This window comes from Gambusia affinis, linkage group LG04 (genome assembly GCF_019740435.1).
Source record: "Gambusia affinis linkage group LG04, SWU_Gaff_1.0, whole genome shotgun sequence".
Lineage (NCBI taxonomy): Eukaryota > Metazoa > Chordata > Actinopteri > Cyprinodontiformes > Poeciliidae > Gambusia > Gambusia affinis.
Window position 1 is genome coordinate 28,847,183 of NC_057871.1, and position 121,896 is coordinate 28,969,078.

General features: G+C 40.6%; 1 protein-coding gene across 4 annotated transcripts; it reads right to left on the bottom strand.

Moving 5' to 3' along the window:
- Positions 1–23,865: 23,865 nt before the first annotated feature.
- Positions 23,866–121,609, bottom strand: fbxw7 (F-box and WD repeat domain containing 7). Of its 4 annotated transcripts, XM_044115708.1 has the most exons (13): positions 121,182–121,605; positions 93,633–93,875; positions 93,002–93,532; positions 53,847–53,929; positions 52,460–52,601; positions 47,481–47,615; positions 47,266–47,389; positions 45,026–45,162; positions 44,416–44,529; positions 34,318–34,499; positions 31,883–32,108; positions 30,097–30,307; positions 23,866–26,186 (listed from the first exon to the last, which is right to left on the bottom strand). In XM_044115708.1, exons 2-13 carry the CDS (start codon positions 93,804–93,806, stop codon positions 25,918–25,920), a joined length of 2,328 nt encoding a protein of 775 aa, XP_043971643.1. In that variant the 5' UTR covers positions 93,807–93,875; positions 121,182–121,605; the 3' UTR covers positions 23,866–25,917. The 4 variants fall into 4 exon arrangements, with proteins under 4 accessions (XP_043971643.1, XP_043971645.1, XP_043971646.1 ...); XM_044115710.1 differs by lacking the exons at positions 93,002–93,532; positions 93,633–93,875; positions 121,182–121,605 and adding an exon at positions 89,473–89,877; XM_044115711.1 differs by lacking the exons at positions 93,002–93,532; positions 93,633–93,875; positions 121,182–121,605 and adding an exon at positions 60,388–60,777.
- Between the last annotated feature and the right edge of the window lie 287 nt (positions 121,610–121,896).

Genomic DNA, 121,896 nt, shown 5'->3' on the forward strand with positions numbered 1-121,896 from the left:
ACTAATGAAACAGGTTCAGTAGCTTTTCTAAATCTAGAATGATGTAATGCAGATCGGCTTAGGTTTCCATTGATTACGAGACAGACAGACAGACAGACAGACAGACAGACAGACAGACAGACAGATCTGTCTATCCATCCATCCAGTCTATCTGAACCTCATTTGCCACCTGTCAAAGTAAATTGCTCTCATATTATTAACATGCCATCACTTTCTCCATTTGGAAAATTATTCATTAAGTATTAATGATCAAATCTCCGAGTGCCCATTATTTTCTTGATACCAAATTAGGTTTTATAAATTGCCATCATGCAAAGTGATGGATCGCCACGGTAAAGACATTTGTCATGAAGCTAAAAAACAGAAAAAAATGGGGAAATGTACAAATACTCTGTCCAGTGTTTCAGATCAAATGTGCACAAACAGCTTCCACACACCCGGCGCCCTGCTGGATCTATTAGAGTCACAAACAACGCCATAAATTTGCAGAGCCCAAGAAGTCAGGCAAACACAATGAACCATTGACTGGGAGCTAAAAAACCCTGGGACAGCATTTGCATCTCAATAAAAAGCCCCAACACAGCAGGTCAGGCTTTCTGAATGTCTCAGCATGCAAAACATCAAATGACCAAACTGGACAAATATTGTTTTGACCGGGACAGAAATTGATGGAGACACAGGCCCATTTACATACCACGGTTTCACAAAACAACGCAGTTCAGACGACTGTAATTGAAAGCAGACACAATTCTATTGCAAAAATTAGGGAAGAGCTAAAAAAAAAAAAAAAAAAAGCGAGTCAAAACTCTCCGATAATAATAAAAAAAACCCCACAGACACAATGTGTCCTGTGAAAAAGTCTTAAATTATCACATTTCTTTCATTCTTTTTTTGGGTTTTTTGTTTGGAATTTGCGAGATAAAAGATTATGAACCTTGAGGGTGACAACTGTTTAACGTTCTCTGCAGTTCAAATATTGTGTTGCTCTTTAAATTTTATTGATTGTTAATGTAATACTTTCAGTAGTCAGATAGTGAAAAAAAAAGTTGTTTTTTTTTATTTCAGAGTTTACAAACTTCTGGTTCAAACTTTAGAAAAATGTTCAATGACAAAAATGCACACAACTATAATCCAAATCAATTTAAGTTTTCACATTTTGCGGTTGCAAAACAGCTGAAAGTGTTAACCTTTAAATATTTAGGACCGTCCTGGCGAGTCGGAGCGAGATTTGATTGTAACTTTGCTCATGGCCAAACCACGACTGAACGAGCGCACCAGAGATAAAACATGAATCCCCTAGAAGAGGAACGGCCGACTCCTCCGGCGGTACTGAAGGAAAACCATGAGCAAGAGCTGCAGGGGCTTCATTTCAATGCCTGCCACCTCCATTGATTTAAGGCCCGGCATCAGCAGAAGACTCATTTAAGCGAGTCATCTGTCTCGCCTGCCTGGGCCTGCTAAAAGGTTATTTAGCTTCCTGGTGCTTTGGAGCAATAGATAAAGAGCAGGGAAGAACACAGCCGCTGTGTGTTTATGTTGCCCATCGATTGCCATCGCCTGTTTGTGTCGGGCCGGCTTGGATCTGTGTTTTTCTCTGGAGTCAGGCGAGGACAAGTCACACTGTGGGGTTTTGCAGGGTCTTATTGGTCGGTCAGCATCAACTGAAGACGACGGTACAGTCTGGGTCCTTCTGATGAGAAGGAAAAAGAGCTTTTCCAGTTGCAGAACATGAGAAATGCTAATTTTAAAAATGCAAATAATCCATTAACATTTACAGAACAGAAACTGGTCATGACTTTCTGATATTTAATGCAACATGGGATCGTCAAAATGGTGCTTCTAAATTTATTTGCGAGCCAAATAGTTATTTATTTATTCAAATATTCAGTATTGCAAAATAAAAAAAAAACAACAAACAAAAACAAAACTTTCTCATATCCAAGTTTTAAAGGGGTAGTGTGATTTAAAATTGACTTTTTTGAGCTTTACATCATGTTCTAACATTATGTTCCATTCCCTCTTCAAAAACATAGCTGGAGTTTTGCCTTAATTCTTCCATGTATGTTGAGAAATCCTCTAATCTCCATGGCAACCATTCGGCTGTGCAAAGCGCCTGGGTGGACCTAGCTCCACCTTTGAGAATGAAGCATCTTCCTCTTAGCTGGAGTTTCCAAGCTTCCTCCTCACAGAGCAGCCCTCACCGTGACTCCACCCACTCAGCTCCTTCAGACTAGCCAGCAGCGATTAGCAAACACCTGATGAAACTGTATCTGTGACCTCATTATAGGAGCTACTTGTCAGTGCAGTTCTGGTAAAAACCTTGTTAAAGGATTAATAGAGGAACCATGTTGGGATAACTTCCTGAAGGCGGAGTCTCAGAAGGAGCAAGAGTTTTTAAAGTGACAGAGGTCCAATTTCAAGGCGTTAAATTTTAAAGTAAAATTTCTTTTAAGTCACTGATGTCTATGAGCCTGGAAAACACATAGCACTGCCCCTTTAATGGTCATAAAATGTACATAAACTGACCATTTGGTAAGGCCTAATTTAACATGAAGACAACGTTAATTTTAAAACTACAAGACGTTTTAAAATTATTATTGTTTTAAGACGTTACCACAAAGAGATTTTTTAAATCAGAGAAGGTGAATTTTTTCCCACCTCTCTGGACCTCAATTTAAAAGGAACCTTCTTTGTAACTCTTACAAACATACAACACAAAACAAATCTCTTCAAAATCTTTTTAACTTCTAGATTCTGTTGAGATAACAATTATCATTATTTATGAATAAAAAGGCTCTTGCTTTCCAGAGAACAACTTGTGTTTACTGCCTTTGAAACACAGATGCTTAACTGTCTTGGATTCGATGCAATGATACAATGAGGGGCACAACCAGGATGAATGTTTAATGCTCTCAAACACACACTTATCCTGCATTTCAAAACAATGGCATGCAGATGTGAGCGTGCGCACACACACACACACACATGCGCACGCACTTGCAGCTCTTTATAATCAAACAAGCAGTGCTGCCGGATCTTTACATCTTTGCTGTGGCTGCCACTGAGTCTACGTCAACAGATGGGCCCTGCAGGAGCTCCAACAGACTCGTTTACCTCCCTAAACAAAGTTGTTGCCGTCGGCTGGCAGACGGCTGACACCACGCCTCTGCTGCACAGCTTAGCGGTCTGGGTGGGACACCGAACTGAGCTTCGGAGAGACGCAGCAGAACGAGCAAAACCAACACCCATCTGTTCTCCTCCCCTCTCAGCCGCAGTAAATGGATCCATCATCGTTCCTCCATTCTTCCTGCCTGCTTTCCGTTATTAGCGACATTAGTTTAGCGTGTAATTAATTAGTGCTTTTAATTGTGGATTTGTCAAAGTAATGACTTTCATTTAAGAAGATGGTTTTGCCGTTATGGATTAGGCTTCTATATGTTAAGGTTTATGTAAGCTGTTGAACCGCTTTAGTCACCTTTTAATGGTGACGTTGTTCTGGCTTTGATGTAAAAGGGTTTATTTATTTCATATGAAGACAACATTTTAGTAAAGTATTCAAATCACTTGGAATTTACATACCATTTATCTTATAGGGCTGTCAAAATAAATCATTAATCCTGCATTAATTCACATTCTTTTAATGCTGTTAATCTCTTTTAATGTGGGATTAATTTCATAGGTTTGTGTACTTTGAATGTGATTTCCTTCTCCATTTCAGATGTATGTATGTATTGTTTCTTAAAAAAGTCATCTTTGAAAACGGTTTCACTCTCTTCATCTCTCCTCCTCCTACTCTGCACTGCGTTGTGCTGCTCACAGCACAAAAAACCCCCCCTGAATTATTTTACTGTTGTAGACAAAACATTTTACATAGCAAAGGATCGTTTCTCGTGCATTTTACTGTTCACGACTGAAGTAACAATAAAAAAACATGAACAATGCTAAATACAAAAGCATGAAAGATATAAGAAATCTTCCCATGTTTTGTCTGTTAGATCCTATTTTAATAAATTGACAAGTATTTAAAACTCATTAACTCAGTCCCTGTTTTTATAAGTCATGGCTAATTCACACCAAACGTGTTTTAATCCAATTATAAATTATCAATTGATATCCCTAGCTAATGTGTAAATATATATTAGAGTTGTTGTAAAAGATTATCTTAGTAATCAAGTATTCTATCGATTTATTCTGACGATTAATTGAGTAATCGGATAAAGATTTGATAAAATATAATAATGGTAAATTCTACCATAACAGCAGTCTTACCATTGGATAGAAACATTGGCTCAAATTTTCATATTTGTGCATTAATACAATTATTTTTCTGTAGTTTTAACCAGTAACAAAAGTAGCTCATTTTTTATGTTCACCCGGACAAAAATGATCCAAAAATCTGAAATTATATTGAATTTAATAATAAACAGGCAGGCTCACAAAGACTACACTCTTTAGTTCATGTATTCATCTTCAGTCAATTTAATAGATGAACTTTCACTTTGACAGTTAATCCAGGGAAACCAACATCCTTCAGTTATCTATTCAGTCATCTAATCATTTAATTATTAGGTGTGTAACTTAGTCAGTGTAAATCCAATTTTATTCTGTAAAAGTCCAGGGGTATGAATACTTTTGAAAGGCGGTGATTGTGTGTTCATCATAGAAACAGCAGATAAAATGGTGATGAAGATGAACACCAGCAACATCAACTTCATCTGAAAAACACAGCGAGGTCAGCGAGTCATTCTTTTTTTTTTTTTTTTTATTTATTTATGATTTTCAAGAATAAACAGGCAAATTAGAGGACAAAACAACAAGGATAAAAATAAAAAAAAACAAAAAAAAAACAAAACAAAACAAAAAAACTAACCAGAGTCATCAAAACAAAAGTTCACAGAACAGAACAATCAAAACACTGTCAGCTAACAAAGGGTCTGATAAGAGGATAAAATAAATGTACATCAGATTGTAGAATGTTATCGAGCATGAGACAGAGACCAAGCAAGTAAGAGACATTTCTGAGGACATTGAATCAAACAGCCGACCATGGAATATGAAATAACAAGAAAAGATGAAAACAAGTTATAAACACAATAAACATGACGAAACAAATAAATTATTAGAAAAAAAACAGGTCCAGATGTAAACGACAATTATTTTAGCCTATTATTTTTTATGTATCTATTGAAAGGACCCCAAACATCCAGGAACTTATGATGATTGTCAGACAAAGAATATCGAATCTCCTCAAGATAGATACAGGACACCATATCATTAAGCCATTTCTTGAAACAAGGCAAGGTAGAGGATTTCCATTCCCGTAGAATAACCCGCTTTGCTACCACTAAACCAAACATTAGAGACTGTTGTAGGGACATGGGAAGAGCAAGAGAGGATTTAGAGCAACCCAAAATGATCAAATGCCTATCCGGACAGAGAGGCTTGTCATAAGCGTTGCTATAAAATTCAAAAATCTTGCACCAGAAGTCCATTAGTTTAGGACAGGAACAAAACATGTGACCCAGGGTCCCATCATCTAATTTACATTTGTCGCATTTTGGTGAGACGCAGGGGAATAGCCTGTTGAGTTTAGTTTTAGAAAAGTGCAGCCGATGGATAACTTTGAATTGAATAAGTTGCAGTCTAGAGTTAATGGAACAGGTCTTAATTCTCGAAAGAGACAAATCCCATTGCTCGTCCGAAATCTCACCAAGTAAATCAGAAGCCCAGGCCTCTTTTATATGCCAAGTAGATGGGGATGAACTGAAAAGATTAACAAACTGAGAAATTAGATTTTTAGAGGTAGGGGGCTTTTTTATAAGCTCGAAGAAACAATGCTGTGCCGGTAAGGTTTCATAGTGGGGGAGGTGCTGTTTTACAAAGTTCCGAGCTTGCAAGTACCTGAAAAAATGACTAGACAGAAGACCAAATTTAGATTGTAGTTGCGTGAAGGAAGCAAAGTGATTATTAATGTATAAATCCTTAACAGCAACTATCCCCTTATTTAACCAGTGCTTAAAAACTACATCCATAATACCTGGCTTAAATGTTGAATTCTGACAGATCGGGACAAGCCAGGGAGATTCAGTACATTCTTTAACTGCTTCAGAATCCTGAGTGAATTTCTTAGTATAAAATTATCCTTCAGCAACTGAAAGGACAAAGACGGATTGGAAGTCAGCGAGTCATTCTGATTGGATCACAGCCCACTTTACTGATAAAAAAAAAAACACTTTGACCAAAAATGCCAGACTTCATTTATCTGGCCTCCATCCCCAGAAAACCCTTTTTTTGGGAGGGATTTTTGTGGGAAATCCAGCCGTATCTAGAGACCGTCCTCTCCGACTTCTGAATCTCAAATGAAGTGTGTGTATGAGTTAAAAAGGCAGCTGAATGCAGAGCAGCCGCAGGTTTACATTAGATTAACAGCCTATATCCGCGGGTCTGTTCAGCTCAGAGTGCAGCTCTGCTCTGTTTTTCGAGGGCTCAACAGAGAAGTGGGATCACAAAGTAAGCTGGGTTTTTTTTTTTTATCCGAGTCTCTGCTGCAGCTCTGCGCCTGCCTGCACGTGCTTTATTTTTTTTCTTCTTCATCCACTCCAGCAGCAGTAGCAGAAGCCTATCTGAAGACAGTTGTTGCATATCAATCGGAGCGCAGGGTGCAGATCCATCACTGAGCCACAGGCGGGGAACTTCAAGCCTCGTGTTGCCTGCTGCTGCGTCTACAAGTCTCGCAGCGGAAATGAATAGTAGTGTAATTTTAAGATGAGGGAAGCTCACGTCAGCAAACTGTGAGGGAAGGAACTCGGGTCAGCTGGTGGAAAAGCCACCGTCTTGTTAGTAAATGATGGCTTTACATGGCAGTGTGGTTCAAGTCAAGATGACTCAGATGTTTCCAGATTGTTCTGTGGTGTTAGTCTGGTGGATCCCACCACGCCCTCACATCTCTGTCACAGATTCAAAGTACTGACCGCGGGGTCTTTTTTTAAACTTTTTATTTTTTTTACCCAGCCTCCCTGATCCCCCAGGTTTCCTGAGCTCTGCTTTCATATTCAATCATCTCATTCACAAGACAGATATTGATTTATTTTCTCACTAGAGGCACCAGATGGCCCAGTTTGAAACACGTTGCCGCCGTGTTGGTGACTCCCTGGACCAAAAGTAGAAATGTTTCCACTTCTTTGTGTCTACATGCGTCATTTAGTGCCCTGCATGGTTTATGCTGCACCTCAAATTGGAGCCTTCTCAAGCTAAATAAAGGCCACTCGGTCTTATGTAACCAGAGTGGATGTGTACGATAACCCTCGTCTGAGGAGAAGAAAACAGAAGACATGTTGGTATTACCCACGCTGAACAGTACTGGGGCTTGACTGAGTTTCTGTTTTTTATTTTTTGGGAGCAGATGAGTCTCTTCTTTATACCTGGTGAAAAAAGATAGACTTAGAATATGATTACAATCTGATTGCTTTGGTTGTAACTCCCCAAAAATATAATGTGGCTAATTTTACTACAAACAAGCAAGAGCTAGCAACTTCTAAGTGAAAGTTTCTCCTTAATAAGGACAGTTTGAACGGCTGGCCCATTGTTTTTACTATTAAAACACTCCTTCAGCTCCATTAGTCTATGTTCTACTTATGGTGCATGTCAATGACCAATTATACAATTATAAATTATACAACCATACATCTTTGAAAAGCAGAAGTGGAGCCTCCTACACAACCATGAAGATTGAAGCATGTGGTTTCTGAATGGCAAGTCAACAACAAAACAGCAGCCATTGTACGGCATGCACAGAGGCAAAACCAGCTGACCAAATGCGCTGGAGCTCCGCTTGGGTTGTTAGGCGACAGGGTTGCTGAGTAACAGAGCAATGTCTGCTGATTTGTGTCCGTACATTCCAGAGGTTTTACAAATGGCTCATTTTCCAGACACCATAAAAGATTAACTTACTGCCAAAAACCGGCTGGATTTTATTTTTTATTTTTTTGAACCGCTTGGGTTGTTTTTAGAAGCAGTAAGAACCCAAATAGAAGTATAAAAGCGTGCAAAATGGGAATTTTGCATAATATGTTCCCTGCGATGCATCTAGCTTCCCTTTAACACAATTTTCTATTGTTTCACATTAACAGTTTTTACATTTTTCAGTTAAAGTACCTACATCCCTGCCCACTTGATCTAGCAACAGGTAAGACAAAGTGAATATCCTCAGTCTGTGTAAGTCAGGTGATGGAAGATGAGTTCAGACGATGTGGATGGAAGCTGCCACCACCCACCGTCTCTCAACAGGAGAAAGTTCAGTTAGTCCAGGAAAACTGCGCACCAGAAAGCACCTTGATGACCTCTCAGCTCTTGGAATAGCCTGCTGTCACCTCACTGGTAATTACCTGCCACTCAGGGCAGTGGACAGACCCACAAATAGATGGGAGTGGCAGTCAGGGATGCGGCCCAGACAGCGGGGAAAGCAAGAGTGTAGAAAAGACGAGGAGGGCTCAGAGGATGGTAATGAGGCCTGTGAAGCAGACCGGGCTGTCAGCAGCAGGGCTGGGCTGGAGGCACACACCCAGGATCCTCATCTATGTGAGCCAGATTAGGAGCTTTTATCCAGGGGACATCGTTGTCGTCCACCTCAATACTTTCAATACCTTTGTACGCTGATAAGAAATGAAAACAAAGTCCAAAAGCAAGCACGGCCTTTGTATCCGACTACTTTCAAAATATCTTTCACTGTCTTTAATCGTCGAGTTTGTTCACGTTCCTCATAATCTCTCATAATGACTTTTTATTCCTCATCATCAAAACTTTATGCTTGCTGAAGTGTGTAATTTTCACTATATGCCATCTTTGACTTTAGGATTTCTGGCTGCATTCAGCGCAGTGTGTTCGACAGTACAGATTCCAGGAGGGACTGATTGTTTTTTTATACTTTTGCTTTTCATGTAGCATGGAAGGAAAGGAAGAAATCTGGAAATGTATAGTGTTGACTGTTTCTCCTTTCTGCTTGATTGAGATTTTAATTAAACAGAGGATCCTTGATAGAAACGAGCAGGAATCATTATTTAGTTAAAATCTGAGGATACATAACAAATCCCACCTTTTTAATCTAGAAGTTAAAGTTGGTCTGCAAAACTAGTTTCTTCATGAAGTTGGTTTCTTGGGATTTCCAATCAGACAGATGGAATTAGAAAGCAAATCATCAACATTCATCAGAAGATGAACGATCACTTCTGTCTCAAGATGTTCAAAACAACAAAAGGTCCCTAGTAAACAGAATTTCACGAATATTCTTAGAAATGTAGTTATAAAATGTAACCAGTTAGTTCTAGTAAAGCATATTGCAGGATAGCAACTGGAAATTTGCAACACATTTTAAGAAAAGTAATCTGTAAATTAAAAGTTTTAGAGAATTACTCCATAAATGGGAATTTCTACAAATATCCTAAATCCAGGAGGATATTTTCTCTGAAAAGTTTTAGAATGTAGTCAGTAAGTAACCAGAGACAGGCTTGTTATCATACGGTTCCAGGGAAGAACCCAATAAGTTCAGAAATTTTTATGAAAACATTTCAGAAAAGCTCAGGAAAGTAACCTCTGAAAGGTAAAGTCCAGTCAGACTAAGAGTGGCATACCTTCTACCTGGAAAGGTTCTAGACCAGGGGCGTCAAACTCCAGTCCTCAAGGGCCGGGGTCCTGGAACTTTTAGATGTGCCTCTTCTGCACCACCTGAACAGAATAATTAGGTCATTAAGGCTCTGGAGAACTGATCTAAACAAGGTGGAGATCATTAAGTCATTTCATTCCAGTGTTTTGTACCTGTGGCACATCTAAAAACTGCAGGACAGCGGCCCTCCAGGACTGGAGTTTGACACCTGTGTTCTAGATGGTTCTTGAACGCCACCATTTTCTAGCTAGATTTTGTGCTGCTACCAAACGTCCTTTGAAGTTAAACCCATCTTTATAGTCACAATTAACAACAGTGTTGGTCTAGTTGTTTTCAGGAGCAGGAGATGCAGTTAAAGTAACATGACAGAGGGGAGAGGAACATTATGATCCAGTTTTGTGTTTGCACCAGCAATAAACAAGCAGTGATTATGAGGCCCAGAGTGGACCGCTAACAAAAACAGAGCAGCAGTTTGCTACCAGAAAGATCCTTATGAGCCTGAGAGCATCCAGGAGAGCAAACAGGTAGGTAGAAATACGGAAAAAAACAGAAAAGAAAGAAATGTTATTTTGTTTCCGAGCCACATGTGCTTACTTTGAAACAGGCGCTAAAAGCTGAGCAAACACAGAAGGAAAATTAGCAACAGTTCATCTCCATCCAATTGGTCACTCGTCTCGTCTAAATGCCCCTGACTGTCAGACTATTAGGCAAATAACATGTAAAACAAATGTCAAATCTTTTTCAATTCCCATCACTGCAGTGAGAAGCCATATTTAATTCATAGCTGTGCATAAATTATGCAAAGGTCTGTGTTCAAAAATGCAATGGACGCTGGCAGTTAAGTTGAAACGACAACAAACCTGCTAATGACAGCTTCCCTCTTTCACGTTTTATAATTTTCTGATGAAAGTTTCCTTCCTGAGGAGTGATGGAGGTAGCTGTGAATGTCACACCCTGAGTAAAACAATACAAAACCAAACAGCTTCACATGGGAACAATAGTACTGGCTTCATTTGGACTTTTGACAGTTTTGAGCTTTAATCTGCTTTATCTTTCTTTTCTTTTCTTAATCCTTGTTGGCAGGAAACTAACAGGTTATTGGATATTGTTTCCGCTGGGAACGACCAATAGGTAAACAATGATTCAAAGTGAGTTTGATGAAACAGAAAACTGTTTCATCAGGTTGGATTCAGGATCTGAAAGGTGCCACATATTAATGAACTATAAGAATGCAAGGAATATGGAAGAGGATCTTTTTCAGTTTTATCAGATAGGCTTGTATTTAACATTTAGGTTGACACTTTACACTGCAGTATGTAACTTTTATAAAAATATATATTTTTTTACATATTTGTAAAAACTGTCACCATGTTGTGATGGTCTGCGGTGAAATGAGCTGCTATTGTTTGAAGAAATGCTCTGATCCCACCAAAAACAACCAATCAGAGCCAGGAGGAGGGTCCAAGCGCTGTCAATCAACATAATGTATTCGATGCTAAATGTGTTAATGGTGGACAAACAACTTACCGTTACAGGAAAACCGTTTATCTGCTATCATTGGTGACCATGCTAACTAGCAGTAGCATTCATAACAGGCTATCCCAGCTGCAGCGTAGCAGACCAGGTGGGGGAAGAGGAGCGCCACACAAAAGGTGATTAACATCGCTAAGAACCGCCTCCTGGGTCTGATTGGTTGTTTCTGGTTAGAAGGCAGAAGTTTGATTTTTTTTCACAGATTTTCTGTATCATACCAAAATGCCACAACATGGTGACAGTTTCAACAAACATGTAGAAAACTATTTTTTAAAAGGTTAGACACTTTAAAGGATCATCCACATCTTTTTCTCATAAATAAATACAAATAAAAGACCTTAAACGAGACCATACCATTCAAGTAAGGCAGTAAAAACATATCCAAGCACCACTAAGGTGAAAATCACTGTCAGGTTTTTTAATATCATTTACATGATATGAGAGTTTACACAATCTGACACTCTTGAACAGGTCAGAGTTAAAAGTGGAGTCACCTCTGACTTACAGAGTCTCAAACATGTCTTTATACCAGAGGACAAAATATAAGGAAAACAGTGGGACCTTCTGGCTCCCTTGTTCTGATAGAAACAATATTTTTCTATCAGAGCAACCTTCAGTGTTAGATCAGACAGTAAGTTCATTATGGGAAAGTTAATAAGCATCAAAATAGACAAATAACATGACCATTGAATTAATAAAGTCTGTAAAAACATTTCCCAATCACAGTCGATTTGAGTGAACCTTCATAAATCACCAAATGATTGAGAAATCCAGAAAAAAAAGAGAGGATCTGATTGGTTGACATTTACAATATCAGTCTAGTAAGGAACGGAGCCAGAGCAGAAAGCTGCATTCATTCAACAGGAAACCGGTTTGGGTCGACTGACTTGGAGCTGATTGTCTGCCTGCTGTGATGTTAATGGGAGTTTCTTTTGCCAAATAATAATAATAATAAAAAAAGCTGACATTCATCTGCACATTTATGTTTGTATAGTGAGACATCTGAGGAATTCCATCAGAACCTCCCTGGAACGTCCAGAGGATTCTCTTCAAGTCAGAGTGCTGCAGCGACGATGGGAGGAACCTCTGCTGCTCATACAGATGTTTGCACAGCTAATTAAATACATATCTGGCCATAGATCTCTCTCCACTTTGTAGAAAAACTGTGTAGAGATAAATTGCTCATTAGAAGCCTCCACGTCTTTGAAAACATCCGCCGGTTCAACGTTATGAGCGGCGCCTGTGAGCCTTTGATTAATGATGCTCCTCCCCAGCCGTCTGCTCCCTAATGCAATATGCATGTATTGTTGTTTTTTTTCTTCCCCTTTCGTTTCCTCCCACCACTCTAAACGGACTGATTACACGCGCAGCAGAAATGAATAATAATAATACGGACTGATTTGGTTCATTTCATTTGCATGTTTGTGCAGCTTTCATTTGAAGCTTCGTACGAAAACTTCAAATGAAGGAGTGAGAATCTGTTTCCACACGGTTTGGTCCTGTCCAAGACCAAGTGGGTTTTAATGTGGAAATTGAGTCAAGCTGGACTGATTCGGCTAAGCTCCCTTCAAGCTCATTAGAAGTTTTCAATTAGAGGCCGACTGAAGTCCGGAGCGCAAGCAGAATCCCAAACTCTCCGGCCTTTTTTAGCCATTCCCTTTGCGTCTGCAGCGGGCTTTGAATGAGTGAACTGCAGTGAAAACTGAAGAACAGCATTCAGTTTGGTTAGTGTCTAAAAAGAAATATCTCAGAAATTAACAGTTGTCAAGATTAAAGGTTTCCTAAAATAAAACCCCCCAAAAATGACTTATCAAAGCCAAAATATCTCCTTAAATATAAAATTTTGGCACAAAAAAATTACAGTACGTCTTGATTAAACCTTATTCTCTCAGTGAAGTAAAACAAACAGCCTTTTGCTGTTGACGATAATGTAATCACTCCACTCAAATATAAATAATATATTACAAAATACTAAACATGATGATATATTTTGCTGCATAAAGTCTCTTCGGTGTTTGTGCGCTCGCACGTCAAAATGTTCAGACTTTCAACAAAATCAGATTCTTAACCAGGATTTTCTTTGCTGTGTTTGAACAGTAAGTTCACGTTTTTGAGTAGAGAAGAAAAAACATTCCCACTGCTGCAAGTATAAATTCTATTCCACTATGAACAATTACAAAATTACTTAAGGCGATTTTTAATAAAACCAGTCATTTAGATCAAAACGACTGAGTCAGGAAATCACTTATGGACAAAATAATTGAGTCAATAACTCCTTAATATTGATAAATAATTACATGTTCCACTGGCAGATTATTTCACTTATATCAACATGTTTCCACTGACACAACTGACTGTGGAAATTGCACTTTTTATCAATATTAAAGAATTATCAACTTAAAACAAGCTTCTACATGTTGCTGAAAAGTTCCTACTGTATTAAGATATTTGCACAAGAAACTAGAGGTAATAGGTAATATTTAGTATTTTTGCGGTGCATTGCCTCAGAACATAACTGGCTGATGACACTGAAGTTGGTGTCTGATTAGAGTCCTTTAATGCTGATCATTTCTGGGCCACTTCATATTCCTTTGAGGAATCTGAATGAGTTTGATACTTAAAAGTACAAATCTCAACTGTGTAGTTCTACACTAAACAAATGACAAGAACACAGACTGAAGTTAATCAAACCATAATATTATTATTGTCACTGGTTAAAAAAAAATATATCTCAAATGAAGCAATTCAAAGCTTTCAGCCTATCAGAACCATCTTGTACCAGGACATAAAAATCCTGTGGACAGACTGATCAAACTTCAACCAACTTAACTTTACATGTTTTTGTTTGGTTTGGTGAAAATAACCAAAATCTGCCACGTTTTCTCACATATATTGGTAAAATCTCTTGGCAGCAGTACATTGTGGATCATGCATTAACTGCACCTGTACAACATTATGCTAAGTGGCTCCAAAGATTTCAGAACCTGTCCTAGCAACAGCACCTGCTGTCTGCTCCTTGATCCGGTTGCACTGAACCCTCTGCACGATCGTCAAAACGATTTGGAGAAGGTAGCTCCAGGCAGAGCCGGGGGGCAAACACCATTCCCCTCCCTGATCTATTCGTCCCTGAATGATATCATTCGGAAACCCCCACCTGTGCCGTCTCTGACAGGAAACGTTTCTGGTAGCTTTGGAAACCCAGCACAAACCAGGATGCAGACCGGATATGGGATGTTTGGCGGCGTCGTCTCATCGTCTCATCCCACTCAGTGTCTGACTGACCACAAAGCCTCCTGTCTCATTGGCAGTGGTGTGGAAATCTAACAGATTATGTGGATGGACGTTTTGGGTTAGCATGTGGGTGTTTTTCTTGCCTAAATGAGCCTCTTCTCATAGAACAGCTCTCATCTGGTAGAACGCTGAAATGACTGAATGCCTGTTGCAGATTCCTTCAACGCTTCTTCAACTCTCTGCAGAGGAAACGCCCGCTGCATCTCGACATTCTCTGCTGTGCGTTTTAGAAACAGACCGCCCCCCCCCCCACCTCTCCATTTCACCCGGCCTTCCCCCTTCAGAGAGAAACGAGACGGTTTCTGTAAAACATCTGCCGTCTCCGTGGTCAGGCTCCTGGGTTTTTTTCTCTCCTCCCTTTGAGTTCTTTCTCTCGCTCTTTTCTCCAACATTATCCTTCGCGTCTCATTTTCAGACACTTTGATCAGTTTTGTGTGATGCACATCATCATGCGAGTCCTCTCACACAGCCAGAGGCCACCATCATTATTATCAATCAAAACACAGTCTAGAGCATTGCAGCACGCCAAACTCCATCTGCAGCTTTCTTAATTATATGTAAAAGTCCTGCTGGCTTCAAAAGATGTGTGTCTCTGGATGATGCAGTGTGTGTGTGTGTGTGTGTGTGTGTGTGTGTGTATTGTGTCCCTGACATCATTCTGGAGCTCCAACCTAAACCTTCAACCTTTATATTCACTTGAAGTCTGTCTGTGTTTGACGTCTTTCTCTTCCCGTTTTGTTCGTCTGATGTCAGCCTCTCCCAGCCGTCTGCGCTCCTCCAGCCCGACAACATGAGCTTGTTTTGTTTTTCTGGTGTTTTTCCTTTCATCTCATCTCACCAACATCCATAACAAATGTTCATGTAGCCATATTGTGATGACTTCCTAAAAGACTGACTTCATAACCTCCAGAAAAAGGAGGAGTTCTTAAAGAGACAGAGCCCCAATTTCAAGGCATTAAATTGCAAAGTAAGGTTTTTTTTTTAAAGTAATATTTGTTATATTTAGCATTTTTATATACTATGTCAACTGACAGTGACATAGTTACTTGATTTGTACTATATAATGGCACTATGTGGCTGGAAAACACAAATGTGCTGACTTGTGTCCATAACCCCAGCTGCTAACAGCGAAGCTAGTGTGTGTGTGATGCAGGAAGTCTCTTGTCCTCATTTGTGACTATTAATAAAAGGAGTTGCTTACGGAATAAAATAACTCCTTTGATGCGAGAGTAATTAAGAAAGAAATGACGAGTGAAAGAAAAACCCTGTGAATTTCATAGAAGGGGATTAGCAGCAGCACTGCAATTATTATGGCCTTTATTATCTGTTTGCTCTCACTGTGTTTCAGCTGTTAAGAGTAATCAAACAGGGCCAGCGGGGGGAGCTGGCTCCCTGGTGGGGCATTTTACCCCCCACTCCCCCGGCGCCTCGCCCAGATGTAAAAATTAATTGATATCAATCTAGGGCAGGGGTGTCAAGCTCCAGTCCTCAAGGGCCACTGTCCTGCAGTTTTTAGATGTGCCACAGGTACAAAACACTGGAATGAAATGGCTTAATTACCTCCTCCTTGTGTAGACCAGTTCTCCAAAGCCTTGCTAATGACCTAATTATTCTATTCAGGTGTGGTGCAGCGGAGGCACATCTAAAAGTTGCAGGACAGCGGCCCTCGAGGACTGCAGTTTGACACCCCTGATCTAGGGGAACAAAATACAGGATTTGGAGGTAAAAATGTCACCACAGAGGTCATCATGTATATTTTAAAACAGATTTTGGATGTCTGAGAGAGCAACAATCAGTAATCTTTCATTTTTCTCCTAATACTTTGGCTTCTAATATAAATGATTAGAAGCGTCGGCTGCTTCAAGGTCTCACCATTGAGCCGACACAGCAGTCCCACTGCAGTCCTCCGAGGTTTTATACGTCCTGTTGGAAAATCTTTGATCGCAGCCCAAACACCCACCAACGTCCTCCTGATCATCATTCTGTTCCCGTTGGACTTTTTCAAAATGTTTTGTAGACTTGCATATCTCTCTTAGACATCTCCCGTCGCTTCCTGTCTCGTATTGGTCTGATTTTAAAGATCCTGTTCCTGGTCTGTGGGGCTCCTAATCGCCTGACAATAAATTGCGCATTGAAATGCATCCAGTTCATCAACCCAGCAGCTTTCTCAGTTACCAGACAGATGGATCCTTTAAATTCCCAAAAGCTGGTTAGAAAATCTGGTGATTTAAATCAGTTCTCACACACACACACACACACACACACACACAAGACAGTCACACAATTATTTTTGCATGTAATGTTAGTTCTTTTGCAGAAAGGTTACAGTATGCTGTTGTTTTAATCACAAAGAGAAAGGAGACTGAGGAAACTGTCAACATGACAGAACAATGGCCAAATAATCAGAACTACACTCTCTGAGTGATATTTAAAGCTGCAGCATGTAACTTTCAGAAACAGACAGTTTTTAGTTTTTATTTTTAGCTTTTATACTGCAGCTTTAAGTAGCTCTGCTGAATCACATGTCTGATCCAGAAGGGTTTGTCACGCCCAAACTCCACCTGCAGCTCTCAGCTTCTTGCTCAGGAGCCGCAGAGTGTCACTGCCAAACGCAGCAGGCAGCGTGGAGCCCCAGCTACACACACACACACACACACACTTACTAGCTTTCAAACCTGGGGGAAAAGGGTGCAAACACATTCATCTGACACTGGATCACTTTGAACCCTACCAAGTCTTGTCCCATTTTAGAACGAACCAGGAACGTAGCGGATGTATCACTGCAGCGCTCCCGCTGCTCTCTGTTGCAGAAAATTGGGCATATAATCACTACTAGAGTGGATTTGCTTACTCATCTCCTCCTCTGCAGATAAATGAAAGTAGCGCACCGTCGCACACCTTGTTCCCATCGGTTCAGCCGAGTGGGACAGGTGGTGCCGGACAGTCAGCGGGGAGGGGAGGCTCCTACCTACTGCGCTGCCATCCTCTCCTCTCTTCCGACGTACTTTCACCACCCACGCACAAGGGCCTGCAGATGGGCACGAAGCCCGATGCTCCTTCGCAGGTCTCCACCGCATGCTAACACATTTTGACTGCGAGACATTTAAAACCTGCAGGAACAAGGTCAAAGAAGAGGAAGATGAAAAACAGGCCAGAAGCTGTGGATCAGTCTGTGGACTGAGTCAATATTCAGGTGGTTAATAGAAGATCTGAAGATTTTCTCTGCTAAATTATGAAACTTTTCATGCCATGTAGGAGGCACTGGAACGATGAAGGAAGGTGTTCAGATCAGATGAGAACAAAATGTAGAGTTACAGTCACTCAGAGTGACACCCTGAAGAGGAGGACAATCAAGTCAGTGGTAGTATCATGCTGTGGGGATGATTCTGCTCAGCAGAGACAGGGAATCTGGTTAGAGTTTATGGGGAAATGGATGGAGATAAACAAATCAGATGGAGGCTGTAAACAGGTGGAGGTCCACCTTCCAGCAGGACAATTACATTCACGTCAGTTAGAACCACGTGATTCATGTGCTGTAACGACTGACTCTGGAGGAGCAGCTCCTCTTGGATTCTCACCTTTGGCGTTGAGGTAGTTTTTGATTTTAAAGAGGCAGTATTCCAACTATGTAGTGCCATTTTATAGCGCAGGAAAAAAATGGCACTACGTGGCTTTTATAGCGAAGTAATTTAACGCCTTGAAATTGAGCCTCTGTCTCTTTAAAAACTCCTGCTCTTTCTGAAACTCCACTTTCAGGAAGTCAACATGGCTCCTCTATTAACTCTGTAACAAAGTTGTTGTTTTTTAACCAACTTTGGTACTTCTCGCATTTCACTGAGAAGTAGCTCATATAATGAGCTCAGCAGATGTGGAGTTCAACCAGATGTTTGCCAATTGCTCCTGGCTAGTCTGGAGGATCAGAGTGGAGGGAGGGCTGCTCTGTGAAGCAGAAGCTCAGAAACTTGAAAAGTGAGGCTCTGAGGAGAAGCTTCTTCTTGAAGGTGGAACGAGGTCCACAGCTGCTTGGTTGCCATGGAGATTAAAGGATTACTCAGACATGCATTAAAGCAGAGGTGTCAAACTCCAGTCCTCGAGGGCCGTTGCCCTGCAGGTTTTAGATGTGCCACAGGTACAAAACACTGGAATGAAATGGCTTAATGACCTCCTCCTTGTGTAGATCAGATCTCCAGAGCCTTAATGACCTAATTATTCTGTTCAGGTGGTGCAGAAGAAGCACATCTAAAAGTTGCAGGACTGGAGTTTGACACCTGTGCATTAAAGAATCAATGCAACACTCTAGTGACGAAGAAATAATATAATAAAATAATGTAAGGATAAAAAAATGTTGATATCACATAATCCTGCCCCTTTAAAATACCTCCACTAAACCTGAGTAGCGATGGGGGGAGGAGGGTAAGAGTTGGTGCATTCATGCAGCTGTGGGGCTGCAGGAACCTCCTGACCTTCTTATCAGGAGGTCAGCATTAATGACCAACACGAACATCAGCTGTCCAAAAGGAACGAAAGGAGATTTAAATGTTCCCCGTCTTCAACCACTGACTGCAGCTTTATGGCGATTAAACCTTTTCATTACCCATTGATGTGCTGCAACAAAAACCTCCCAAACGGGATTAGGCTGAAGTGTGACACACAACCACTTCTGATGCTACGGTCCTTTTAGAAAATCTGCTCACAATTAGAGGGGCTGCAGCGCTTTAGGGCAGGATTAGCGAACAAAGAGATGGGAGATGCACTGAATGAAGCAGCCAGAGCTCTTCCCTTCCCTAAACTTTTTGCCGCGCCATCAGCTCCTGGCGGAGAGCATCCCGTCGCCCCTTCCATCCCTCACGCCGTGTTGTTTGTGTCTGGATGAGTTAGTGCTGCTGGGGTGGCAGGCAGACCTGCTTCATTTGAGCACTGAGAATGGAGGGAAAAAAAGGGGCATATTCATTCATCAACAGGATGCGCAGTGCAATTGTGGCAGCAAGAGTAAAGTAGATAAATGGCTAATCACCTGAAGGAATGAGATGATTCATCTTTTCCTGATATTACGCTCGTTTAAGAACCGCCAGCGGGGATCCATCACTGTCTGCTACAGAGCAGACTATCTTGTTTGTTACGCTGTGTGAACTCTGAATGTTTACACCCATAAAAAAAACTTAATTAAAACAAAAAAGTGTTTTCAGTGAATATTGAGCAAATATGGGTAAAAACAGAAGTGCAGAGTGCACTTTACGGAATTAACCAGTCAAGTGGGATAATTGTAGCTTTTGAGATTCCTAGTTGTTCAATGAGGAGATAAAATATCCGTTTATTCTTCGGTAAAATGCATCCAATTCTGGATACAAACGATGTCTAAAAAGGTTTAGCATTAACCTTTTGTGGCAGCATCATAATCTGACACTGAAGACTATAGAGAAAAATCAACTTTCAATTAATTTATTCAGCGTCCCACTTTAAAGTGAGCCATAATTAGTCAAACATGTTGGCTTAAATATGTTCTCATTTTTCTATCAACTAAAAAAAAAAAATGCTGTTTGTGATGAGTAAAAACTCACAATTACTTCAGAAATATGGAGTCATTTGTAGGAGCAAAATTGATGAAGGAGCTAACAGGTGGTCCAGTCCTGGAGGGCCGCAGTCCAGCAACTTTTAGATGTGCCTCTTCTGCACCACCTGAACAGAATAATTAGGTCATTAAGGCTCTGGAGATCTGATCTACACAAGGAGGAGGTCATTAAGCCATTTCATTCCAGTGTTTTGTACCTGTGGCACATCTAAAAACTGCAGGACAGCGGCCCTCCAGGACTGGAGTTTGACACCTGTGGTCTAGATGGTTCTTGAACCCACCACCATTTTCTAGCTCGATTTTTAACACTTGTGCCCTAAAGCTGAAACCAGGCCGTGCTAGCTGGCGCCTAAACCTCCAGCTGGCGAGCGAAAGCCGCTGGGAGAAACAATAAAGGCAGGCAGCTGGAAAATCTTTTAAATGATAAAGTTATTTCCACTGCCGCAGGTAGTGACGGGCCATCAGAAGCCAGGCTTTCCAGGCTTGTGTCGTCTTGTTGAAAACCACGTGACTGGCAACAAACGATGCCTCGCATTCCATGGCTCACGTGACTACTTCATTTTGCGTGTTGGTTTTCAAAATAAAAGCGTGATGAGCCGCTGCTTCATGGGTTATTGTATTTGACCGCATCAGAGGAGAATTTGTCTTCAGCTGTGGCCGAAATAAAAAGAACCTTTTATAGTTCATGTGTATTAATGATTTTGATGATGGCACTCAACAAAATGTTATGTTTTTTACCGGTTTTCTGCTGATTATGGTGTATTTTGTGACTTTATATTTATGTGTTTTTGTTATGTAAAGCACTTTGAAACTGCAATGTTGCTGAAATGTGCTGCTAAACAAATAAACTTGATGGAAATGGAGCCAGCAAGAAAAAAAAAATCTGATATCTGGGAATACTTCGAAATGATGCTCACAAGATTCTTAAATAACAATAATTAAACACTTCACCTCAAAAATTATCACCTTCTTGAAATTTCCACTATTTCTTTATTCTCCAAACATTTATCAGTCTTGCACAGCAGAAATATTTTAAAGCTGTTGGACGAGTAAAATTCTGACCTGATGAGTAAAAATATAAGGGATCCGATCAGAGAGCCAATAGAAATCCAAGAAAAAGAGAATTTTTGAAGAATTTTATTTTTTAGGAGGCAAATCAAAACTCAAAGAAAACTGTCTGCCCCAACAAGTACTGCACTCTGAGTACACCAAAACAAATGGCTATTGTCAAATCAGTCAATGACAAAAGAAAACAGCCACTGACAGTCAACATGTACCAGGATTGGATACAAATAATTTTAATAACTAGAAAAGAATAGTTAAATAGAATTTAATTGACTTTCCTGTGACTAAACATGAGTTTGACAGAAACTTGTGACAATATTGCATTTACTAATTGTTTTAAAATGTCTGTGTGAGTGACAAGGCTGTCACGGTTTCAATAGCAGATGTCAATAGTGAGAAATGAATGAAGCATCTAGTAATTAACTTTTGGGCAAAGCAATGGGCCGGGAAGCTTCATTTCTTCATGAGGTTTCATTTGGCCATCACTAGCCGCAGGTACTGAATGTGAAACCATGGCCCCAACACCGGACTGAAGACCAGAACCTAAACGGGTTTAACCCGACTGAAACCGGAAAAGACAGAGCAGGTCCACTACTTACCGTGAGACCATAGGCGGGCGTCATTCATCGTTTCACTTATGAAGATGACAGCAGCAGCACAAACAGCAACTTCTTCGGCCAACTCTTCCTCCGTCTGGTCCTCCTCATCTTCATTCATTCATTCACTCCTTGTGTTTTCTACAGTTTCAAAGCGCTAAGGTTCCAATTGAGAAAGCTTATTACGTTGCCAACAGCTTTTGGCTGGACGTAAATATAGGAGCTAGCATACCTCATTTACCCAGAATGCATCGCAGCACCAACAAGGCCACGTTTATGACTATTTAAATTTATGAAAACCAAATAGCCTACAGTGTTTTCACTGTATTATTTTTTTACATCTAAAATATTTCTCAAAGTCTATTGCTCATTTTAATTATTTGGCTATTAAAATGAACCAAATAATAGTGGCTCATTTTAATAAATGCCATAAACAAATTCATCAGTTGCAATAATTATTGATATTTTTGATATTGATATTTAATAATTATTGATAATAATTGATATTATTGATAACAAGCGTATTTTTCATTATTAGGCCTGAGCAGAAAGATCTAACAATATATGAAACTTCACCAAATTTTGCTGGCTTTAGGGAAAATGGACTATAATGGTTTTGCAAAAGTCGCAACAGAAAGAGCTCAACAGCGCCACCTGGCAACTTACAAAACACCGCATTCAGGTTACCTCATTGCAAAGGCCTGAAGTTGTCACACTTACACAACTTCCTGCAGCCATGGGCTGGGGTGAAAGTCCAGGCCTGGTCTACAACAAACAGGACGTGAGCCATGTTGGATCAAACTTCTTTTTGAGTCGTTTTCAAGCTCCGTATTCCATCGAACTTTTCTTGGCTTGAAAATTGCTGAGTTTGGGAATCTAAAGTGATCATAATATTGACTTTTCCTGCAGGTTCAAGTGGGGTCACTCCATGGCCAGAGCTTTGGCTGTGATTTCCACATTTCATCTGATCTGCACCAAACTGAACATATTTTTTTTTTCACAGCCAATAAGATTTTTTTACATGTCTGATGCTGATCAGCATTTTCAATGGGGTCAAAATCAGTGTTTTTCGGATGCCAAACTTCTTTTGTCCATTTCCTGGCTGCCAAATTATTTCATTACTATTCTCTACCAATTCAGCTAGAAAAATGGCAGCAAAGTCCGTCTCTGTCAAGAATTACAAACGTCTCCACTGTGTCAACAACACATTTCTGAGCCACTGTATGCTTTGCATGTTAACAAAAAGCCATTCTTCTGAAAATAGAAGTTGGCCACTGGACTGAAAATGACAGGAGAAAGAGCAGCAACAGCTCAGAAACAAACAAGAACAACCTCTGCAAATCCTGCAGAATTACCGACACACTAGTTTTAAAGATAACAGGCCTGGTCTGACTGTTTGGAGGTAAAAGTGAGTAACCGCAGGATCTAAACAGGAAACAAAAGGCCAACTCGGGCAGAACTAAACAGTGGAAATGAGTGTATAAATCTAGATTAAATCCATTTAGTTTACAAGCAGGAAAGATGCACCTGAGTGAAGCAGAGCAGCTGTTTACACAACATGATGCAAGTCTGGGAAGCAACAGTTGCAGTGACCTGCCAACCACAGTAAAGACCCCCATCTCCCTCTCCACACACACACACATTCATGTGAGGGTGTGCAGCTCCCACACAGAAAACTGTTTCCTGGACCAGAAACCAGCCATCGCTAGGCAACAGGGGGAATCCGTTGCTGCTCGAACTGAGTGGCCTCATGATACATCACCGATGGAAGACAAAAACCCAAAGGTAGGGCTTAAGATTGAGCAAATAGGAATTACAAAAATAATTTTTTATTTAAAGTTCTTGCGCTAGGAGGAGGCGTTTTTTTGTGCACATTTCTCAACAAAAACACAGCTGGTTGATGTCTTTGGGAAGCTGGAGTACCCAGGGAAAACCCACAGTCGCAGAGGGAGAACCTGCAGACTCCAGCCAGCGCTCTGAGGGAACCGAGCTTCCATCTGCAACAAGGTCTTTTTTAAGTCTTGTTGGAGAAAGTCCATAACTTGAAACTTCTCCACCCGATTCTTGTTTTTAAAACCATTGCTGTTATTTGTTTTTGATTCACTTCATCCTAGAAAAATTAGACTAACTGAGGAGCTGAGATAACCATCCAGGAGAATTTAACCAAATAGTTTTGCTTTATTGACCATATAAGATGCCTTCACAGAGGTAAACAAAAACAGACAACTGATATGCTTGAAATGAAAAAGAAAAACCCACATTTTATTGCACTTAAGTTATAAGAAAATAAAATTCTAAGTGAATCAAACAAATACACAATCCCTTTCAGGTTTTTTTTTGTCTGTTTTTAGTTTGTTTGTTTTGTTTGTTTTTTGTTTTTTTTGCTGTTTTTTGCCAGGCAGTTTTACATGAACTGAACAAAATAAAAACACCTGCAACAAATCTGATTTCTCAAACCAGATCATAAATTAAAAACAGACGGAGAAAACAACAGGAGGAGATAGAGCAAGATTGTTTTCTTTCTTTCTTTTTTTTTTTTTAATATACAGTGTTATACCACTTTCACAGTTCAGCTGGAGCTGTGACTCTGGGAGGTTTTGAGACGACTTGTTTTGGCTACAGGGTGTTTTGACCATGTTGGTTTCGGTGGAACACCGAGACGCTCCGCGGCCCGACCTGCCAGCTGATGCTTGATGGTGGTCTCCTCTGTTGCTTCAGACACCTGTGGAGGGGCAAGGGAAAAAAAAGACAACAAAAAAACAGAAAACAGTCTCTCACACAGACATATGGGTCATTCTCTCATTCACAAGTTAAAATCAGTACATCTGTTAGTTTGATTTCTCTTTTAACCTCTTTTTTTTTTTTTTTTAAGCCAGTCCACGCAGCATTTCGACATTTTTCCCAAAGAACAAGCTGGAGAAGCGTTGTCCCGAGGAATGTGATAACAAGCTGCCAGCTAACACGCTTTAACACACACACACACACACGCACACACACGTTCTCTAACAGTGTTACAATTCCCCCTCGTTTGTGTCTCCTGTCAGTTTCTGTCGGACGCGCTCCCTCCTCATAGCCTCAAACGCAGAGGCACGTTTGGCTCAAGTTTCAGTGGCAAAAAAAAAAAAGAAAAAAAAAAGAAAAAACAAAACAAAACAATAAAACAAACGCAAAATTAAAAAAAAAGGTCGGAGGATGATGATCACGTCACGTCGCGTTTCTGGTTTAAGTCCAAACGTACAGAGTCCTGTGAGGAATTTCGCCTGTGGACTAAAACGTCACAGCAAGTAGAAGCTCCGTTCTCTGGTTCCGGTTCCTCTAGCAGCATTAGATTCAGTTTGGCCACTCCGGGGGGCGGGGTCAGGGCAGGGCGAGGTCAAGGGGCAGGGTCGGGGCAGGGCGGTGTTAGGGGGCGGGGTCGGGGCAGGGCGGGGTCAGGGTCAGTGGATAGTAGAAGTGTTTGTCCTCAGCCCTCCAGCTTCTGAGGAAGCCCCCCAGAGCTGATCAGCACTGACGGTAACAGAGACCGGACTGGACCAGACCGGACCGGACCGGATTCCTCCTCTAATACTGAAATTCTGCATGAAGCATAAAACCAACAACAACAACAAAAAAAAAAACCTCTTCAGAACCTGAAATTCACAGTTGTGTTTATGTGGAGAAATCAGAGTCCAGAAACCCGAGTGCAGAGCGATGAGAACGGAAACAGAGTGAGGGAAATGGACCGGACCACCCCGACGCCCTCCCTCCCCCCAACCACGTCCAGCAGCTCTTTGGGAGGAACTGTGAGGGGAAGCCAGTCATCATGGCCGTCTGATGACTGTATACACGCACTCTGATAGGAGGGAGGGAGGGGGTGGATGGGTGAGTAGGGGAGTTTTAAAAAATAATATCTCTCTGTACATCTGAAAATCTGTCCGACTCGAGCGAAAGCGGGTCCTCTGTGCGAAGCCGTCTTCGTTTCTCCCTCCAGATCACCTTCAGCGGTTGGGGCCGGGGGTCAGAGGGGACTGGACTCTGAGGAACTGAGTTTGTCCGTAGCAGGAACTCAAACGGCAGACGCTTACTTTTGTGATTGTAGACTCTCTGAGTGTAGGTGAAGAGTTTTTGGATCTCCGGGCTCCCGTCCCCCTCCTCCTCCTCTCTCTCTCCCTCTGCGGGTCGCTCTCTTCGTCCTTCCACGGCGTGTTCCCCCACACCACTTCCTGTCACTTCATGTCCACGTCAAAGTCCAGCACCAGCAGCTTGGTTTCCTCCGTGCCGTTGCGGCTGCCCACGGCGCACACCAGCTTGGTGTTGGACGCCCGGATGCGCCACACCACGCCGCCGCTGCCGCCGCTCTCCAGGGTCACCAGGTTCCGGATAAACTCGCCCGTCTTCAGGTCCCACAGCTTGACCGTGCCGTCGTCGGAGCTGGTGATGACAAAGTTCTTGTTGAACTGGAGGCACGTCACGGCACTCTGGTGCTTGTGGGGACCTGGACCCAGACAGACAGAGAGAGGACGGTTAGGAGAAGAGAGGAAGAGAGGAATTTGTTTGGTGGCGTTTAGGCTTCAGCACACAAACTTCACCACATGAGAAAAACCAAGAGAAACCGTCAAAAAATACACCAAGAAAGCAACAGTAGTTGTAAAAATATGACTTTAAAATACTTTAAAATTAGTTTATCAATCACTGAACTGTTGTATCAACCTTCCAAACCTTCTCAGTTCTCCTGGTTCTGTTTCTGCTCTGCATCCCCAGAACCAGAACCAAACATGGAGAAGCAGCAATCAGCTGCTGTGCACCGCTAATCTGGAACGAACTTCCAGAAAACTGCAACAAAGCCGAAACACTGAGCTCCTTTAAATTGATGCTAAAAACCCACCTGCACAGATTTAACGGCACACGTCAAAATGTAATGTTTGTTAGAGGTTTCGCATTTGGTCACCGTGTGACACGTTTATGATTTTTAAAAATGTTGTCATGTTGTAAATCACTTTGTACTGCCTTGCTACTGAAATGTGATAGAATATTTTTGCAACAGTAGATTTTTAGTTGCTTTTGAAACAGTTTGACATCATTTATGTTTCGGGCCGAATATTCAAAGTGCATGTTTGTCAATGTTTTCTCAAACATGCATGAAAGAATCAAGGCAACACTCCAAATATGTTTATAAGAAATAAACATACTTGGAATAACACGTAATGTATGACAATGTAAAGCTAAAGAATATTTCAGTGTGAGGATGAATTCTCGGGTTTGGGTCTCCTCCCTCAGAACCGATCCCCACTCCCACCACCATGTTGGCCTCCTTTCTGACACAACAAAGCAGCCTACTTCATCAGAACCTTCATCCTGGTCCAGTGACAGTGATGACCTTGTTGTTTCAGGATGGTCTGATCAAAACACACTAATGACCGGCAGGAATCATCATGACCTCATTATTTGACCTACAAAGATCTGTAGCCCCTTCCTGCTGGAACCCTCTCCTCCCCCGTCTCGTCTCTTCAGGCTCTCACTGGGGCATCTTTTTGTTCAGATGCTGTTCTGGCATGAGGGGGGCCGGCTCACTGGGCTGCAGGCCGCTAATGAGGGCATTTAGAGACAGGGGCAGCAGTGACAGGAAAAGGACTTTGGTCTTTCAGTGAGATACTAAGTCCTGGTAATGGAGATAAAACTATTCAAATGGACACAAAGGACACAAGGAGCTAAGCAGCAAGAGGAAGAAAAGAAGAACCAGGATCTCAACACACAGCAGGAGGATCTGTGACATCACTGATGTAACTCAAGTCCTGAAAACGATGCTAGCGCCTGGTTGGTCCACATCAACTGCAAAAGTTTGCTTTTCTCAAACAACAAAATGTTCGGTTGCATCAGAGGACAACATGGACTGAACACGGCTGGTCCGATTAGAACAGGGAGGAATCAGGTCAGTTTTCCAAAACCATTGAGCGGAGGTTCATGACTCTTCAGCTGTCGTTCCATCGGCATCCAACATATGATCAGAGTTTTAGGGTGCATTCACACCAGGCCTGTTCAGTCAAACTCAGCTCATTTGTCTAGAGTGTTGGTTGGTTTGGGGAGGTGTGAACTTCATTTGGTTGAAGAGAACTCTGATGCGGTTTGAATGCATGTATGAACGTCAAGCAGACCAGAGACCGCTCCAAAAGCATGAGGCAGACTATACCATATGGCATTCTGGGTAAATGCAACACAAATCTTGTGCTAGTGAAAGAAATGGCTTCTGGACTTTGACCTAAGACAAGAGAGAAATCCTATGACACACAATCTAGTGTGTCAAGGATGCAAGAAGTTTCTGCTGGGTGATTATCTGTTGAAACCAGTTGAAACTGCATCATTCTGCAAAACATTCATGTCGACTGCTCCCAGAAGTCAGGCCTCCTTAAGCAGTGAGGCCTCCGTATTTTGATGTACTAGGTGATTTAAACCTGACATCCTACGGGATGTGCTGTGGTGGCGCAGGGGTTAAGCATAACTCACATAAGGAGGCCTTAGTCCTCAACGCGGCCGTCGTGGGTTCGATTCCCGGCCTGGTGACCTTTGCCGCATGTCTTCCTCCTTCTCTCATTACCCACTTTCCTGTCAATTAACTATCAAATAAAGGCCACAAGAGCCAATAAAACCTTTAAAAAAAAAACAACAAACCCTGACATCTTACAACCGCTAAAATCTTACGCTGCTCCATTTTTGTTTCCATTTTGTGAAGACGGATGTTGCGCTCATGTCTTCCTCAGAGGTTTTTATGTCGTTTCCGTCAGTGATTCTTGGTGCAGCGCTACCACAGGCGAGGAGGAGAACAGGTTTTCCAGGGGTTTGATTCATTTGACTCAGAGCAGTGTGACGGTGAACTGCAGCAGCTGAAAATGTAATGAATGTTGGAACTTTGGTCCACAATCAAACTGACTTTAGCCCCACCATCATTAGCTTTTATACAATATGATGGCTGTTTATTATGCTTCAATATTAGAAGAGGTGAAGTGTGAAAGGAACAGAAAATATATCACAGTATCACTGTTTGCTAGAATATCTATGGCTGCAGGATAAATAAAAAAAATTATCACCATCACGATTTCTTTGCAAGGTTGTTACTGGACACGTTGAAAAACACATTGGCTAAATATATAAAAGCAACACATTTGTACTGGGCATTCAATAATACACAGTCAAGCTCAGAATTATTCATACCCCCAGCATCTCTAGGTTTAAAGTAATCCTTTAATTTTACCAACATGTTTCTGACTGGAAGCAGCGTTAGTGTTTGGCAGCCATGCTCCTCCATTATGTCTGACAGACATGATGCTGGTGATGCCAACATGGATGTGACAGCAGCAGCTGTTTGCTCCTGTCTGCATAATGACAACTAATAATCTTTTGACCTAGCAGCCGATCAACAAGGTCACGCTGCTTCCAGCAATCACCTGTTTCCCATGGCAACACAGTTCTGATTCTTCTGACCCGAGGTCAGCTGCAGTCCACGTACTGCACCACGTGTTTACCACTTGTGTGGTTTTGATGAGTAATTATTAAATACTCATATTTAATCATTTCTGCCGTACATCAAAGTTTATCACAAAAGTGAGGATGTCCACATTTTCATCAATAATAAAATAATCATCTTTAGATTCTCCTGAAGAAAAGAGATAAGCAGGTGTTCCTATCTCAGGTGAACAAACAGAAGATCTGTCATCCCCAAGGGTCAGATAAGTTACTTCCATCCTTGGTGCTTGAAATCTTTTATTTGTGCCATCAAAGCTGCAGTTTGACACTCTAACAAAAATAAGTTTTTTGCCCCATATTTTTGAAAACTGTCACCATGTTGTGATAGTACGATATGAGAAATATAATCCTCCACCTCTTCACAGTGCTACTGTTGCCATCTGAGGAAATCCATCGCTCCAGGTCAAAAACAACCAATCAGAGCGAGGAGGAGGGTCTTAGCTTAGGTCTTATGTCAATCAACTTTGTGAACACACTGCTAAATGTGCTGATGGTGGAAAAACAACTTACCACCACAGAAAACTGTTTACAGCCACCATTAGTGGCCATACTAGTAATGTGGCCACTAATGCTAAGGTAGCCTGCTACCTTAGCATTAGTGACAGGCTATATTGTGATGAAATAGTTGGAAAGAGCCAGTGGGAGAGGGTGAGGATGAGATTGATTGACAGCACTAAAACCCTCCTCCTGGCTCTGATTGGCTGTTTCTGACTGAGTGGTGTATTTCTGCAATTAGTGCTGGAGCTCAATATTTTCCCCCCACAGACTACTTGTCTTATGATACCACCAAATAATGATAAGTTATGTAAACAAAAATTATCCTTTTCTTTTTCTTTTTTTTTTAAATAAAAGTTATATGAGCAAAGGCAGCAGCTGTGTGTGTTCACCTTGTAGCGTTTGGAGACACTGGCCCGTCTTGATGTCCCAGATCTTGACAGTGGAGTCTGCGTTGCCTGAGACCAGGATGTTGTCTTTCAGCTCCATGCCGCTGGTGAGGGACTGGTGACCCGTCAGGGTGTGGATGCAGTTCCCCGTCTCCACGTCCCAGACCCTGATGGACGTGTCCAGGGAGCCGCTCACGACGTGGATCCCGTCAAACTGGGAGAATCAAAACGATTGCTTTAAATATATTCAGGCAGGGTAACTGCAGCTGGCAGCTGATTGCAAAAAAAAGCAAGAAAAAAAAAAACAAAAAACATTTTGCTGACACAGCATTCTCGCTTACAAACTTTTGATTAAACTCATTGAAAGGGATCGAATTTTATTGATCTGCCAGAACTCATCTTTTTTGTCTATATGTCCAGTAGGAGAGAACGGTTACTGCCTAACAAAGAGGAGGAGGCGCAAAATCCATCCATGAGCAGAGTAAACAGATTGATCATTACTCGCTGGAGAACATCTTAAAGACAGAAAACCGCTTTCATTTCTACAAAATTTTAATTAAATCAACATAACTGAGTTCCAAACATGACTGAAGTTCTCCACTAACTTCCTCAAACAAACCAAACAGGTGACAAATGTTTGTGCTATGTTTATGCAGCAGATTTTTTTTATGTTTTCAAAAAAAAGTGGAATGGATTTTTCTATTTTCCTTAAAATGGGAAAATCATTTTAAAGATTTTTCCAGAAGTTGTGAAAGGTCAACCAACTTTCTCCACATTTCAAACAAATTTTGTGTTAATCAACTGCTACAAATTTTATAGCTGCACAAATAGAAAAATAATTATTATCTAAATTCTGTTTGATTTTGCTAATGTGTGGGCGAGGAGGAGAATTTTTGCCGCACAAACCAGCAAAATGTAGCCCAGTTGATTTGGGAGGCCCGTTGAGATTTGATGATCTTTGGAAACATTTATTAATATCTTTAAAATGAAAGCAGTACAAACATTTTTGCTGCACAAACCACCAGTAACGTAGCATATTTACCAGTTGATTTGGTAAACGTCGAGGGTTTGGTCCATTTTTCATGATGTCTGGAAACATTTATTAATCTTTCAAATTAAATGTGGCACAAACAAATCTTTTCTGCAGCGCAAAACATTTGACACCAATTTTGCTGGATTTGAAGAAAGTGAGGAGGAACGAGGAGACCAACTCCACTCAGGTGAAGATGGTCCCCCCACACTCCTCAGATCACACAAAGTGGGTGACAAAGGTTTGTGCAGCAAAACATTTTTGCTTATACTGCATTTCATTCTACAGATTTTTTTTAAAATAATGATGATCCATCTGAAAACATGGTATGAATTCATGGGGCCGGAGTTTATAAGTTTCTTACTTCTTCCTACTCCTTTTCGAGCATGTTAAGATTATTGTGGTACAAAATAACTGTCTCCTTGTTCATGTCTGTTATTTTATTCTGTCATCCTCAAACTACAATAAATAACTAAATAAATAAAAACATATTAACAAAAGTTTCCAGAGGTCACAAAAGGTCAACCAGCCAGTCCAAATTTGCTAAAGTCAACAAAATGTGATGGTAATGAACTGTGCTACATTTGGGCAGCAACAATTTTCATTTGTGCTTCTGTCATTTTAAAGATATTAAATGTTTCCAGCAGTCACAAAAGGTCAAGCCTTCCCTAATTTACTTTGTTGAACTTTAAACAGCACACAAAGCCTGAGGAAGACACACGCCACCTAGAGGCGGCTCCTGCAGCTGACTCGGCTCACCTGTAAGGAGTACACTCTGTTGGTGTGGCCCTGCAGCGTGTGGAGGCAGGTCTCCGTCTCTGGGTCCCACACTTTGACCATGAAGTCGTAGGCCCCGCTGACCACCCGCCGCCCGTCGTACTGGACGCAGCGCACCGCCGCCACGTGGCCCATGAGGACGTGTAAACACTGACCCGTCTCGATGTCCCAGACACGAAGCGTGGCGTCACGAGAGCCACTGACCACCCTGCGGATCGGCCGCAAACACAGACGTGGCGACTCAGTCGCAGCAGCAAAATTCTGTTTAAACTGCTTCAGAATTATTCACATTATTTAAGGGGTGCCCAACGTGGGTCCTCGAGGGCCAGAATCCTGCATGTTTTAGTTCTCTCCCTGGTTTAACGCACCTGGATCAAATGACGGCTCGTTAGAAGGCCTAAGAAGAACACTGACATCATGAGGAGGTTGTTATTTCCACCAGGGAGAGAACTGAACCGTGCAGGATGTCGGCCCTCCAGGACCGACTTTGGGCACTCCTGAATTAGATGTTCATGTACTTCAAAACTAGTAACTTGTTTTATAACGTGATATCGTGTTGATATGTTGATATTGTGATGTACAACGATATCAACATATCGTCACCTACCTAAAATATCACCACCTCTTTAATTCCAAAAAACCCTGTTTTTTTTAGGCAAAAAAATAAATTAAAATAAAAAAAAATCACTTTAGTCAGAAAGTAACTTAGGCCATTATTTTAGGAAGGTTGCAATATGAAAACGTTTATTTTGACAGGATTTTTTTCCACATCCCCCCAGGCCTGATAATGATTTCTAAAATTCAACATTCTCCATTGGTTGTCAGTTAAACAGCGGCAGCTGAGTTAAAAGAAGAAAACAAAAAACAAAACACTTTCTGTCCCTCATCCTACAACATTCATGTTCACACTTGAAAGTACAGAATGTGCTCCTTAGCTCAAACGGCCGCCTTGAGCCGCGTCTTGACGACAAACGGCGATATGATCGTAGGTTAGGAAGAAGACGGGTTTCAATGTGTAGAGTCTGGTCGCCGCCCGTCACGGCTTCACCTCGATCAGCCGTGAACTGAACACCGCAGACAAACACCAGCAGACCTTCCGGAGCGTCTCGTAAATCGCTTAGATAGAAAATATTACAGCAATAACTACAAAGCTCACGCTCTTTATTTAGTCAACGCCTCGTAGCGCTTTAAAAGATGGAAATCACTGACATGTTCTTTCCACCCGGTGAGTAATCAAATACTACACACACACACAAAAAAAAAAACTCGGCTGGCCCTGAGGCAAAAAGAGCACTTCTGAATCTCCAGAGTGCTACAGTGTGAACAAGTGAGCAGCAGTTCACTTAAGACGCCTCGCAGGCTCCGTCTATTCGCTGTGAAAGCGTGAGCTGCCTGTTGCAGAGGCAGGAGAACTGCTACAGGCCTCTGCTCCAGAGCTGCTGTTGCTCTTTCTGCCTGATTGCTCTGCTGGTTGTTAATCATGAGGAACAAGAATAAACGACTCGAGGCACGTTTTTTTTTTTTTTTCTTAAGATTTGGCACTAAACAGGTGTCAACCGTGATGAGATAGTATGTAGATAAAGACATGATGGCTGCAGGAGTACATCTAGCCTGCATTTTAATAAATCATACTAAACCAGAAAATCTAATTGATTAAATTATTTGTGAACTGAACATAATTTTTTTTTCTTTTGCTCTATATTGTTACACTGTATGAACTGTAGGGACGCACTGATTCCACTTTTTCACTTCCGATATTGATACAGATATCTGAGATCCAGTATCAGCTAATATCAATCTGATACAAAAATATTCAATTGACTTAAAACATTTAATTCTTTTTTTTTTTAAACAGACATAAAGGTACTGAACTACTAATTTATTTGAGAACTCTGCACCAATACAACATACTTCGATACACCAAAAGCTTCACATGCTTGGTCACACACTTAAAGACAAATCTAATTTGTTCAGTTGGTGCTTTTGAGTAGAACTGATCAAATCGTGACCCTAAAAATTGGAATCGGATAGAATCGTTATACACTGAAAGATTCACATCTGTATTGGTCACACATGTAAAAAATAAACTGCAACAAACTTTCTTTTAAATTATTCATAAAGTCCATTTAGGAATCATAAACAATGTATAATAAATAATAAAGCACAACATCGCTCAGAGGACAAAGGGTGGAATTACACTAAATAGATCTGCTCTAATGGATCAGCCACATTGTCACAGAAAACCAACCTAGAATGTTTTTCTATTTCGATACCGATACGGGGGTTAGCCCTAACCCTAACCCTATTAAAATTGGATCAGTGTATTTCTAAAGAACTCAATTCCTATTAGAAAACGGTCACAGGACATTCTCCTGAAGCAAAGCAGTGAGCGGCTGATGGGCGGAGCGGCTTCCTACCTTTTCTCGTGTAGGTGCATGCAGCGTACTGTTGAGGTATGCCCGTAGAGGGTGTGGATACATTCTCCCGTCTCTGCATTCCAGACCTTGAGCGTGCGATCGGTGGAGCCGCTGATGATGATGTTGTCTCGCATCTGGGATGACCACACGCCCCCGGTGTGGCCCACCAACGTTCGTAAACACTGTAGGGGAAGGGGAAGGGGACACAGAGACAGAGTCAGGACTCCTCGCCGCCTCCCAGAGGACCGGCCCCCCGGTCTGCATTTCCACACACCAACATCAGGTTCACAACTGGAAATCTCATTTGGGATTTCATTTGCCATCGACCTCATGTTGCCTTCGGGGGAGGGGAGGGGAAAAGAAAGAAACATTCAATTTCTGTGACTCTTTATTGGAAGAAAGACCTGCTGCACACCGCTTCTGCTCACGGGCAAAATACCCCGTTCCTCAGCCAGCTGTTAGAATCGCTTTCACTTATCTGTTTGAAAGGCAGACAATTCATTGTTGTTGAGAAAGGGGTTGACAGCCGTCCTCAATAAAACACATCCATTCATCCTCATTAGGGATGCCTGATTAGCTATTGATTACAGCAGTTATGGAAATCTTTCTGATCAATTGAATTTGCGTCTCTGCAGTTTGTCCCACGTTTGGGTCGATTTAATTATCCTAAATGCATTAAAGTGAAACTCTCTGGCGATGGGAGGGAGCAGCTGTGGTTCTCTGAGCGTCAGGCTGAAGCTTGTCGCTCCGCTGTTGAACATGTGACCTCTGACTGTGCCTGATAAGCTCCAGCTGAAGGGAACATCGGCGCAGGCGGAGGAGTGAAAATGAAGCGTCAGACTTTCCTTCTCCCATGAGCGACAGAGGACCTTCACTGACCGCTGTACGCCACCGTAACGTCCAGTTACAATATCTTATCTTGCGTCATTGGAGGCACTTTCTGCACTTCAAACAAGCTGCATCCAAATAAACACCTCTCCAACATTCTTTATGTTTTGCTTATTTTTTCATAAATCGCTCGCATCAAGCTGAGGTTCTTTAAAAGGTTTTCACTACTCAGGCATTTTAAAGGGGCAGTGTTGTGCTGTTTCCCTCTAGATAGAATAATTTTATAGCACTATCAAGTAACTATGTTATTACCCTCAGTTGTTATAAAAATGTATCAAACATGAATCAAAAGAAATTTGACTTTCTAATTTACTGCCTTGAAATTGGGCGCCTGTCTCTTTAAGAAGCTCCTGCTCTTTATGAAACTCCGCCTTCAGGAAGTCATCACAACATCTCTCCCCTGCTAACCCATTTAAAACATTTTTAACCAGAGATGCATTGAGAAGTAGCTCATATAATAAGCTCAGCAGATACAAAGTTCCACGAGGAACTGCTAATTGCTGCTGGCTAGTCTGAAGGAGTTGAATGGGAAGGTGGAGCTTTGTCACTGAAGGTTGGGCCAGGTCCATGCAGGCATTCTGGAAAGCTGAATGGTTGCATTCAGCAATTCGATTTTACATAATACCACCTCTTTAAAGAGTTGCTTGGTTTTGATTTAAAGTTACTCCATTAACAAATAACCCATTCAAACAAAGTAAGTCCTAAACTGGAGACATGAACACTACTGACATCCACACATGATAGACAACTCTCTAAAGAGACATTTTTAATCTGGCTCTTTGTCCCCATCAGTTGGTATCGACTTTGCTTCCCATTTCATTTGTTGAGTCAATAAAAAATTGGCCAAAGATGCCACAGACGCGTGAGAATGCTGGAACCTAACACACAATTTAAAGCCTACTTAAGGCATAATTAAAGCTGTTTTAAAACTGTAGGGTTTGAGGAGCGTGTCTGTAGAGCAGTAGACTGCAGGCCAGGCCTCCTCAACAGAAACACGGCTAATTAACCAGCTAACATCAGAAGCATGCCAGTAAGCATGCTTATTGTAAAACTACTGAAGAGATTTTATTTGACATTTTAGCTCAAGTTTATGAATTAAACAGTTGTTGTAATCAGTAACAAATGATTTTTGCAGCAGTTAGAATAACTTCTGGTTTTAATGAAGGCACAGGTATTAGGTGTAAAATAGCAGAGTTTGAACTGACACTTTACTGGATATTATAAGAATCTAAATACTACTTCCTAGCCATCACAGTTGGTTTAATACTTTTGCACAGTACAGTTTACTAATTGAATGCCTAAAAATCAGTGTAATAAAGTCCCTCCAAATTAAATTTTTGACAAATAGATTCTACAGTTTGGGTTTGATACTGAAAGGGCTGCACCTTTATGTAATTTGCGGTGGACACATGCGGATCCAGGATTCATCGGGTGAATTAAAGGTTCAGAAGGAAGCTCAGAGAACAAGAATCCGTGTGATTAGAGCCCCTCAAACACTGTGTGGGAAGAGACTACGTCTGAGATGAACGACTCAGCAATCCAACAAGCCTCTCCCTGAGAACGAAGGAAGATTAACGTTCTTCAGTCAATCTGTGAACACCCGGTTTAAAGACGCAGCTGCTGTTGCAGATCTACAGAAGAGGGTCAATTATATTTCTGCGTTAATTATCAATAAAGAAATGAAGCTTTTATGATCGTTGTGGGGAGTATAATAAGGGTAAACAGAGCCAAATGTATGTTGTGCAAAGATTAACCTTGTAAGTCTGTGCTGTAATATTATGTCTCAGTTTCAAACAAAAAAACAAAAGACAAGTAAAAAAAAACATCATAAATGTTGACTTTTCTCCTGGTTTCTACTCAAATTTAAAGATGGAACTCTATTATTCAGTCTGTGGTGCTACTGGATGGGAAATCTACAATAAGCAGTAAATCAGTTTAAACACATGATAAATTAAAACAGCTTTAATTATTTCTATTTGCATAATTCATCGTTTTTCTCTTTCTACCAAAAACCGATTGACTAAAATGATGGTTTTATTTGAGAAACCATTTTGTTTAATAAAACAAAATTATTTCATTTGCTGTTTCTGTTGTTTTGTTTATTCATTTTGTATATTTAAAATGTCTTATAATTGCATTACCATGCCATCGCCATTATATCTGATAGGTTTTTAGGTTAATTACAAATATAAATACTTAGGACTGTGAGAATCTATGTCTGCTCTCGGAGTGTGTGTGCCTTTCAATGAGATTAGCAGATGGCCTGAAGCCAGAGTAAGAGCTGACACCTAACAGGAGAGTACATCAAAGACTAAGGGTCAAAGTTTTATTACCTAGAGGGACACGAGAACTGAGGTTTACAACCCACAGGGGGTCGGGAGCTGACCCATAGAATCTCAGGAACTGGAAATGCAGGATGACGCCATTGTTTAAGTAGAGACTTCTGTGTTGACAGCTGTGTTTTCTGTTTGCCGCTCCTTCTATGCAAATGATTTGTAACTTAAACCACGCCTCAATGTAATAAATATGCAATTGCAAAGGAGCACGTTAGAACTGGTCTGGAGACAGAGATAAGGAGATAAGGAGATGTCCCAGGGCAGAGTTCTCCGTTCAACTGGAAGAAATGTAACCGTCTCCCTGTGTTCTTATTTTTGTCCAGCGAGAACGTCAGGTTATAGATCTGACAATAAATATCACATGAAAATGTTCTCACAACAACAATATTATCGTTCATCGCAATAACTTATGGGACAATTTATCGCCCAGCAAACATCATGATAGGCCTAAATCTACATAATACTTAGAACATATTTTTTGTGCAACCTTTGTACAAAATACTAAATAATTTAATTATATAAGATGACATTTTCATGACACATTAACCAAACGGAAAGTCTGAAAACACATTTTTGTTTTAAAAATACTTGTAACCATCCATCTGTCTAAAAAGAAAAAACGTTTTTCTTTTCCCGTACGTTTTCTATATTCAGGTGTTCCTGGGCTTCATAACAGCCACAGGTGAAGAAGATTCTACATATTTACGACCAAACGCCACATCATTCAAAGATTATTGAGGATTACTGTTTCATCTTCATATCAGACAGCCTGAAACAAGAACGACAGGAGAAAGAGGCTAGAAATGTTTCGCGTCAGTCTCAGGGGGCTGGAAAAGCCTCAAAGCCAGAATTACAAACACATAAACGAAACACGCTCCAACATGTGGAAGCTGAATAAATGTTTTTCCTGCTCTGCCTCCAGGACACTGAAAGATCCAGAAACACCAACAAGCTGTTAAAGCTGTCTAACAGACATGTTTCACCTTCACGTTTTATCGTCACATCAAATAAAAGAGTTTACATGTGTCACTGGGGACGACTACAGTTAATTATTCCTCATATATTGGGTGCAGTCATGAAATGCATAAAAGGCTTTGAAAAAACAATCCTTATCCAAAAAAAGACGAAATGTTTTTTCTCTAAAAACAATCAATAACAATCAATACTGACATCAAGCTTCATTATTGATTGAATACTGAAGTTAGTATTCAGTATTCAATCAATCACTGTATTGATTGAATACTGAAGCTAGTATTCAATCACTAGCATCAGTGATTGAATACCAACTTCAATCACTTCAATCACACTGAAGTCATTTCCAGCCATGAAAATGACTGGAAATGGCTCATTTAGTTTGGTGTTAGATAGTAACTAAATATTGTGCAATAAAAACATGAGTACGTCCTCTTTCAACATTGAGCAGTGGTCATCATACCTGACTGAGCCCGAGATTGTTCACTAAAGGAGACAGTAAGCTAATGCTAACGCAACACCCCTACCGTTGAACGACATAACCAACAAACATGCAGCCAGGCAGTAATCCTGTTCTGCATGTCTTTTCACCTCTTTATGGTTTTTATGTTTGGGTTTCACCTTCAGGATTCTGGGCGTGAGGATGTAGCTGGCCAGAGGGGTGTCTAGGATTCTTTCTCTGTCTCCCTCCTGGATGTTTGGATATTTCTTTACGACAACTGTATAAAGATGTTATTGGGACTTAAATTATTTAGTTGAGCATCTTTTCAACTGTAGAAGGTGAGGAAGAAAGAGGTAGATTCCAGAAGTGCGCATCACAGCGGGTGTTCATGCAGGGCCGGCCCAAGGTGATATGGGGCTTTAAACAGAGGCCCCATATGTTTAACAGCTACAGATCAACTCAGACCTCCACGACTATCCATTATAATTTCATTGAAGTCAATAACCTGCTCCAAACATTTAAGTAAAACAACAATGAGTCTGTATAAATTCCCCATTCTTAAATTCTTATCAGTGACAGCCTCAGAAGAAGCAAGCTGAAACGTTTGTCTTGTTGATGGAAAGAACAGGGTAAAGCGCGGATCACTGCAGCTCCCCAGCGGACACGCCCCCTCTTCCCTGGATGCAACATCAGTCCACCGGTCTGCCATCTTAAATCTGCGTGACAGCCGAGCCTGCTGCTGACAGGCACCCCAAGGACAAGCTGTGCTCTGTTAAACACAAGGCAGCCACCTTTGAAGCGCTGAGATGTGTGTGCACCTGTTAGTGTGTGTGGACGGGAGACTGACAGCTCCAGGCCGAGCCCGAGACAAAAGGTTCCTCCACTAAAGACAGCATCCTTAAACACCTCCACGGGAACAAGTTAGCAGCAAAACTACTTTCATGAAGACAAATGCAAGGCAGTTTTGTTTACTAGCAGTTTTTTTTCCTTTATACTCACAAATATTTAGATAAGAGTTAATTTTCTGATTGTCTCTCAGCGTGGGTTCGATTCAGGTCCTTGATTATATTCATCCAAAAATATAATCAAGGAGAGAACAAATGGAGCAAAAAAAAGAAAGAAAGAAAAAAACCATAAAAATGAGCAGGATTTAGCTGCACTAATTTGTTGAAATTATTAACATTTAGATCACGTTTCTAACTCACTCATCTTTGACAGGAGCAGTATTTCATAGATGGGGTTAATAACTATAATATAACATTTAGAGACCTGCTGGCTTGATGGAGGGTCAACAGCTCTTGGTTTCTTCATCACAGGTCAACTCTTCCCCAATCCTGTTTTAATTCAATTCAATTCAAAAATACTCTATTGATCCCAAAGGGAAATTAAAAGTTGTTGTAGCTCATTTCAAGAGTCATTGTAGACGGTGATGGAAGAACTGCTAGAGAACAACTTTACTGTCGCTCCTCGCATATCATATATCAGAAGGATTTTTAGAAGAAGCAAAAATTAACATTCGCAAATTTACACTTCAGGAAAACGTGGAGACCAAAAATCAGGTCGACTGCGTTGGTTAAACATGTAAAAATAAAATTCAACAAACCTTTTTTCAAAGGATTTAAAAAGTGCAATTAGGGATTCTAAGTATAATGTAAAATAAAGAGCAGTCAGAGCACAAAGCATAGAATTAGACTAAATAGATCTGCCTTTATGGAATGGGCTCGTTGTCATCGATACCTGATCAAGAATTTTTGTCAATATCAGGACCGATACAGATACCAATATCAGTGAATTTCTATTATGACGCCTGATTGCTCCACAGGTAACACTTGAAGGTGAAACCATATAACAGGTAATGACGAATAAAGGCTGGCAACAGAGAAGAAGAAGGAGGAATGATGAGAGCTTGGACCATTACTTTGGTTTTATGAGCATCGACAGACGGTTCACTGAAAGGGTTGAGTCAGCCTCACTGGCTGTTCTTTCAGGAGCATTGGGGGTGGGGGGTGGGACTGTGAGGGGGCAGTGTGGTCTGACTGCAGCACCCAAACAAACAGATTCCAGCTTGCTTTTCTGCTGTGAGCAAACAATGGTGAGGCAGTTCAAACGCTGCAGACGACGAGCCGGCCGGTCTCAATGAAGGTGGTTCATCCTGCTGCGATTCACTGCACACTCCTTCCCCCAACATGCAGCCGCTGAGCCCGTAACTCAGCAACCCGTCAGCTAGACGTTTGGGTTTTAGTGAAGCAGAGCCAAAGCCAGCTCCCTGCCCGTCGGATCACCTTGGTGAGATCGACTCAGATCAGCAAATGCTGTTACTGGTGGGTTTATAATTAACCATGGGCCCACAGCCAACATTAGCATGTGTAAAGGAGAATCTTCGCATCCATAAAAAGCTTCCCCCACACGCTCGCCATATGCCAAGAATGCCAAAAATCCATAACTGAGTGAAAATGCACAGCATAGATTCCTATAGGCACGTTGCCTATAGGAAATGTTGTGCAACGCTGGAGGGCAAAAAGACGATTCTTTTACTGCCAGAATTCTACAGGGGGTAGAACAACTCAGATAACTAAATGAAACATGGAGACCACAGAAAAACCATTGAACAACTAAAAATCACTCATATTCTTATTTTTTTTCTTGTTCTGTCAACTAAGCTAAACACATCCCCGTTGCCACAGCAACTAACTGACAACACCTCCACCGATGTATCAGGATTCAACACCAAAAAACACACAAACATTTCACACACAGCCAGAGTTGTTGTGTAGGTCGCTTATTTTTCTAACTGGACCGCAACCCTCTGAATTCCACAGCACAGCTACATGTTAAAGTTGTCAAAGTCAAGCTAGCATACGTGTGGTACTTCCCTCTCCATCGTTTTTTTTCTTAAAACTTATACCTGACCTGTGATAGTCTTGTATGCAGCAAAGCACCACACCCTTTTTATTTTTATATGTCACATGTGTATTTAAGATTTAACTCATTATATTGACAATTTGACAGTTAAAACCAATGCTAGTCATCATCAGTGAGCAGTTTTTTGCCCTCCAGCAGAGAGCCGGAGGATGGGATCTAACGCGCAAGGAGTCGCATTGCAACATGTCTATAAAGAACTCCACAAAGATGGTTCCCGAATACGGATGTGATATTGTGAACAAAAAACAAAAAACATAAGACATGTACCAGTTGTGTGCTTACATGATCATTATAGATTATTAGTTAAACTGGAGTACAACAAGGAGGAATAAACACTGATCTCCAACCTCTCCACACCTCCACCTCCTTTTTAATAAGGCAGCAGCCCAGTGTGACTGCTCCAGCTCCTGCTATGCATACCAACAGTGTGTGCAGGCGGATGCTGTGGAGCAGCGCTGCGAAACGTAAGAAGCCAAAACAGACTGGTGAGGCTCTTCAGAAGAAGATTGGATCTGGATGCAGAGAAAAGTTTTGATCACCAGAGACCGCCGACAGCCTGCTGCTGTGAGTTCCTCCAGCTGAGACATGCGGTGAACATGCTGCCTTTCAAAACAACACGGGGCAAATCAAATGCTTGTTTACATACAGCACTAGGAACAAGTAATCATATTGCTTTTCATGTGTTATTGCTGTGTTTATTTATTTTACGTGACAGACCACCACCAGGACTGTGAATCATATCAACACTGAAAAGCAAACATTTATTACTTATTGCAAAAAATGTTGATAATTTTGATTTACCGTTGTCATTAAAAATTGCAGTTATTGACGGTAAACACAACAAAATTGAGTATGATTGGAAATGTTATTTTTATACTTTCTCCACCGCTTGTTCCACGAGCAAATCAAAAAATACCATTAAATTGAGAATCTGTTTAGAATCAGTTACAGTGTGCAGCTTAATGATATAAATCAGAATATTTGGTGGTTTACTGTGTTTTATTCTGTCACTGTTAAACAGAAATGCTTTATTCTAATAGGATTTAATCTGCAACAACAACAGAGTAAATATTTCTGGAAAGAGGTTCCTTTGTAGAGGGAAAGTCTCTACTGATCACAGTTGTTGTTGAGAATCAGCTTTGATTCTGCATGATGTCACATTCACTGATCAGAAGGGTTCATTTCCTCAGAAGCTTCCAGGCAACATCCAGGACTTCAACACCTAACACTTCATCAGCTAAACACACGCTTAGAGCTGGGATGATTCAAGCTCATTCCCGACTGTCTTTCTTTTAAATGTGAGCTGTAATGCTTCCGCAAACAGGTCAGGAAAGGTGTAGGGGCTATAAAGAACATTCATCAAGTTTTTTGCACAAAATCATTCCTAGATAAGGAAATTTTAGTCTGTTTTGAGCTCCTCTCATAATGGTTCAGGGCCTCTGTATGTAAATGCAAATAAGTTTTTGCTGGCCATGCCCCTCAACTCAACGTTCATACTCGCACATGAAAATGGCTGCAAACAAATGCTCAATTATATAACCTTACGTCTTTGAAAAGCAGATGTGAAGCCTCCTGCACAGCGAACAAGAATGCAGCAAGTGATTTCTGAATGGTAAGTCTACCCCAAAACACTTGTCTTTTCCAGCAGCCATTCTACAGCGCATACAGCAGTACAACAAGCAGACCAAACATCAGCACCGCTTGGGGCTTTCCTGAGGTTGCTAGGTGACAGGCTGGGCTTTCCTGAGGTTGCTAGGTGACAGGCTGGGCTTTCCTGAGGTTGCTAGGTGACGGGCTGGGCTTTCCTGAGGTTGCTAGGTGACGGGCTGGGCTTTCCTGAGGTTGCTAGGTGACGGGCTGGGCTTTGCCGAGGTTGCTAGGTGACGGGCTGGGCTTTCCTGAGGTTGCTAGGTGACAGGCTGGGCTTTCCTGAGGTTGCTAGGTGACGGGCTGGGCTTTCCTGAGGTTGCTAGGTGACGGGCTGGGCTTTCCTGAGGTTGCTAGGTGACAGGCTGGGCTTTCCTGAGGTTGCTAGGTGACAGGCTGGGCTTTCCTGAGGTTGCTAGGTGACGGGCTGGGCTTTCCTGAGGTTGCTAGGTGACGGGCTGGGCTTTCCTGAGGTTGCTAGGTGACGGGCTGGGCTTTGCCGAGGTTGCTAGGTGACGGGCTGGGCTTTGCCGAGGTTGCTAGGTGACGGGCTGGGCTTTGCCGAGGTTGCTAGGTGACGGGCGAGCAGGGCCTGCTGATTTGTGACGTTACATTCCAGAATGTTTTTGAAACGGCTCATTTTCCAGATACCAAATAACATCAACTTATTGTCAAAAAATGGCTGAGTGATTTTTTTTAAGCACTTCGACTATTTTTACAAATAGTAGAAACCCAAATGAAAGTACAAAAATGTTAATTTTGCATAACACGTCCCCTTCAAAGTTTCAGGCAAAAACTGCTGCAAAAATATTCCTGTGTCATAAATTGAAGACAGGCCTGGTGACCACTCTGACTCCAGGAAACCCAGCTAAAGAATAGAAACAGAACTACCTTTCCTGTGATGGCCGACCAGACCTTCAGTGTGTTGTCGTCGGAGCCGCTGACAATGCGGTTGCCACAGAACTGGAGGCAGGTGATCACATGGTCGTCGTGTCCCTTCAGCACCTTGTGACAGGAGAGACAGGGTGAGACAGGATGAAGACAACAGGAGGAGGACAGTGGCGTGTCTCCAGGGGTCAGAGTGAGATAACAGAAAAATGGTGGCTGTGTCAGGGGAAGTGTTTGGTTCTGAGTTTATGTGCCCACACAGAAGAAAACAAAGACCTCAGGAAGATAATCTGTGTCCTAAAATGACCTCCAGATGTCCCAGAGGCAACGGCAACCTCCAAGGCCTCCTAAGGATTTTATTTTTCAGGGTCATGATGTGAAGAAAATTTTCTTCCCTGGTAAAAGATAAAACCAGACCTCAGACTGAAGGACACTGTCCTGAGAGCCTGCTCCATTATTATTTCAGTGGAACACTGCAGACGTGACTTATCACCATTTTCCATCAATTCCAACCCTCAGGCCTCGTTTGAAGCCGCTTTCTTTAACCTCAAGGTGCATGATAACAGATCTTCATCATCATCTAACCCCATTGGGAATCAATAGAGGAAGCTACCTTGGGTGATTTCAGGTCCCCTCTCCTCCAGTTGGTGTCTATCCTGTGCTGCCTGATGTAGGCGCTCTTCCAGGGGCTGTGGGTGAAGCCCGGCTTGGCCACCTTCCTTTTCCGCGGGGGCAAAGGCTCGTCGATACCTGCATGAAGAGAAACACAAGCTGAATGTGCTTCACAGTACAAAAAAGCAGGAGTGTCTAAGATCTGCATCGCCCTCAACAGGGTGGTCACTGTGGTCAAACATCAAGCTCAGCACAAATCCTAACAAAAACACTCTGCAACTTATCTTTGGAGGGAGAGATTTCAATCTAGATAAGAGCAAAGAAGCGTGTTTTATTATATTATGACAAATATTTTACTTCCTTAACGAATACATTGTTCCCAGATGACACCACACTTCCTGCATCTGGGTTTCCCGCCGCCATTTTGATAGGAGGTAGCAGCTTCCCACCTCAAGAACCGCAACGGTTAGATGTTGTTGGATTCAAGGGTGTAAAAACAAATGTGATAAAACGGCAAAGAGACGTTTTCATCACATCCAGTGAAGCTGAGCAAACTTTGTTACTATAAATTGGGAGTTGATGAGTGTGGCTGGCTAATGTCCAGAGGAAACAAACACAGATCATCCAATACGGCACAGATTGACTCTGATCACTTTATTAGCAGTGAGGATGTTTTCAAATGTTTGTTTTTTTTAAATAACTCAGTCAATAATGTTTTGAACAGATTGCTGTCAAAATATGTAGACAAACCTGTGGACTAATATGACAAATCTATTTCTATCTGTTTCTTCTTGTGATTGAACAAAAAAAAGTTACATTCAGAGTCGCTCTTGTACTTCAGCAAAAGCAATCTTTGCTTTTGTGACAATAATTATAATCTTTTGCCTTTTCTGGTGCTCACATTTACAATGTGTAGAGTAGAAAAATATTATTTTAAGACACGGATTAACTTTATGGACTTAAATGCAACCACACATAAGGTCAATTCTCGATCACATCGTCATCCTCTTCGCTCTACGACTCTCAGCAAACACAAATGACTTGTTGACTGTTGCTAGTTACTGAACTGGTTCTCTCAAAGAGAAGAAAAAGCCTTAAAAAAACTCATTTAACTCTCAGCTCTTATGTAACACTATTCAGCTGTTGCCTACTAAGATGGTGCATTTCCAGGTTAACATTCCGGTCTGGTCTAGTGGGAATTTTGTATAAATAGAGGAGAATTCAGCCCTCACTTGCAAAAATAAAAGGTTTAAAAGTGTCACGTCCCCGTTTGGTAAAACAGACAAGATAATATTTCATAGAAGTATCCTCCCATAATATCTGTTAGGGGAGGGTGAACTTTGATTCAGGTGTGCAGTTGTTGGATCTTATAACAACTGCTTATCTTCAGTGAGACATTGAGTTCTTCCATCTGTTTGTTCATTTGCTGTTGATCCAAATCAGTGTTACTGAGATAGCAATAAAGGACAAATTCAAAAGCAAAATAACCTGCTTCAAATCAAACATGGATCTGGAGCATAATAAAACACGTTTTTACAGTGTAAACAAGGATCCGGTACCATGACGATGTATTCAGCAGCAGCTTTGTACAATTTCTGCCTGATGGTAATTTTTGCACAGTCATTTCTTTAGTGATCAGCTACAGGAGCAGGGTGGGTTGCTACGAGTTACTGGCTCTTTCTGCTCTAATTGTCAGCTCCAGCCTGGCTCCACCACTGTTATTATTAGCTACCCTTACAACTGGAGCTCTGGCTATTTCACTGCTTCCTGTTTAGTAGCAGATCAGTCTCAGCTGATTGACATTTTCTACCACACTGGAACGGGACCGGAACAGCAGAACAGAGCGTCACGGGACAGGAAACGGGACATAGTTTGTAACTTTTTAGTTTGGAAGCTCATCTAGACAGGTAGCTCAGACCAACCATCACCATCTCTGAGTTCTTTGTGACGCTAATATTTAATCGCTAGCTGTTTAAGTTGCACTCTAATATCAGTGTGGTAGAGTTAGATTGTTGCGTTAGCATAGCTAGCATGCAGAACATCGCTTGTGTTCTCTTGTCAGCTAAAGAAAGTGAATCATGCCATTTCTGGATGCTCTCAGCTCACTGGGTGATTCTACAGGGAGTGGAGGAGCTACATTTGCAGGTTTACATCAATTTTAATGCATGCTAGTATTTTTGAGTGATTCATTTTCAAGTATCCATTATTCCGACAGCCCCAGTGGGAAGCAGCCAGACTCACCCTCTTCCCTGCATTTCTCTCTCCACAGCAGGTTGTCCTCTGCCAGGATGCGCCAGTAGCGACACGTCTGCGCTGCTTGCAGGAGGTCCTTCGGTTCCAGGAATGAAAGTACGTACAAAGCCAGCTGTTGACGAACCAAGGCAACGTTAAGAGGGCTGCAAATTCACAACAGAACACGACAACAGGCAGACGGCCCGGCGATACGAGGCCCTCACCTCTTTGGGCAGCAGGGAGATGAAGTCGCGCTGAAACTGCGGCTCGATCACCTGCATCATATGCTTGACCTGCGTGGGCTCACAGCTGTCGATCAGCTCATCCAGCGCTAGCAGCTTCTCCGGGCCGCTCCAGCTCTGCAGACAGCACAAGCAAACGTGGAGACAGGTTTCATTCAGGGGCCTGACACCAGCTGACAACGACACCAAACGCGCTCAGTTTTAGATGACATCATCATTACAGCATCAATCTGGAAAAGGATGTAGATCACACCTGTCAAACTCAGGGGCCGGGGGCCTAATCTGGTCCACCATAGCTTTTTATGTGGCCCTATAGACTCCAAATTACATCACTAAGTCCTTCCACTATTTTACAAATGCACAAAACTTATACAAAATTCAAAATTCTTTCAGATTTGCTGTAATTTTTTCTCAAAATTGGCCAAAAACAGCGTTTAAGTGACTGCTGGCTTTGTTTTACTTGATGTCAAGTTGTAGTCCGTGATTAAGAAGAAGTCACATTTCACGTCTTACAATAGCGTAAATATTGCAAAAAAAATAAAAAAAATAAAATAAAAATTCTAATATTTCTAAATTAGCACCAAAGATTTTCTGAATGGACTGAAAAGGTGTTTAATTATTTCTCAAATCAACAGATATTTATTGATTTTTGAACAGTTTAATGGCTTCTATCAACAGATTCTGGCCCTTTAACAACATTCAAATTTTGGATATGGCCCAAAATGAAAATGAGTTTGACGCCAAGTAAATGTAGATGGAAGGTGATTTTTGGAACTCGCACAAATTTAAAAAAGAAGAAGAAAAAAATTTATTGAACAGAAAGACAATAATTGTTGAGAGTTCTTTGTAGTTACACATTTTTTTTCTTAGTATTATCATAGATAACCAGAGTGAATAAAACATGCAGTCCAAACTCCCAGAAGGATTCATTCGCCTGAGTCAACATGGTTTAATGCAAAAAAAGTCAAACATTTCAGGCTTTACCCAGCATCCTTTGCTCCAACCCATATAGCTGAGCTGAACAAAGGTGCTCTGAAAGGCAAATGAATGAAAGGTGAGAAGAAAATGTGACAAAGATAGAGGTCAAAGTTCATTTTCAGCCAGTAAAGTGTGAAATAGAAGCAAACAGAGCCGACCGACTTCACATGCTGACATTTCTATAAACTCACTGTGGTACTGGTGGAATTGGGAAGCCGAATGCAGTTTATCTTCCAGTAAAAAGGCTCGCAGCTATTTTATTGGATTGTCTATAATATGTAGTTGTTGATATGAAACACTGAGCCAGTTATAGACATTCTGCTGCGCTGCGTAACAAGGCTCTATTGAACCAGATAGATGAGCCAAACATAGTTTCTCTCTGATCTACTTCTGTAATAAACTCTGGTTTTATTTCCAAACCACATCACTTTTGCAGATAATATTCAGAAAAAAAAGAAAAGTGGGAATTGCCGGACAGCAATACAGGCATTCACACACAGCAGTGCCTTAAAAGTATCGCCTCCACGCCTCTGAGCATGACTGGAGGTGAAAGTATAAAAAGTGAAGCAAACAGAACACAGTCGTCCATCAGTAGCTGTGTTTCCATTGGTTGTATAATTGCACAATTTGACATTTAGAAAATAAATGGGAACACAGTAATTTGGAAAAAACTTGATTTTTCTCAGCTGAATCAAAATCTGTTTATTTTGCAAAACTGTGATGGAAACACTTTTTTCACACCACACAGGTCACATGACTAGGAGCTGGATGTTTCTACTGGCGCAAACCATGAAAAAGAAGATGACAGGAAGTAGTTGGAGGATGATGACAGGGTGTTTTTAAAGCGGCATTGTTGTGTAAAATCAACTCCTTTGAGCTTTATATCATGTTATAATGTTATTCCCTCATCAAAAACAAACCTGAAGTGTTGCTTTCATTCTTTCATCTCTATGACAACCATTCAGATCCGCAAAATGCCTGGGTGGACCTAGCGCCATATTCAAGCAAAGTTCTTCCTCAGAGCTAAAGTTTGCAAGTTTTCACCTCACTCAACTCCTTCAGACTAGCCAGAAAGATTTAGCAAACACCTGGTGGATCTTCACGTCAGCTGAGCTCATTACAGAAGCAACTTCTCGGTGCAACGCTGGGAAAACCTTGTTAAAAGCTTAATAGAGAAGCCATCTTGTGATGACTTCCTGAAGGCGGAGTTTCAGACGGAGCAGGAGATTTTAAAGAGACAGAGGCTCAATTTTATGGTATTAAATTACAAAGTCCATTTTATTTTGAGACATTTTTGATTTATATAGCATGAAGTTAACAGTTACTTGATTGTGCTATATAATACTATGATATATGTGGATACAAACTTATCCACATTGATTTCATTTTAATTTGTTGCAATTGCAAAATTGTGTTTTTCCAATGTTAGCAGAATATAGGCTAATTTTTCCTCACATTTGTCATTGAAAAGCAGCAAGTAAGGCGTGGATGTGCTCCAGGTCTTGGGTTTTTCCACCAGTTTATCAGTGGAAAAGTTTGACACCATAAAGTTGCTTTGCAGCACCAGCAGATAGTTTAATTCCTCCATCTTCAACATTTCAACAGCTTCTTCAGAACAACACTCTGAGGTGTTTGCTGAAGCCGGCAGACGCAGGTCCCCTGCCCTGGAAAAGCTGGGCTCCGACGCTGATTACAGGCAGAGAGGAAAATCTAGCTCTGCACCTGTAATTTGGCAACTGAAAGGTTTAGCCGGAGGTGCTGGATCTCAGCGTAATGAGGGGCTGCAGAGAGCTGCCCACAAACACAGAGCTGAGCAACAGATAGTTAACTCTTACATCAACTCCAGCCACTGATCTTCAGCTTCAAACACGAGCCTCTCCTCTTCAGGCCCGTCCTCTCAACCTGAGATTAAAATGATTTTCTCTTCTAAAATTTCTACCTTGTTATAAAACGACTTTCACAACTGCAGCAAACATTTGGTGGACTGAAAACATGGTCAGAATAACACTTTAATACACTCCCCCCCACACACACACACATTTATTAGAGGTATGACAATATCAACCCTATTAAAGCATTACGACGTAAGTATGACTGTAATTGCTTTAGAAGGATGAATGAAGAAAGATTCTGGGATCATGGTGTTAAAAGAACAAACAGCAGGGATCCACTGATCCACCTTTTCCACTTCCAATGCAGATACCTGAGGTTTAGCATCAGTCGATACCGATCCGATAAAGAAAAACAGTTCTGAACTGACTTAAAATGTTTCTTTTTTTTTTTTTGTTTGAAACACAGACATAAATGGACTGAGTTACAAATTTATTTGGTAACTGTGCACCAGTACAGGAAAATATTTAAATACACCAATAGCTTCACAAGCTTTGTTTAAAAATAACTCAACTATAATTTGACCAGTCAGGGCAATTAGGAGTATCAACAGCCAATGGAAAATAAATAAAGTGACACAAACAACAGGTTTACTATGTAGGTTAAACATGTATAAAAATAAACTGCAGCAAACCTTCATTGAAATGTTTCAGAAAGTGCAATTAGGAATTCTAAATACAATGTAAAATAAATAATAAAGCATGATGCCACTCAAAGCACAAAATTAGATTGAATAGTTTTGTCCTTATGAATTGGGCAGATTGTCACCGATACGCGAATCATAATTTTTTCAAATGTCGGGATCGATACAAATATTGATATTCGATCGGTGCATCTCTAAGTCGCAGATGAGAATATTTATTGCAATGGAAGAAAATCCTGATCTGTTCTGATCTGGAGTCAAAGGGCAAGTCCAGAAGGATTTCTAAAAGTCTGGAAAAAAAAATATCTTCTCAATCTAATATACTTCAAATTGAGTTGTGTATTTGTGGGGAAAAAATAGGAAATTGATGTATATTTTTGTGATTCTTTGCTAGCTTGCGGTCTACTGGATCAAATGCATTATTTCTTAAATTCACCACAAACCAGTAACAACAAGAAAACACGTCCAGCCTCTACAGACGGCTCTTCATCTCCCTGTTGCCAGTAGAATAGAAATATGTCTGATGAAATAATGTTTAGAACACACAGAGAGGTCACAGGTTCACACAGCTATTATACGATAATAAGTCATAACTCTCTGTGGAAATGAAATCTATGACAAGTCATTACAGCAACAAAATCATCGGGATTATCAAGGCTAATAAGTTTATATTACATCTTATTTCCTGGAGGTCGGAGGTCATTACAGCTCCAGACTAACAAGATACAAAAATAAAAGTGATGGAAGGTTTGACAAGTAAATTTTCAATAAAAGGTTTAGGTGCTCCGATGATGTGGTTTTTTGGTAATATTAACAGGAAGTGGTAGCAGGATGATAGCATGGCTTGTTTTTAAAGACTTATGGAAACAAACTTATGCACATGTGATTTTAATTGCGATTAATCAAAACGCTGCAATTACAAAATTTTGCCAACATCAAAAATTTGGTATTTTGAGTACATTTGAGCTGGAAACTCCTAACTCCTAACTGCACTGACCGAACAAATTAAAGTTGTTTTTACATGTTTCACCAAGCTTGGAAAGCTACTGGTGGATTTAAGTGAGCTGTACTGGTGCACAGTTACCAAATTAATTTGGAATTCAGTGCATTTATGTCTGTGGGTTTTTTTAAAAAAAAGAAACGTTTTAAGTCAACTCTGTTTTCTATAATCGCTGTCGGCCATTACAGAAAGTGAAAAACTGAATTAATACATCACTATCAGAAACATTGAGATAGTTTATCAGATTCAGATGAAGTTTTAACAAGGAGCTCTGAACCCCTCTCATCTATTCATTGCTGTTCTGTCCAGCAGCTAGATCCCAATCCAACACCACGGTGCTCCTGATAATGTGCTGGGCCGACACAACAAGGGAACCAATTACATGGGAGACTAAAAGCGCAGTGTTTGGACGGACACCTGCTCTCTGACGGCCCGCCAGAGGTGGCTCACCTGAAATGTTCGGAGCCATTCCTGGAGCCCCGTGGGAGGCTGGATTGAGGTGATTCGTCGTCTCTGCTGGCCCTGGCCGTTGGCCGCTCTGATGTGGCCGAAGGTGGTGGGTGTGGCTGGACACGGGACAATTCCTGTTGGGCTGCAATTCACACACAACAACAAAGCACCTTTAAAGTCAGCATCGGCCCTTTTGTTGCTCCTCTACAGGAAATGAGCGCACAAACAGGCAGCGGAGGAAGCTCTGCTTTCAGCACCAACAATAAGGAACATATTACGGGAGTATCTGGCAACGCTTTGCTGCGACCCGGACAAATACTTAAATCAGTGCAGTGAGTCGATTAAAAACTGTAATCAAATTAATTAGCGCTGTGATTAATCACTATGCCAAACTTTGTAAGCTCACAATATAAATATTCACACACTTCTGGTATTTGTAGGAAGGGTGCCCTGGGCAAACCCTGCCTTCTGCCGCACTCCAACCAATTAAAATGAAAAGTATTATCTGTTTGACTTTTTTTTTTTTTTTTGCAGCAGAAAACAGGTTGTGTATTCTCTCATTACTCAACAACAACTAAGGGAAACTTACTCCTGTACACATGCATACAAGTCATCACAAACTTGTTCTGGGGACAACTGACAGATAAGATTTATTTTATTTTCTAGTTCTTTGGTGCTCTGCCCCTTTTTGATGCTTCCCTGTGCAACCACCCATATAACGCATTTCAAAAACTGCCACTTTATGAATATTTTCAAAAAATATGTTTGACAAAATGTTTTATTGTCTCATACCAAACATGTCTGAAGATTCTCAGGTTTCCATGTTGTTATACTCAGGAAGGCTTAAAGGAAATCATTTTGTTTTAAATGTTAAAATACAAATTAAATCTGGACATACAAAAAGGTTTTTGCTAAGCTGCGTTTATTTTCAGTCAGGTACAGCAAATACATTTCATTTGACCAACTGTGCAAGAGCACATCTCTGGCAGGAGGTTTCTAGAACCACTGATCCGGGTCCGGACCACAAGAGAACCTCTCCAAGCTTCAGGTTCAGTCAGCTGGCGGGAAAAGCTGAAAGCCAGGGTGTCGGTTTCATTAACGATTCATTTTTAATGGCACAGGGAGCCTGTTACAGCACACCGTTTACGCAGAAGTGGTTGTGTTGGGTTTGAATTTTAAAGCAGCAACATGTGAACTCATGCATTAAAGATTGAGCTCCAGAGGAACAAGCAGCAGGCAGGATGCTGGAGGACGAACGCAGCTCTGAGAGTTCAGAACACTTGACATTTTTATTGGCACCGTTACGCTGTGGCAGATGGCAAGCAAAGGAACGAACGGGGCCTGGTGACCTCAGAAAAACGGCGGAGAGCGGGATCTCTGAGCGTACCTCGGATACTCCGGGCCTTTGCAGGGCTTTTTTCCTGAAGGGAAAGATCGGACCTCTGGGCCATGGTCCAACTTTCTCTTCATCTGAGGAGACAAGGAGGGAAATAAAGAGAGAACGTTAGAAAACATGACACCACTTGAGTTTATGTTCAAAAAGGAAGAAGATATATAAATCACACTTCTTCTTAAGAAGGCAGTTCTTTACAAGGAATTTACCAACAAGCTTTTCCACAAAATATGAAAACTAAAAAAGGTTTTCATTTTGTACCTTATGATGAAGTGACACACCAACGTAAAGCTTGAATGTGAATTACAATGTGACAAATCTAACAATAAACACAATCACCACCATAAATAGTGGCAGCCTCGTCCTGTGAGGTTGATTTGAGACGAGAGTTACTGTCCAGAGGGATCACAACCACACAACGCAGCGTTATCGTAGATCCTTCCACCAGCAGCTGTTAGGCTCTACAAACTCAGTAAGTGTTCACAGCCCTGCTAGTGTTTTGCACATCTCTGGTGTTTCCAGTTTTAAATTTCCACATATTGTAAATAGCCTATTGTTTTTAAATGCATAAATGTGACGCATCACAGAGAAATAGGAAGAAGTCACCAGAGGACGAACAAAGAAGACAAACGAAAAAGGAAAAAGTACCAATTTCTGACAAAATAATTTTTTCTTTTGTTTGTTTTTCTACCAAATAAACTAGTTAAAGTTCTGAAGAATCCCTCCCACGATACTCACAGCTAATCAACAAACCGGGTTTTATTGGCCATTCACACTTTTCTATTACTAAATTCACAAACTGAGTTGTGGTTATACAACGCGTCGTTATGGCAACGTCTACAACAAGGCAGCCGCTGGTCTCACTTCAGCTTCTGGATCAGAACAGGATGAAATGAAAGAATGCAGCAAAAGCGACTGCATTACATCGCTGCAGTTAGCTGAAGTAGAGGAATGTTCTGGACGGGAGGCGGAGGAGCTGGAAGGTAAACTTTCAGGTTTTATTATTTTTAAATTTCCATGAGTTTGACATTGTTGGAAAGCTTGGAACCCAAACCTTCAAAATCTGTAAAGATCTTGAAACACCCTGGGGAGATTTATTCTGCCCTGGTCTGTCACAAATATTCATGTACATTATGCAGCTTTAGATTATTATTATTATTATTATTATACACAGTTGTACATTCCTGACAAGTGAACAGGATTGTATCTTAATCTTGTTCTTAATTTTGTTATTTGTACACTTTTATTTTTGTGTGTGGAACCTACATGCCACAGCTTTCTGTTCCTTCGCTGCTGTTGAACCGCAATTTATCCACTGTGGGACAATAAGAGGATATTTCTATTCTACTCAGTTACAGGTACAACAGACAAACCAGATTGAAGAGACCTAATGGTCCAATCAAAGTCCAGACCTGAATCCAAGAGTCTGTAGCAAGACTTGAAAAATTCACAATTACAAATGCTCTCCATTATGTCTGACTGAGCTTGACTGGCTTTGCAAAGAGGAAAGGCAAAAACATTTTCCATCTTCAGATGAGAGATCCCCAAAAAAGGGTCTGCAGCTAGAAGACCAGCCGGTGGCATGAAGGCTGTATGAATATTTCTGAATGGAACCTTAAGAAGGTTAGGAATGTTTTTAAAAATGGAGGACTGCTTTGGCAGGTGAGAAACGCTGTCAGCATTAGCTATTAAACTGAGCACATTTAAACATTAACACCACGGGATAGACACGTGTGTGTGCATTAAATTCATCTAGTGGCTACAGAACAAATTCAACAATTTGGTGCACCAAACAGAAACCAGATCCATGGGTAGACCTAAAGAGAGTTATCACTGTGAGAAAGTGCACAATGGGTGGGTGTTTAACTGTGTTTGTGTTCCCATCCTGAACATGATAACCACAAGAACAGGGAATGGTGATCCCTAAGCAACCAGACGTACAATAATATCCAGAGGCAAACACATTCACGCCTAGATTCCAAGGGTACAGAATGTTCGCTAAATAACCACAAAATACGGCAACTCTCAGGAGGAGGGCACACGCTGCATTCTTTGGCTGTGATTCACATCGACGGCTCACAACAAACACCAGAGAGTAGCTTCGTTATCATTCTTCATCACCTGCGTGTGCGCGCTGCCTCGGGTCCCCGTTACAACCCACCCGACTGGGCAAACAAAAGAGGCTGTGTGCAGGGCCTGGGCCAGCCAAGTTTCCTTCATCCCATGCCTGCCACTCTCCCAGGCCAGACTAATCAACACACATGCGAGTGATCACCCTCCCTTCATCAGCAAGAGGAATTAGTGATCGTGTTCCTCTAGTGTCCTGCCACAACGAGACGCACCACGCAACCGCTTGTACTTACCGTGATCACTTTCAATTGGTTCAAACAGGAAGCATTTTAAGAACTACTTCATCTTTGAAGCTCAAATATGAGTTAATCTCTGCTCAAGTCCCAACATCCTTTATATGGCTGCGTAGGTAATGTGGCGAAAATCAGAATCATGATATATATATTATTATCATTTTGGATAATAATTACTATCCAAAATGACAAGAGAATTATTATGTTTTTGGAATCCAGTTTTGACGAGTTCTGTTAGTGAACAATAACACTAACACTAAAATTCCTCTGTACCATTTTTTCGCAACTAATTTTACATCTGAAAATAAATGAAGGAACTGTGTACTTTGAGTTAAGCATTACTGAACAAATAAACACAGCTGAACAAATTTAGAAGTATAAAATAACTTAACTTACAATGTCCTTGACGAACACAAAATGTTGCCAAATGATTGATGACATTTTTTTTTTTTTTTTTTGAGCAGTTTCTCTTCCTCATTGACTGAAGCGGATAAGGCCTAGAGACTCCTATGTCAAAGTGCTAATTTCGTGCTGCTAGTCTGGTGAATTTAAGCCACGCCCCTTGTGCAGTTACTTTTCAAAATAAAAACTCACATCACATATCGTCACAATCTCTCTTTTTCTCAGATGACCAATTGACCAGGATTTTATTGTTCCTTACAGGAGCCATTAAACTGAGTTCCTGTTTGCAAACCTCTCTTTACAATTCTTGTTAAAGACTGGAAGGGGTGGAGTCATGTGACTATACACAGCACGTGACTCCACCCAAGTAGCGGTGGGTCTTAAAGCGACATGAGCATAGCCGACCTTTAGAAAGCCAAAAAAAGAAAAGGAAAGAAAACCAACTTTGCTTTTCATTGTTATTTAAAATACCAAAAATATCGACTTGGGCAGAGTCACTTTGGTCATCATCAGCAATTCCTCGGTTAATTTTTGGTTTTTCTTCCAGGCCAACTTTGAACACCGTTACTACACTGGTGGCGAAGCTAGCCACTGACCACTGTGTCACTTTCAGTTGTTTTGCCGCAACCTGTGCAGGAAAACATGCATCTGTGCCAAGTCAGAGCACAATTAGATGATGGCTTATAGAAACCAGAAACCAAAAGCAACCCATGTTTCCCTTACGAGGCAGACAATGCCGTTTGGATGCAGGTTTATTATTGTACTATTGTATTCTACTCAGGGAACAACGCTGGACATTTGACTCCATGCTGTCTGGCTCTACAGTGGCATGATTACACGTCTACCTCCAGATATGTGCTTTTCTTGTTTATCACTATAATTTAGGAAGAGAAAGATTGAGCGTCTGTTTGTGGTTTCAGCTTCCTGGGCTTACAGAGATGTTATGAACAGCAAATCTAAAAGTAAGATGGGGTTTTTTCCCCCTCTAGAAACTCAAACATGATACTGTATTTTCAAAGGTATAACTGGCTCAAATAGGAATGTTTACAGAAGATTCCCAACACTTTCAAATTAAACATGTTTACTGTAGAACTTAGAATATTTATGTCCTTTGTCTTTTAGGCCAATCAGTATAATACATAGAAACAATACATCATAAAATAAATATGACGCAGGGGTCTAGAGTAACTTTTTCCACTGGTGCACCCTCATCTTTTTAAATGCATCACATTTACCATCCCAGCTTTACAGGTTCACTTTTAAATCACTGCTCATAAACATAATTTTCAGATGAAAATGATAGATTCATCTGCTAAACAAAGTCTTCTTGGAATCCAGTTTTGACAAGTTTAGACCACAACAAATGACAAGAAACCAAACCTGTGTGTAAATGATTACCCACCAATGTCCCATGGGTGAAAGGTTTCCTATTTGAGTCTTTTCTTACTTCTCCTCAAAATTCATCTCCTGTATGCAAAAGCGGAGAGTTTAACTGGAAAACCTCCCAGTTAATCCATGAAGGGAAATTTACAGAAACATCTCTGGAAGTTTCTAAGCCGGGTCAGGTGTGTAACCTATGTCAGACTTAATTTAAGACGGTGTAATTAGGGTGAGTTATTAGATATCTAGAGTAGCAAATAAGACCCAAAAGCCTTGTTCTTAGAGTGGTGATCTCACTGCATCGGCAGTTCAGTAGCCAAGGAGAGCCTGGGTGTGTGTATGCATGCAGAGGGTGTGTGTTTGTGTGGGGTATTGTTTTGTGCATGTGTTTCAGAGTGAGACAGGAGAAGAAAAAAAAGAAAAAGAAAAAGAGGGTGTACTGGTTGGGTTGAGAATATGTCCCTCTGTGAGAAAACATCAAAGAAAAGAAGAGTAGAAAAAGCTTGTTGTTGTGCTAACGAGACGGAGAGAACGCAGCGTTTGGAAATCACCACGGCCGAGTCGCTGCTCTTCCCTCCCCCCTTCATCACCGCCGGGTTCCCTCTCTTCTGCCCGACCCAATAAAAAAACCACGGGATGGATACAAAGAGGGTTAACGGCGTTCTCAGAGAGGCAATCACTCTCGGGAAACGTGGGCGTTTTCATTAAGGCAGCACGTAGAACAGTTTTGTTCAAAAAACAGAGCTGGAACAACAGAGCCCGCTGAAATCTAAACTAGGATTTTCAAAAACCACAATGGAAACCAAACAGAAGAGCATCAATATTCATACTAACATCACTGTTAAACACTCCATGTTCAGGGTTTTCCTGAAGGAAAGCAAAGTCTGGCAAAGTTAAGGTTTGAGGTTCTTAGCACACAAAAAAATGTGTTCAAGCACAAGTACTTTTGAATCCAACATGGGGAAAAAAAGTGGTTCATTGACAATCACGCATGAAAGTATATGGAAAAGTGGTTGGAAAAACACAGGAAAAGTGACTGACGTTCCTGTCTCGACACATTTAACAAGAGAAACTATCTAACCTGCAGATCAGACCTGATCTAAGGATTTTCTGGCGCACCACAAAATCTGCCCCTGATTTCCTTCATTTCGGGAGATCAGTGATCAGCCAATACTTCCAAATGAAGTCGATCTTATCCACTGATCTTATCTTCCTCAGCAAAGGTCTAAAAATCAACCATTGTTCTCCTTTGCTCTGCTGTGAGAGGTTTGACTGACACACCCACCAGGTCAAGACTGCACGTTCTGACAGTTCACAACAGTCACCAACTCTTTTGCCAACTCAGCAACTTTCTTGCTATATTTAGCAACATTTCAGACAAAATAAATAAATAAATATCGATCAAAATCGGTATCAGCAATTGGCCAGAAAACTGCAATCGGTTAAGGATCACCATCTCCAGCTGGTTGATTAGAGCTCAAACAGAGAGCAAATATTTTCTGTTATAAAAATCACTTCCTATTATGAAATTTTTACCTCATAATGATTATTCGAACCAAATAAAAAGTCTCTAAAAATAACTAGGAATGGTCGACTTTATTTAGATCACAGCACTGTTCACTTAATACTTAGCAGCTTGGATGTTGTGTCACCATTCAAATGAGCTCCAGTAACACAGGAAGCATCTTTGAGGAGGTTCTAGCTCAACCCGGTCTGACACAGTGACCCATTATCTGTGCTGTGGAGCCTGAGGCGAGGAGCACCATGTCAGGGACGAGGCAGAGGAACGCCGATCACATGCACACATTTCCAGCAGTCACTTTGCTCAGAGGAAGATAATCAGTGCTGCATAACATCTAATTATGATAACCCTGCAAGATGGCCTGCAGGCGGACAGGCTGTTTGTCAGCTCCCTCTTTCCAACTTATTATTAAAAAGTCTAATTTTACAAGAGCAGAGCAGAGCGGTGCGGTCTGCTGTGTGTCGGTTGGATATGGCTTGGAAATGCATCCAGGTGGTTTAAGAAAGGCAGAACAGCAGCTCATGTGCAGAGCTGCTGTCGTGTGTAAAATAAAATCTAGATATTTCTCCAGAAACATTGGTGAATAATAATAATTTTTTTTTTAATCCAACCATTATTAGCATTTCTAACATCCTTCTCCAAACCATATGGGAGCAGAGGCTTTAATTCACAACAGCTGAAGTTAAGAGAGACGAAGAAGAGGCCAACTGACAGTGATGCAGTGAAGCAGTGACCGGTGCCCGCTGTGCCCCGTGATAACACGAAGGCCCCGGCAGTTAGAGAGCCGCCCCTGGGGAGGAGAGGGAGAGGTGGGGGTCCGTCACACCGCGACTCTTCCTCTGCAGCGGCCGGAGCCGACCATACTCACTTTGTAGAAAATCATCTTTAAAGTGCCGTAGAACCCCATCCTTAGAGCCGGGGTGTGTTTCCTTCCTTTCCTCCTCAGTGACGGTCGGTGAAGTCCAAACGCGCGTGCTGGCAGGGGAGCGAAGGCAGCGGCGGACTGTCAGGTAAATCCGCCTCTGGTAAGAACATGCTCGGGCACGTCACTGGACTGGCTCGGCTGCAGCAGATTTCCACGGTGAGGACGTCCAGAGGAGAAGGGGGGAGGAAGGGGGGCTGAAAAGGAGAAAAGGTCCGCCGTGTTGCTTCGATTTAACCGGGAGAGAAGAGGTGTGTGGGGGGAAAGCGGCGGGCAAACAATACGATGATCCCAGAGGCTCGCGAGCTGCGACCGAGCAGCCTCTGCGTTCAGGGGAGGGAACGGATGAGAGAGACACACACAGAGAGAGAGAGAGAGACGGAGACGGTAGGAAAACCGGGGGGAGGAGAGGACGGAGCGTCAGAGAGCAAAGCAGTGACTCTTCCTCTTCTTTCTCCCTACAGGATGGGATTACAGCCTCCCCGGTGGAGGCAGCAGGAATGGTGCAGTCCTACGTCTTCTCAGCAGCACGGTGTGCGGCGCATCCTCTGCTGATAGGGGGGGTTATGCAGAGCAGAGCAGGGGGAGGCTGCAGGGTGGGGTACGTTCTGCTCGCAAAGGCTTCACTTGTTGCGAACCGCAGCGAACACACACCCCCAGCGGCCTCATGGTTCTGCTTCAACCGGTCCGTATTACACCGATGGATCCACATATGAGCATCACGTCTCACAACATCATACTCTCAGCCACACTGACAATACACAATATTATGACCACTGGCAGGGGAAGTGATTAAAGGGTAGTGTTTTGTGTTTTCCAGGCACATTGTGCTATAAAATAGCTGTCAAGTAACTGTGTTACCTTCAATTGCTATAAAATTGCTAAAAATATCAAATATGACTTGAAGGAAATTTTACTTAGTAATTTTATTCCTTGAAATTGGGCCTCTGTCTCTTCAAAAACTCCTCTTTCTGAAGCTCCACCTTTAGAAAGTCATCACAACATAGCTCTTCTAACATCCTTAACAATGTTTTTACCAGCGTTTCGCTGAGAAGAAGCTCGTATATGAGCTCAACACCAGTTCCACCAGGTGTTTGCTAATTGCTGCTGGCTAGTCTGAAGGAGCTGAGTGGGGAGCAACGTGGAAAGCTTGGAAACTGCAGTTCATAGTATCTCAAAGCTGGAACTCTGTTCCCCCAAGCGTCTTGCACAGCTGAATAGTTGCCACAAGAGATTAAAGGATTTCTCACACATGAATCAAAGAATCACACACTATGCATTTTTGTGATGATGGAATAACACTATAACATGATGTAAAGCTCAAAAAAGTTGACCTTACATAATGATTATGGCGCATGTTAGTGGCAGCAGCAAATGAATATTTTGCGCTGAAATACATGGATTAGAAGCAGAGAAATGGGGGAAGTTCCAAGAACATGAGAAAGTTTAACAAGGACCAAACTGCCCTCAGCTGGGTCAGAGCTCCTGGGGAATGTTCCCACTCTGCTGAGATCACCAACTATCAAAAGGAGTCCAAGGATGGAAGATGGCTGAACTTGTGACAATGGACACTGAGCTTCACAACTGGATCGAAGATCGGTGGATGAAGGGGATCTGGTTTGATGGATCATGTTTTCTCTACAGTCAGCCAATGGCTCCATGGGTCATATCTGATTGATGCAGTCTGTACTGCCTTCTGTCAGAACAGCAGTGAGTGAAATTCCAAATGATGATCCATGACTGACTGAAATACCCTGCACCGCCTGTAGTCCAACGTCAACTACAGCAGCCGAAGGGAAAAATATCACAAGTTGGCAGCTTATATTTATGGTGAGGCAAGCTGTCACAAACTTGAACACTTTCTCCCTTTGCTTTAACCTTTATGTAGGAGCACATAAACAGGGAGGAATATCTATTTCAAGGTTTATTCACACCAGAAAAGCCCTTTGGTTTGGACCAAAAGAGGCCAATTTTTTTTTCATGCCTGATGGTGGCAGGTTTAAAAAGATGCAGCCTTCCTGAAGGCTCCAACATTTCATCCAAAGCCGAACAGTTAACACAAGGTCATATGACTTTGGCACGTTTATATTTGATTATACCTTTCATACAACGGTGCAGACACCTGAGGGACACTTCCTGCTTCAGTATATATCATTCCACTACTCATTAAAACAAACCTCTTTGATTTAACAAAACAGTCATGGAGAGAGCACCACATTTTTCTGCAGACAGTCTCCTCAGTGAACGACATTACAATTTCCATCCAGAAGTTAACCTAACCATTCACCCGTCGCATTTTAATAGGAGTTATTTAGTGAAGAATCACACAAATGTACATCATTTCTCAACGAGTCAGATAAAAATTCTTCAAAAGTCTCCACGTCCCCTGCAGGTACTAAAACCGGATAGAGGAAGCAGACTAGTAGAAGTGAAGTATCAGACTGCATTTCCGTATAAAGCACAGCAACAAACGTCTGACCAATCACACCACATTTTGCACAGAGCTCTGTCAAAATAATTTGACCAGGGCCTGGTGTCGAGTTCGACAAGCGAAAGCATGCCTGTGAACAAAATTACACAACTTTCATCAAGCGCCAACATCAATGAGAACCGTTTTCAGCACTTCGCATGAAGCATATCGGAGTCTTTAAAGGCTTCAATAGACCGGATTACCTACCTGCTTAAACTGAACCACATTCAATATTTCCTTTTTCTGACATCATAAAGCATTGGTATTCATAGAGTTAGCATGGGAAGGACTTTATTCAGAGGTGATGGAACACAGAGTTCTCAAGCATTGCTTGCTGACACCAGTAACTGCTGAGAGACCTGGAGTTGAAGGTTAGAGGTTCACATCTAGCAGCAGTCCAAAATGTGAAATGGGCCACTATTCAACAGAGTTTTATTTTGTTAGGGAAGTCCCACCCTTCTTCCATTATGCTTGTGAAATGCTAATTTTCTACTAGGAGGTGAAGGAATGGATGTCGTTCGAGAGGCACAAAGGTTTAGTGGAACTTCAGCGGTGAAAGAGCTGGGGGAATCGTGAGATGTTGAAGTGTATGAAACGGAGTTTGGGGTCTTTGAGTGTTTTAAGGGGGCTCTGATGATGAAGCCCCTCTTGATGGTCTACGTTGCTGCAACCTTTACACAGCACTCTGGAATGCTTGGCATGTGGGGGAGGTTGGACTGTGGCCTTTAGATGATCGGACGTCACTCTTTTACTACTGGTTAGTGAACCATGGCTGTGTTCTGGGATGTTATTCATATTTTGCATGGTGTTGGATTAATGTTATTTTTGTGTATTGTTAGTTTTATGGGACTGTAGAAGGAAACTACAAGAGAGGTGTATTGTGTGTAAAACTAAATCAAGTTATCTTAAATCAGACAAATTCAGGATAACATTCTCATTAAACACTTGCTGCAGTATTTGAACAGCTGCAGGTTTATCAATAAATTAAAATGGCATATAGTGGTATTTTATAGAATAAGCAGGTAGCTTTTTATTATTATAAAATGCTGAATATTACTTAAAAGAAAATTTACTTTGAAATGTAATGCCATGAATTTTGGCCTCTGTCTCTTAAAAACTTTGTGCCTTTCTAAAACTCCACCTTCTGGAAGTCACCACAACATGGCTCCTCCATTATCCCTTTAACAACATTTTTTACCAGCATTGCACTGAGAAGCAGCTTCCTACAGTTGGAAACATCATGCTCCAATTACTCAAAGTTCAAAGTTTGGAAGCAGATTATTTTAAGAGCTAAGTTATAACTAAATATGTTATTGTTAGCCTAGCATTAGAACCAAAGATGTAAATTCATTAGACTGCAGCTGGATGCCAATTCAAAAATGAAATTAGAAATGTAAGGTTGTAGAACACATTTGTTGGGACCATCAGCATCAGAAAAAATAAATAATGATGCAGTAAATACAACTGTAGACCAGGTAAAACTATAAAAACAGTGCATTATTTTACCATACTTTACAGCTACTACGTTTTTAAGCCAATCACTTGTAATAAGATGGGTTCTGGTATCAGCAAGAACATATACCCACAGAATTCAAATTAGTGACACACAATCCTGATGAGTCCTGTTGGGTCTTTCAACGTGACTCCTCCCTCCAAACCCGCCTTAAAAAAACCTGTCATAAGGTGTCACTGATGTTCTGTGAGAGTCTTTATTCGGATGTAAAATGTGTGCACAGGAGAGATATTTTACCAGAAAAGTAAGTAGGCGGATACAACTTTGTTTTGACATGTTTTACACCACCAGGCCCCCTCATGCTGTTATACGCTGCTGTCTGCTCACCTTCAGCTTAAAAGCATCACCCAGAAAACAGCCCAAATAGAGCAGAAAGAAACAAAGCAGGAGACCTGGAGGCTGAAGAATGAAAGGTTTGTAAATAAATATTCTTTGAACCTTTTGACTGTTTTCAAAGTTTTCTTCCAGCACAAAAGAGAAGCAAAGTTTCATTTAATATTTATGCAACAGATATGACCTTTTCACTTCTGTAGAGATGACGGACAGTCGACTTGAGCAGACGCTCGTCTCGCTAAAGCTGCAGTATGGAGCTTTAAATAAAAATATGTTTTTTACATATCGTCTAAAACCAGGGCTGGACAGTAACGGAGTATGTCTCATTGAGTTATGTACTCAAAGGGTAGTATTATATAAAATCAACCTTTCTAAACTTTACATTACATTATAATGTTATTCCCTTATTAAAAACATACCTGCAGGGTTGTCTTGATTATTCCATGCTCTTTTGATAAATCCTTTAATCTCCTGTGGCAACCATTCAGAAGTGCAAAACGTCTGAGTGGACCTAACTCTGACAAAGTTCCCCCTCAGAGCTGCAGTAACCAAGCTTCTACCTCACAGAGGAGACCTCCCCTGATAATCCCCCACTCAGCTCCTTCAGACTAGCCAGCAGCAATTAAACACCTGGTGGAACTGTGCATCTGCTAAGCAACGTTGCTGGCAAAAACGTTGCTAAAGGGTTTGTAGAGGAGCCATGTTGTGATGACTTCTTAAAAGCAGAGTTTCAGAAACAGCAGGAATTTTTAAAGAGACAGAGGCCCAAATTCAAGGCCTTAATTTTCAACGTAAAATTTGTTTCAAGTCATATTTGCTGTATATACAGCATTTTTTGATAACAATTGAAGGCAACAGTTACTTGATTGTGCTATAAAATGGCACTATATCCCTGGAAAGAGCATAATAATACCCTTGGAGAAGATTTTTTTGAGTATCTTTGCTTCAGTATCTATTTACATTGAAGCCTGTTGTGAATTCTAAGCCTAGATAGCATGTTCACCGATGACGGTGAAAATACAGTTTTCCTGAAACAGTAAGTTGTTTCTCCGCCATTAGCACATTTAGCAGTGCATACACAGGATTGATTGACAGCGCGAAGGTCCTCCTCCTGGCTCTGATAGGTTGTTTCTGACCAGAGTGGGGAATTTCTCCAGGCAACAATAGCGGTTCATACTCCACCATTAAGGTAACTTGAGGCACATAAACCCTGGAGCCCCTTATTTTTGCCTTATTAAAATTGTTACAATGCCACAATCCCAGCTGTTCCCAGCAGGAGAGGTCAGCAGTATTATCAGCTTCATGCCCCAGTAGTACTGCCAGGACGGGAGAACAATGACTGGGAGAGCTGATTAAGATGGACACTGCTTCGTTAGCTTCCACAATGTGGTCATTTTGCAGCAGAAGAAGTAATGAAGTACAAGAAATCAATGACTGGGTTTGAGTGGCTTTTCTGCTAAATGATGCCTTTGGTCATGATGCTGATGAGCTACAAGAGTCACACTGAAACAGAAAAGGAGCGGACGACGCAGCAGTTCAGTGCAAGAGGCTCGACTGAGACTAAAAGATGCTTCAGAGAGAAAAGAGTGACCCGCTTCAGCTCACTGCATCAGAGAGAAACCAGGAGAGCGGTCAGAAAGCTTTTCAGGACCACTGGACACAGACCTGCACCTGCGCAACATGGAAACGTCAAAATGGAGGAAATGGAAAATGGTTCACTTAAATCTGGAAAACTTTGAAACCTTTCTATTGAACACCATTCTAACAGGCTTCAAGGTCAAATCAAATAAATATCCACCTTAAAGTTAAATACTAGAAATGCAAATCGTTCAATATGTACTGACTCAATTCAGATTTTTATCCTGATTTGATTCAGAAACCAATGTTTCTCTGCAAATGATGTAGAGATTCTGTTTAGAGACTGACAAGATGAAAAGACAGCATAAACAAACATTTACATAACATTTATTTAAAGGGGCAGTATTATGTAAAATTTACTTTTTTCAGTTTTACATCATGCTATGTTATTCCCTCATCAAAAGACTACCTGGATTATTGCCTTGATTTTTCCTGCATGTTAAAGAAATCCTTTAATCTCCCATGGCAGCCATTAAGCTACGCAAAACACCTGGGTGAGCCGACCGCCGCCACCGCCTTAGAGTTGCTCTATTTCCAAGCTTCTGAGCTTCCACCCTTCCTTTGTGACTCCCTCACCTTGGCTCCTTCAGACTAGCCAGAAGCAATTAGCAAATACCTGATGGAACTGAGCATCTGCTGAGCTCATTATAGGAGCTACTTCTCAGTGCAACAATGGTAGAAAGTTAATAGAGAGGACATGTTGTAATGACTTCCTGAAGGTGGCGATTCAGAAATAGCAGGAGCTTTTTAAAGAGACAGAGGCCCAATTTCAAAGGGTTCAAATACAAAGACAAATTTCTTTTAAATGATATTTAATATATATATATATATATATATATATAGCATTTGTGTAACAACTGAAGGTAACCGTTACTTGATTGTGGCACTATGTTGATGTAAAATACATAATACTGTCCCTTTAAAAGAATTCTATAAGAAATTGATACAGCATAAGACATATTAGCTTACATTTAAATAAATATAGGTTTGTGTGTAAAATTCTGTAAGTTCAATTACTAGTATTAGGTTAGTTCAGCTGCCTGGCTTTTTTTTAAATAAAAAGATATCAAAGAATTATTTCAAATATATGCAGTGTGCGAGATGGCGTTCTACAGTGGCAAAGTGGACGTGTAACAGAATGTGGAGTAAACTCACAAATAGGAGCACCAAAGACATACAACTTAAACACGTTTTAAAATTCATATTTGAGCATTTTGAATCAATTCAGAATTCCCAGAACTAGGAATTGCGATGTGTTATAGGATTGATTTTTTTCTGCACCTCTAGTGAATATGAGCCGCTGATAGTACAGGTGCAAACAGTTTTCCTTGCTCCTCCGTTTCACCCTCTCACGCTTGGTGATAGGTGCAGTTTGAGCAGTCTGCTCTCATTTAGAAGAAAAGAAAAGATGATTGCAGAGAAGTGTCAGACAAGCCAGATGAAACTCAGCCAGAGCTGGCAGAAACATTTACACAGAAACAAAATGACGTCTTTAATCATCCAGAATTTCCACTCGGCATCTCAGATGAGGCAAAGTGAGCTTATTAGTCACTGCGAGGTGTTCCCGTCGTCTCTACACCCAGATCTGCTTTCTAGGAGCTCACAGTGTGTTGGGATTAGCATCCATAGCCCAACTGCTTTTGTATTATTCACTCCTTCTGCTGTTATTCTGTGTACAAGATAATCCACACTTCCAGTTGCTCCCCAATCCAGCAACAATCTACTGTTTAAAAGATTTGTACTTTTTTATTTTATGAACATAGAAAATAATCCTACATCAGAGAGATGGTCGCTCATACTGAGCCAGGTTCTGGTTCTGGTTTTGCTGGAGGTTTTGTCCTGTTAAAGGGGAGTTTTCCCTCTCAGCAATATGAGGGATTGCTGAAAAAGCCACAAGGTTGGCCATTTATCGTATGGTTTATAATTGATTCTGAGAATGTCTTATAAGGTTTTGATTCCACATTGCTTTGATACATTTTAATTATTGATGCTAAAAGAAAGGACATTATTGGAAACATTTTTACTATTTTCTCCATTGTTTGTTCCACAACAGGATCAATAAATATCTGTAAGTTTAAAACTGATTACATGCAGTTCCTCTGTGAGGTTTAGTGATATAAATCCATCTTTTTATAAATAAGTGGCATCATGAAGAAGACGATTACAAATGGAAATGTTTTTTTGAGAGAGTAGTATGTGGCACTATGATTGCTTACATAAAAACATGAAGTAGTTCTTCATCATCCCTTTCATTATCACAATAGTATTACAAAATATTGTGCTAAAATTTCATAGTCCATATCGCCCACACCTACTAACCAAGTAATTTTGTGCTGTCGCCCCCTGCTGGTCCAGGAGGTGCAACAGGCAGAAACCTTTTAAGCTACTTTGAATAATGAGCTTAGAACACTGTTTGACAAATAGATCAATTAGAATACATGTAACTGAATTAAAATTATTTTTTGTAAAGTGCCTTGAGACGACATGTGCTATCAATTGGTGCTGTGTAAATAAACTGAAATGAATTTCCTCCTGGTCGATACAGTCAAGCACTTCAACTGCAACCAGCAGAAAAGACGACAGGAAGTGGTAGGAGGACCACGGTACTGCATGTTTTTTTAATTACTTTTTGTGTGAACAAACGCATTCACATGTGATTTTAATTATGTTTCTTATTTAACACTACAACTACAAAATGTATTACTGTCGTAATGCTGTTCTACTCCCAATTGCACTGACTGAATAAATTAAAGTTAGATTGTTTTTACATGTTTGACCAAGCTTGTCAAAATATTGGGATATTTAAGTGTGCTGTACTGGTGCGGAGTCAGCAAATAAATTTGTAACTTGGTACATTTATGTATGTCTTTAAAAAAAAAAGAAACGTTTAGGTCAATCCTGCACTATTTTTCTGTATTGGATTGTAATGGCCAATACAGCATCAGTATTGGAAGTGAAAAAACTGGATTGGTGCACCACTTTAAGAGGCATTACCTAAAGACCAAGCTACATAGCTGGAGGGCCCGGAAACTGGTGCATTCAATGTTAGATATTTTAATTAGTACAAAAGACACTGGGAGCAGTTCTGACTGAGAGTATGCTTTGCTCCAATCCTTCCTGTCTCCAACTCATTTGGAGACGGGATGAACTCCAAATGAGTTGAAACTCACAAGGTGTGAGTTTTAAGGTGTTTACAATTTCACAGAGTCCTCCAAACAGACTCCCGCACACCACTTCCCTGCTTCCTGACTCCCAGTCGGAGTGGGAGAACCCTCAAGAGGCCGGAGCGTCGTTTGTTTACTGCCTCTGTTTGCTTATGTCTTGTGCTTTAAATAAAGCAGAAAAATTGTCAATGTTTCTCCCAAAAGACTGAAACGTGTGGGACAGATACTCACTCACTCATACAACCAGCACTGAACAGCAGTTCCTCTAGTATGGGCTTGTATTAATATGCCACTGAGTGACTGACTGCTGAGTTTTATTCAGAGCATAAATTAAACATGCAGCTTTTAAAAAGCAGAATAAAGTGCTGTTTAAACAGTGAATACATGCAGATCAGGGATGAGCTGGTTATATCTATGCAAACAAAAGGTTTTAAAAAGTTAAAGCCAAACTGTTCCTACGGTTTAAATAAATACCAGAAACAAAGTTTAAATGTTTGGGTCAATACTGGTCCTTCGGACTAGCCAGCAGCAATTAGCAAAAAACCTGCTGGAACTGTGCATCTGCGAAGCTCATTATAGGAGCTGCTTCTCAGTGCAGCGCTGGTAAAAATGTTGTTAAAGGGTTAATAGAGGAGCCATGTTGTGATGAAAGAGCTACAGAAACAGCTGTAGTTCTTAAAGAGACAGAGGCCCAGTTTCAAGGTGTTTACAAAATAAAATTTCTTTAAGCTAATTTTACAATATTCAGCATTTTCTATAACGACTGAAGATAACATTTACTTGATTGTGCTATAAATGATACCATGTGACTGGAAAACCCATAATACTGCCCCTTTAAAAGCAACTTTCCAAAATTTGAGGAGGATACTCTATTTACATTTCCCACTGACAGGAGAAGGTTTTATCAGCCAACCGGTTAACTTTTATCCTCCCATGAATGGATTCAACACTTTCTGCAAAGAAACCACAGCGGGATGAGTTATCTGAACCACAGCAACTTTTCCAGCTGCTCGTCCCGACACACTCGACTTTGGATACAAACAGAAACATAAGTGGGTGTTTGACAGTGGAGATTACGTTTCTCATAGTGTCTAAAATTTATTTTTAATGGGCTTTAGATATGATGAGGTGCAGTGTTTGGTGCGGGACATTCAGGAACTTTCATCTGAGCTCATGATGAAGAGTTTGGTTCTAACCGTTAAGGTGTTCAGAACCTGGAATTTGAACGCAACACGTCAAGAACCTGTCGGGTTTCTCCGTTTTATTTATTTTACCAACAAATAATTTGATTAAAATGTGATTTAAAAAAAAATATTTGAATGGAGAGCCTTTACTGTCACTGTACTGAAACAGTACAACAAAAATTGAAAAATACCACTAAATGGTACTGGAAGACATTGAAAACATTGAAAGATGCAATTAAAACTCATTTCAAATGATATGCAAATTGAAAAAATGAAAAAAGTTTTTAAAAAAACTACGAGTTCTGGACGTTACGGCTCTACACCGTCTGCCAGAAGGTAACAGTTTGAACAGGAAATTAACAACGGACCCTGAAATGATTTTGATTACCTAAACATTTAAATGGAGCTTCACCACTAGATGAATGTCTAAACTCTGATGTGGGAACGATTACACACCCGACTGACCAGAGCTCCAGGTGCAGGTCAGGAAACCAGCAATAAATTGGGTTGGCAAGGACACTACGCACCATGGATTTAATAAAAACAAACAAACACAAAAAAAACTGTTAGAAGGGTATTATAGTGTTATTACTCCAACTAATAGTAGTTGGATTTCTATGCTGGGTTTGGTGACGAACATCTGTCTATATTACACATTTCACTTCATCTTTCTGACTCCAAAGTCAGAAAAATCAAACTTTTAGGTGTTGAGTTCATGTTCATAAGTTTGGATGCAATGTCAAGCATTTCTAATCTTCACACTACGCTGCAGGAAAGGTGATTTATGGGGCGATGCGTGGCACAGCAGTTAGACTGGGCACCTGGTATGCTGGCGCTACAGACTTCGACGCGGCAGATATCTCCTATAATAGAGGACCCTGAAATGAACTCTATTAAACATTTTAATGGAGTCTCACTACCAGATGGAGTCCAGGAGATGTGTTTGCCTGTATTGTACCGAGCAGGGTTAGAATAGTTTTGGGTTTTTCATTACAGTTTAGTTTTATTTCGTTTTCAATTTTTTTTGTCAAATTCAGTTTGTTTCGATTAGTTTTTAGAGTGTGTTTGTTAGTTTTTATTAGTTATTACTTAAACAACGCTCAATTTTAGTTTTTATTATAGTAGTAGTTTCAGATTTTTTCACACTTGGGTTCATTGTTAGGTGCAGAATTCAAAAAAGGTCAAAATATTGCATTGTGATTATGTAGATAGATGTGCCGATTCACTGAATAATGAATGCTCAGCAGAAGACACAATTTAAAAAAAAAATTTCTCACAAATTTGCTGTTGCCATTTTGAGGATTAGCACAAGTGCCACCATGAGGAGTATGGAGTACCGTAATTTGCCAACAGCTGGCATAGTTTATTAGCCTTCCACCTGAATTCGAAAGGCTAATAAACATATTCATGAACACAAAAACAAAGAATATTTTATCTAGAAATTCTGCATGTTTCAGTTAGTTTCATAAAAGTATGATACGGTTTGAGTTGGTTAAAGTTTTTCCTCCATTAACTACCGTTTTTATTTATTTCAGTTAACAAAAACGTTCCCTCAATTTCAGTTTTCGGTATTTGACCAGTTTTAGCTAACTATAATAACCATGGCACAGAAATTACCAGCCTGAATGATTTTTTTACTTGGTTCGATTAGTGAAGAAAGTGTTTTACAACAAAGAGCCGTACCTGTGCTCTGAGCCTTTACTGCTCAATATTTCCCTGCAGTCATAAAGCTAACGTTAGCAAAACCATCACCAGCAGAGATTGTGGATAAGAGGCAGCACTCTTCACAACAAATTCAGCTTTGACCCCAACAGGTGACCTTTCCGATTTCACAATAGGCGACGCACAATGGGCGCCATGTGCCTGGTGGTTTAATCTGCACGGCCCATCTGCCGCAGCTCCAGCCCGGGAGAGCGGAGGGAGTGGCCGGGTTCCCTCTGAAGCTCCTGGGTGTCTGCCCCTCTGCATCCTGGGGGACAGCTGTATGGTAATGTGCACAAGAGGCCGGGGACAGCAGCAGTCGCTGGGATTGCCAGGCAGACACAGAACAAGGAAGCCCTTCTCAGTGGGGCAGCCAGAGGCATGAACTTGGCAGATTAGACATTCAGGAAACAAATAATCAGAGGCGGGCACCCCAGATCAGCAGCAGCGACAGCCCAGAGGGAGAAGGAACTAACAAACAGAAAACATCAAACGCTTTGGGAGTGAAAGAATATTTCCCTTTACTGCAGTCTTTAGAACAAACAAGCCTGACTGAATCTATCTTCAAACTCCTCGACGCACATACGGCTGGACAGAGGCGTCTCATCTGATCTACAGCAGACTTCAGATCAGTGGCAGGTGATGTGGATACCTGAAGCATGACCAGCCGACTGAAACACTGAAGGCTGCCAGAAAATAACAGATAAATAATTCAAGGCCAGGCAAGTTGCAGACCTAATCTTCACGTGACGATGACGAGGGGCAGGCAGGGCTGTGGGCAGCCTTGAAGGACCCCGCTAGACTCTGTAAACTGTTGCCAGGCAACAGACTTCGCTGTAGCTGGCCTTCAGCTTGCAGTGTGTGCTGCTGCCTCTGGCCTCGTCTCAGGAGACGACTCCCGTAGGCCGTTAAAGTCCGCAAACTCCATTTCTTAGGAGGAATGATCAGAATACGAGCCAGAAACTTGTCACCATGTAACATAACAGCTTTCCTGCCTCCTTCACCCAGATACCCCAATTCTACCCCAACACAGGCGAACGAGACTGAAAGCGAGAATTACTTCTTCCTCCTTTCCTGACAATGCTGCTTAAAAATAGACTACTGTTACACAGACCACAGCCTGATGGTATTTCAAATTCAAAAGTACTTTATTGATTCCAAAGGGGAATAAAATCTTTAGCTCACTGGTGATCGAGGATTTATTATTGGGGAAGCATCTCACTGTTCTGGTGTGGATGATGCTGTCCACAAAGAAGTTTGTGTTGTCACTCTTTCATGGCATTGATGTCCTCTCCATGTGGCTGGCAAAGAGAAGTCCAATCAGTACTTCGTAACAACCTGTAGGGCTTCTTCAGCTTCCTGTGACCACTGCCTAACAGTCGTCTTCCTAACAGGTAGTCAGGTTTATATTCAGAGCAGAGATAAACAAGATTATGACCTGATTTCCACAGAGGAGGTCTTGGGTTAAAGACAAACAAATCATGATATTTGCATAAAACAAATCGAATGTCTTGTTCTTCAGGTGTTGACTGAGGAAAAAGTCCCAGATTTAGACGGAACCGCCGAGACTCCTTGAGTCACAGCAGCAGTTGTCTTCCCAGGCCACTATATGGCACTGTGATTTTAGCATGACATTGAACATGTAATTTGACCCGTATCTTCTGCCTCCTTGTAAAGAAAAATCCCATGAATGAAGTGCTTTTGTAACACATATATTCCTCATCGGGAATTGTGTTAAACTTAACAGGTTAAGTATCAAAACACAGCAAAATGTATAAAAATGCTATCCTCCTTTGTCTTTGTTGTTGTCTGCCTGTTCATGTAAAGAATAACTTTACATACACATATGTATGTAAAGTTATTCTGACGTGTGAATGCACATATGTGCATATGTGCACCCCACCTGAATAGAATAATTAGGTCATTAAGGGTCTGGAGAACTGATCTACACAAGGAGGAGATAATTTAGCCATTTCATTCCAGTGTTTTGTACATGTGGCACATCTAAAACCTGCAGGACAGCGGCCCTTGAGGACTGGAGTTTGAGACCCCCGCTCTTCACAGAGTTCAGGTCTGAGCTTCCAAATGTGTCTCTTTTCAGGAGTGAGAACGGGAAGATGAACTCTGTAGCTGCTGCTGACTTAGCAGGTGTTTCTACAGCTGGCTTGTAGGAGGGTGAGGAGTTGGAGGGGGGCATGAAACAGCAGTACAATCTGGCCATCAGGCCCTGGCGGTCCCGAACTGGCCCCGCTCATCACAAATTAAAGAGGCCAGTTGGACCACATCAGCACTTTCTGTTCTATCCAGAGTAGCAGGCTGATGTTTGAAGGAGGTGTATGTCTCTGTGTGTGTGTGTGGGTGAAATCCTGACCAGATCAGGGTGGTGAAGACATGTGGCTTCTGGTGTCCTCAAACAACTTTACTACACATAGTTCCTTTGACTAGACCAGGGGTGTCCAAAGTGTGGCGTGAACAAGAATAGATTTGTTCCATTGAGGTCAAAAGAATTTGAAAACTAGATGTCTGTCCATACAGCTAATGTGCAAAGTCCTTTCAGGTTATGAATGTACAATGAGTCTGAATAGCCTGTGTACATGACAAAGTTTAAGGTACGGTTGAAAAACTCAAAGATGACACTTCACCCGTTTCTCTAGGAAGACAACTACTCTACTGATCCACACTAGACTGACTGTCCAGATAGGACACATGTCCTCTAATGAGAAAGACGGGCTTAATGAGATAACGAGCCTGACTCTGAATGTTGTGTTCTGGTCCTGAAACAAAGCAGGGAAATCTAATGTAGCCATGGACTCCCCTCCTCTGTCATCTATCAAGCTAGCATAATTAAATAAGAACACACAAGATCCAGATGGTCTGGGTTCGTGTCTCTGTTTGTGCAAATAAAACCGGTTTCATATAAATACCAGAAATGTGTCTTTTTACTATCAAGAATAGAATAGTTATTGAAATTCTATGATTTGCAACCTGCTGGATTTACGTAGATTAAAACTTTTTAATCTAGTTTGAATAATTAATTGATCATACTTTACTGTTGGATAACTAGAATCCCTGTATGTGTGACTGAACTGAAACAGTCTGTGAAGTGAGACATTTGTTGTGAATTGGTGCAACATAAATAAACTGAATTGAATTGTTGTAAAAACCATTAGATACTGACTGCATGAACAGTATTATTACCCTGTTAAGGTAATAATTTAGTCAATCTAAAGATACAGTTTAACTATCAGCATCATGTTAAGCAGCAGACTACAGGATAATTACCAAATTCAAAATCCCAACTAGAAAACCAATCGGCTTGGTCTTCTCCCAGTGTTTCTCTATGAACATTCTAAGCTTGATTGATAATTATCAAGTGTTTCTGACTCATATAGGCATAAGCCTATGCATCAAACCCAAAACAATAATTCCCTGTAGATGTGTACAAATTCTATAGAAGCAGCTAGGGATGCAAACAATAAATTGACTTATGATTAATTGTCGACTAATGGTTTATCCGATTAAATTTAGTTCCAACTAATAACGTCCACTTAGACATTTCTGTTAGTGTTGCAGTTTGGCCACCATCCAGCAGAGTCACTGCTCACCATAAAGTGAAATCAGTTGATACAGAAACATAAGTGGTGGAGCTATCCCAGAACAAGAAAGAGAAACGGCCCAAACAGAGTCCATTGTGGGATGCAAAATGTATTTGACGTGGTTCTGTTTACGACTATAAACACTTGACAAGCTCCTGAACGCTCATTTAGCTGAGCAGCATGGCGGAGCAGCGGCAACTGCTCCACCAAAACTGACTGATATGCTACGTAGACAAGGATGTAATGACAGAAAAGTGGAGGGGATAACTCAGAAAAACTGCAACATGATGGGGGGAAAAAACATGATGCCCATAAGTCCAGTTGATTTTGAGGTTCAGTTCTGAGTTAAAGCACTTCATGGAGCCACGTTGGAACATTACTCCCAGAGCGACAACAGATACAACAACAGTATGAATATCGCTCTGTTCATAGGGGAGTTAGTGTTTCACACATTTTCTTCTTTCATCTTTTATTTTTGTATTCAGTAACCTAAGAGATTCCTGTTTTGTTATATTTCGTAAATATGTCTACGCTTAATAATGTAAGAAAACCACAGTTTTCTATTTATTCAGTTAGTACTTAATACCACTGACAAAATGTATGCCTCTATGTTATGGAAAGACGGTCAGCGATCTCGATACAAGAGAAAATGGCTGCTTATCAATTAATCAGTCGATCGATAAGATCAGTCAACTATAGATCAACTCAATCATAATTTGCATCTATAGAAGCAATCGATCTGGTTAGTCAGATCAATTGCGGCTTTTGGGTTTTCATAACTTTATGAAAATGCCTATGCAGCTGTTTTGGTTAGACGTATGTTGCAACATATGAAGGTTTTATGACTCTTCACCGAATGTTTTAATGGCACAGATGAAAATGTTTGTACAGAAAGCTAATTTCTTATCACTATTTCCCATATTTAGAAGCATATTCCTCTTTTAAGAACCAATGGCAAATGAAGAGAAAGGTAGAAAAAAAGCACTTAAAGAGAGATGGAAAATAATTGAACACCGTCTTGTGCTCAATGGCTGAGGAATATAGAGCGGTGATAACACTCTAGAGAATACCAGAGGGTTTGAAGTACTGCTCCCACACACACACGCACACACATCTGTAGTTATTTTCCCTCAGCCAGAAAAATGATTTCCCTCCATGTTGAGATAAAGTGTATTCCTACTCTGAGAGTCTCATTCAGGCAGTTGGACGTATAAATCCATATGAAAATCTTTTACGGGTTCTTCTCCTCCTCTAGGTGGACATGATGTTGATCCATCATGGGCCCGGCAGCGGGAACGCTCAGCGGATCAGAGCTGTCAAGAGAGGCTGGTCCGTCCTCCACAGTGAAAAGTGTACAGACATGCATCAGCTGACGCCACATCAACGTCCTGCATGATGAACCGCCTGGAAACGGGACTTTAATGTTTGAGCTCATCACTCTGATGGCTGATCAGCACTGAAATCATCCCCAGCTGTGTGACAGACTCTCAGTCTGATGCAGCGTTATGACGGTTTTGAGTTTTTCATGACAGTTCAGGTTTATTTTGTAGTGGCTTTTTGTTTGTCTATTTTAGTTAGTTTCAATTAGTTTTTAGAGTGTCTTTGCTAGTTTATAATCATTAGTAAATATTTAGTTTTAGTTTAGTTTCTGTTAGCACTACTTTTAGTTTTTCCATGCTTTGGTTATATATTTAGGTTCAGTTTGAAAGGCTAATAACGAAGAATATTATATCTATAATTTCAGTATGTTGTAGTTTTATAAACGCATGACACAGGTCCAGATATTTATAGATTTTCCTCATTAATTAGTGTTTTTATTTGTTTCAGTTAACAAAAAGGTTTTCTCAATTTTGGTTTTTGTTAGTTTTAGTTAACTTTAATAACTTTGGTCTGATGTAGTTCCTAGGAGGATGCAGGTTGAGTTGAAAATATTCCACTTTAAACTCTAATCCAAAACAGTTTTATTTTGTTTTTAAAGTGATGCCATGAGTAAACTGCATCGTTAATTTTTCAGATGAAGCAGAAAAATTTGTTCTGAGCAGTGTGCTGCAGTATCTGAGACACAAATATATCAAGCTTTATTATTATGTCTTTGTTCTGGGTCGTTTGCTGAAGCCAATTAATCTTTTCTAGGGTTTTCCCAATGAATATACATAATATGGTGTAATAAAGACACACGAGAAGAGGAACTGTTGCAAAAACATAAAACAAAAGTGGAGTCAAGATGTAAGAAATAATTGGGCGGAAAATGTAATTTTATTTTAAACAAATTATATCATTTTGATAAATCTTCATGCTCTGAAAATGAATTTCTAGGATAAATACAAGAACGTTTTGGGTCTGAGCGGCATCAATGTATACAAACATTTTGAAAGTACAAGTGGTAAAATAATAAGTTTCTTTAATAATTATAGTTATAGACTATAGTTGTATTTTCTTTTAAAGTTCATTCTAAATATATAAATACATTGAAACAATAATGATAATATTTATTTGACTGAAGCAGTTAAATAAGTAAATTAACACGGCTCAGCTTTAGTGTTAAAGCTGAGCCGTGTCCTTGACTATAGCCTGCTGGGGTTGCACATTAACCACAACTCAGCAGAGACATATTAGCTTTATTTGTCAAAGAATAGTTTTGCTAGAAATATTATTTAGAAATAAAGACATCAAACTTCCTCTAAAAGCCGTTGTATGTAAGAGAAACGTCCTCCTGGGGAAAACAGGGCTTTGTATTCACATTAAACAGCTGAATCTTTAAGGAAAACTTCGCTTTTAACAACTTATTTTAATGTACATTTGATTTTTAGCCATCTGCTTATTATTCTGCTTTTAAGCCAAGTTGTTGCTTCAGTATTTAACAAAAGCTACTGGCCTCTTAGCATTGACCTTGTACAAAAGGATGTGTTTTGTCTTTTTTGTTTTCGTTGCATACTTACCACTGCGTTAATGTGGGAGATGGAGGAGTGGATCTGGTCCACTAATACGGCACTGAGTGCTACAATGACGGCCGTGACAATGTGAAGGTTTACTGAAGCTCTTAGGCAGGTGTGTCTGCAGAGACCTACGTCTGCTTTTACATATTTACATATTCGCTTTAGTAGAGACGAGGACGGATGTTTTTTTTTTTGTTTTGTTTTTTTTACAGGGGCAGAAGAGGAGATGGTGTGATTTTAAAATCGGCACAAACAACAAGAGCAGCGGGAGGGAGGGACGACGGAGCCACAGCCAACTAAATTCACACATCAGACAAAGTGGTGCACAAAAAGCTGAGGCTGAACGTATGGATCCTGGTCGGTTGACACACAAAGGCTCTAAAAGTGATCGGTTTTTAGGTCATGCTGCCCCCTATTGGTCACAGAAATATTCTGAGCTTTTGCGCCTGAGAACAAAATGTGTTTGTAACAAATGTGGTTCAGATTAAAGGATTAGAAAAGAGAAAGGAAACAGCAGCATGAGCATCTACAGGAAAACAAAAACTTTTTCTTACCTTCATGTTCCCGTCCAAGCAGAAGAAAGGAGACATAGAAAAAAATGAGAAAGGTTTCAGTTACTAGAAAGTCTTTTTTTTATCTTTTTTTTTTACAGTTAACAGTATGATTCAATGGACTTTTTAAAAGCTCAATTACAGATTATCAGAAATCTTTTTTGGGAGCTTTTCAAGGACCAGTTTTATGTGTTTTAGTGCCATTTTATAGCACAGTCAAGTAACTAAGCAACCTTCAGGTTACTTGTCTGTTATCCACCAGTTTTTATGCATACTATGTTAACCTTTGTTTATAATCACTTAAACATTGTAGTTAAAAATGTGCCTGATATAAATGTATTAAGACTTTTTGTAAATTTCTGTTCGGAAGCAACTCCAGCTCCCGTTCTTGGTCTGACTCATCTGAACGAGTCACACCATGAGTCATGTTTCATTGAGTGTTTTCATCATTTGAGCAAATCACCGCTGCTCCCCTGCCTCCTGGAGAAGACGTCCAGAATGACTCAGCCATGTGTTGTTACGGCAACAATGTCTGCTAGAATCGCTCCAGAATTCCTGCATCTCTGCAGGAACCCCGGACCAGACGGCTTCCCTCTCTGCTGCAGACGGGACAGATGGTCCGCTGCGGTCGGAACCACCTGGAGCTAAACCTGCCCAGGACACACTGCCTCCCCTCACCACCCCCAACAACTCTGGGCCCACTGTGCGTCACCGCTGGTTCTTTATAAGTAGGAAATTATTATTTATTTAAGTATCTAAGCTGATGCTGCTTTAGCTAAAATGCCAGTTAGTGTCTAAACTTTTAGGCGCCATGTTGAATCCCAGCCATTAAAAAAAGGCCCAGGGCTTTTCTTTCCAACTGGGAATGGAGCCTATTAATCGACTTACAACTAATTGTTGATTAATGGTTAGTTCAATTAAAATTAGTTCCAATGAATTAAATTATTAACATCCGGTTAGACCTTCTTTCAGTGCTGTAGTTTGCCACTGTGCTTTGTGAATGCTTAAAAGTACACAAATGAAAACTGTGAATAAAAAGTTTGTCAGGATTTCCGATGTATAAAACAAAAAGTACATCAATAATTATTGATATTGACTGATTTCATATTTCACAGAATAGTATGGAACCCTATTTTGTGATACGTTTTTCAGCTATATGGTCCAGCCCTACACATACTTTTTGTTTGTTTCAACTTTTGTTCAGGAAAAGTGTCATGTATTGCTAAATGTCAGTTGCACTTGAAATGTGCATGAAACCGTCAAGTTTTAAAATCCAATGTTCTAATGTGGTGGAGAGGGATTTCCTACCGACATTTTATCCCCCCCCAAAGAAAAAACATATGGAAAAAAGACATCAGGAGCCAAATTTCTAATGTAATATAAAACACTGTGGCAGTGCCAAAAAAAAAAAAAAAAAAAAGAGTTGACTTTCATTTCTGAACCAGCAGGTAATCCTCTGCCAGCCAGGAAACATTTGTCCTGTTTGAGCCAACAGAGGGCGAGCTAAAGGGAGCCACATCACCTGCTGGCCGAGGTGCATACAGGAAGGATTTATTTAATAATAAATAGGGACGAGGAAGCATAACTTAACTATTAATTGATTGTCAGGAACGTCTTCACAGAATAATGTAAAAACTAAGGTGAATAAAAATGAAAAGAAGATGATATTTAAACTAAAAACAGTCCAGGGAGAGCACGAGTTAAAGACTTCAGCTGTAAATCTTTGTGTTTTTTTTTTTAAACATTGATGAAATCGGAGTATTATTAATGCGGTTTACCTCGGTAACCGTGGTGAAACGTTCTCCAAGCGTTTCTATGTTGCAGCTGGATCGTGATAAGCCTTCAGTTGTTGGACCGTATAGCATTTCATCGGCGCTACCTGTACCGACGTGGCTCCTCGTTTCTGACAGATGGATATTTTTGGTCTGATCGCTGCCGCCGTCAGACATGGAGGCACATTACTCCACTGCCAAGGTCATGAAGATGAGAACTTGCAAAGCATGGATGTCGGGGTCTAAATTACCACTTGCAACATCCAGGCTGATAAAGAATCAGGTCGGACGGAAAGAACATGGCCGACAGCTGAAAACAAGTCACAGTTTATCCCAGAATATTTTACTCTCATCTCCAGCACCTTTCTTTATGATCTTAATCCATATTAATATATGATTAGGAGGAATTTCACAAAAAATTCTTTATTTTCGGAAGATTTTTTTTTCTTCAAAATTCTTGTTTTTTTTTTGGTAAATAAACTTACCATTATTTGAATGGTAAATTTTGCCATCTAAATAATAATGTTGAATGAAATAATATTTCTAACACATTGGTCAAAGCAGCTTTTGCAAACTATTTTTGACAAAGTAAGTCTGAGCAAATGGTTTCTTTTACACTTCAACCATTCGAAAGAAAAAGTTTTGTTGCAGTTTATTTTTACGTTTGACTAACATAGTCAACCTATCGTTTTTGTCAGTCTCAGATCATTTTCCATTGGCTCTTCTACTCCTAATTGAACTGACTGGGCAAATTAAAGTTGTTTTTAGATCTTTGACCAAGCTTGTGAAGCTATTGGTGTATTTAAGCATGCTGTTTAGGTAAAGAGTAAGCAAATACATTTGTAATTCAATACATTTATGCCTGTGTTAAACAGTCAATCCAGAGCTTTTTTTCTGAATTGAATCGGTATTGGCTGATGCCGAACTTCAGATATTGATATTAATACAGGAAGTGAAAAACGTGGATAGGTGCACCACTACCTCAGTCAAGATTATTTAGCTTAAAATTAAACAAATGTTAGTGTACCTTTAAACTGAAGGTAAAACCATATTTAAGGTCTGTGACCGACGGAAGCTGCCTCTTCCTCCCTCCATGGGATATGTCAGAGCCTCCAGGCAGCCTGCAGCAGCTGAGGCAACGACGACATCCAGTATTCACTGCATGTAAAGCACCGTATAACACTATGACGGTACAGTGCACCATCAGCTCTCACTCAAATCATATTTTAACCAAAAACGTGTCAACTCAGCCATTCTGAGCTGCTTGGAGCTCTAATCAGAATAATCAGGACATGAGAAGGAAAATAAACCAGGAGGATCTAAGCGCCTCGGCTGGTCCTCTACCGCAGCCTGTGTTCCTGCTGGTAACTTGCAGATTAAACACAACTGCTCGGGCGAACCTGGGTCTGGGCCTCCAGTCGACCGGATCCGTGCGCCTCCCCGGAATGGAGCAGCTTCTCAGAATAGCCAATGGTAGATGCCTCTGCTCTGGGTTATTTGCAGCCCAAGGGCAAAAGAATCCGCCATCCTGCAGCGCTGCCGCTGCTCCACCACAGACCGTTAGCTAAGAACTAATTGTTTAAAATGGCAGAATTATGTATTTTCCAGGCACACAGTTCCATTTTATAGCACATTCACACAACTATGTTATCTTCAGCTGTTATAGAAATGCTCTGTCAAATATGACTTCAAAGATATGACTTTGTAATTCAACACCTTGAAATTGGGCCTCTGTCTCTTTAAGAAACTGCTGCTCTTTCTGAAACTCCGCCTTCAGGAAGTCATTACAACATGGCTCCTCTATTAACCACTAACAACGTTTTTACCAGCTCCCATAACAAGCTCAGCAGATGTGCATTTTCACTAAGTGTTTGCTAATTGCTGCTGGCTAGTCTGAAGGAGCCGAGTGGGGCGGCAGTGGGGAGGGCTGCACTGTGAGGCCGAAGTTCGGAAACTTGAAAACTGCTGCTCAAAGGAGGAGCTTCGAGTTTGAAGGCGGAGCTAAGTCCCACCACTCATTTTGCACGGCTGAATGGTTGCCATGGGAGAGTAAAGGATTTCTCAAACATCCATGAAAGAATCAAAGAAACACTCCAGATATGTTTTTGATGAGGGAATAATGTTACACAAAAGTGGCCCTTTAAAAAACATGCTGCACGATGATCCTCCAACTACTTCCTGTCGTGTTCTTCTGGTTTGTGCCAGTGACAACATGTTAATCATGTGACTTGTGTGATATGAAAAAAGTGTTTCCATTAACGTTTTGCGAAATAAAACAATTTCGATAACTCCAAAAAACACCCCCAAAAAACATCATTCTAGCGCCAAAGCTATTTATTAACAATTTTGTTTTAAAAAAATTCAATCTTTAAAGCACATAAGCGTGGCTGGCTTTGGGAAGGAGCTGAATCAATAGGGTTCTGGATCAGCCTTTTTTTTTTCCATAAAGTTTCAGAACTTTTCATCTCTTCAATCGTCCTTTATCTACAAAGGAAAGATGCTGAAGCTTGAAGTCAGCTTAAACTTTCAGTAATGATGAGGCTGTTCCACGTCTGCTATTTCTAATCACTGCTGACATCTCCATCATATACTTTATGCATGTTTGAAACATGTTAATATGATCTTCTCACATCAAGCAGCTCATCGTCTGATCTAAACACTCCACAGCTTCATCCAGACTTCATTCCAGTGCATTGCAATGCCTTGCATCACATAAGGAAGTCAGGGAAGAAAGAATAAAAACTTGGAAAGACTAATTAGCTTTTCACTCTGTCATGCTCATCATTATGCATCTGGCTATGTGTAAACTAAACAGGCCTGGTTGTTTGTGGAGCAGCAGGATGCCCGCAGGCCAGCTTTGGGTTCTGTACACTCGGGTCCACAGAGAGCGGCGACGGTAAACGCAGCTGCTCCTTCAAGCCACGCTGCTTAATAAACACGTCTGCAGATTAAAAACTCTGAACCAGGCAGAGGCAGCAGTGAGACTGAAAACTTTCAGAAATGCACCTATAAGGTTAACTATAGTAATCAGGGCATGTTAAAAGGGACGTGTTGATGCTTTATACTTTATTTTCTGATCAATGGAGGTGCAAAATTTATAAATCTATGGTAAATAAGTCTAAAAAATAACATCATTTTGGAAGTTATCCAGTAAATATTATTAATGGTAACTAAATGGAATTCATATGTAACTTCTTAAAGGGGCAGTATAATATTTTTTCCAGGCACATAGTGCCATTTTATAGCACAATCAAGGAACTATGTTACTTTCAATTGCTATAAAATGCTGTATATTTATCAAATAGGACGTAAAAGAAATTTGTTCTGGGAGGTGGAAGTTCAGAAGTTTGGAAACTGCAGCTCTGAGGAGGAGCTACGTCTCGAAGGCAGAGGTTGGTCCACCCAAGCGATTTGCACAGCTGAATGGTTGGACTCCACAATTTTTCCACAAAACCACTAACTTTGTGTTTGTAGTACATTTGTTGTTTCACTCCATGCAGTTTTTTTGATTTTTTTTTTTCATTTTCATTTTAAACAGTTATGAGGCGCAGGGACAAAACGTGAAGCTGCTGCTGCGCACCAGTCTGACTCTCCTCGCTCATCTTTTCACTCCAGTTGGATTGTTGACCGCAGTACAATATGACATGGACCATGTCATACGGCGCTGTAATCTGGGTTACCCTCCACTGACTTCCAGGTCAAAATAGGTGAGGAGATTAATCTGGATAATGTAATATTAACATGTTAAACTTTTTAGGTTCATTCCATGCGTTAACATTGATAGCGTCTGGTTTACATTCAAAGTCTATGTGGAGGCACGTCCAGGGCCGTCATCTAGTGAGGAGCGATTTGAAGCATTCTGATCGTTTGACTTGTCCGACAAATAGGCCGACCACTGAAAACAATGGCTGAGGTGATTTTGACGTGTCTGACTTGTCCTCCACATGCCTCCATACAGACTTTACATGTAAACCAGATGCACCTGATGCGTGAAACGCTAGGTGTAGAGCAAAATGTTAAACATCTGCATTGAAAGCATTGGACACATTTTGAACGCGCGACCTTAAATATGGCACCACAGCAACAGTGGGATGGGTTAGATCAAACCACGTTGGTGTGAGAGAAATGCCCAAGTCAGAGGTCAGCAACTCCACTCTGCTGCTCCAACGCAGCTGAATCAGACGGCTGAGTGACCTCTTTGGCCTGTCAGCCAATTTAACCATCCAGGTGGAGGTCTGGAGCTGCTGAACTCTCTCTTGTAGGGAACCAGACACTGAGAGGAAGCGGCTAAAGAAAGCTCCAGCACACCCACAACACCTGCTCACATGGCAGATGCATTCTGCTGATGGCTCTAGACGCAGACACAGCTGCAGTGGGCACGTCCAGATTGCCTTACCCGACAGGCCTGTAGCTCGGGGAGCCGGGGCGTGGTAAAGTGGCACCTCCAGTCATTAAGGATCTATATCATGGCAGCCATTTCCTTCAACAGCTGGAGCTACATTCCTGTTTCCGGAAGTTCAGACATAGTGGGAATTCTCTCTGTAGCTCTTTAACCCGGAGAAGAGGACCTCTGTTTTAATGAACGGCTGGTTTGAATCATGGAATCCAAGTCTTAGATGACTTAACCTCAAATTAGATCACTTGAAAAAAGCTTCAGGATTTTAAATTATAGTTTAGCTAAAATAAAAGCGTAAGATTAAAAATTTCATATTTTTAAACCAAATATAGAAGTTCTAGTTTCATAAAAGCAAAAGTTTGAGATATTTTACAAATACATACGTTTCTATTTGATGATGGACAGAATTTTTAAACTGTTTGTTTGATTGGTCAGCAGGATGTCCAGGATTTCCTCTACGTGTAGCTGATTGTAGCGAACAGCCGTGGCTAAATAAAAGACGCTACAAACTTCAGAATGGACTTTTCTTGGGCTTTTTTACATTAAAACAGTGTAAAGCATTTTACTTATGTAGTCAATAGTTGTTAAATTATACTAAACCTATTAAGAGTTTGAAATAAAGTTAAGTAACATGAAACATTAAAATGTACTTATTTCAAAAAAAGCAACATCGGCAGTGTCTGTCTGTCTGTCTGTCTGTCTGTCAGGTTGTGAAGCTGGATACTTTGCGCTGCGCAGGTTTCAGGTGTGAAGAAAAACTAGAGACAGTCAGAAGGGAAAGTTGGATGCATTTCAGCACAAGCTTGTGAAAACAACCCTAATGACCCTAATGACAGTAAAATGTTTATTAATATAGTTTGGTCATCATGCGTAATGTTTCAGATGCATTTTAAAGGCTCTGAAACCCTGATGTTGACTCTTCAAACTGTAAGAAGTACTGACAAAATACGTCTGGATACGTTTTGTTGTGTAAATACCAAGAGTGGAAAATATGATTAGCAAACCATCATGATAGCAGGAGTCTAAGCTAATTGCTGCTTTAAGCTGCAACTCTGTTGCTCTGAGTTTGTGTTTAATGACTGAAAGTTTTGGGGTTCTTTCATGCATTTTCAATGCCAAAAGACAAACTACATAAAAAGAAAAAGGAGAACTGCTGAAGTAAATACTTTGCATCAGAACTAATGAAAACACTGAAACGAAAGGACGAAGATTAAAACTGTGTTTTGCTATCAGCCATTTGTTCTCAAGATATGATTTCAGGCTAATTTAGTTAAATTATACCAGAGGGAGCCATTGGAAGTTCCCTGTGAAGCTATTTATTGACAGCTATACACAGCAGAGGCCACAGAGGAGACAAGGGCCAGGAACTCCATGAACCACCATGACTTAGTTTACCCCACAACGTGCACAGAGCAACTACTCTTACTTTGACTGGATGCCTGGTCATTCGGCTGGGTTTGGTTCCAGTCGAAGACCACACCCAGTCTGCATGGCTGTTCTGTCATCAGAGTGAAACTCTGCCCATTAACCAGCATTCACATGCTGACTAAAATAGAAAAGTCTGAGCATGAGTTATGTTTGAATGTTTGAATTTGGGTTAACTGGCTCCTCTGGGATCAGAAGTACAACTAAAGGAGAAGGGGTGTAGTAGTAAATGCACAACAATTAAATTGACTGAATAAACTGAATTACATGTGAGATTTCTCTCGATACTTAATGAAAATGATTAACTGTCAGGAGAACTGAACAGATATGCAATGGTAAGTTACATGAGGATGAACCGGGTCACTTACTGGTTGACCAAAAGGAAATGGAAACGGATCAGGAGGACCACAAGGCAACATGGCAGCTAAGACATGGAGGAATCAATGCTTTTCTCTCATTAGCTGTAATCACACTACAATATGTACGCAAAGCTTTGTCACCATTACACTAATATCAAAAACTATTTTGCAATTGCTACATTTCCATGAAATAAGTCAAGAGAAAGCTCACTGAGCAATGATCCTCCAACTACTTCCTGTATTCTTCTTCATGGTTTGCGCCAGCGGCGGTTTCCGGTTGTTGATCATGTAATAAGTGTTTCCAATGCAGTGTTGCAAAACAAGCCAATTTTAAAACAAACAAAACTTTTTTTTTATTGAAAAAGGGTTTTTCTAATCAAACAATTATTTTTTTCTAAAACTGGCATGTTTCTATTAAGCAAATTTATTTTCAAAATGTCAAATTGCATAAGTATATGATCAATGGAAATGCAGCCAGTGATACAAACACATGGAAACAACTTTTACTTTCTATGAAACTCTGTTGAGTGGACTTAAAGCCATTCTGATCCATGTGTGCTGAGGCTACTAACCATCAGGGTAGTTCGATCATCAGCAGGACTTTTGCTGAATAGTGAGAAATTAATGGCGACTATTATTACCTCAGTTTTGTTCTGAACTTCCTACTTTGTCACAACGTTCCCGCCATTTATGGTAAGTCTAAGCATCTCAGCCCCATATCTACTACTGACACGTAAAATATGCACGCATCTTGCAGAAATGATTATGACTGCTTTGAACCTAATCTCAATCCTTTATAATTAAATACTTCTTGTTTTACCCTGATATTTTTCACAGTTGTGTTCAAAGATTTGTGACAAATAAAAAAGTTATATTGATTGCGCACATGTTTGTTCTTGAAGAAGAAAGAATAAAACTAGGAATGGGAGTTGGTTTTATCCTCGAAGCAATTTCTAGAGTTACACAAATGAGTTCGACTGCTCACATTATTTCACTGATAAAGCACACGGGGCGGAGGGAATGTAGAGGTCCTTCAGCAGCAGTAAACTAGGATCTTAAAATGGAAACAGCAGCTCAGGTGTAAAGTTGCAACTCTCGATGTCTTTAACGCGTTCAGGACTTGAGAACTTAACATCGAATGGACAAAAAAAATTGATAACTATAGACCTGTCTGGCAACTGAACCAACTTAATCAAATATGCAGTCAAGTCTTCTGAAATGTGCAAATTGGTCAAATTAATATATAGTTTCATATCACTCAGCGTCACATGCAGCCGATGCACACATTATAACCAGTTTTTACATCAGACGGGTGTCTTGTGACATCTCTATGAATCACTGTGCATTAATCTAGATGAACATCAAGCTGACTGAATTCAGCAGGAATGTTAAAGTAGACTAAAATAGGCCCAGTCCTTTCTGCTACATGGTCGTCATCTGCTGGAGGCGGAGCCACAGAGAGCAGACCGTAAATGGGAAACGGAAACAACGGACAAAAAGACAAATCTATGTCCTACCACATTCAGCACCATAATCCTGATACAACTCAAGCTGCTGTTCACATCCTAATTATTTTAAAATTATAAATCATGACTAGTACTGAAATACTTTGGTAGCTTTGTCTCAAATTTAGCAAAAATGTTTGTCAGATAAGTATTTATCAATCCCTGTGAGGAAAAGAGATAATTATATTTTGCTAAGATGTGGTCAAGAGAATGTGTTGAATAGAGTTCAGCAGATTTATGTAGTTATTCAGCAAATCAGTGGTTACTTAACAGTTATATGCCGTTATTCACCGTTATTCAGTAAACATCTGCAGTTGTTCAGTATTATTCAGCAGATCTCTGTAGTTATTAACCGTGTAGTTATTCGGCAGACATTTTGAGTCTGCCTGTGAGTGAGCTCTGGCCTCTGCAGTGATCTCTGATATTTCAGGATCAGCGATTAAACTGAAACCAAAGTGCATTTCTCTCTGGTGACGGACGCCACTCACCCGTCTGCGACAGAACGGTAGACCTTGCGCGATGATATTGATGCTAAAGATCTTGAGCACTTTCTGGGGCGGTAACGATTTGGAGGCGACGTCCTTGGGGTCTGGCAGGTCCAGGGCCTGGCTCTCCTGCGGGACACGTACAGCCTTCTCCTTCTCAGAGGCAGCATTTGGCATCTTTGCCCGAGCACCCGACGACGAGAAACGGGGAATGGGGCAATGCCGCAGCATTGCAGAAAATACGCAAGCCTTCTAGTGGATCATGTCCAGAAAGAAAGGGAAGAAGCTCTAAAACCTTTCCCAGCTCCTCTTGGTATCTTCCAGATATCTCAACGCGGCGCTTGTTGAGCTTCGACCAGATCAGAAACTCGTCCGGCCGTCTGCCTGGCAGTCTTTAAAGTAGTCTGTGAGGTCAGAGTGTCAGCTTAGCAAAGCACAGCAGCTGATGTCAGAGTCTGAAAAGAGGATGGGCCCAGTCAGACCCAGCTCTCATGACCCCTGGGTGCTGGAATGTGCACCAGGACTCGTCTGACACAGCACACGTGTGATCGGGGTGATTTTTTACCAGGGTCATTCTGTCACCACTCTGACCCCTTCAACCTGGAGACTCAAGTCACTGGATATCACAGGGGCTCAGTTCCTAAACAGACAGCAGACAACAAACCCTCATCTGAACCTCACGAGTCGGCCGCAGAGAAGACGTTAGGGGTTTGTTAGGAGTTTAGGATCTCTGTGGGAAGGTGCTGAGGAAGGCTGGTCAGGCTTCAGCAGCAGATATCAGTAGTTCAAGGTTATTCTGAGCAACACGGGCACCTGAGCAAGAACGCCCATTATTTAAAGCTGCAGAAGAACATCACGCTAAAACACAAAGAAAAGCACAGCTTCTTCTTCACTCAGTCTGAACACAAGAACTTTACCGGTAAAAATATTCACGAAAGAAGACGTTTACTGGGGAGAAGTGGAGCAGAAGTAGAGTGGTGTTGTTCTTTAAGGTCAGTATGCAGCACAGGTAACCAGAGACTGAAACTCTCTTCTGCTCTCGCACTATTCCCTGCTGTAACTCGATAACCCAGAATATGCTAACAGACTCTTGTGCACAACTTGAGTTCTCGTGCCTTGTCGTTGAACCATTTCTTTCACATTTTAGGTTGAAATGAGTTGATGGAGAAACCACAGAGATGACTGGTTTCCCTCAGCCTATTACCAGCCTGGTGGACCACCAGGTTTTACTTGCGCCCCCACCAGGCTAGTTGTAGTGAAATAAGCACCAGTTTCAAGAGGAAAGTGAAGGTAAGAAAACACTTGAGTTGTACTCAAAGTCAAGAAAATAAAGTCCTAACCTTTAACTACAACCATGCCCTGATGGACAATGCAAACTGCATTTATTACTGTGCTTTAATATGAAGCAATGCTTTTTATTTTATCAGGAAAACCAATAACATGGATCTAGCAACAAAAATAAAACTCAATAAAATTCGCAAAAATCTAATGAACCAATGTCGCCCTCTGGTGTCAAATATGGGCATAATACCACCCAACTGCAGACAAAAATACCCCACTAACCAAATATATCCCTTCTTTTAGACATTTTTCTATCAACCAAACAAATAAAAGTAATAAATATTATGTGGAAAACCAAAGGTACGCTTTAAGTACCAAAAAAACAGAGAGAAGTTGGAAGGACAGAAACACTTAGCAAGTTGCTTGTGAGGCCAGAAAGGTTGAGAGTTTGATATTTTCCTGCATTCTCCCATGTACTAGTGGGCAGCAGGGGTTGCACGTTCAGTATGGGGGGATGTTTATTGCCAAATCAATTTTCTAAATTTAAAATGTTTAATAAAAAAAATAATAATAATTTTAAGACCTCGTCCAATTGACAGGCAATAAGTTTCCACGTACCTATGCTAGCTAGTTACCTAGCTAGCTAGGACCCATGATAGCTAATAACTAGCTAGTTACTTAGCGGTAAGTAGTTGAGGCTACCGGCATTGTTGCCTCAACTGTCTTGAGTTAAAGAACACTTAGAAGAGATAACTTAAACTATTACCTGACAGAAAATGCTGCAATAACATATGTATATATATATATATATATATATATATATATATATATATATATATATATATATATATATATATATATATATATATATATATATATATATATATATATATAGTAAAAAATTACTCTAAAAGGTACAGAAATTTTAAAAATTCTAATATTTTACAAAACTAAACAGTCATGTCAAGACAAAATTTAAGACCTGTGATTTATATATTAAAGGCACAAACTTACTTTTTCTCAAGTGACTTTAAGACTTTTTAAGGATGTGTGGGCATCCTTGCAGAGAAAAGTTTGTTCCAGCCTGGAGGATCCTGATCAACTCCTCCAGTCCACCTTAAGCTTTGTCCCAGCAGGGACATTAAACACCTTAAACAAATACCGCACATGCCCAATCAAAGTGGACATTTTAGTTCTTTTTCTCATTCAGAGTGATTCCTAATGCTTGCAGCGTGAAGGCAGCAATAGTCCACTAGATGGAGCTGGAGATCCATGCTGGGCCAGGTTTAAAAGGATATGAGTCCCTGGACTCTATCCACTAGAGAAAAATCATTAATGCAGATTATAGGATATTAATAATTAGTTCTATAATTAATTAGTTCTGAACTGATGACGGTTGGTTTAATTCATTTCTTGGTCATTAACATGCAATACCCCCCCCCAAAAAAATGACTATACCTTCATCATTTTCAAAACTGAGTGTTGTTTATATTCATAAAAATCCCCAAATATTATTACAACTCACCAGATAAGGGTCTGTACCTGCTATATAAAGTACAATAAGGGCTGGACAATATGGCTAAAAATGTAATATCAATTTAATCAATTTCATATCAATCAATGTCAATAATTTATCCCTTGTCTTTGGTTTTAAGTATTGAAATCCTGCCAAACTGGTGGTTTCAGACCTTTCCTGTTTTATCCAGTTTTGACTCAGTCCTAATGTTTTTTTAGTTTTAAGCAGTTATGAGTCACAGTGATGAAACCTGAAACTTTGTTGATGCTACCATCTTGCTTAGCTCACCATGAGAGGTTGATCGACTATCACCTTTTCTGTGCCTACGTCCACCAGAATGCTGTGCGGTTCTGGTTTAGAGTTCAATGATTATTCTGTATACTGAAAATTCTATAAGATGTATTACCTATTGATATCGATCACGTGTCAAAATCATTAATGATTATATATTATTAATGATTTATTGTACTGCAAAACACGCATTCACTAAAAACAAACAAAAAAAAATTGTGTCCCCCCCCCACAAAAAATTTTTGGCCCTGGGCTACTGCCACTGTTCCAGACTCTGACCAAGTTCACAGCTGAGCAGGCAGCAGCCTGTGGCGCTGACCTGAGTGTTTCTGCAGCTGAGCAGGTTGTGGTGCCAAGATAAACTCTGGGACGTCCCCGCTGACTCCACAGGGGGGCTCTGGTCTGCAGAGCAGCAGGACAGAACCAGCAGCAGTAGCAGCTTACCTTCTTGCTGGAAGAACTTTGGTGTGGACATCCCATCTCCTGATTCCTACTGGGGACAGACACGCTGTTCCTGAGGGAGGGGGAGCGCAGCCCTTCCTCTCCCTCTCCCCCCTCCTCTTCCTCCTCCTCTTTCCCACTCTCCGCTGAATGTTCAAACTCATCGCTGTCTTGGTCCATCTCCTCATCATCCTCCTCTTCTTCCTCCTCCTCTTCTTCTCCCTCCTCCCTCCCATGCTCCTCCCCTCTCTCTGTCCTTCCCTCTGTGTCTTCCTCCTCTTGGTGACTGCTGCTGTTGTTGTTCTCCTCCTCTTCCTCCTCCTCCTCCTCGTCCTCCTCCAGGGGGCGCTGTCCTTGGAGCTGCCTCTGCTGGTCCGTGCCCCACTGCCACCGGCTTCCCTTGCCGTCCCCGGTGACTTCGCTCAGCGGCCCTCCTCGGCCCTCCCCCCCCTCACCATGAGGGCCGTTGCTGGCTCCGGACTCGCCAGGCGCCCATGGCTCCTCCCGCTCGCCGTCAGCCAGCGACGCCTCCGGCTGATTGGGACCAGAGAAGAAGAGGGGGAAAAAAACAGACAACATTCTCATGAGAAAGTGTTCGTCCCTATTTTTGAGGTTGCGTCTGCTGAGGCCTCACCCTCTGCCGCAGCTCCTCTTCCTCCACCACTCGGTTAACGTGCTCGTCCTCATCGTCCTCGGCCGCCTGCTGTGGTGCCCGGGTGGTGGAGGAGGCGTTACCTCGCACGGCCTGACCCCCGAGGCCCCGACTGCGCCTGCTGCTGCTGCCCCCCGACAGCAGATCCTGGTTCATTTCCAAAAGCCAGCTTGCTACCTCCTGGACCTTCGCTAGGCTGTCTGAGGAGGGGAAGGGCTTGGCATTCTGCAGGAAACACACAGAGTGGGTTAACGTTGGATAAACTCCACATAAACAGTTCAGAGAGGGAATGAGTGGGGTTCAAAGATCATTCCAAATTCTTCTCCCCAAGGCTGCTGCAATATTACAGATAATGAAATCCTGCATTTTAAACTTTAATTTCTTTAAAACACAAGTCTGTGGAAGCCAGGCTTCAATTGGGGGATGCAAACAATTAAATCATTTACAATTAACTGTCGATTAATGGTTTAATAGATTAAAATCTGTTCCATTTGATTGACTAATAACGTCCGCTTATCCTTCGACTGTCGATTAGTGTTGTAGTTTGGATCCCATCCAGCAGAGGGCGCTACTTGTCGTCCTTAAGAGGCACAGCCAGCTGATACAGAAGCAAAGATGGCTTCTGTATCAGCTGAAGCCATCTTTGCTTCAGCTGAGACAAAAAAGGTAAAGGGCAGAAAAGGGTAAAAAGAAACGGTCCAACCAGAGTCCGTTGTGGGAACATAACTGCGCTTTTTGCTGTTCTGTTTTGAAATATAAACATTCAAGCTCTTTAAGTTACCAACTTCAGTTAATAGCGCTCAATCAACCAAGCTGCAAGAAGGAGCAGCATTAACTTCTCAACCAAAAATGTATGATGTGCTACAAAAGCAAGGATAACATGACAGAAACGAGGAGGGGAAAAAATGTAACATCACTGGGGAAAAAAAATGCATGTCAATAATCAAGGTTGTCGTGAGTTAACTTCAGAGCTAAGTTTTAACATTCCGTCTAACAGAATATCTTTGTGTTCATGGGGAACAGAGACATATAGTGCTTAGAATATTTTATACCTTTCATCTTTTACTTTTCTATTCAGCAACCTAAGAGGTTTTTGTTTTTTTACTTTATAACTATGACAATTTATAATTTCTGGTTCATTCAGTCAATATTTGATACAGCAGACACAAAATAATGTTTTCTTTTTAATTCATGATATTAAAAATTTGAAAATTTATGTTAAGACAAAACAGTCGGCCCTCTGAGGGAAAACTCAAGTTTTTAAGAAAATGGCTGCTCATCAATAAATTGCTAATTTATCAATAAGATCAACCCACTTTAGTTTAACTCAATCATAACTTGCATCCTTAGCTTCAACAGATTGCTTATCTGTGACAGGAATCAAGTTATTTAGTTCCATTGTAATTGTTGTTAAAGTGTCTATGAGAGTCTAAATCAGTATGGAAACCTCTACCTAATCCAGACTGTGACAAATTAAGACCTAATGTTTACCCACAACCCACTTCACCAGAAAATGGATGAATATTGGAAGGATGCTGACGTCCTTTATCGTCTCCAGTTCACAATAAAAGCTTCGACCTTGAGGGGAGACTCGCAGGTAGTTTTGAAAGGCCTCTCCTCTCTGCCTGTCTGGCCGATAGACCCGCTGCTGCTGCTGCTGTTGCTGCGTAGTGGGAAGCATTAGACCTAGCTCGGATTGCACGGCCCCGTCTCTCGGGACCGCCTAGAAAAGGAAGACTATGAATAGCTGAAATTTCTCCGCCTTTTACTGGAACGACCAGGATTCTGTAGCCGGTCCTTCGCACAGCTGGAACTGTGCTTCCTAGTTGCTGCTGCAGATGAACATGCTGTGAAACAGGCAAACACAACTAAGGTCTGACATCGATCACTAAGCGCATTCCAGCGTTGGCCTTCAAATAACACAGCAGCTAGAACAAACGACACAAATTGTTCTTTTATTGAATCTTAAAGCCGTTTAGATTGTTTTACTGTCACAGACAGGCAGATTAAATACCCACTGTGTTTCTGTGAGGAGAGAACACATCAGCTGGCAAACAGAGAGCAGCATGAAGAGTGAAGAGCTGCTTTGATCCTAACAGAGAGATCAATGCTCTGCTACAGTCAGACAGAGCCTGGCTCATCGTAGGAATGGATATTTATCATGTCATTTATCATTTATTGTGATTAATTTCTTACCATGATAATGATTTTGCTGCATCGCTGTCACGATCATTTCTAAATTATGTTTTAAAAAGATTGTCTGTATTGTCAGGATCTTTCTCCACAGTTTGTTCAATTAGAGTATCAATAAATACCAAGACATTTGAAAATATTCTATCAATATGCATCTGGTAGAATGTTCAATAATTTTATTGAACTCCAACGCAGAACTGCAAAGCATTCTGGGGGATGTGGGGAGAAAAAAGAAAGACTTTAGTCACTCAACCTTTAATGGCTGAGCTACGAAGGAGTGACTGAGTTGGTTCATGGCACCAACTCAGTCACTCCTTGGTTACCTAGCAACAGCCTGTTGAGTAACTTGCGCAGCAGCAGTTTCAGGTTTTGCCACCGTGCCTCATAACTGCTTATAAGTAAAATAATAAAGATGTAGATAGAAAAGCAGATGAAACAGGAAATGTTGCACCATCAGTTTGCCACGATTTCAGATATTTAAAACAAAACAAAAAAAAACTAATAAATAATTATTGATATTGACTGATATGGAATGCTTGTATCGCGATACGTTTTTCAGCCACACTGTCCAGCCCTCTTGACTGCGGTCCTAAATAAGAACATTACTAACAGGAATGTTTTTCTAGAGCAGTATTTGTATTTTGTGGGATTATGGTTGCTGTGTTATGCAGTCACAGGCAGACAGCTACCAAAAAAAAAAAAAGAAATAGTTCTTATTGTTGCATTTATCATTATCACAATGCTATATAACCAAATATCACTCAAAAAACTAATCAGAAACTTCTATGTCCAATCTTTCCAGGAATTAGCCACTCCCACATCAAAAGCACAACACACTGATTCACACACCATTATAATAAAGTATGCTAATGAATATTTTAGGAAAAAATTATGATGCGTCCTATAATCTCACTTTAACACTAGTCATTAAATAACCTTTTTCATTAATCAGAGGAAATAATTTTAAACCCTTTGGGTTTGGAGACTTGATATAAAAATGATTTCTTTATATCAAACAACATTATGTTTCCAAACTCTTAACAAAAGTCACAACCTGTCTGTGCTGCAATCTGTGCTTGTGTGAATTTGTTTGCTTGACTTGACATCAACTACAGTTTCAAAAGAAAACTGCAGCACAGAGAGTCTACTTCAGTCTCAGACGAGCCGAGTCAAAAGGCCCTTTTTCACAGTTTTAAAAGCCCTGAAGGTTTGAAAAACAGCAGCACATCACGGTAGGTGAAGAGAGCAGAGTCTGCTAGGTTTCATCAACTGTCACAGAAACAGACAAGATGCAAAACACACACACACACACACCCATCAACTGATGGCAATTAGCAGTCAGTAGCTGTGTTTCCATTAATAATCTGCACAAAACTGTCGATATACTGATAATCAGTCTATAAAAAAATAAATAAATAATAATCTCGCAATTGCTGTATTTACATTAAATACATTTACAGACAAATGAGATACATTCATATTTCAGCCACAGTTCTTTCAGCTCATAATTGCTGAAAGAACTGTTACTGTCTTGATGCAGGCTCTTCTCGCCTCTAATCTTAATCCCATTTATTGAACAAAGTATCTGCCAGAGAAATTCATCAATCACGAATGACTTCTTGAACATAATATGTAGTGAGATGTTACATTTTACGTGTGAGGCATTCTGTCTCTGTGCATCTTGATCATACATCAGGCCAGATAAATGGACTGACTGGCCCACATCTGATCTCCATGTTGAGTAAAGCTGATGGAGGGAGCTGGAGGCGTCATGTAAGGGTGGAGGAAAGGAGAGGAAAGTCTGGCTCCATTAGAGCGAACATCGCCACGGCAATTTTTAACAATAACATTGCAACTAAGTGGTTTCCTGATTTGGTGGAGTGTTGCTTGTGATTGAACAGCTGACTCGCTCATAACCTTGCCATGTTCAGACTGAAACCACGTCTGTGCACTGTAGACAATATTAACATTCTGAAGTGGCTTTCAAGGTTTATTTTTCTAATGTTATTTTCTCTCTGCTGAGCCTGCTGTTTAAGTACTTCACCCTGTTCTAACATTCATTATGTTTGCGTTACAGACTGTATTAGTTTCATATTGTTTTAATGATTTGAAGTGCTGCTTGAACCTGTTATTTTGTAATCATGTTACTTATTTCTTTTTTTTTTCCACTTTAGTCTTTCAAGTATGAGAAATTGGACTTAACTTCATGTTTTTGTTATTTGAGTAATTTCTTGGATGGTTACTTCTTTACATTTATCTGTTACAATGTAAATTGTTTGTAGTCTTTCTTACTGCCCACCTCTGAGTGACACTAACATCCAGAGCCGGGCAGTAACTAGCTACACTTATTGTTATTTGAGTGAAAATATGTTGGAGTGATGCTTCTCTTACTTGAGTATAATTTTTGTGTTCTCTGCCCACCTCTGAGTGACACTAATGTCTATAAACAGCTCTTCTCCAGAACTGTCCCTCATCTATTTTCCTTTAAGTTGTTGCTATGCAACAACTCATCAGCATCCTTTGTGAATTTTCCTGGAAAGCAGAGAACCGGCCTTCTAGTGCAACAGACAAGCTGCCAGGAAGACAGAAAACAACTAACATCTCTGTGGCTGCTGGCTGTGAACAACCCATCGCAGAGAAAACGGGGAACCCTCGAACGCACCGCCAGGATCAGCACCAACTCTAAAACATCCAGCATGTTATTAGAAAAAGCTTTTCTTCAGCTGGAGTGGGGTTAGGTGGGCAGCAGCAACCATGGTCAACCACAAACAGACTGAAGGCATCCATTTAAATAAATGGGCAAACTGAAAGCAGGTCCACTGTTGTCAAGGCAGCCAGACAGCCTTTAAATCACCTGCTTCCATTAAAGAATCAATTTCAGCTCAGCTCTCCAGGCTGAAAACAAGAGAGGAAAAAAAACGGACGCTGGCCTTTTAAACTCCCACTTCCTGCTTTGAGCCGTAGCCCCGGCTGCTTGGCGGCGAGGCGCTGACAGCGGTTACCTTGGTTGGAGGCCGGCGGCCAGCAGCCAGGCGCTGCAGCTGCTCCGAGGTCTGGCTGCAGGAGAGGAGGTCCGAGCAGCACGCCGAGCGGCCCAGTCTCTTCATCAGGGAGGAGATGATGCCACAGCTGCAACCGCACATGGACCCGCTCATGGGGGGCCGGGCCGCGCCGGCGTTAGGGACCGCAGCGGCGGGGGGAAAGACGGGCTGCGGGACGCGGCTGCTGCCCGCGTCCCGCCGCCAGGCAACCTCCTCGGAGCTGGAGTGGGACCCGGCTGGTTCTGATCCACAGGTGGCGACTCAGAGACGCTCATAGCACGGACGGCGGCGCTCACGGTCCGTCCAAAGTAAAAAAGAACAGGTGAAGAACTAGAGTCCCTGGTGGTCCTGGTTCTCCTCGGCTCTACCTCTGCTCGGCTACGGTCCTGGAGCAGCACATGTCTCCTGCTGTTCCCCGCCTCCTCGGTTACAAACTCTCCTCCATCCACAACACGCCCCCTCCTCTGTAGTCAGACTAACTCTCCAGGCTGCAGTCTGCCGCCAGTCCCTGCAGTCTCCCGATCCGCTCCCTCTGCTGCCTGCGACCGCTGTGCAGGGAGGGATGCTACCCCCCGGCTGCAGCAGGAAACCACCCAGACTCAACTCCTCCAACTCGCTGATTTAAAAGTGCTTTTCTCCATGTGAAATTTGAGCCGGACGCTCCGTTAATTAAGGACGGATGGAATACAGCAGGAGATCCAAACCACTCTGAGCACTACAGAGACCGATAAGCAGGGGAGGATACCACAATGGGGTGGGGGGGATATACAGCAATAATCTGTCAGCGCTGTGTGAATGCAGTGTAGAACACTTAACGGGAGAGATGCTGAAAAATTCCTAATAACGCAGCAACGTCCATCACTGATGGAATAGACCAAGAGGCGACGAAAAAATAAATCCTCTGAAATGTGGCAATTAAGATCCATCCGCGTCATTAAGTGGCTAACAGCGCGCATGCTTTGATGCTGGCAGTATATCAGATATCAAAATGCATTTTCAATAGATGCCAGTTAAACATGAGTTTTAAATGCATATTTAAAACTCAAGTTTTAAATATAAATGCACAAAATTAATCTCCTCATTACTCTCAAGGGTCAAATTAACTGTTTGGGACAAGGAGGGACGCAGGGGGGAATAATGGCTGTTTTAATCCAAATTGAACTGACTGAACAAATTAAAGTTGTTTTTACATGTTTGATGAAGCCTCTGAAGCTACAACTGTGCTGTCCTGATGCAGAGATGTTTAAATAGCTTTGTAATTCAGTCTATTTATGTCTGAGTTTTTAAAAAATGAAAAGTTTAAAATCAGTTCGGCACTGTTTATTTGCATCAGATCGATATTGGTCAGATATTGGTATCAGAAGTTTTAAAAAAAAGTGGATTGATGCACAACTTTTAGCATATATTTCTATTAAAATCAAACAGACAGATGGATGCAATACTAAAAAAGGAATATGGAACATATTCTCATACTCATTGTTTTCCATACTTATCTAGGCTATTTCATGTTTTAAAAGAAAAATCAATCTCTCCATACTCTTATGGCAATAACTCGTGCTTTGAGTCATCTTTAGTGTCTTGCTGCAAGCAGAGGATGCATGATGCTAACTAATGACGGATGGAACTAGATGTCCAGAAATAACCTCAGCACTTCACTATTAAGGGGGGTGGATGTGATGGTGAGGGAGGGAGCACTGCACCATCAGACTGAAGGAACAGGGAAGCTGTAGACTCTGCAGACAGACCCTGGACTAACTAATGAGAGACGGCGCAGACACAGACTGGGCTGTAGGAAGAAGATAAAATAAAAACTTGACCTTAAATATCATATCAAGGGTCAACTTCAAAAATAAGATGACACACACAACAATGGAGTTCAATAACATGAGTAAAAAAAAGAACACAAACAGTGACATAAATATGTATTTAGCCTTTTTATACAGTGATTTCATAACAGATAGCTATCCGTTGCATGTGTTTGTATTGTTTCAAAGTTAACTCAGGGAGCAGGGGGGTGTTAACCTTGTTTCCACTCAACACCTGTCTGGAGAAATTATATTTTACTGCTTCTTCAACTGAAGCAGCAGGTAAGCCATTTTATCACAACAGTCCTTGAAGTTGTTCAACAAAATACCACAAAAAACATCCCCATCTCAAAATGAACAAATATTATCTTTATTCTGCTGCAGTTCAGACAGATGCTGAACTGCTATAAAACACCAGTTCTGTTAAAAAGGGTGGCATGCTGCAGCTTCAGGTAATCGCCCTGTTCTAATCTGAATTTATAAACTCTGCTGACTCTGAACAGCAGGCTGTCTGAACGAACACACCTAGTTAAGAACTGACTAGTAAAGGCTACAGAGGGAAAGGCCAATGAGGCCTCCTGAAAACACACAGGGATTTATAACTGAACAAAATCAATGTTAGAACAGAAACTAATTATTGCTCCTTAAAATGAACTAGTTCCAACAAATCAACAACATCTGAACTTCATGGTGATGCTGAAGATCCTAAAATCATCCAGAAAACAAAATCTGTTCTCTGGATAAAATACTGTCTTAAAGCAGCAGCATTCTTCTGCCAGGTGGATAATAGATAAGTTCTAGTTTATTATTTCGCTATAAATTAATCCTCTGGGTGACTGAAAGTAGAAGCTACGAATATAAAAGGTGGAGTGCAGCATCACAAGATGGCTTCATCTGAATTTAGGTTTACAGCTGACGCGTTGAAAGGGCGAGACGGGGTGAGTGTGCTCTGTGCCGGTTTGCGCCCCTCTTCAGGTGCGTTCGCCTCGCTTGCTGTTGCGGCGCCTGGTCGCGATTTTTAAACTCAGCGCAGAAAATGACGGACAAGCAAGCCATATTTTTAGTTGTTTATGATTGCCTAAAAGTCATAAACACAACAGTTCTTCATCCTATATGTCAGTTTTACCACACAGCCAATTTAGATATGCAGCATCAGGCATTCTTAGCTGTTTTAACCAGTTTTCCACCTCTAAAGAATATCGCCCCCTGTCGTTAAAAGAATACTGCACCAATCTGCACATCAGCTGTAAGTGCCTCACCGTTTGTGCGGCCCGTTTGCCCTCGAAGCCAACCTCTCAACGTGCAACTATAATCTCCATGTTATCATAGAACCTGATGGAAGACACCACACAGGCAGACATTCCCTTTAAACAGTCGCCTATCATCATCTCATTACAACACACCTTTAAAACAGAATGCTCTGATCTTCAGAAATGGTCTATAAAACAAGCGTATGCTCATCCGTCATCAAAACACAACCGAGGCCGAATCTTCAGAGTTTTGCTCTTTTCTTGCTCGGGACTTGAAGACAAAGCCAGGTGAAAGGGTGCCTCATTAATTATTTATGAATATTGCTTTTCACTGTGTCAGCTCCCTGCTTCAGTATTGATCCATAAACAGGAGTGTCAGTGCAGCACAACACTGGGTCTCACAGGAAGACCAGGAGCAAATCTCAAAAAGCTGCAGCTAGAGGGAGCAACACCAGCAGCTTTCAGCAGCCCAGCTGCACCAGCACATCAAACACTAGACACATATACGATCAGGACATTAACACATTAATAAAGGTCAACACGGGTATGGTGTTTAAATAAGAGCCATACTGTAATGAAAACTTTGTTCCACTGTGATCTGTGACGATTCAGGCAGGTAAAGGATTTTGAGCAACAGAGCTGATTTGAACAACTGGTGAAGACTCAGAAACATCTTTTTGTTTTGGTCTGTTTTCACTTCATTAAGTAGTTCTATTTGATGTACAGCACTTTGGTCAACTATTTGTTGTTTTTAAATGTGCTTTATAAACAAACTGGATTGGAACGTGGCGCTTAAATATCAGCTCAAAATTTTGCATTTTAAGTTTAACAAACATTAAGAAGTTAGTGAGGAGTTAAAATGGTTTCATTAAATAGTTTATAGTTAATGTACTCTGTGCTTAAAAAACATCAAATGGATTTCAAAAAATTTCCCAATTAAACAGATCCAGCCTGAACACTTAAAAGTGGACGTTACTGTCCCTTTAAGCTGAATAGGACCTCCTTAACTATGTATTGAGTGAAGGTCAAATGAGACAGATCACGTCACAGTGCCTGAAAGGATATTAAACATGATGAGTGTGCTGCACTCTAGTGGCCAAAACCATCCACTGACAGGCAGCTAAAAGACTGCCACATTGCAGTAAGGCTAAAATTAAAATAAAATTACTAAGAGAACATTTATAGACCATCATAAGAACGCTGCTCTAAGAGAAGGAGACCCATTTCCCAAACACCCAGACTATACTTGGAAATTCTGAAAGCATCAACAACACACACATTTCTGAAGATAATAAAAACTGAACTCAGTTTCTCTGTTACACACACACACACACACACACACAGTGTTGAAAGGTATTTAAATTTCACACACACAGCGTGAGCTTTAATCCTATTCCTCTGGAAAGAGTCACTTTTATTTATGAACCACAGAAAAAGTTTCCTACTGGAAATGCTCAGCAGTAATGTCTTGTTGGACCAGAAACTAAACTGACAATTTATAGCATTTATTTTCCATCTACTGTAGTTTCAGAAGAATTTCCTTTGTCACACTAACCGAAACCACAGACATGAAGCTGATTGTAATAAATAAAGGTCCAAGCAGAACTGTTTATTTCTGACATGCAGCTGCAGCAGGTTTTTTTCCCCCGTTCCGCTTCGCCACCAGATCCGTGAGGCTGGAAAACGGCTGTGCTGAATTATTTAGAGGGAATGAGTGGGTGGGAGTTGTGGGCCTGATTAGGGAATGACACAGAGAATACCGAAATCTCAGTCGCTTTCAACTCCAGCAGCAGAAAGCAGTTTACAGGACTCTGTTGGAAAACAGTGACTTCTTTCTGCTTCCGTCGAATAAAACATCTCATTATGTATGCAAGATATGTTTATCTATAAATTGCAAACAGTAAGAAACAGATGCAACTGAGGCTGTACACAAGACCATTAACTGGAAGCTGCAGGTATTTTCAGATGATTGGGAAATAGTTTCGACGGCATCAGTTGTAGTGTTCATGGCAGGCCACTACATGGCGCTATGATTTTAGCCTGTTATAATGCCGAAATGATAAAATGCTAAAATATTATTTGTCGCTAGCGTGGAAGCGAATGTCCACGCTAGCGACACTGGGTTCCATGCTAGCGACACTGGGTTCCACGCTAGCGACACTGGGTTCCATGCTAGCGACATGGGTTATTGTAACCCGTTGCCGTCTCCCATGAACGAAGTGCTCATGTAAATTAATATATTCCTTATCAGAAATCAATAGCTGCGTTTCCTTTGACAAGTTTAGCACAACGCTGTCTCCCATGGTTTTTGTTCTTGTCGACCCATTCATGCGTAGGATAAACGCTGCAGCCGTACGCTCTACGAATGTTCACTTTTACATCAGCAGAGTACTTCACACCTCCGCAGGGGTGTTACAGAAAGATTTCAAACTGCTGCTGAACTGAAGGCAATAAAGTGATTCTGATTCAAAAGAGCGGCTCCAGGTAAACAGGGAAACGGAAAAAATACTACAAATCAAATGGAATTAGGATGATTGTATTTTCTAGCCTTACATTTCCTAATCCGTCTTCCATCAATTATTGTGAAGTGAGATCACAGCAGCTGCTCAAACATTTGAAGAGGAGAAAGCTTTGTGAAATACGGCAAGCATCAGAGTGAATATTAAGTGTCAACATGTTAGAAAGTTCAATTTTGTCTAAAACAGTAGAGGAAAAAACAGGGATGCAGCGGCTAAATGAAAATGAAGTCCCAAAACGTTGTTGTAAATTATTGAACCATCGTATCTATTGTCTCTCCTTTTCTGGACTCCATGAGCAGATGGGAGAGTTTAAAGAAGATGACAAGGTTAACATTTTGATACCCGAGTGCTAGTGCACACTTTAAAAATGCAGCAGCAGCCTGAAGAAGACAACGCAGAGCGCTATCACTTTACCTTTAGATTACCAACGTGTGGCTGGAATCAATTATTCAGGAGCTGCACCACACGCCTGGGCTTTAAGAAATACTCCCCCCACAGCTCCTGTACTACAATTCTGAACACCAAGCACAAAGACAAAACAAACTTAAGCAAAATTCTAATATTTGGTGCACCCTGGACAAGGCTTAAAATGACCCAATAAAAGTAGGATGCTTCTGTTCATGATGTCTCTGATAACTTCCACTCTGTCTTGGTCAGAAGTGTGAAAGGTCTGCATCCTGCCAGGGAAGCTAACAATCAAGCACAGGGTGGGCTCTTCCCTAAGAAACTCTACATCTCAATAGGTGTGTTTCCTTTGACCATATAATTAAATTCGCTTAATGGAAACACTGCAATTTTGGGAAAACTCTTATTTGCCAACAAGAAGTTTTGGTGCTTGAATGAAAGTTTTTAATTTTTGGCCGTATCAAAATTGGTTTGTTTCGCAAAACTGCAACGGAAACAATTTTTCACATCACAACAGTCACATGATCGACAATCAGATGTTGCAACTGGTGCCAATAGGAAGTAGTTGGAGGATCATGGTTCAGCATCATTTTTAATGACTGATCTCATGATCGGACTTATTCAGGTGTGACTTGAGATTGTGTTTCTTATTTAATAGAAACAGAGCAATTGTGAAATTGTTTTGTTGACATAAGTGGAATATTGACAAAGTTTTGTGCACATTTGTAATGGAAGCACAGCTGTTGCCTCTTTCCTAGTCCATTGAATGAAATCCTGTCTCCCCTACTGTAGGAGCTGCGTGGTATCTGTCTTCTATTTTTTCTTTTTTTTTCAAAATTTCTTGTTGTTGACCTTAGAAACAAATCAATAAGGGAAAAAGCAGCTTTCAGGAAGACAGAATCATTGAGGACTATACATAAGCAGCTCAAGGTCAAAATTAGAGACAGCGAGAAGTGTACCACAGGGAGAAGCACATCAGGACCCCCTGCAATTTGCGTATTGCCATGGAGCTGGAGTTGATAATGGTATTCTGCATTTGCTTCAAGTGAGGGTCATGTTCTTTGATTTCTCCAGAACATTTAGTACAACTTAGTCTGGTTTGCTCTGTGAGAAACTCCAGAAAACACAGGAAAAGGCCTCAACAATCGACTTGTTCTTTGACTACGTCACTAACAGACCACAGTTTCTTACTGTGTGTCTGACCAGGTGGTCAGAAACACAGGGAACTGTACTCTCACCATTCCTTTTCTCTTGTGAGCAGTGGTGAACAGCCAGTACGCTCACTAACTGCATCTAGTAGGTACAAAACACCTCAAATTTAAAAAAATAGGGCTGTCACTGACCCTCGGCATTCACACTCTAGTCCTGTTGGTGGTGGTAATGCAACATCAATTGGTCTGCCAATTGGCATAAAACACAAGAAGAAGAAGAAGACTGTTAACGCATTGACAGTTGCACATGCTGCGGAAAGAAACTTTCATTTCAACCAACCACCTCGAGTTTAGAGTATCATCTTAACACCACGCACCTTTCAGAAGGAGCCTCCGCTTCATCCAGGCCGTGCCTGACAAAAGCAGACTACCGAATAAATCTGCCTCTGATAAGCTCACTGCAACTATTGCAGAATGGATTGCCATGGATTGTAGACCCACTGACATAGTTAAGGACATGGGCTTCACCAATATTTTGAAAACTGAAAATCTCAACAGATTCTACAATCCACAGTCGACACAACACTGATTAAAATTCATGAACTCTGAAACAATTAAGGAAGCAAAACTGCAGAGTGTGTCACTGTGACAGGAGATCACTGGACCTGAGTGACTAACACTATCTGGGTGTGACAGTTCATCACTAAAACTTGGAAACTTTATTAAATAAGAATCAAAATATTGATCCGTACTTAGTATTCATATGTTAAAGTATGATGTTATTCGTTTTTGTAATAAATGGTGCAACAACCAGAAGAGTTATGGAGTGGCAAGATTTATTTTTGGTTTTCATTTCAAACAATAACTATTGAGAACTAATTTTGTCTTCTAACTAAAAAGATTTATAACTCATTTATTAACTGAAGTGATTCATTTTAACAAAATGCAGTTTAAGATTAATCATGATGAAGTCACTGCTAAAACTGAGATTAAGAATGTGAATCACTTGGAAGCCCTACAAATAATTACTTACATCAGGCTGTCTTTGGGCTCAACGAAAACATCTTCTAACTTGTATTGATTATTATCTTATCCAGGGTTGGATCACAGAAAAACAGCAGGTTAACAAGTTAAATGTTATGGCATTAAGGGGAAAGAAAGCAGAGAGGAGAGCAGCAAGATAAGGAAGATGGGACTTCACGGTCTCTTCCCCAGATGGCAGAGAAAACTTTGTTACTTCTTCTTTTGACTGTAAGAGCATTAACAGAGGATCACCATACAACACCTGCAGCAGCATGTAGCAGTGAGTCACCGTCACACATGTGTCAGCCCTTCCTCTGCATCATAGATAGGAAGTGAACAATGGGCAACGGCTGGCAGCCAAGAAACATGTCTGTGCTTCTCAACTTAGTCACAATGATAATTTATCTGTCGAAAAACCTATAAAAGTTGCATGAAGGACATAATGAAGGATATTTATTAATTTCTTAAAAATGTATAGCTAAGCCTGTCGTTTACAGTGAGAATTAATCTGATTTGTTTAGAGAATTAGTCTCACGGTGAACGAAATGGGCATGATCATTTCCATTTGTACAACAGTCACTGCATATTGTTGAAAAGCTGAGAAACAATGCAAACATTTGATAACCAGGACAAAGTAGTTAGTGTGCACTGCCTGCCCCTTCTGCCTGTTTTCAGCTGAATGATAATTATTTTTTGAAATACAATTTTAGTTAGGGAGACTTCATAACCCATTTAATGAAAATATCTTTTTGTTTATTTTGGATATTTAAAATGCTTTCCAGTTCCAGTGTTAAAAATGTATATTAAAAAAAAAACTTTAATTTCTAAGGAACATTTGAGTGGACATATTTGAATTAATGAGCCATTATTAGTCAGGGTTACCCCAGTGTATTATGATGCTTGCTCATACACCTCCAAATTTTTTAACATTTTTTAAACACAAAAACACGGTGAGTCGCTTTTAGACTGCCCTAGAATCCCTACCAACAGTTTTTATGGGGGAAACCAGATTATAATAACAGTATTATTAGTTGAAAAATGTCTCCAAATAACAATATTGTTTCTCACAATAATATCTGGGACAGCCTATTGTCCAGCAGACTTTGTTATTGTGACATCCATAGACATTTTTTGGATCTATAGAAAGAAAATCATCTGAATGCTGATAAGAACTTAGAAAATAGCTTCTCAATAATTTCCTCAGACAAACGCTGAAATAAATGGTAAATATCCTGTACTTGTGTATTGCTTTATCAAGTCCAGAGGACTCCAAAGCGCTTTGCACTTTGATGAGAATTTCATTTAAGTTTAAAACCAATCAGTTGCTGACTCCAGAGTCAAAGTTACAGTAGAGCCGGAAGCATTTCTGTCTCTGAGACGCTTTAATCCCCTCAATAAATCCTGAAGTGTTATAATTCCCAGGTTTATAGCAACACAAGCTTAGCCTCATCTGGTGTTTACGAGGAGATATTTTCAACAACAAGTTTGTTAAGCTCTACGGGACGTATGCTTCGTTATGTGGTATTATGTGGCCATGTGACAGTGGTGGGGACACAAGACTGTCTGGTTGTATTTTCATGGTGTCAAAAGGATAGGAAAATATGTGCAACATCAGTAAATATAAGTTATTGGCCATGACAACATTATTAATAATGACCCAAATTTTTATATTGCACGTCCCTGATCACTACCTGGGTCCATGTGGGATAAAGCCAGTACAGTCTGCAGCTGTGTTTTATCATTAAACAATAACTAAAAATTAAATAAATAAAAGTCTGAGTTGGGGGAAAAAAAAATCAGAAACAAATACCAAACCCAACATTTTATCTACTTTATTGTATGCATCTGACTTTCAGCTGTTTAATGTGATAAACTCCAGAAACATTTTGTCTTGTTTATAATAAAGATGGCATTAAATATATGAAAACGAAATAAATAAATAAATAAATAAATAAAAATTAAACAATGAACACAGGTCTGAGCTAAAAAAAAAAAAAAAAAAGTAAATCTTGTGAATCACTTATGAGAACAGAGTTGCACAAATATTCCTTGGAACAGCTTTTCCACTGCTCCTCCCACTTGGTGTTGCACACTGCCGGCCAGCTGGCTACTTCTCTTTTAGAACAGATAAATGTGGTAGTTTACAGCATATCCAGTAGTAACATGAAACCGGAGGAGCTCCACCCAGCGCTCTTATCGCGGTGGTGCACTTCTGACTCTACAGTGAGCAGCGTTGTCTGCCCGGCGGCTAACTGCTAGCCCTGTCCTTTAATCAGCTGGTTTCAGCTGGTTCTGGATTGCAGAATGACAAAAGAGTTTAATATTCTGGGCGATAAGCACATTTATCTGAAAACCAAAGCTAGGTTTCCTGGCCGGTACAATAAATTGGTGCATTTAGTAAAATCAAAACAATAAATAAATGTTAATAACATTATTTAAATCCTTCTAACTGATAAAAGTAAAAACAACTTTGGCAATGTCATACATTTTTTCGGAGGATGAAACAATATTTTTACTAAAGTTCCCATACTATGAGACATTTCTGTAAAACCTGTTGGCATGCTGATTATCTTGAAATATTTTCTTCTGGCTTGTCTTAAGGAAGAAGATGATGTTTGACAAGTTTAAGGGAAGTGAAAGTACAGGAGGTGTTTTGATGTCAAACTGAAATTAAGTTGGGTGAAAAAATGCAAGCCAACTTAATAAGAGAAGGTTCTGACTGTCAGTCAAGAGATAGGCATAACTTATCTATTGACTGACAGAGATAAGTTATCTCTATTGCTGTTCTGTAACAAGAACAGCAAATAGAGATGCAAATATTTCAGAGTCTAACGATTTGATTACGATTTTTTGGGTCACAATTCAGAAACAATTTTCAATTCCGCTTGTTGGCCTGTTTAAATTATGTGACTGACTTGAATTTCAGCATAAAGCATATCAAATTGAATATACTGCATTGATAATAAAAATTGTGTAAACTGAACTTACAAACAAATTTTCTTAGTGCAAACGCAACAATTAAAAAACAAACAAACTAGTTTTTAGCTGAAAAGCTTTTTGCACTAAGGAAGAAGTGGTTTTATAGAATTTGTGTATTTTGCAAAGCTGAAACAAAAACAACTTTTCTCGCATTACATGCGTCACACGATCAACAGCCGGATGTTACTGCCGGTGGAACAGACCAAGAAGACGATAGGAAGTGGTAGCAGGATGACGGCACAACATGTTTTTTAATGACCTATTGCAGTTCACGTGTGAATTTTTAATTGCATTTCTTTATGGAAACACCACAATTGCAAAATTGTGTTTTACATTAGCAGAATATCAACAAAGTTACGTGTAATAGGAACACTGTAGCAGAAACCCAGTGTAAGCAAACAGAACATTAATTTATAACAATTCTATAAGGTATTAAAGTTTCTATTAAAAAAAGGATTTGTGTATAGAATTCTGTAACTTCATTTATCAGTATTGAGTTAGCTTGGTTATGTAGCTTTTCTTATATATAAAATACATATATATCCAAAAATTGGTCAAAATACATACAGTGGCCGACTGGACGCATAATGCAATGAGCAGTGAACTCACAAATAGGAGAGATTACAACCCAGGGCTCGGGGTAACCATGGGTAATTAGTCATCTGTTTATGAAAGTAACAAAAATGGGACAAATATTGCAGGACGGGACACAACGGGACAGTGGAACAAGTGAAATCAGGGAGTGTTTATCTGCTCTGTCTGCTCACTGAAACTCGCTGAAAGGATTATCCTCTATAATAGACTTAAAAGCCACTTAAACAGGCTGCCAGCTGCCTGCAGGTCAAGTCTGAGGATATCCTGCCACGACCAACCCAACACATTCTCCTTGTTGTTCCACCAGTATTAATAATTCAAACCTTTCACCTCCTCTTGTGTCCGCTATCCATCTTTAAATAAATGGCCAGTGTAAAGTAGCTTAAATAAAACTAAAATATTCAAAAAGCTTAAATCTAAATCAACGTTTAGTTCAAAGCCCAGCGGTTCCTCTGGGTTTTCCACACGATGAAAAGATTTTCCGATTAAACTCTAGATGAAATAATACATGATGTATTTTAGACCAGAGCTGACTTACCGCGAGCCTGCTTGAATTTAGAGAGACGGTAAATAATTCATCAACGCGGAGGGAAATTTGGGCCACAGAACTAATCTGCATAACTTTGAATTGTTCATTTTAAGACTGTTTGTGTCACACAGGAGAAACAGAGGCAGGGAAAATCTGCTGAAACAGTTCGAAGGTTCAACACTTTCTTCTTCTTTTTTTTCTTCCTTTTCTACAAAATGTATGTAAACATGCAGACACAGCATGTTTCCAAACTCACTGGCAACATGTGTTATTAAAATCATTTACTTTGTAACTTTCCTTTTCCATGCTTTTAATCAGAAATACCAACAGTGAACACTGGGGAGGGGGAAGAATGTCATGATGACAGAGTTCTGCAGAGATGTTTGGCATCTACTTAGAAGAAATAAATCATCAAACTAAAAACAACAAAAAGGTCAAAGGTTTTTCTTTCTTGATATGCATTTATCACATATTCTACTCTCTCCTGTTGGATCCCGTCAAGTTATTCCTTTAATTACTGCTTCCATTTTAGGTGTTTTATAAGCAATAAACAATTAATCATATGATAACTTAAAATCAGCTCGATAATTTCCCTTCTGATGGTTACTATTTTTTTGTTTTTGTTTACAGAGACATAGTTTTCGGTTGTGTGTGTTCTTTTAATTTGGTTTTATTTATAGCTTTTGGTTGTGAATGATAAATCTTATTCACACTGCAGATGTAGAGTACCACAGAGCTCTGTGCTCGGACCAATTCTCTTTGCTATGTATACGCTTCCATCTGAAAAAAAAAACTATCAGGCAGCACAGGACAAATTTACCCCATAATTTTATTGGTGCTAAGCTACATCCATCCATAAATCCTGATGAGTCCAATCCATTAGCTGCATGCTGTCGCCAAGTGCTGGTCCAGGAAGAGTGAATGCTGCATGTCAGTGATTCCATCCTCATAAAAACATTTTATTTGAATACTAAAATTATCTTTTTTGTAAAGTGTCCCAAGAAACAGTGTTAGTAGAAATAAAGTGAACTGAAAACTTGACATGTAGGGTTAAAAGAAAGTTATACTTTATTCCCCCAAAATTTTGCTTCCTAAAGTGTCAAAGTTTTTTCACATGGATCTCATACATAGACAATTTTCAGCTGTACAGAAGGTATCTACTATTAAAGAGGGAGACATAGGAGGAAAACTAAAATACTCCAATTTGAAACAAAACTCACTTTTACTTTAAGGAAAAACGAGAATTCACAATGATGTTTGTGAGATACAGTTGCAGTGACTGTACTTTAGTGGTAGCCCCTGTGGGAGGAGGAAACCAAACAGGAAGAGCGAGAGGAGCATGCGCCTCCGTTCAGTCCATCATATTTTAACACCGGTTTGCACCCAACAGTAAAGTGGGACGAAATGATTCTCTAGCATTGCGTCTTGACCTGCTGTGTCCCCAACTGTCACCCCATGTTTACAACACAGCCCGGATCAGAACCGGGGAGATTCCTCTCTGTATGCAAAACATCTTACAGGTACATGCCCAGCACTGAATTACTAACAGATTTCATAGATGTCACAGATTTCACAGATACACAGCAGAGGGTCGTTAACAATGTCACAGCAGACCGAAATGCTGCTGCAGCTCAAACATCCGGTTTAATATATTAGAGGGACACAACACTTCAAAAACACAAGATCAAACAGAGTATTGTTGGTCTAGTTTCTACTGTAGACTTAAAAAACGACAAAACATCTGAAAACCTTTTCAGCAAGACATAGGAGCTAGTTTTAAAGGCGAAGTATGATGTAAAAGCAACTTTTTTGATCCTTACATCAAGTCATAATGTGATTCCCTTATAAAAATCATACCTGGAGTGTAGTGTTGATCTCCCATGGGAACCATTCAGCTGTGCCAGTAGCCAGGGGGCAACTAGCTCCACCTTAGAGAAGCACCTCCAACTTAGAGCTTCAGTATCAAAGTTTCTGCTGCCTCACAGAGAGCGACTCCCCTACTCAGCTCCTTCAGACTAGCCAGCAGCAATTAGCAAACACCTAGAGGAACTGCCCATCTCCTGAGCTCATTATACCATCTACTTCTCAGTGAAATGCTGGTGATCACGTTGTAAAAGGGTTTATAGACAAGCCACGTTGTGATGACTTCCTGAAGGCGGAGTTTCAGAAAGAGCGGGAGTTTTTAAGGAGACAGAGACCCAATTTCAAGGCATTAAAGTACAAAGTAAAACTTCTTTTAGGTCATATTTGATATATACATATATATATATAGAAATGAAGTCAACGGTTATTTGTGCTATAAAATGATACTATGCGTCTGGAAAACACATAATACTGCCCCTTTAAGTCAATAATTTCTTAATATTGATTTTTTTTTTTTATTCTAGTTCACTGGCAGATTATTTCACTTGCAACATGTTCTACGTTAAATGGAACTAGTACTTTGTCAATATTAAGGAATTATTTACAAGCTCCTATAGCTTTCTGTAAAGTTTCTTCCATAGTTAATTTTGTCCTATTTCAAGTCTACTAAGATATTTGCACTGGGAATCTTAGTGCTGACATTTGCAGTAGAAAATCTTGCCAAATACTTGGTAAGATTTTGTGCTTTTGCAGTGAACAGAGAAGAGCCAAGTGATCCAGGGGGGATTTAAAAAAGACAGAAAAATTTAGAAGAAAAACAGTGAGAAATAAATCCGGTAAGCTGGTTCGGATGAAGACGTTACCGCATCCAAAACCTGGTAACAATAACAACAAATATCTAATAGCATTACCTACAGCTTACAACTTATTCCTGTATCCTTCCTCTGTGACGTTTCTATTTACTGTAGCAGGTGATTACCTAAGAGGCTTGATCCCAACCGACTCCAGGAGGAAGAGCCGGTCTTCAGAGTGAGAACCAACTGCAGCCTGACCTTTACTGCAGTAAAGCTGTGCTGCCCTGAACCAGCTGGATGGTTCTGATCACTTACACCCTCTAAGGGAGTTTCTGAAGACGGGAGATCCCTGCTGGACCTCCAGAGAGAGAGAAAAAAAACCTTTTCATTTGGTTTTTCTTCGCTCTCAGTCTCTGGCCTCCCTCCTCCTCCATCCTCTGAACTGCCTGTATACAATACTAAAGCCAAGCCAGTTAAATCCCAACACAGTCTCTTTCTTTGATGGTTATCAGAGCGGCTCCCTGTTAAATTACACCACTAAAACAGACGGGACTTTGCTTCTGCTGTCTGCGACTAGTTTCCAGCTACTCCTCTCCATTTCAGACTCCAATGCTTTGATTTTCCTTCCACAAATGTAAAACTCCCAACTTCTCAGACAAACTGCTTTTGTCCAAAGGAAGAATTCATAAAACGCTCTCCGACCAGAAAACAAACCCCACCACCAGCAGCAGTCTGGTCTTTCATTTTCAAACTGCTGAGCTTGCATGTGGCATCAGCGCCTTGGTCATCGACTGACACCTCGAAAGCATTTACAGCAAACTCTGGAGATCCGACCGAGTCTTTCTGTTAGCTTCACCTCGTCGCTGTAGCTTCAAACCTCGATGTCCCAAAATGTTTTTAATTAATCTTCTTCTTGCCTCAATATTTTGAGAAGCATTTTTTAATATATATATATTTACATTAGAAACAATCTGACATATCCCATTCCCCAGCCAATCAGGTTTGAGAACAGTTTTCTGATTTTCAACCAGAACAAAATACCAAAAGTGTGTTTTATCCAGTAAGATACGGGACAATAAGGATTTACAACTTCACTGCAATATTTTATGGTACTTTTATAATATTGAGAGGGATTATGATATTTTGTGGTTTTTGTGTCTTTATAGCCATATTTTATTGGGTAATTTGTTTTTAATGTTGTAAAGTGTCCCTGGGTGTTTTGAAAGGCACTGACAAATAAAATGCATTATTATTATTATTATTATTATTATTATTATTATTATTATTATTATTACTATAATTATTATTAATGACATCCATGTAGTCAGTCACTGGTAGCTGTATGACTGTGTCTGCATGGCAGAGCAGTCACAGCTCCACAAACACAAATACTGCTCTTGATAATCATTTCCATTTTTACTTTAAAAAAAAAATATATAATTTGAATCACTAAACATTACACAGTAACTATATTTAGTCTTGTTTTTGAATATTCTGATATTTATTGATGGCCTGGTGAAGAAACCAAAAAATAAAATTGATTCTATAGAGTCTTGCAATTCCTTCTCCTGGGACATCTGTATTCCTACAACATACAATCTTAGTTCACTGCAACGTCAGTGCACACTAGTCAGTGAAGATAAAAGCCTTTAGATGGACTAACATCACTCTGAAGCACAAGGAGTGCAATGGTGGGGGGAAAATCTGGATTTTCCAAAAACAAAATCTTCAAAAACTAAAAATTCTATTAATCGGGTGCTGTGGTGGCGCAGAGGCAAAGCACGACCCACATATTGAGGCCTTAGTCCTCGTGGCGGTGGTCGCAGGTTTGATTCCCGGCCTGGTGACATTTGCCACATGTCTTCCCCCCTCTTGTTACCCTCTTTCCTGTTGAACTATAAAGGCCACTAGAGCCAACAAAAAATAATTCTATTAATCATCAAAACTCGATTTATCGCCCAGACCTTCTGCAAACACACGCAACGCAGGTCAAACAAACTAAAACACGGGTCATTGTTTATTCCTATATAGAAACAGGTGAGATTAATGGAATAAAAATAAATGAGCTAAAATGTTCTTGCTCATGAAACCTGGCTGAAAAATAATTGAACATGAGACTAATTTGTACAGCTTAAGGGAGATTTTTCCACGTTTTTGACATTCCTAAAATCAGTGGTCTTCAGTTTCCTTGACAACCCAGGATGGATTTCAGTCTAGAACAAGAGACTCATACTTTTCTGTCTCCATTGCAAACAATAGAAGTCCACAAACAAAAATGTAAACAAAGGACAGCAGCTCTGATGACGCAAACAGAACTACAAGAAAATACAACCTTTCTACATTTAAAAACCCAAACATTTATGCATTTTATTTGGGTTTAATGTGGTCGACCAACATGCAGCAAAGTGAATTGTTAAATAAGACATTCTTAATATTTTTTGAAAGACATCCCATCTCAGATAGAGAATAGCGCAAACACAGAAGTCGGTGTTCTGGACTGATCAGACCAGATTTGATCATTTGGTCAGGAAACTAACACTGCACATCCCCATGATCACAGCAAAACCTGGTGTTGGCAGCAATATGCTGTGGGAATGAGTGTAAGAGAGGACAGGGATGTTTGTCAGAGCTAAACATATGGTTGTCCTGTCATTGTAACCATGGACACAGAGATGCACCATATTGGCTTCTATGAAAACCATATTCAGTATGTTGAAGACAAACGTGAGCCAATCTGACTGAGCTTTGGGAGCAAAAACAAAACGCAAACAAGGCAAATGAAAAACATTCATCATTTTCCCTCCACTTAACCAGAGGGCATTATATATATATTATTATATATAATATTATAAACCTGCCGGCCCACCATGTTTTGTTACGCCCCCCAGCAGGTTGAGTGTTCTCGTTTTTATTTTTAGAAAAATTAATAGAGAAAAAAAAAATTGCTTAATTTTTTTTTTTTTTTAATACATTTTTAAGCCGGATTGCAAGCGTCTTTGTTCTGAGCGTTTCGCTCACAGAGCAGATTTATTTCTAAAAGGTTTATAGTTTATGCACTTGAAGCTGGAGAGCCAACCAATCACACAGCTGGCGCCTCTGCAACCATCTTGTGCTCCTCCAACACTCACATGCCTGATTAAATACACTGATGGTTGTCATGGTAACAAAACTAAATGCGAAAGGTTTCAAGGGGTTTACATTGGAGAACGAAATAATTGATCGACTAACGATTAGTTGTCAATAAATGTTTTATTAGATTAAAATTTGTTCCAATTGATTAATAATGCCCACTTAGACCTTCTCTTGGTGCTGGCCGCCATCCAGCAGAGGGCGCCACTGATCTCCCTTAAGTGGAGCCAGAGTATACAGAAACAGAGTGCAGCAAATGTCATGGTTAGACAGTGGAAGAGGGGGAGACGGGCGGAGGGGAGTGTGTCCCGTCAGACTGTCGGCTCCCAAAACCACACACACAAAAAAAGCCTGGTAAAAGCGCACGCGGGGTCAGTGTGACCCACCAGACTGCGCACAAGGTAAAAAGCTTGTGGAGCCGAATGGACTCCATGAGATTTATTGACCACGGGAGGATTAATAATGTGAGAAAACCATCATTTTAATTTTATTCAGTATTTAACACAACTCTCACAAATTAATGCTAAGCTTTTATTTTTATTTCAAAATATTCTAAATCATTTTGCCCTTTATGTTATAGAAAGACCGTCAGCCTTGTTAATACAAGAAAACACTCAAGTTTTTCAGAAAATGGCCGCTTATCAATTAATCCTTAGTCAATCTATAAAATCAATGAACTTTAGATGAACTCATCAATTGGTAACTTGCATCCCTATTCCCTAGTTTAAAAACAGCAGAATAAACCTATCAATGACTACATTACGTAGTGGAAATAAATATTCAGTATCACGAGGCTCCACGTTGCTGCAATTAGGAACTGTTCTCTATTTTAGGGATAAATTTGAAGAAATGCCACGTGAGCGCCGCCAGTTTACGTCACAATTTATCAACACAGTCTTCAAACGGCAGGAAACCCACTGTCCACATGAGAAAGGGCTTAGGAAAGCCCTGGGGTGGGTAACATAGCGCAAGTCAGGAGTGTGGGAATGTAAGGCTTTGAGCAAACAAACTCTTGAGATCTGGTCTCTGACTTCTCAAGGCCTCACCACAGCTATCAGCCAGGAAATCTCATGTCATCATCCTCATGCCCCATGTGGACCGAAAATATGCCATTCTTTTCCTGACACCATTGTCCTATCTTTGCACTTTACATTTTCAAAATCCTCACCGAGCCGCAGTGCCGCGAGCCAGGACGAGGTGGAAAACACGAGGGTGGCTTTCTAGAAAACGTTTCGACCGAGGAGTTCTGTGACTCTTTCATGAGAATACAACAGATATATTCTGATGGCGAGTTGTTTTTGTGGACACAAACCGATGAGGTTAATGCTAGCTTGTCTATTTCTTAACAGCAGACTCATCTAACAATATCACAAAGCAACCAGAGTCCCAGTGGGTAACATGAGAGCATCAAATCCAAAAGGTTTCTATCTTTTCATTTGATGCCGTTTGTCATAGAATGGATTTAAAGGGGCAGTGTTATGGAAAATTTACTGTTTTGTTTTCCATCAAGTTGTAATGTTATTCCCTCATCAAAAACATTACAAGGAGTGTTGATTTAATTCTTTCATGCATGTTTGAGAAAACATTTAATCTCCCATGGCAACCATTCAGCTGATCAAAGTAAAACAGCCACAGTTAATCTATAAACTCAAGCGCTGCCTCAAAGGCAGAGCAGCCCTCCCCCATGACTCTCCCACTCAGCTCCTTCAGACTAGCCAGAAGTAATTAGCAAACACCTGGTCTAACTGCACATCTGCTGAGCTCATTATAGGAGCTACTTCTCATTGCAATGCTGGTAAATACGTTGTTAAAGGGTTAATAGAGGAGCCATGTTGTGACGACTTCCTGAGGTTTCAGAAAGAACAGGAGTTTTTAAAGAGACATAGGAACCAATTTCAAGGTGTAAAATTACGGAGTCAAAATTCTTTTAAGTTGTGTTTGACATAGCATTTCTATAACAAGTGAAGGTAACAGTTATTTGACTGTGTTATAAAATAACACTACATGCCTGGATAATACTGCCCCTTTAAAGAAACACAAAAACTACCAACAAATCTGTAGCCATCAATCCCAAATCACAAAAAAACACATTTGTTCTGAAATATCCATCACAGTAGGATAGAAATTGATTTCTGCACCACGACCAAACCAGGTTATTAATGGGTGTTTGTGTCAGGAGTCAAAGAATAATGACAATACTGTCGGCTCAGACTAATAAACTTTCTTTCTTTTTATTTGCATCTCTTCTCCCTATAATCTAGAAACTTTATTGAGTTTGCCTTTAAAAAAAAAAAAAACTGTATTTGATCAGCTGATCAGAGCCGATTGGGAGAAAATCGTCTGATTTCCGTCTCTGGACAACAAATTATCTGAACTGCTACCAACACAGTTCTCTGTATGGAAAGCTGTATCATTGACAAAAACCAAAGTACTTCTTCATGTCAAGCTACAAATCATCCAAGTCAAAATGGATAATTTCTGAAAACGGTGATGTAAAACAGGAAATATAAGCTTCAGCTGGTTAAACCTCCATCACTTAAACTTACTGCTTTCATCTTGTGATAGACAAAAAGAGAAAGAGAGAGAGAACAAGAGAGAGAGAGAGAACAAGAGAATGCACCGGGTTCAAAACTTTCTACTTTACCAGAACATCTGTCAAAACTAAATCTGAAATAACTCCCAATCATATTTGATGTGAATGATACTCTCAGTGCACATGGTGTGTTGTTTTTCTACAGTCACATGTTAACAGCCTTTCATTCATATTACAAAGAGCCCAGCCATGGATCCATTTTCACCTGAATATTTCAGCACTTTGTTATACACAGTCTGCCAGAAGGACAAAATACATTCCTATTCATTCAAAAAAATATCAAACACCGCAGAACTAAAATAGCATGCAACGCCCAACAACTTGATTCCTAAAGAGCAAACAGCTGCCGTTTGACCGCAGAGTATCGAGTGTCACCATTTTAAATAGTGAAAAAATATAATTTTAAACAGTAAAGACCATGAGGGTTGAGCTAAAAATAAGACTTATTGCAAGACAATTAGGCATGAGAAAGGAGTTACATTCATCAACGATCATTTGTTGGACATTCCAAGCTGACATCAAAATTTCTGTGCAACTTTTGCAGAAGTTTTAGGCTAAAGAGGGATACAAAAATTAACTCACATATTCTGCTTAATTTTAAACCAATAAAAATGTTCTTGGTGTGAATTTCAAGGTCACTTAATGTTCTTCTAGATTAAGTTATTTGTTCTGGAAATAAAGATTTGTGACATCTTTATTCAGACATCCCTGTTGTGTTACTTCTGCCATGTGTGCAAATAATTTGACAAAAATTGATCACATCTATCCTACCTGAGATATAAAAATGAATTTGAATCAGGTTTAAAAAAACAAGTTTTATGATATTACAAAGTCCAAAAGTGCATTACTTGGAGGTTGAGCAATTGATCCCTTGTAATAAATATTTAACATTTTTTCTACAAACTTCTGACAACATTATTCTTATATAACATCGCATGTAAACATTACAGTTTCATAGCCTTTTTCCAGTGACGCTCGTCACTTGAAACTAAATCTTTAGTGTTGTTTAAAGGGCTCAAACACTGGCTACTTAAACACTTTATAACTTTACTTTATGTGGCATCTACACGTATTCATCAGATGGAAGAGGGTTTCCTATTGGCTACAGACATAACAGCGATTTAGATATTGATCATCGGTATAAAATAAAACAGATCTTTATAGTTATAAGGCATCGTGAACACATGGGCTACAATCCAGCCCGTGTTAACCGGGTTGACCACATGCAGCTAGTCCAGTATGTTTCTCAGCTTAGTGCGTCTACATTTAGACATTTTTAAGGATTTTAATCGTATTTTACTGACATAAAGTGACTCGACTGGAGCGTTGTGAACGCTGTGCAGAATGAGAAATGAATATAGTTGAATAAAGATGAGCAGAACTCCAGATATCCAGTTCATGCGCTCTTGTGATTAACTCCCCGCAGTTAGCATGCTCGGGATGCTACTGAGCTTTTTTCAGGAAAAAACTCAAGTCAGACCGAGAGAATTAAACCAAAACAAGACTTTTCATGTTCTTTCAGAGCCCTTTAACACCACTTTCAAAATACTGCGTTAAGTTAGCGATGCTAACGCATAGCCACCGAGCTAACGCTAGTTGATGCTAGGCCCCTCTGTTCACTCCTGAACGGAGCAGTTGTGATCTTGCACTGGACTGTTTTTACCTGGTGGATGTGAAGAAGGGAAGAGCAGAAGCCTCCGCTAATTCCGTCGGGCCGGGTAGATCCAGGGCGATGTATCCATGGAAGCTCGACACTGGAAGCCAACGCTTGATTCCCTCCCTTCAGCAGCAGAAGCAGCAGTCGGCTTGTACCTGACTATCCGAGGCTAACGCGTTAGCACGACCGGTTAGATGAGCCAAAAACACCGCTAACGTTAGCTGCTCGCTTATACTAGGTGGTCTACCCAAACCCTTGGCTAGGTTCTTGTAGAGTTCAGCTTATGATGGTCTCGGGTCGTTACAAGGGGGAAAGCACACTGCTGAGACCAAACTGCGCGTCAATTGCTGGTGTTTTTTAGCCGTTTACAGGCTCCTCAACAAGCGCCTGGTTTGCTCGTCTCTACCGACAGGAAAGAGTGGTTGTCGCGAAGTGATGACGTCACGGTTTTGTTTGCTCCACTGCGCCGCATTGTGACGTAGTAATATTTATAAAAATAAAAAACAATTATATTGCTATTAATATACGTTTAACGCATCACAATTCTTACATGGAGCCAGCAAAACCTAGGATAAATATTATGTTAAAAAAAAGCTCATAGAAATTATACTTAGACGAATAAATGAACGATAATAACAATACTAGTAATAATTGTCATAATAAAAATTAAAATAAAGGTGCATACGGTGGTATAAAATGCCAGCAAAGTACAGAAAATAAT

Coding starts and splice junctions, on each gene's coding strand:
- fbxw7 (XM_044115708.1), bottom strand. CDS start 93,806: ATGAACCAGGATCTGCTGTCGGGGGGCAGCAGCAGCAGGCGCAGTCGG. Junction 47,616..52,459: donor AATGGCTCCGAACATTTCAG/GTGAGCCACCTC, acceptor TGCTGTCTGCAG/AGCTGGAGCGGCCCGGAGAA. Junction 26,187..30,096: donor GTGTCTCCAAACGCTACAAG/GTGAACACACAC, acceptor GTCTGGGTCCAG/GTCCCCACAAGCACCAGAGT.